This window comes from Strongylocentrotus purpuratus, unplaced genomic scaffold (assembly GCF_000002235.5).
Source record: "Strongylocentrotus purpuratus isolate Spur 01 unplaced genomic scaffold, Spur_5.0 spur5_scaffold_5, whole genome shotgun sequence".
Lineage (NCBI taxonomy): Eukaryota > Metazoa > Echinodermata > Echinoidea > Camarodonta > Strongylocentrotidae > Strongylocentrotus > Strongylocentrotus purpuratus.
In genome coordinates, this window is record NW_022145611.1 from 1391116 (window position 1) to 1531897 (window position 140782).

General features: G+C 37.4%; 3 protein-coding genes and 1 long non-coding RNA gene across 6 annotated transcripts; 1 reads left to right on the forward strand and 3 right to left on the reverse strand.

The window, feature by feature from the left end:
- Positions 1-32208: 32208 nt before the first annotated feature.
- On the reverse strand, positions 32209-45744 carry LOC593295 (DNA repair protein RAD51 homolog 2). 2 transcript variants are annotated; one of them, XM_011670346.2, is made up of 8 exons: positions 45683-45744; positions 44282-44377; positions 43282-43395; positions 42608-42721; positions 39470-39606; positions 36605-36724; positions 36077-36260; positions 32209-34784 (listed from the first exon to the last, which is right to left on the reverse strand). In XM_011670346.2, exons 2-8 carry the CDS (start codon positions 44363-44365, stop codon positions 34779-34781), a joined length of 759 nt encoding a protein of 252 aa, XP_011668648.2. In that variant the 5' UTR covers positions 44366-44377; positions 45683-45744; the 3' UTR covers positions 32209-34778. The 2 variants fall into 2 exon arrangements, with proteins under 2 accessions (XP_011668648.2, XP_030855260.1); XM_030999400.1 differs by having other exon boundaries at positions 32209-36260.
- Positions 45745-58119: 12375 nt separating this feature from the next.
- Positions 58120-120756, reverse strand: LOC584518 (protein unc-79 homolog). Of its 2 annotated transcripts, XM_030998761.1 has the most exons (52): positions 120295-120756; positions 115614-115734; positions 115173-115354; positions 113543-113713; positions 112685-112774; positions 111574-111629; positions 110786-110909; positions 109769-109833; positions 109071-109159; positions 107723-107792; positions 106789-106997; positions 105730-105820; positions 104166-104352; positions 103213-103244; positions 102167-102270; positions 101186-101273; positions 100563-100775; positions 99642-99950; positions 98798-99091; positions 96275-96541; positions 95053-95316; positions 93582-93599; positions 91269-91431; positions 90711-90835; positions 89812-89960; positions 88525-88682; positions 87639-87820; positions 87145-87346; positions 86431-86640; positions 85919-86008; positions 82683-82798; positions 81866-81919; positions 81209-81334; positions 80169-80351; positions 79456-79618; positions 76324-76715; positions 74369-74563; positions 73568-73968; positions 73018-73158; positions 72148-72186; positions 71332-71447; positions 70022-70107; positions 69001-69168; positions 68032-68211; positions 67325-67507; positions 66554-66643; positions 65671-65849; positions 63740-63989; positions 62766-62906; positions 61997-62074; positions 59467-59511; positions 58120-58799 (listed from the first exon to the last, which is right to left on the reverse strand). In XM_030998761.1, exons 1-52 carry the CDS (start codon positions 120314-120316, stop codon positions 58617-58619), a joined length of 7854 nt encoding a protein of 2617 aa, XP_030854621.1. In that variant the 5' UTR covers positions 120317-120756; the 3' UTR covers positions 58120-58616. The 2 variants fall into 2 exon arrangements, with proteins under 2 accessions (XP_030854621.1, XP_030854622.1); XM_030998762.1 differs by lacking the exon at positions 93582-93599.
- Positions 120757-129463: 8707 nt separating this feature from the next.
- On the forward strand, positions 129464-132048 carry LOC115929450. Its single transcript, XM_030998370.1, has 4 exons — positions 129464-129729; positions 130273-130394; positions 130969-131239; positions 131810-132048. Exons 1-3 carry the CDS (start codon positions 129608-129610, stop codon positions 131226-131228), a joined length of 504 nt encoding a protein of 167 aa, XP_030854230.1. The 5' UTR covers positions 129464-129607; the 3' UTR covers positions 131229-131239; positions 131810-132048.
- A 1748-nt stretch (positions 132049-133796) lies between these two features.
- LOC115929711 lies at positions 133797-134125 on the reverse strand. Its single transcript, XR_004066686.1, has 2 exons — positions 134072-134125; positions 133797-134039 (listed from the first exon to the last, which is right to left on the reverse strand). It is a non-coding gene; the product is annotated as an uncharacterized LOC115929711 (long non-coding RNA).
- Between the last annotated feature and the right edge of the window lie 6657 nt (positions 134126-140782).

Consider the following 140782-nt stretch of genomic DNA (forward strand, 5'->3'; position numbering starts at 1 on the left):
ATCGTTTAACAATGTTAAATCTGAGATACACGGCCCTACGTGTTTATCAGTGTCTGTGATATGGTGTAATATTGAAGCCCTAAAAAAATTGCGCTTCAAAATGATCAAGAAGTGCCTCAAAAAAGTAAAAATCTTTGAGTGACCGGTTTTACCATACTTGTTTTCCCCAATAGACTGTAGTGTTATGAAAACCGTCGGGCGAACGGTTTTCAAAATTTGTAATTCCAATCATAAATATCTTGATAATCAGACAGGCGATCGGTTTGTAAAAGTCATGGGGTTCCTGACTGACCTAAAGGTTTATATTTATCATTGCATCATGAGCTAAATCCAGAATTTTATTTCAGAATCTGAGACAAAGTTACTGTATCCCTTTAAGAAGTAGAATTTTAAGAAATCTTTGATTAATGATATAAAATTTTGATTTCCAATATGATCTGCTGATCGCCAGCAGCAGGGCATTCACTCATATCTTTGAACAATACCCTTCTGGCTCTCTACAGACCATGTCTCCTTGCATCCAAACATGAGATCATAATCTATGTTCAGATATCTTTGTTTCATGTAAAAACTAAACAAACCATTAGTTCCAATTATAAATGAAAATGATAGAGATACATAATTCTAGTTCAGCCTCTGATTAGTGCAACAATTTACATCTCCAGAACAAGTGCATGATACAGTATCAAAATTGAGTGTCATCTTGGAAATCATTAAGTGTGGCATATGAGAGCGAGAGAGAGGACATCGTATCAAGGATGGAACATGCAGCAGGAACCAAAGCATTTCCTGCTTTTCAAACGTCTCAAGTCCAACTTATCTAAATGTGGCATTATTGAAAGGTCACTCAAGACTGACATCAAGGAAGGTGCACTGAGGGCTGAATAACGAGGATGTGGCAAACATGTTTAGCTTTGAAATTAGTTATTAATCAGCACCTGTGAAAAGATTAGAGTACCATACAAATGACATTTGCCCATCCAACGGAGCTCTGGCTTCAATACAAACGGCAGAAAGGAATGACATTTAGACATGAGCTATAGAATCCAGTATTCTTTGTCCCAGTTCTATTTCTTCACTCTTACTAGAGCACTGTGTATATTTCTTGACATTTACTTCTTCAAGTAATCATTAAGGATTCTCTGCTTTTAAGGTAGCCAAAAAGAAATCCGGTTTATCGATGTCTTGGCTTCCCAAAAACCTAAAATGTGACAGACTTGGTAAACTGTGTCTGTCATTGCTCCTGATGATTCCACAGCTCATATGTACACATACATATCACATAAATAAACTAATCTTTCTAATTACCGTAGACATGCACAAGTACACTATTTTACAAATATTACCTGTGAACTGAAAGTTTAAAATGGCACAATACTTCCACTTTCAAAGCATAAGAACAGCAAAATCAATTCAAATCCATGTCCAGTTTATATTTCATTCTTCATTTTAACAGCCCCTACCAAATAAAGGAGCAAGAAAAAAGAAGAAGAATTTTTTTTTTTTTTTAAATCTTTGAACAAGAATTTACGGCATGCAACTGAAGAAGTGATATGGGGTACGTGTAAAAAATGCACCTTAATCTTCATGTATAAAAGGCCACCTCCTGGATATTTTCAATATGTACACATAAATATTTTCAAGCAGTAACGATAACAAACACGCTTTAAATCTTGGCTTCTTTTGACGTGTGATTAAACAAATCAAGAGCTTTATTTACAATGTGTCTGTTGATAACTAGAAGGGTATTAAGAAGGGCATAGCATTTTACATCAATTAATGTGCATCTGACTCCCAACAGATATAAGACAACTTAGATTGTTGCCTAGGGTTACGACCATGGTTACGTTTTGAATAGTTCCATATCTACCTCAGATCATATCGTTGGCCGGCTGGCAGAAGGGCGTTAGCGCGCGAGCGACCCCAAAACTACTTTTAAAATTATTCGCATTAAAAGATTTGTTTTATATGTAAATTGCTTTCCGTCCCGGAAATTGGTTTAAAACTTAAGAGACTAATAGAAATGTTATAGTAGAACACAGCCACAATTTTTTTCTCGGAAATAAGTCAGTTCTATAAAAGTTTGAGGCAATTTAGTGCTAACGCCCTTCTGCTTAACGCTTTATTTTTTACCTGAAATTCAAGCTAACGCCGTCCTACCAGCCAGGCGACGATATGTTATAAGAAACTTTTAAGCTCATTCCACATTTTAAAACATTTTATAATCAAATGAAAGAGGTAAGAAATCTAGCTCCTGGTGATGGTATTAATGGAGGTTTGGGCTGAACCAAGGGGTCAAAGGTCAGCGTTGTATATGACAGGGGCACATGGACACATGCGACCAAGAAATGGGAGGTTGAGATGGGTACGATGATCACCATCATGGTAGGATGATTAGGTGGTTGACATCGAAGCGGCCTGGATCTCCCAAGTGGTCAGAAGCTAATAGGTGTGAAATGCCTTCCATGCAAGAACAAGAAGCCAATAACCATGAGGAACACTTTTGGGGGGGGGGGGCTCTATATAAAGATCCTCACAAAGTTCACAGGGCCATAGTTTAGAGGAAAAAGAAAATATCTATTTACACTTTAGGGACTGTTATCCGGCTAGCTCGAGTGCGGTTCAATGTGGCTCACTTTAATTTCAACGAGTGGTAAGAGGTTTCTTATTCCATTTTCTTGACCCGACTTAAAACATTCATGCCACTTTTTATTAAATTTTGTGTCTCTTAGAATAAAATATAAATCTACTTCAATCTGTGGAAAATCATTGATGAAAGTCTTTAAATTGATTTCCAGAGTGATCACCGTTCCTCTTAAATAGGTCATGTTAGGGGTCAAGACATCTTTTTTTTCTTCATCCCTTTAACTTCATCTCTGTAAGTAATGCATGAAGCGCCACACTATAACAAGAAACTTTGAACCCTGAATCATATAGGGATACGTTCTCTGGATTTGGATCTACTAAATTCATATCAAATTTTGGCAGTTGTTTAGAACAATAACAAATTCCTTTCTTACTTTACTTCTATCGCATATTTATCTTAATTCAATAGTGCATTAATTATTTGTAAGAAGGATTTTGTGCCGCCCAGAAAATCAGTTTATCTAATGCTTTGCGAAAATGAACCCGGATGACTGTGATATCTTAAAATAATATCTCATGGTTTATGAAAACTTACCCAGATGACAGTGCAATATTCTTCATGCTTTAAGGTGCGCAAAAAGCTTTGGGGTGCGCAGATGCCTAAACAGTGTACATAGGTATTGTAAAACATAGGCAAAGTCATTGGATGCACACAACCCTTGCAAAATGCTTGGAAAAACATATTTGTCTGTGTGTGTTTAATGTACAAGTTAATTCAAATACATAATTACGTTGTGGTGAAAATTGAGATACTAAGTTCCATACAAATAATAATGATACTATTCAATGGCTTTTCTTTTGAGAGATACAAGGATATATCGCCCTCACTGTGAGAATATTTATATTCAAGTATCAAATTTTCTATGCAAGACAGAGGCATGTTTGAATTAAATGGTAAGGGAAATGAGCATATCTCAAATGATTACCAGCATGTTCTTCTAAGCTCCCAACATATATTCAGTACAGCTCTACAGCTATCTCCCATACCAGCCATTAATGATGCGTGTGTCTTCTTAATGGTTCATATCTATTATTCATTGCATGTATAACTCAAGCGATATGTGCGCCTTGTATAATATGCAGCATGCATTCCCATACATAAGCAATAGCGTGTGTCGTACCTTGTTTTACTGTTCTCATATATACAAGTTTTGTTTTTCTCTTCAAACTCTGATAACAGTTTGGTTGTGGCTGGTTAAAGGTCTTTCCAATATCATTTTCCAAAATATCATTATCATAGTATAATATCTTTAATAACATCACTTGGCCATCTTTAAAACAATCCAATTCCACACACCCCCCTTTTTTTTAATTTTTAAAACGTCATTGCCCTAATCAAAACTACAAAACATTTGAGTGTGCTAAGGTATTTTAAACATATAACACCACATCAAAGAAGAAACCCATCATGGGAAAAGGTAACCTAATTTCTCAAACATATTTATTCTATTTGTCAGGTTGTTGGGAAAAATAATTATGAAACAGTCATAAAACTCACTTTATAAAAACAAAGCAAAGTATGGCACAGAGGATGTTTGTTTTTTAATATGTAGAATACTGTATGATTTTGACAACAAAAATATGAAAGGTAATGTTGAATACTGGTGATAAAGTTTCATTTTGATGTAAACTATTTGGACAACATTTTGAAAAGATGCACCTTTTACTATAAGAATAATTCATATTGGTTTAAGATTGAGATTTGGTGCAAGCCTGCTGAGGTGAAGAAACTACTCTATTTATATTTGAAATATGAAATTATTTCAAGAGAAATCTTTATCTAGTCACAATCTTATGAAAATGATATTCAATATGCGCATAAACAAACATGAAAGCGCCAACTCATTATTGTCAAATTAATCTTGTTCTAGACACTCCCTTTAGAATGTATTACCATAAGGGCCTACCCTTTTGGAGTTTATTTCATGACAAATAAAGATATTTCAGAATAGTTACAATTCCTCCATTGAATTGCTGTATACTTCTCATTTTCAGTGTTTAAGGTATTTTCCAAGTTGGGAATCACTTTGATTTCTGACTAAATTTACATGTGACAGATAAAGGAGCCACTTTAAAGTACTTTAACAAGAAAACATCAATTTTGTTTATACAATTGTTATGGTTGATTGTGTTACAATATTTCAGTTATGTACAAAAATATGTGAAGTTTGAAGGAAACAACAACAAATTGGTCATGTGGTTTAAAAATATTTGTAGTAATCACCAAATGATCTCTGAATATTTCTGAATAAATATAAGAAATCAACAGGAGGATTACCATGGCTAATGGTGTAAACCATTGTTTTATCAAAATATTTCACCCAGGTTTAAAATCTCTTGATATCCACTGACTACAGTTATGCAGACAGGACCATTAGTAATCTTGCAAGAAATATTCAGGTTTTAAAGAAAATGTCAAAAAGATGTATCTCCTCCAGGACATATTTGATGGAATCAATGGAGTCAAGTCTTTGGAATCCCTTTAAGATGGGTTGATAGCGTGACGATATTTCCGGTAATGGAAAAACCAATGCAGTTCATTTGCTATATCTTCTAGGCTCCCAGCACAGCAGCAGAGAGCATCCAAATAGGCTGTACTTGGGATGGATGCCAGAGATGGGAGCGATACAAGCTTCTTAACCAGGCCAGATTGAATCCAATTCAAACCAACAAACCACTTTCATTGCTGTCTGAGGACATTTCAACTGCTGATGTCAACACTACATCTGTTTAGGGAAATTTAGTGCTATTTTACAATGTCTGCATCTCATTTGGTTTCATGATTGTTCATTGTAAGAACAAACAAATCAAGCTTTCACACTGTTTTCAAGTAGACTAGACCAGAAACTGGAATATGGAATCCTAAATCTTGTCATGCCCAGAAGATTCTTGCATGTTTCATTCTTGCAATCACATTTTGTTCACAACAAATTTATAATTTTTCCTGCAAGAATCCTCCTCCCCAAATTAAAATAAGTACTGGTAAGTATCTTTTTTTCTTTTTTTAAATTTTTATAGATGAAAAAAAATGTTATCATATCGAGCAAAGGTAGCATTAAAGATATCTATTCTTGAAAGCGTTCTTTTTCATAAAATGGTTGATTTCAACTGTTTGTAAATCTTAATAGCATAATACTAATATATACATATTTTTAATCTGATTGTATCATAGTCTTAGTGTACATCTGACTATTTAAGATAGCAGATCTCAATGTAAAGCCATGATGTATACATTCGTATGTCTTGTATGACCTGATTTTGAAAGACTGATGGTACAAAGAAACTAATGAATAAATGGAATACCGATGACATGAATTTGTGATTTGACCGACTGTCTGTTGTGTGCGTCACTCGATCCTCTGCAATGTAGGACATGACCAGAGCTTTTTAAAACAATGATGGCAAGTTACAGAGATGAGAAAGCTTTTAGTCTTCCAGCTTACACACACTCCGGTCTTGAACCCCATGGGATGATATCGCTATTTGACCTGCTCCAACTCTCATGTATACATGTAAGATCAAAGATGGAGGTCTTTCTTCAAACTTGATCAAGATTGGTTTACACAAGACAAAGCGTTATGTCATCGAGTAGTCATCCCTAAGATGCTTTTATATTATCCAAATCAAAAAAATGATCCAGTGGCTTCTTATCATAGGGACAGCCCAAACCCAAACTATTATGTACTTTGAATACTATGTACTACTACTACCTATTTTACACCACCACCACCACTACCACTACTACTACTACTACTAATGATAATAATAATGACAATAATGATAATAATAATTCATATTGTCATTATTATTATTATAAAAAATGCATTATAAAAGACCTTAGAAATAATCTCAAAAAGAAATTGCTAACTATATGAATACATTTTCATAATCATGGGGCTCACAAAACAAACACTGCTCTATATTACACCATAAAACTGTTGTGTAGCTTAGAAATGGTACTATCCAAGTATATATATATATATTGGTCAATAGCATTCAGAATGTCTTTCCATAAACTCTAATTCTAAGAATATAAAGCATGCTATGAAGAGATTGGGTTATTAAGTAAATTAAGTGACAAACATGTATTCCAAATTTCCTTACAGGTCATTCTATATTGCCTAGTAGAAGAAAGAAGACATCAAAGATGACAAAATCATTTCAAATCAGCTGGCTGATAAACCATTTGTTATCCTTGTGTAACAACCATTCTTAAGATTTCAAGATGACTGTTATCTTCAAGATTTATGTTTCTTGAAAAAACATAATTGTAATGTATTTCCTCAATGAACATGACTTAATCAATAACATACATAGTTTTAATGATAAATTTAACCCCCAAAAACATGTGACTCTACATTTATTTTTATTTTAAAGAGCTATGAGATTATGTAATTTGTATGTGAGGTAAGAAATTGACTAAGAAAGTTTTTAAATGGAAATAATTCATTGAATCCTGGTAATTTTTCAAGCAGGTGGTCCAGATATAATTAGAACAATTGCTTATAAGAACTAAGCAGTAATTGTGCTAGAAGTGTGGTGAGAAAAGTCAGAAATCAGTAGGTGAAGGACAAAAACATGTGGCTGAATTTAAAACAAGGTTAAAGTTAGGCAATTAAATAAACAAAAAGCATAAGGAATTATTAAATAAATTAAATATATTAAGTAGGAGAGTTAGACTGTGGATCAAAAACAGAGAAGAGGAGACAATGTAAAGAAAGTGGATTAGAGAGATAGGAGGGGGAGGGAAAGGGGAGAGAGCAAGAGAGAGAGAGGGAGGGAGGAGGAGAAAAAGAAAGACAGGACAGGTGTGAGGTAGAGAGTGAGCAAGACAGAAAGAGCTACATACAGAGTTAGAGAGGTAGAACAATAGATATATTTTACCAAAGGCCAGGTATAAACTTAACACACAGCAGAAAACAAAATGAGTACATGAAATTATATTTGGGCTCTAACTTTAACAGGAGGTGTGTTGCAATTCCCAAGAAATTCAATACACAATGAACTAGCTGGCAAGAAGAGGTGAAATATGTGAAGAAAAGGGGTTGGAAGGATGAAGAGAGAGAGAGGGAGGGAGAAAGAGAAAGGGAGGGAGAAAGAGAAAGAGAAAGAGAGAGACAAAGAGAGAAAGAGAGAGAGAGAGAGAGAAGGGAGAGAGAGAGAGGGGGGCACAGGGACAAAGGGGGAGAAACAGAGAGAGAGAGAGAGAGAGAGGCAGAGAGAGATTGAGGCAAGAGGAAAGAAATTGTTTCAGGCTTTGAGCAAACCAGGCATTTACATGATGACTCTGACAGCCATTGCCAAACACACAGCCTTAGCCCCTTTAAATGTCAGCGCAGAAAGTCCATGAGCCCCTGAGGCATCTACCCTCTCTGTCTCCCTCCTCCCCCTCTCTTTCTCTCTCTCCTTGCCCGTGTGGCGCGATGCCTTACAGGCTGTGTCCCATTGACGTCATACATTTGTACGCCTCGTCTGATAGCACACCGGGTTCAAGGCATTTTGCATGCCTCTGCACCCCGCACACAAAAAACTAAAAAAGAGAAGGGTAGAGAAGAGACGTAGATGGAAAAAAAAAGGAAAACCAGCACTCGGCCGTTAACAAACGACGTCTGCCGTCAGTTCCCTTAGAAAGCCTGCCACGCGTAATAAAATTAATCATATCTGGAGCAGAGTTACTGTATACCAAGCCATGTTTCACTCCTTATTTATTCAACCATGAAACCTATCTCAAAGCATACATTATTCTACAATGAAGATACTGACAGAGGGGAGCATATCAAATGATAACAAAGACTCCAAGGCACAAATACCTATGAATTTAGATCTTAAGATGATTCTATTCTTTCTTTCTCTCTTTACCTAGTTTAATCCTTTTTCTCTTATCCCATAGGTATCCCAATTCCTGTCAAGTTTTCATTCATTCCCTTCAACTGCTTTTTCTTTCTCTCCTTTATTTCTTTCTTTCTTTATCTCTTTTTCTCTCTCTTGTTTTCTTTCTACATCTCTGTTCCTTTCTTCTCTCTTTCTCACAAACAAACCACCCCTATCCCTACCTTTCTCTCCCTCTTTTGCCTTTTTCTTTCTCTCTCCCTCTCTCAATTTCTGGATTCTCCTTCTCCTCCTCCCTCTTACTTTCTACTCCCAAGTATGAATTTGATTCGAGCAAATTATTTTCATGGTTCTTGCTGTCACTTTGTATTTTCCGGGAGACTGCGAGAGCACTGTGGCAATTGTTACATGCAGAGAACCCCCGGTTGCAAGGCAATAAGGTGCTACATGCACGACCAAATTACAGGACCATAGGTCCTCTGTCTCCAGCACACGCTTTCTCAGCAACTAGCACATAGGTGGATGGGGCACACCTACCAAGCAAGGGGAACATCATAATACACACTACAAGACAAACATACGCAAGCATATCATACAGAAACGTCTCATAAATTATCTCGTTATCCTATTTCACATAGTTGATTTACGAAAACTCTCTCCTGTCTTTTCAAAGTATATTCTTTTCATTTCATCCTTATCTAACTCACTTGACATATGAAGTTCTCTCCTGCTGATTTTCATTATTTTCAGTATGCAATTTCATTGCTGGTTTGTGGAATTCACAGGAGACTTCATGTGCAGCATACATTTGTACGTTGTAAAACAAAGCAATGTTATTAATGCAAAGGAGTTCCTACAGGGTTAGTACAACCACATTAAAGGTACTGTATCCCTTTTGCAGCAAACACCAAATTCTGTAGAACTTTGCAGGAATTATGAATATGTCACATTTGTCCTATCTGTGAAATTTAAAGGTTAGCAGTGTCCTAGTATTCAAATTATGCAAGGAAACCTGTTTACTTTCTATACTTAACTATGATTGACTGACTTCTTTTTTTCTTTGGTAATAACATGATACATAAAATGAGTTGTAAAGGGTACATGAGCATTTGTTTATGTCAATTACCGACTTCTTGTATTCGCCAAAATCAAACTGATTGAATATTTGTGCGGCACAAAACATACAACAATTTGGTACAAGGGTCTGAAAATCAGACTATTTACTAAAAGAATTGCAATCCTTCAAGTCAATTCTTCAACTAATGGTTGTTATTTTCCCACAAAAAGACTTCAAGCCCTTTCCTTTTAAAGGAAGTTTTAAATTAGTATTGTCTTTCAATTGCCATTGCCATTGGAATTTAACTTTTTTCATTTTTTTGGCCTGCAAAATGGGACATAGTAACTTTATTATTAGTTTGTTTGAAAGTCTAAAATCTTCCTTGAATCCAAGAGAACTCTTTTCTGGGCCAAACAGGTTGTAATTCATACTGAATCATTCACCAGTTTGTGAAGCAGGACATGTCATGCAAATCGTAAAGCTCAAGCACCAATTCATTCTCCTAGAGAGAAATGATTAAACTTCTCTACGTTATGTGCTCAAATCCTTCTCTATCCAACTAATAAATTGGGCTAATCTGTCTTCCAATTTAATTTTGCTAAAACTTACACAAGGGGATGTTTGATCTGGTGGCTAGACAACTTTTCTGTTACATCTTTTTTTTCAAACAATGGCAAATTAGCTGCTGCTGCTAAGCCACTAAAATGAAAAAGGAACATCAATACACAGCATATTTTATCCTCGATTTTCTTATCCTTTGTATGCTGATCACTTTATTTCTAAAATCAAACACAAGTTCTATTCAATTTTTAAATAAGATTGCATGACTCTCAGCATACTCTTAAAATGGTGATCAATAAGTAGCTCCTTGATGTTTGTGTGGATGCATATATGTGCCATCACTCTACCTGGGTAATTATGCATTATTTTAATACTCCCTGTAAACCCATCATCCCTCAATTCTCCCATCCATGACTCCATGCAAAGTAAGGCCAGACACCCCCCAAAATGCAATTCATTTCTCCATTCTCCCATCCATGACTCCATGCAAGAAAAGGCCAGACACCCCCCAAAATGCAATTCTTTTCTCCAAGCAGGCATGGGGTACAAAATTTACATTTATGCCCTGGGTACGTCGTATCAATGCTCATCAAAAATGGAGATAATGTGTGTAGAGGATGAGACCCTGAGGAGTAGGATAATCAGACTTTATACATCTTTGATGACGTCTTGGCTGCCTCTACATGGAATAAAACACACCATCAAAACCCATTCCAACACGCCTCTATATTACTGAATGAGAGGACCATTAGATCCTTGTTCTGTGCATATTGGTGTAGAGACACTTAACCCATTGCCTATGCAAAGTGGGAGTCTTCTGTAATAAAGCCTATGGGAATAAGAGAATGCACAAGTCAATGGGTTTGTATACTGCAGATAAAGTTGAGTACCGGTCATGCAATTCCATTTTGAATTAATTTACAGGGAAAGGTTGGTTCTAGAGTACATAAGAAGGATTATCGGTCTGTATTGTGAGGTTCAGAAACCATTAGAATAATAATGATTTGACAACAAGCTTAAGGAAAATACTAAACCAGTGATATTCCAGTCACATTGACGAATCCGATGCCAGACTGACTATGGACCAAATAAAGAATTAAATGATCCAGACTGGATAAGAATTGGTCAGTTTGGAGTTCATTTGACATTTTAACTGAGGTATGATAAAGGTATTGCATATGAATAAGGTTTTTTTCTCTATGATATTTATTTCATTCATTTCAACATAATTATATTCGACTTGTGATTATATGATCCTAATTTATACAGAAACAGAAATAAATAAATGAATCTTAAGCACTGGTATTTTATTCAATTCATACATCAATACATAATAACATTTGATTATGATGATAATAACATTCAATATTTAGAGCAAGTAAAAAAAAAAAAAAAATAAATTAAATTGACATGGATAAGTATATGTATATATATATATATTTAAACACATGCACACAAGAGATGTCCAAATTGGTCCAAATTTAAGACTATAATTAGATATAATATATGTCAAATATGAGGGTATTCTATGGTGGGGTAATCCTTGATAAATAGGTTTCTACTACCATAGCTAGCCTCAACCCACCATCTCTCTATCGTTTACAAACCAAGGAACAGGTATTTGCTGCCCTAAATGTTACCAATAAGCAAGAGAAGGAAACATAAACTAAATATCACAAGTGTCACTGTACACGTTATTTGGTCTGATCCACAGTTCTAAGGACTGTCAACTCAATAGTTGGGTAAGTGAATTGCCATTTGGTCTACAACCCGATTAGTCTATTTCCATATGATCGACACCCAGTCCATGTAATATCCACATGGGCTAATAATCGTCTTCTTATCATTTGGTCTAATCTCCTATTAGTCTACTACCCATTTGGTCTTTTTTAAATTGATTCTAACAACCAGATAGACTACTTCCCAGTTTGTCTAATGCCTATTTCGTCTATCCGTTAGGTCTAATAATCATTTGATTGATTATTATTATCTTTAATTAAATTATTATCGGAACATATTGATAGTAGACAAAATGGGAACTAAACCAACTAGGGATTAGACTGACTGGAAATTAGACTAAATGAGCAATAGACCAAATGGACGGTAGATTTATTGGAGATAAGACCAAATGGCTATTAGCCAAAGTGGTCATTAGACCAAATGATAAGAAGAAAAAATGATTATTATATAACCAACTTAAATAGACAATCTTAGTGTAGACCATATGGTATTAGACCAATTGGGAAGTAGACAAACTGGTTGAAGACCCAACAGCAATAAACCGTTGGGGATACAGGTGTGTGTGATATCATTTTCAGGCTGTCCTACTAGCTTTTCACCATAGCATCGTTCATGAAAAGGACAAAGGGGAAAAACATGTTGTAAAGCGGTATCCTGTTGATCAGAGAATCTCTCAAAATGGCCTCCTAACTCCTTTGAAATGAGTGAGAAGGTTTGAGCATAGAGAGTGGAGAGGACGAAATGGTTAGGACAAGACAATTGGATCAACAGCATGAGCTTGTTTAAGGTCGGGGCTAGCCGCTTTGTGCAGAGGGATGTCTGTAGAGGGTTACAGGCTTAGTAATCTGTTCACATACAGGTTTAACCCTTGCTTTCCAACTCCAATGCCTATTACACACCAGACATTGAATTTCAGGTAATCTTTGAGTTCTACACACAAACCAATGTGAGCATTGATTCTTCTCTTGTTATAACTTGTATACTGATGATAATCCAAAATCATAAATTGGATTCTTCTGTTGAAATGACTTCTATATTATAAGAAATAATCAAAAGTTTTGAATTTTATTTCAATAAACTGATTATATTTTATTTGCTCATACATTTTATAGGATCACTTCTAAATCATTCACCCTTCCAGACAACTTACTTTCATACATACTGAAGAAAAAAATATATTAAACAATACTACCTGTTCACACTGAGGTTACAAGTCAGTGTTGACTAAATATTCTGATCTTAAAATTTTGATAAATAAAAGCCACTAATTTTTTTTCTCCTCAAATATTTGTCTTGCATTGACATAATTATACTTAACTAATTTTAATCAGTGCCACTAGCATGCTCCTTAGATAAGAAGTTCTAGAAAACCCTCAAGCAAGAAAAATGTACAGTATGAACACAGCCTAAATAAGACTTGGATTACTTGATATATTCCTAAATCAAATATTGTTTTCACAATATGAATACTCTGTCATGAAAGGCTGCTTTCACATTTGATTATTAAAATCAATTTAAGTATTGATTGAGTATCGAGAGTGAATGCACCCTCCCTAGATACCAAGAACCTCTCTTGCTAAGGCGTTGAGAGGAAAAGCCCCTTCAATTGGAAGCGTTCCTTGATTACATTAAATGCCTCCCTCGCTTGACTGTCAAGATCCCAATCCTCTCCTACAGACCCATTCGTGATCTCCATCATCGCTCCGATCATATTAAAGAAACTCGATCCAATTAGTTTGTGCCGAAAACGTCATTCCCCCTTCGTGGCTGCGGTAGACGCCTAGCCCCGCTCCCTGCACCCTGGCTGGCAGCACCCTTTTCTTGTGTTGGCGAAACAAAACAGGTGGTTTGAACGGCGAGGGGCCGCGACGGCCAGCTGATCCAGACGATGACAAAATCATAATTGCATGAAAAATTGGGAATTTCTCTCTTGCATTACGGAGACTCTTGTCTCTAATCAAGCAGGCTCATCAGACCAATATAATGGTGAGAGACGGTGTTTCACGTCATAGCAAAGTGACATAGACATATTCATGTGGGTGGCAGCATCAAGGGACGCTCTAACAAGTTTGGCTCAGGATGCATTCAATATTATCACAAGACATCACAGGTATGGATATCATGAGGACTTTTCCTCATCATCTCATGTCTTTCTTCCCCACTTCATTTCATTACTTAACTCATATTTATTGCAGACATGTAATATTAGTTTATATTTGCAGGACACCCACAGGAAACAGGAAAGAGAAAGAGAGGAATGTCCTACTTCTCTTTCATTCCCTCTCTCACTGAAAGGAATTTAATCAGAAGCATATGGAAATAAATCCATATGATTTTTTTTTTCTGATAACAATCATGATGTATTAAATGAAACATACCAAAGATTATGTGATTGTTAGCTTATTGAAATAGATCCCAACACTTTATATTACACTAACACTATAACAGCATTGGAAGTAAAATAAACACAGGCAAAATTTAAGTGGCCAAAAAATGATTTTTAAAATACATGCCTCTTAAAAACATTAAGTTCAGACAGACTGCAGGTCATGCACATTGAGTACAATATGCTGATTATATTTCAAGTTCCTGAAATGGCACAATCTCCCTGCAAATCAAAGAGCTTGAATATATTCATATCAGAAGTTTTGTAAATCTAGAATGTAAATGCTACACTTATAAAATTTTCTGTCAAAATGATGAATAGTTGAGTAAGAATGCAGACATGGTTTGATTTCCAACTTGTACTGTTATGGATGAAAACGAGTAATGAAATAATAAAACAAAACACTATTCTTCATAAGATTTCAAATCCCCACAAGAGGTATAAAATTATGAGCATCCTTTTTTGCATTTGAATTAATCAGTCACAATAATTCAAAATCATTTACACAGCATAACGCCTATGCAGAAACTGAACAGGTCAAGTTAATTTGGAAATAAAATGAAGCACTTCCATGAGCCATGTATTCTGACAGAGTTTACTCATTCTAATATATAGAAGAAACTAAGAACACAGGAAGCACAACAAAAAAAGAAAATGAGAAGTTTACGAAAGAGTAGGAAACAAAGTAGAATTAGTGACAAAAGAGAAACCCCAGAAGAATGCATGGAAAGAGTAAGACACACTAAAGAGGAGAGGAAATGGTGATAGGATGATTTGTGAGCCACTTCTGACTGTCTTATGCAAGTCGTTAGGCCCTGTGCAATGGTTGGGCGGAGGCTACAAAATGGCCCCCAGGCTCATATAAAGTCAGGAGCCTCCAGGGGAATGTTGACAGGAGTCTAACTCCGTCTTTAGATTCAGTGGCATGGTTATCACACTCACAGGTCTACTGAGAGGGCAATAGGATACCACCTAACCAAATCTCATTTATAGACAGGCAAAGAATAAGAGCATTGGCACAGAATAATGCCTGATCTTCTTCTCAACATCATTTATACACAGGGAAAGAATAAGAGCATTGGCACGGAATAATGCCTGATGGCCAGCTTAAAGCATGTCAATCTTTGGACAAGAAAGTTGTAAAGCTTTCACATGGTGTTCTTATTAATTAAAGCACATATCAAGATAAATATTAATTTGAATAAAGAGAGAAAGAAATCAGTAATCATGAGAACTCTGTCTTTAACAAATTACAGAGCTCAAACTTTGAACCATTCCCAGTATCATAATACAAAAACATGGATTATATTTACATATGTCACAATCTATATGAATAAATTAAACAGTATTTGCTGAAAGTTGCATAGGATGTCCTGTAATTGCATTCAACTTCTACTTTTTATTGTTATTTTTAATAGGAGTAAATTTAAGTTTTGGTAGTGATGAAAAATATATTCTCACAAAATTACATATAAGTACCAAAATAATGAATCAGCTTCTGAAGCTTGATTTAATGTGTAGCAAAGAATGATCAGAGCATCCATCTTGGAGTGGAATGCATCTACATGTACCAATATTCAGAAATACTTACAATGATGTGGATGATGAAGAGTGTACAGCCCCCCCCCCCCCCCACCCCCGTCCCCCTCCCTCCCTAAACCCATCTGCAGTGACAAGAGACAGTCTAGTGGTACGCTATCAGGCATGTCCCACACACTCATATTTATGTCCTGTTTATCTGCGTATCCTAACAGGTTTCACACAGTCATTTGTCATATCTGCCATCTCTGTAATTTCACTCTAAGGGACAAGCACGGCTTACCATCCCTACCTATGGCTCCGTCTTAAAACGTCTGAAACCTCGAAGATGCCACAGCAGGCTTCTGGGAATATTTATAATTCTTCAAGGCATTCCTTCTTTCCTGAGAAAATACTTTTTTTTCTTTATATAATGTGTTTCATGAAGTATGGGGTGAGGCTAGAACATATATTCTTTACAAGGCAGTGTCCTCTAGAAGCAAGTAGGTGGGGTCATGTCAGGGAAGGGGGGGGGAACATTAGTTCTGGAAAAGCCAAAGTTATAGCTCATTCCATCTGTGCATTTATACATTTTTGCATCTGTTTTGTTTAGCAGAACATCAGTTTCAAGTTTCAACATATCTTCACAATTTTGTCACAAATTATTGGTGAATAATATAGAATCTCAAATAAAACACATTCAGCATTCAAGAATAACCAGATGTCACTTAGTCTAGGATATTTCCCCCAAATACTTCTACACTTTTTTTCTTGAAATATCAATGGAATTATCTTTCTATACCTTTCCACCCAACAAAATACAGGACAGTCATAAAAAGAGGAAATGACAGCTGCATTGATCTTTTATTTATATAATTTAAAGTTATTTCACAATATCTTACCATTTAAACACAATCTATATATACATTTGGAAAATTGCATCTGAAATTACGTGCAAATACTGCAATAGAGAAGAAAATGTTTTTCATGTTCGATTATATTGTCCTGAAGTAATTGTATTCTGGCGTAAAGTAAAATGTTGATCTATACTATTTATGATTTACACATCAATATTAATTAAAAAGTATTACCCGGTAGTTACTGGATATGACATTGTTAATTCTTTGTAACATTATCTTATTGTTTGCTCAATATACGAGGTGTATGTTCTGAGTAATTTGAAATTCAAACAATTTAATTCAGTTGTTATGTCTCTTGAATTTAAAAGAGATCTCATAGATAACTTGAAATGCCTTGTAAAGAGAAAACAACTTAAATAATCACCGGAAAAGTTTGCAAGATTAACGAAATTCTGAAGAAAATGATGTTAACAGTCTACAAATTTGAAAACATGTATTACAGTAAATATTTTGTGAACTTGTTCAATCACGTAAACTGTGCAATATTCATATTGTATACTTATAAGCAATACATTCCTCATAAGGGGATTGACAACAAAATCTTTATAGATCTTTGTTAGATGTGGACTCCCCAAAACAGAACATTACTTTTACATAATAACCACCCTCATATGCTCTTTTGAGTACTTTCATTCAACTTGCCCACTCAAACAGAACAGCCAATGTTGATTCAAAGATATAAACAAGAAGGACTCTACTATAGCCCAGATAGAAAGATTTGATGTGAGCAAAAAATGATAAACTGCTGTTTATGCTACGTTTACACTATGTTCCCGGCGACCACGGCAGCCCCGTTTGCCCGAAACGTAGTGCGCCGTGGGATTTAGACCAATTTTATCTCTGGATTCAAGTTTTGTTACGTCTTGCCAAGTTTTTTCACGGTTTACCACGGTGTCCGTGACGGGCCGTGGGGGGAAGGGGATGCTGAGTCCCAGAGGCTCCAAGGCGCACTTCAGTTCGGCCCGCGTTCTACCACGGATGCCAGAACGTTCCCTCACGGCCCGTCACGTCCTGATGGGGTCCCTCACGTTTCCCACGTTCTGGTCAAGGTCTGACACGTTTTTCACGTTCTGTCAAGGCTTTGTACGGATGAAACGTGGACGCAGGGCATCTTTGGAGCACGTTTGTGCCGGCGGTATAAAAAGAAGGTCTCCCAAGCAATAGCAATCATGGTATTCTGAGACCTCGCGTTGTGTCAGACCGTAGTAGAACGCAACGCGCCGTAGCGTGCCGGGCGCTTAAATCGTCCCACTACGGACCTTCCCCAAGTTTTGTTACGGCCTATTACGGACTGTCATGTTTTGTAACGTTCACCCCGGTTTATTACGGCCTACTAGGTTTCTCATCCGCACCGTGACTGCCGTGGCAAATTTTTTGACAGTTCAAAAATCTGACACGGTATCCACGGCAATCACGGCCTGCCACGTTTGCCCATACGGTCCCCCGCGTTGTGTCACGTCAATCCCGTTTCGTCCACGGTGGCCTGAAACGTGGTTGCCGTGGCCGCCGGGAACATAGTGTAAACGTAGCATTAGACCCAGCTGGTCACTTGGGCAGGCAAAGAAAATTTTGATAATAACATTTTTCAATATCCTACATGTTATACAGTAGGCTTGCAGTTGCACCATGTGAGAGAGAGGGAGGATTGAAAAGGACTCTCTGTAATCTGTTTTTGAGTGTGTGTAGTCTTGAAAAAGACTGTTGGTTATCTTTCTTAGCTTATAGTTCTAAGGAGAACTACAGCGCCTGTAGGAGAGGATGGGTGGTTTCAAACAGGTTTACTATCCGTCATCAGGAGTGGTGAATAGCTAGCGTGCATGAGCTTAAGTCACCGGGTTGCAGACGTGGGGGTACTGTACGAGACCGTGTGGGCTTGAGTCACCGGGATGTGGATTTGGGTGGGTTGCTTGTCTGTCTGGGCTGCAGTCTCCGGGTTGCGGACTTGGGGGTGCTTCAAATCCATGAGTGGGGTGTAGTGTCAGTGAGATGCTGTGTCTGTCCCCGATGAAGGTGACGGTGTGGTGTTGGCGAGATGCTGGGTGTGTTCCAGGCGTAGGCGGCGGTGTGGTGTCGGCGAGATGTTGTGTGTGATCCCGACGAAGGCAGCGTTGAAGTCTGCTACCGTCTGCTATGCATTGTAGCTGGCAACTATTTTGTGAGTTTGGCTGGTGGCGGTGGTTGATGTACGGGTGCCTGCGGCGGGGGTGTAGGCGATGTTGGGGGCGTGACCGGGTACTTGTCGATGAGGGGTTTCCAGATGTGTAATCCCGAGTCTTGGGACTCGGTGTTGTGACGGTGAATTTCGATGGCTTCTCGGATTCGGCTTGTGTGCCAGTGCTTCAAATATTATGGAGATGAGATGACTGTTGTCCCATTCAATGGTGTGTTCATGTTGTTGGGCGTGTTTGACGATGGCAGACTTATCCCAATCGCCAAGTCTGAAGCTGGTTTTGAGCTCCTTGAGTCTTGTTTCCAGATTTCTCCCAGTTTCACCAATGTAGCCTTTTCCACATTCGCATGGAATCTTGTAGACTCCCGCTTTCTTGTGGTTTGGATGCTTATCTTTGTGGGAGTGGAGTATCGATTGGAGTATGTTGGAGGAACTGTGTCGAACTTGGATGTCTGCTGCTTGAAGGATACGTTGGATCTTGTGAGAGGCTTTACCGATATAGGGTACAACAAGAGTTTGTTTAGGTGGTGTAGCTGCAGGTTGGTTCTCTTCAGGGCTGGTGTTGGCTGGGGGCTTGCTGGCTGGAGTCCTGGACTTGATCTTATGTCTTGGGTATATGTTGATGGTAGTTAGAGCTATAGTGACGTGCTTGATTCCTGGTCCAGATGGTCGGCATCGCTGAGTTGATGGGCTCTGCGGATGAGGGTGTTGGGGAATGATTGTAGTATGGCTGGATGGTGGAAGGATCTGTAGTGAAGATATCTATTGACGTGTGTGGGTTTCTTGTAGACTTGGTGAGCGGCCTTGCCGGATGGCAATTTGGTAACACGGATGTCTAGGAAGGGGATGCTGTTGTTCTGCTTTGTCTCCATGGTGAATTTGATGCTCGGGTGATGCTGGTTGATGTGGGCGAGGAAGTGGTCTAAGTCACGTCTCCTATGTGGCCAGATGTGTTGTTGATGTATCGGAGCCAGAGAGATGGGCGTTGTGAGAGAGTCAGGAGTGCCGTTGTTTCGAAGTGCTCCATGAAGATGTTGGCGATAACAGGTGAAAGAGGCGATCACATGGCTGCGCCTTGAAGATGCTGGTAGTAATTGTCTCGCCATTTGAAGGAAGTTGAGTTGAGGCAGAAGTACATGAGGTCATGTATTTCATCCGGCGTCAGGGGAGTGCTGTCGGGGAGGGTGTCATCAGCTTTGAGGCGTTCTTTGACGATCCGGCAGGATTCGGTGACAGGAACGTTGGTGAAGAGAGATTCAACATCGAAACTGACTGTGATGTCCGTATCGTGTATGGTGGTCTTGAAGAGGGTATCAACGAAATGCTTGGAGTTATTGATGTGGTGCTGCGACTGTCCTATGAGTGGTTGGAGAATGGAGGTCAGGTTTTTGGATGTATCATAGCAAGGCGATCCTCGGGTTGAAATGATGGGGCGAAGTGGAATGGTGGGTTTGTGTATCTTCGGCTGGTCAAACAGGATGGGACAGGTAGCTGAAGATGAAGGAAGTTTGTGGAAGGAAGTAGAGTGGCTTGGATATGACTTCTGTTCTGTGAAGAGAGAGGAGTCGCTGGTTGAGTTTCCTTCCCGTTGCTAGTGTGGGATCCTTCTTCAGTTGTTTGTAAGTCAGAGTCTCGAGGAGGGCACCAATCTTATTGTTGTAGTCCCCTTTGTTCAGAAGTATTGTAGCGTTGCCCTTGTCTGACTGTAGAATGTGTATTGACGAGTTGCTGCTTAGATCTTTGATAGCGGCTCGTTCTGGTTTGCTAATGTTGGGTTGTGGTGGCTTAGCTGTCGATAGGGCTTGGGTGACTTGGAAACAGATTTTATCCGCTGCGGTTTGGCTCAGGAATCTCAGTTTGGGTTCCACTTGTTGGATGACTTCTGAGAACGGGATCTTCTTGGGTGAAACGGCGAATTTGAGACCGAATGATAGGACTTTGTGTTCGGTATCTGTGAGTGGATGGTTGCTGAGGTTCATAACGGTGCCCTTGGTGCCGGTTGGTGTAGTCTGGTTGGTTGATTTCTGGCTGTTGGTTAGAACTTTTTTTAATTTGACGATCTGCTTCTGTCGGGTTGACTAGAAAGTTTTTCAGCTGTAGAGGTGTTGAAAGCCTGGCATTTCCGAAGATCAGTCGGTTCCAGTAGTTGGGAGAGGTTTGCTTCTGATGTGTGGATGTCTTGTTCCATGGTATGGAGTTGATGACGGGTGTTGGCTCTCTGACAGGGGCTTGTCCTGCCTTATGTATGATCAGATTTGCTCGTGGAGTGCTGATTGAAGATTTGAGTTGTAGTCCGGTTGGGGTGATGTTTGAGTCACAGCAACGTTTGAGGAAGGTTAGGGGATTCTGGAGTTTGGCTTCTTTAACATAGTTACGCTGCAGTTGCCTGGATGATACTTGGTAAGATGCTGCTTATAAGTATCGGCTTGCATGGTGATGTAGTGATGATATACAGTAGGCTTGCGGTCACACCCTGTGAGAGAGAGAGAGAGAGAGAGAGAGGGAGGATTGGGGAGTCCTGATAGGGACTCTCGGTAATCTTTCTTGAGTGCGTATATTCCTAAAAAGGACTGATGGTATAGTCTTGAAAACGACTGTTGGTTATCTTTCTTAGCTTATAGTTCTAAGAGGAACTATAGTGCCGGTTGGAGAGGATGGGTGGTAGAAGTGGCCCGATGTTTCGAACGGGTTGACTATCCGTCGTCCTACATGTTATTCTTTCAACCCCTCTGCTCCTTTCTCGCCTTGTTCCCTCAATATCAAACTTTGAATCTTGTATGTACACATTATTTATCACGCTTTGTTTCTTAATCTTGCTTTCCTTTGCTCTCTCTCTCTAGTCCACTTCATTCTGTCTACTTTTCTCCCCCCCCCCCTCTCTCTCTCTCTCTCTCTCTCCCCGTCCTCCTCTCCCCGTCCTCCTCTCCATTCCTATCCCACTCCTGTCCTTCTAAACCCAAGGAAGAAGTAAAAATCCAGACGTGCTCATCCCCCATCAACATGCAATGAACAGCCAATGTGAAATTCCAAGGCTGATTCACCTCACTTATTTTCTATTGGAAAGGATATTGACCCACATACCCCAAATATCTTAACCCCTCTACTGCTCAATTAGTCAACATACATCCATCCCTATCATGAAAATTTAGTTTATACAAGGCTGACCGATTTGCTTTCCTTCTGCAACTATTCTGCACATTTTTTACATTCCTTCTTACAACTATTATATCTATTAATAAAATTGGATGAATAACTATTGATAAAATGCTGGAATACGATGCACATTTGCAGTAGAAGAAGTATTTCTACATTTGACTTAATGTTGCCAATTTGAAGATCTTCTGCTCATTCACATATAAATATGTAATTAAAAAACTTGACAAAATCACAGGTCTAAAGAGTAAAATCTAGCCATGTTTGTCCTTACAATCGATTCAGGCCCCCCTCCCCCCCCCCTTGAAAGACAGTGTGTACACATCTAATGTAGATATCAAGTAGGACCGCACCACTAATGACATGATCAATTCGGAATAGTTTCCTACAAGAATTCAAATGGCTACACAAGATAAAGCAACTAATAAACAGATAATCAAGCTCGCACTTGACGAAACAAAACAAATAATCATAAAATTATGCAACTCCTGTTTGGTTGTTTAATATCCATAGCAATATAGCAAAAGACAGAGTGACAAAAAAGTGTTAATCATTTCTCCAACACAGTGGAAGGTTTATTCTATGTGCACTATAATATACCACACTGAATTCTTATAATTGTATTGTAATCTCAACAAATTTTCAATGCATCTACATGTACAAATGAGTGACATTTTTGTTTTCCTATGAGGCCTAAAAAAAAATGTTGTATTGCCCTTTAGGTGCCAAAACATGGGTCGGTCGGTCAAAAATCTTTTTCTCTTTCTTTTTTTTTTTTTTTAAACTCCCTCTTTGGGCTGATATTTCTCAGTTTTAAATCCTTTAATACATTTTTTTCTGAAAAACGGTAAAACAAAAACTTTTTTAAAAAGCCAACCGTAGATTTCAAGATTTTGGGGTCGGTCGCAAAGGGCAATACAACATTTTTTGTTTTTTAGGCCTGATATCAGATAGAATTTGCACTGTACTGATTTTTGTTACAAAAAGTATGTCATGTGATAAAATTTGATATTGTATGATTGTGTGGGGCCATGGAAGGAGTGTTCACGGCGCGGTCTGAGTCAGATGAGAATCCATGAATCCTTCAACCACACTACTTAAGTTCTGGACGGGACTTGTTTAGTGAACCGATAAGAAGAAGAAGATGCGATCAAATGAGAAATTTAAAGATGCCACTGCTATTTATTTTATTTTTTTTCTCAAAATGAATTATTTTAAAATGAGACAAAATCTTAAAAAGAAAAAGGGAGTACAACAAAAATTGCATTTTTTATATAAAAAAGATGAATACACTATCCCACATAAATAACAATAAATCTGGATTTATATAGTACTTAATATGGTAAACTATCCAATATTAAATACCTCACTTTACAAATCTAGCCAACTGATTGGTCGAAATTGGAGTCGTGCCTCGAAATTCTGGTTACCATGAAATAGTAAATGTTGCTGGGATTCTTTGTGGAATGCGCATTGGTTTACGTGTTAAAATGTTCTTTCGTCGAATGCGCAGCCCGGCTACCATACATTTTTGTGCAATTAATTTGGTTGCTACATTTTGCACACAGTGCAAGACGACCGCCGATCTCGATTGTAGGCTTAGATCTACATGTAATGACAAGATGACACCCCTTTGGAAATATGGAGATAAATCTGCTCTTTCATATGACATCTCATTTATTGAGTATCACCTTCAAGTTCAGGATCACAAGCATTAAACTACTACTTTTTGAGATTGAGAGGTGATCGCAACAGGCTGACCTTCTTCAAGCTCTGCCTTATTTTGCTTACTATTTCCTCACTTTTGATAGAGGCATCATCAATTTAGTACTAGTCTGTTTGTTTTAACACCACGATTAATCTGGACCAAGTTCAGACAGTTTATCTTGATATTGAGTGAAAGGAGAGTGGACATAGATTTGCAGTTTGGATTGCATGAAGTTACAACCTGAACTATACCACCATTCTGCATGTATACAGTGAAGTTCACTCAAGCAGCCTTTCTATTGTCCTCATGAATGGTCACTTGGATCATAGACTATGCTTGGATCTTCAATGGAGTTGGTCAAGCTGATCACTTTTGTACTCTTTTTATCTACCCTGGGAAGAAGTGCATTCACTGGGCACTGTACTTTCAACAGTGGCTTGTTAAGTGCATGGTGTACAGTACAAGCTAAAACTAAAGCCCCTGAAAGTTCTGGGAAGTCGCCTTGCATACTATGCAAATACTACATCAACTCTTCAGCTTCAACTGTTGATAGCGGGTGATGTGAACCCGAACCCTGGGCGTATCAGCAATGACTCGACCTTGGAAAAGCAGAACCATACATCAACTACCTTACCTCCAAACAACCCGCGAAAATACAGCAGGTATGAACTTCTACAGCTTAATGTACCTGGACAACAGAGAACTGAACTCCAGAGAGAGGTAAGAAAGAACATTTGCTGTCTTGGTATTGAGAGAAGAAATGAGAGGAGAAAATGGAAGAGCCACAGAGGGAAAAGGGCGGGAAGGAGAAAGCAGAGACCTATCCCAGTACGTATTACAACATGTAACCGACCTTGCTTTGAACAATGCTCTGAAACAGGGAACTCATCATCAGAGTAACCTCATCAGTGTTCCAAGATTAAAAACTAACATTTCTTCTAGCACAAAACTGTGTCTGTGGAATGCTCGTTCTCTTAGAAATAAAGTTCATCTTATTTGTGATTATGTTCTTGAACATGACCTTGACATACTGATCATTACAGAGTCATGGCTGAAGGAAGACGATCAAGTCGTCATTGGAGAATGCACACCACCGGGTTACATGTTTCATAGTTCACCTCGAAAAACTGGTCATGGAGGAGGTATCGCAGTCCTCTTTAAGTCAGAGCTTAATCTAACTACAAAGCCAGTCTCTAACGTCACAACATTTGAATCCGTTCATGTTATCAGCAGGACATCGACACTTCACATCGTTGCCATCTACCGTCCACCACCTTCGACTGCAAATGGACTAACTGTTCCAGATTTCCTGAACGAGTTTGAGAGTTTTCTAACCGATTTATCAGTCCTTCCAGGCAAATTACTTGTGCTTGGAGACTTCAACTTCCATGTTGGTCAGTGCCTTTCTTCAAGCGACATCCTCCGCCAGTCTTCGTCAGCATGTCATGGGTCCAACTCATTCGCATGGTCACACATTGGACTTGGTATTTACAAGAGAGACGGAATCCTTAATTAAGAAATGTAATATCTATGATGTACAAATGTCTGATCATTTTGTTATTGATGTTCAATTAGACATACCTTTACCGCAGCCACAAAAGATTCTCACAATATCTCGAAATTTTAAAGCAATCAACAAGGAAATATTCTTGACAGCTTTGTGTGAGTCAATATTGGATTTTAACCACCAAGGAGATCCTGAATCTGGGTTCAAGTGGTACAGTGAAACTATGCAATCACTTCTGGACGAATCTGTCCCTCCAACCGCAAAAGAACACCCTGTACGACGAAGGATGCTGTGGTACAATGATGAAATTCATTTGGCACATCGTGAAAAACGTCGAGCTGAACGAAAATGGAAAAAGACTAAATCAGATGTTGATCGAGATGAATTCTTCGACAAACAACGTTATTCATCAAATCTGACTCGTCGCACAAAGATAGCGTATTTTCAAGGTACTCTATCCTCGTGTGAAAATAAGGATCTCTACAAGACAGTTGATTATTTGTTGAATAGAAAGATACCATCTCTTCCTGTACACGACTCAGTTGAGACATTATGTAATAACTTTCTAACATTCTTTGATGATAAAAAAAAGAAGATTCAGGGTAGCATTAATGATGAACAGCACATTTCTACATTTGATCCGGATATGTATAATCAAGTGTATGTAAAATCATTTTCGTGTTTAGATCCTACAACTGAAGATGAGTTATTGAAAATTATTCTAGCTTCTCCTAGTAAGTCATGTAGTTTGGATCCCATTCCACCTTGGTTACATTGTCTTCTTCCTGTATTGACAAATATTGTTATTTCGTCATTACAAACGGGTACATTCCCTTCTGCAGCTAGGTCAGCCATAATTAGACCTCTTATCAAGAAGCAAAATCTTGATAAAGACTGCTTGTCTAATTATAGACATGTGTCAAATTTAAGTTTCTTGGAAAAGCTCATTGAGAAAGTTGCTTGTCGTAGACTCATGGATTACATGAATGAAAATAGATTTTGGGATCCTAACCAATCTGCATATAGACCCTATCATAGTACTGAAAGCGCACTTATCAAAGTAAAAAATGATATTCTGTCTGCTATGGATAAAGGTCGAGTAGTTTTATTGTTGTCATTAGATCTGTCAGCAGCCTTCGATACTATTGACGTCGGTTATCAACAAGGCTAGGAATTGAGGGTGCAGCTCTGAGATAGTTCAGGTCAAATTTGGAAGACTGGTCCACATGTGTTGAAATAAGGGAGAAACAGTCAGTAGTAGCTTCTAACAAAGTAGGTCTCCCTCAAGGATCCGTATTTGGACCCATAGGATATATTATATCCCTTATCGTAAGATTGTTGCATTAGGTGTGTACACAACAAGAAAAAGAATAGTTTTACTGTAAAAGACGTTTCCTGCCGACTAGATCGGAATAGTTCATTTTTTATTGATGACGTCATGCATAGTACCTTTTTTCCCTAGGGAAAAAAAAAGGTACTGTGCATGACGTCACAATAAAAAATCGCATATTCCTGAACTATGCGTTTTCCTAGCGAGCGCGTACATGATTTCAAATGCCTCCGCGCGGTCAACTCCCGCGGTGTCACGGCGCTCAAGCTTTAATGCAATTTACGCTGTGCGATAACCGCACTACACTAGCGCCAGCTAAACATATTTACATCCTTCAATGTTTCATTTGAGCAGTGCAATTTTCTTTATTTCTTTTCGATCTGAATGTAGATGTGAATGTGAGTATAAGGTTCATGTTATAACAGAAGTGTACAAGGAATGATACAGATGGAAGGGATATAAAACAAATATAAAATGACCCATTCTCGGATCTAGCTGAAACTATTCGCACTCAGGAACATCACTAGTACTTTTTAATAGAATAGTACTAGTTAATGTCCCTTCGATGCGAATAGTTTCAGCTAGATCCTCGAGTGTCATTGTATATTTGTATACTATATATACTTTGCCTGTCCCAGACATCGCTAGACATTATAACGTTTCATATCACACTTATGCTGATGATACACAGCTGTATGTTACATTTGACCCTAAGCAACATAATGGCTTAAATACTGCATTAGAAACTCTTTCAGATTGTCTCACAAATATAAGTATGTGGATGGGAAGGAATAAGCTTAAACTAAATGAGGAAAAGACAGAGTTTTTGGTAATCGGCTCCAAACACAACTTGGGAAACATTAATGATGTTAATCTTACATTCGGAACCACCCAGATTGCACCATCTACATCGGTCAAGAACCTTGGTTTAATTTTTGATTGCAACATGTCCATGTCTAACCAAATAGACCAGCTTTGTAAATCTGTACGATTTCAGTTAAAGAATGTATCACAAATTAGGAAATGCGTATCTGAAGATGCATGTCATGTGATCCGCAGCCATGTTCTTTCCCGGCTGGATTATTGTAATGGGCTGCTTACAGAAGTCCCTCAAACATATATAAGAAGACTTCAAAGTTTACAGCACTGGGCTGTTCGTATTATTTTTCGGTTAGACCATCGTCATGATGCCATGCCTCTACTAACATCCCTCCATTGGTTGCCAATCAAACAGAGGATTGTTTTTAAGATTCTTTTATTTGTATACAAATTTTTTCATGATCAGGTGCCAGAGTATTTTAGTGACTGTCTTGAGTTGTATCGACCTGTACGTAGAAACCTTCGCTCCAATGCAGACCCATTTCGATTGACATTTCATGTGGCTCGTAGTAAGGCAGGAGATCGCACATTCACTGTTGCAGCAGCTAAGGAGTGGAATAAACTTCCCTCCAGTATAAAAGCTGCTCCATCAGTGAATGTTTTTAAGAAACTCCTTAAAACCTACTTATTTCCTACTTGATTCGCTATTATTTTTGTTTGTTCAATGTTATGTTAAGATTTGTGGTTATATTGTTATATTGCATAATATTGTAAGCGCTGTAATATAGTGTACTATGAATAGCGTAGCTAAATGCCTAATAATAATAATAATAATAATAATTAAAGGTTTGCATCTCGATTTCAAAATCATTTTGTTAATGCACGTAGATCTAGACTGCATAGGCATATATGCGTGCAATCTCAATGGCAAGGATCTTAGCACGCAAACTCGAGTAGTGCGCGATCAGACACTCTATTAAGACTAGGTCTCGATAGCGTAAACAAACTTGATTACCATGATTGGTAAGTCCCACATGTCGTAGGCCGGGTGGCAGAAGGGCGTTAGCGCGCGAGCGACCCGAAAACTACTTTTCGAATTATTCGCATTTCAAGATTTGTTTTATATTTAAACTGCTTTCCATCCCGAAAATTGGTTTAAAACATAAAAGACTAAATGATATGTTGTAGTAGAACATGGCCCAATAATTTTTTTCTCGGAAATAAGTCAGTTTTGTAAAAGTTTGAGGTGATTTAGTGCTAACGCCCTTCTGCTTAAAGTTTCATTATTGACCTGACCTGAAATTCGAGCTAACGCCCTTTTGCTAGCCAGGCGACGATGTATTCTATGACCCTTTTTGGTATATAAAATTTATAATGACTGCTTTAATATTCGAGGCACAGTTGTTTTTATAGGCTCTCAGGGAGTTTACATCGTTCTATCACCCCTCGGCACACCTCAGGCCGATAGCACGATGTAACCTCCCCTTGAGTGTATAAAAACAACTATAGCAGTCATTATTACTGTATGAATAACTTCTGATTAACAATTTGATTAAAGAAGGAAATTTAAAATCTTCAGGACCAAGTTTAAATCTATCACCAAATGGTAGAGATTGATAACCTTTATTACATTAAAACTATTTACAATTATTATTGCTATAAAGTGATTGTAGACTTGTTTAGAAATCTATCAATTGCTTAGAGAATGGGGGCGCCCTTCATAGACACAAGCAAGTTGTCAGTCAAAGTGTCTTAAACAAGGAGATGCCAGATATGTCTGTCCATCGGTGGAGTCAGCACCCATGTTTAACATGAGTCATTTGGGTCAAGTCCTATATAATACAAAACACCAAGGCAGTTGCAGGCATCCATTCATGATATCAAATTACTTGATAATAAAAGGGGGTTCCTCTCTTTGTGTGTTACAATGGAGACACCTGAATGTCAGAGTTGAATGCAGCCCAAACGAAGGAGAAAAAAAAAACTAAAAATAGGGGGAAATGGGAGACAAGACCAGGGGCTAAACATGAACTGAGTCATCCTCATGATTCATGCTTGAAGGAGTCTGCCATTCTCCACATGAAAACATTCTCAATGTGGCTCATACTATTCACTCATAACATAAACCATATTCACTCCACAAAGGCTCAGAAATCAGGAGAATGATGATGAGGAGGATAATGATGAGGAGGATGAGGAGGATAATGATGATGAGGAGGATGATGATCATGAAGAAGATGATCATGATGTTGGTGATGATGATGATGATAATAATAACTTTTACCACTACTGTGTCTATTGCATGAGATTGATTAATATGATGATGATGATGATGATGATGATGATGACGATGATGATAACTATTACCACTATTGTTTCTGTTTGCTGCTTTTCTTACAGAAACAAGTGCATTAAATACAAAAGTCAATACAATAGATTTACATCAATTGACAAAATAATTCAATTTGGTAGACCGGAAGTTAATCCTTTGTTATACTAGAAGATTTAAAGATTGAAATGGTATATTAAATTACTACCAGTCGTGTTCCGTACATGTATGCCTCATCTCTAATGTAAGACTAGATGCAAATATAACTTCTAAACTATGTCATTAAAACATAATACTTACAGAATCTGTGTTATAGTAACAAGTCAAAGTAACCACACTTACAGAATATAAACTGCAAAAAGATAACCCATCCAGATATAAGCAGATACTCTATACTAAAACATTCATGTAGGAAGTACAAAGACCTTCTAAATCAACTTAATTGCAGTTACATATATATATATATATATATATATATATATGTCACTGCACTTTTGGTAAAGGGAACACACTCATGATGCCAGTAACTGTATACACTTGTCACTTGTCATCTTCTTTTTCTACATTAAGATTTTGATAGAGAGTTCAAAAGAACAAAATAGAATAATAAAATGAGAAGAAAGGAACATGATGGGGAGAGAGGGGATAGGGAGGGGAAGAAGAGGGAAATGTGGGGGGAGAGAAAAATGGGAGGAAAATGGGGAAAGGGAGAAAGAATTTAAAAAGTCAGAAAAACCAGGGTGTGTGTGAGAGAGAGAGAGAGAGAGGGAGAGGGTGAGAGAAAGGGGGAGAGAGAGAGAGAGAGAGATAAAGAGAGATTGATGGGCGAGTCAGTGTGAAATGGAGCACAGGTCAATCATTTGTTTGATTAGCAAGACTGATGGAAGGCAATTAATGACCAGTGTACCTGTCTGTACATCAGTTCAAATTCCCATTCAAAATATTGTTTCTTCCCCCTCCTTCTCTCTCTCTCTCTCTCTCTCTCTCTTTCTCACTCTCTCTCTCTCTTTCTCTCTCTCTCTCGCACCCACTCACTGAAGGTCTCTAGTACTTGTTTCTATGCCTGTTTATGTCTCTACCTCTCCATCCCTCCATCACCCCTTATCGATCTGTATTGTGCCCCTTTCTTTTTCTTTGACCCAAACACCAAATTATTAATGTGCAAACTCCAGTCTGCTATATGTTTCCACTTATATAACTTTTTTAGTCATTCATGATAAATAATGCCAACTGTATTTTTTTCTCTCAACAAAACGAAAATCATGTAATGCTCATCTATTCATTGGACCTTTTTTCTGAACCCATTTGAAGATTATCCCTTCTCTACCACTCCCTACTACAGTTCATATATCTTTCACTGAAATTCTAGTGTTCTAGAGGGGGAGGTAAGGTCATATCATCATGGAACATTCCTTTCTGCCTAAACCCACCTGCTACCTTCCGCCCCCACCAATCTGTACCCCCAAGTGTCTGTCATCCATCTTATCTTTTCCTCCATCTCTATCACTTCCATTTTCTCTCTTTCTATCCATCTGTCTACCTCTTCTTCACTATATCTCTCTTTTAATTAATTCTCTCTTTCACTCCCACATCTTCTCTTACTTCCATCTAACATCTTTAATCGTAATCATCCCTACACCCCCCCCCCCCACCCCTCCTTCCCTATTTTTCACTCTTGCTTCCTTTTTTCTACATATGCATGTATCTCTATTGATCTCTTTCATCTCATCCTCCTCTTTTTCTCTTCCACAAATTTCCTTCATGTGTGATCTTACCATGACCATCTCCTCTCTATCATATCCACCCCCCCTTATCTACACCTTTTCTACTACCCCCCCCCCCCCTCACCTCACTTTTCTTTTCTTCTCTTGTCTCCAATATTCCCATCTCCCTTGTGACATGTCTATACTGTCGTGCCCCTGAATAATTCTACCAACCTTGAAACATAAGTGTTAGAAACAGACATGAAAGAGAGAGACAGAGAAAGGGAAAGAGAGAACAAGGAAGAGCGACAGAGCAAGAGATAGAATGTCAAGTAGATGACGTCACCTTTTTTTCTTCTTTTCACCAAGACACCATTGAAATGATTGATCTGGCCTGTGTTTTTCATACATATCGCTTCTCTGCAAACCAGGCATCTTAAATGCAAATAATTTTAAAGAAATGACCTTTTCAGCCCGGTGTCTGCATTGACTGAAACAAGGTTGTGTTTCCCCTGGTGAGCTTATGCACATATGCATACTGCTGATCTACTCAATACAGATTAGAATGTCTACTCTGCAACAGTTTGGTTTGTGTTACCGTACTTCTTTCATATCATTAGAGAGAATAGTGTTGAAAATACATTTGTAATTTAATTTTTTAGAGGCATCCAAATTCCTCCTGCTCCCCCTCCCCCTCTCCCTCTCTCTCTCTCTCTCTCTCTCTTCCTCTCTCTTTTCTTACCACTTTCTCTTGCATCCCATAAATAAAATCACAGTTTCATGGATTCAAGAAATAGGGATGAATTCAACAGTACACATGACAGACCTAAAATTTAATAGGATTGAACATTATTTATTAACTAGACTTTTTCACAACCAATATCTACATGAACATCAAAATTCTCTACACTACAGTACTCAGAACAATTATTTTCAAAAAATATTAAGATACAAACCTGAATGGTTATTTCTCATGTAAATTTCAATGTCTCACTTCTCTGTTAATCCTGATCTAAATCTTCCTAAGGTTACTCCATTGAAACTCAAACGTTTGTCACTAAAAGCAAGGGTTGGAAGGATTCATATCACCAGAACAAAACAAAAGCCTTCACAAAAAATTATAATTCTGTTTTCTATTTTGGGGTATTAATGCTCACATAGTTTCTTCCAGTGAATTTCTCTGTTTTTAAATTATAATTAATTGTGAGTTCAACAGCTGGAAGCTTCCAAAAAGTTGGCAACCTTTTGTTTGAAAGCATTTTGACCTCTTATTTTGGTGTATATCTGGCAAGCCTCCAAGCTTGAGGATACCGTTGTCTGCTCAGCTAGTATCCCCGGTGTATCTGCTGGAAATGTTACTAATACAGTCACCTTGTCCTGCCGAACTCCACAATACCCACGATACCGCCTGCCATAGTTTGCCCACATATATCTGGTTACCCACTGCCTGAAGTTAGTCATACTAACAAAAGTATACTTGGTTCAAACCTACAGACACTCATATTACACTTTCCAAACCTAAAAATTAAATTCTACAAATTTGATGAAAATGCCTCTTTTTTTATCAAAACCATTGCAAATTCAAGTGAATTTACGTTTATCAGCAAACAGTGAATGACTTCTCAATTTGTGCTCATCTTTCAAATGAGGAAAGGTGGATTGTTTCAGCAACATTTTAAAGCTTTTTAATTGTCCCTTTGCCACACACACTATCACTATAATCATATAATAATATTCAACATCGTTTGGTATTTGTAATTGTTGACTGAATATTATACAAGTAAGATCAGCGACAGAAACAAATATTTTCACTTTCTTGTGTTCATATCTCATTTATTAAAGTTTGTCAGGAGTAATTTTAGTATGTTTTGACCAACATGATATAGTAAAAGTAAAATAAATTATTTTGCAATTTAGAGCATTCGTTTCAATTACAAAAGTGTAGTGCAAACATGCTATAGTTTAGGCGTGGTTGAACAGCATAAATAAAGGTAGAAAAACACAATTTATACTTGTATTCAATCAAATGTCTGCTGAATATATGTACATTGTTCAAGGTAAATACACAAAAGGCAGATTATTTTTTCCAATAACATTTGAATTATTTCAATATTAATTTCCTTTTCTTTTTTTAATTACATCTTTTCCAAATAAGAAACACTGAATTGTGAATACTGAATGGTGATTTTGACAATATCGTATTCAGCATAAAATATTGTCATGACTCAGTTTAACACAATAAAGGAGAATCTAGTCTGGTTATAGTATATCATTTTTATCTTGCTTCCCTTATGTTAAGTCATTCCTAGCCTCTGAAATGTCAAAGTTAGAAGGAAATTTGCCAATCTGTACATGCCATGACTTGGAAGAGCATACACAACATTTAGATGCAGGTGCATTGTGATGGGATGTTCAGGTTATGCGTCCCTAGGCTAATGGGAAATTGATCAGGAGTCCATCGCTACTCTCTATGTCTACATGCATATTTATCAGTTATTCTATCTATCTGTCTGTCTGGCTGGCTGTTCATGTGTATGTCTGCATGTCTGTATGTGTGTCTGTTTTTGTGTATGTCTGTATGTTTGACTGTATGTATTTTTAACTGTATGTCAATGTCTATGTATGTCTGCCTACTAATTCATTCCATCAGTCTTTCTATCTGTCTATCCATCTTTGTGTCTGATTGTATATCTGTCTTTATTTATGTCTGCGTGTTTGTCTGTCTGTCTGTCTGTTTCTCTAGCTGTATGTCTATTTTAATGTTTTTTCCAGTTGGCCTGCATGTCTCTCAGTCTGTCTGACAGTGTATAGTATCTGTATGTTTATTTGACTTTTATTTGATTCATATCTGTCTGACTGTCTTTGTATCTGTTCTTCTTTACATCTGCCTGTTTGTCTACTTGTCTGAACGTTTTGTTCTCTCTCTCTCTCTATCTCTATCTCTTTATCTACATGTATCTATCTCTCTTTATCTATACGTTTAAATATTCAAAATTCAAAAGTAATGGCACCTTTAACAAATTTTCTATATTCCACATCTTAAATAATACTCTCAAATGTAATCTTAACACATCAAAAGGTAACAAATGGCAATATCACGAGTTCCTCAGCAATTTGGGGAATATCTGAATATCTCGGAAGATGGATGCATAGGTAATGACATTGACAAAATATAGATGAAAATCCTATTTAAACTAGACAGTGTTGATACACTTCAAAACTATGCATTCTCGATGAGGCACATAGACAACATCATCAAGCATTCCACATCTGGTCAACACATTGCAACTGGGTCAAAAATGTGGACATGCACCAAGATGGCTCACTCATCCTTCCAACTTCTTCTTTCTTTCAATCGGATGCTCTATCAACATCAAGATGAAGGCATGCTGCGTGAAGGAATCAATGCTGGAGTACATATTTGTTGTAAATAAAGGGAAACAGTGTTTTTCATAGATGTGTGATCAAAAAATTAATGCCAAATCTTTTCAACTAATCAAAGTACATTGTAAGACCATAGCCACTTCCCATCTGGATCAATATCCATCATTAAATAACAACATTCCCTATGAAGAAATTGATTGTAAACACTAAATGCATGATGAGGCAATTCTGTGTTGGAACTTGAAAAATTCTTAAAATTCAAATTTTCTTCTTGTTGGCAACCAATGTGATAATATATTAGTTTAATGTCTAGACCAACTTAATTAAGTGATGACAGTGCATACTATACTATGGTTTAACATGATTCGCATCACTATCATCATCATTGTCATCATCAATATCCTCATAATCAGACCCACCATCATACTGATGATGTTGATGACCATCATCATCACCACCATCAATACTATTATCACCATCATTTCCATCATCATCATCATCATCATCATCATCAATATCCTCATTATCATTCAACCATCATCATCATCATCATTATTACTCTTATCATTGCAGTTGACATCCACCTTCCTAAATCTACTAAAATGAACAATGACCTAATTTGATTTTCCCACTAAGACAATTCAAATAAGACTGAAAAATTACATCCAGTCTTACTGTATCTCTCACTTACACTGTAAAACAAAATTGAGTTGTGAGCTAATATCAATTTTGAACCAAAAGATTGATATAATTATATATTGAAGATAAATCATCTTTACATTTGCTATCATAATCCCATTTTGCTACTGGCATAATGGGAAATAATAACTTTTATCTAATGATATACGATTGAAAAAGGAGTTGCTAAAAAGGTCAGGAAGACAGATATCCCTAAACACAGTATCATAGGAGTGAGGTCATTGACATCCTACAGTGTGTCCCACAAAGTGACTACTTGAATAAACAGATTACTTAAATAGCATTTCCAAGAAACCTACTCTAGCAACAAATTCATCTGGTACTCCTACGTTTGCACACAACACAAAAAAAGTTCCTATTCCTACTTCCTTCTTAATACTAATGTCAAGGTAAGAAATGCTACCATCAATAGAGTTAATAGTAATCTACTTACCATAGTTGAAAAAGTGAAGAGAAAAATTGATTAAACTATGAAAGAAAAACAAGAGACTTGGACAGTATCTAAAAAAAAATATTAATAATAATCATGTGGCAAATTTTTATCAAAATTCAAATTCTCAGCAACTTTTCATCTCCATAGTCTTTGATTGTGGAACAAAAGAAAAGTGTGGACTTACTGGTATTGAGAACTCCTCTGCTAGGTACTTCAAAATGGCTGCTTGTTTGGATAATAAGTTTGTCCTCTCCACCATGTTTCGGCCAAGTCTTCCATCAAATTCTTTCCTGACTGGTGAAGCCACAGAATCTAAGATCACTAGACGTATTCCCTTCTCTATTAGATCTTCTTCTACTGTTTCTAACCTATATGGAGATTTTTTTAAACATCAGGAGAAAGTAAATTATAAACAAAAGCAAGAGTAAATAAATATGGTTTTGTATTCAACATACGTAAATCACTCTGATATCTTCCTTTATTATATCTTCTCGTAACATGTTCATTTTGCCTTTACCTCATTACAGAACTACAAAAAAAGCAGTTTATAACAGTTACTGATAAACATAATTTCAATTACATATTGTTTGATGAATGATACTGTTGTTTTGTCTTCGTCATCTGTTTCCAATATCCTAAAACAAAAATACCTTAAAAGTTCAAACTTCAGTGTCATGGGTATAGTTCATGTGCAATCTAAATTAATGATCACCTCTGTAATAGGTCTGAGCATGTCGATTCCACAGATATGTGCACCTTCTCCACTAGGTTCATCAAGGCCTCTTCTGACAAGAAATAGTCTGGAAAACGACACTGGGCCATCTCAACCATCCTAACAAAAAGCACAACAAATACATATATTGATATAATCAAAGTCAAGTCAAAGGAAGACAATATCCCTTAACTGTGCTACCAAGCTTGAAAGGGACAGTTGAGTTCTTGTTTAACACCGCAAATGCCTTCAAAGGGCATGGTTATTGCTCTTATTTTTATCTATAACATTTCTAGTACTAAAAAAAGGAAATTATAGACCCCAAAATGTGTGAAATATAGATTAAATCCGATCATACCAATTCAGCTTCATTTTCAAAAAAACTATGGTGACCATTGATAAATCAATTAATTAATAATAACAATACACAGGCTGGCTGGTTGTGCCTTTTATGACCAACACGAAAAAGCTAGCAAAAAGCCAGCATTGGCATTGGCTAAAATTAAACGTATAAGGCGCTATTTCGTTTTTTCAATGGTTATATTTATGGATATTTCAGCCGTCTCTGAACCGATTTTGATCAAACAAAGATAATTTTGTTATGTACATGTAAATAGTATGCTCTTTTTAATTTGACACTCAGTTTTTCATTATCTCACAAAAAATTATTTTGTGTAAACTAAACTATCCCTTAATAATGCTTTGGAGATAATTATTTTTGTGGTTTAGCTATGTAACTTTGGATTCAGAGCCGTAAACTAGGTTTGAAGCTCATACCTTTAGTGGTTCTTGAGATATTGCGTTAAAGAAGCTAAACACCTGTAATTTCACAATTGAACTCTATAACCTTTGACCTTTGATCTACTTCCCCAATATGAACCCAGATCATCTTTTTATGGTGATACCTACTATCACTGAGTTTGAAGCTCATACCTCAAGTGGTTCTTGAGATAGCGCATTAACACGACAGCGGAATAAGAGTATACCCAATGCATGAAAAGAAAGGCCAAAATTTTCTGCACATATTGTGTCCATTATTGTTATATGACCACACATTGCGTTTTACACCAGGAATTTCAAAAAGGAGAATAAGCTTTAAAATCCTTAATTTGGCAATACATTGAGAGGTTCCATATCCCTGTTTTTGATCAAAACTGGCAATTTTCAACTTTTCAATCAAATCTTTACCCATGTATATTGTTTTCAGAGATACTGCAATTCATTAGAATAAAAAAGCATTAAAAGAAAAAAATATTGTCACCAACTTGAAGAACATTATGTGATCAATTTTGCTATAAAATTTTAAAAATTGTGTTCTGAAAGGGTTAATACAAACATACATATGATACCATTTATATTTATTCTTTTCTTATTTTTGTATGGGAGGGGCATACTCCTAGTATCGCAGATGCCAAGCTTCATTTCCATATGACATGCAAACACTTTCTCATCCCACATACATCTTCTGTGATTGTTATTTCATGATGAAACAAAATAAAAAGCTATCATAGAAATATTTAATATGTATCTAGTACTTCTAGTCAAATAATTATAGGCACCCTATAACTATATTATAAACAAAAGGATCTATGATGATGATAATAATGCTTCATATTCTGTATTATCCAGCACTTTGCAAATTCTGTATAATAAATAATAGAAGAAGAAATCAATTAGATTTGAATCAAAGTAAATTCTACTACACACAATTAATTAATCAGTGACATACGAGTGACTAATACATATGGCAAAGATGTTTAGAGATTTTAGTAGAGATTGAATGTGGTTGTGTATCTGGGATGTACATCAGTATCACAGTGGGATGACTATCCAAGGAATCTCAAAGATTCTCTCTCTCCCCCTCATCTACCATTGGCAACACGCTCTGTCACTGTTAACCCTCCCATCCCCGGCTAGGCAGGGACAGGGAAGTGAGATACATGCATGCTGGGGAAGATATGAGAGCTACTGGGTTAATCTGATGAATCATTCACTCATTCTTGAGCCCCTGGATTAATACCAGGGTATACACCTTAACCCCTTGTCTACCAACTGATCCTTGTTTGTTATCACATCAAAAGACAATCTAAGCTTGTTAATTATCTTGAGGAAGATTGCAAAGATGTTCAATGACAGAAAATTAACATTGAGCTGACAGGTACAGAAATCAGGTTGATGTACATACTGAGATTAAGGTGATGACAATGAGGGTAATGATCGTTATGATGGTGATGATGATAATGATGATAGTTGACGATGGTGATGCTGATGATGATCAACGATGGTGACGATGATGGTGGTAGTGTATATGATGATGGTGATGATGATGGTGGTAGTGTATATGATGATGGTGATGATGATGGTGGTAGTGTATATGATGATGGTGGTAGTGTATATGATGATGGTGATGATGATGGTGGTAGTGTATATGATGATGGTGATGATGATGGTGGTAGTGTATATGATGATGGTGGTAGTGTATATGATGATGGTGATGATGATGGTGGTAGTGTATATGATGATGGTGGTAGTGTATATGATGATGGTGATGATGATGGTGGTAGTGTATATGATGATGGTGATGATGATGGTGGTAGTGTATATGATGATGGTGATGATGATGGTAGTAGTGTATATGATGATGATCATGGTGGTAGTGTATATGATGATGGTGATGATGATGGTGGTAGTGTATATAATGATGGTGATGATGATGGTAGTAGTGTATATAATGATGGTGATGATTGATGATGATGGTTGACGACAATGATGATGATGACGATGATGACTTTGACAATGATGCTCATGATGATGATGATGATGGAGATAGTGTTTTTATGCAAAATCAAGAAGTAATCAACTCACCTTTCTGCACTGAAAGCTGATTCTGTATCTAGATACATCACACTTCCATTCAGTCCTCCCATACCAACTGGTAGAGTAGCTAAGACGCTCAGCATCATACAGAATTGTGTCTTCCCACACCCAGGGGGGCCAGCTATCTGAAGAAACACAAAGAAATCACATCTGATCAGGTTAGTAGGAGCATGTACACAGGTAGCATTTTCATATTTTCTTGCAATAATTCACATCCAAAGTGAGTTGCATGTACTGAAAGGAAAGAATACAAATATATTCCTATAACATATCTGTGATGCCATGAGAAAGAATTCCACACATATATTTAACCATATGATTACTAGAAGTTGTGTTTTATATGTAGAGCAAGACTGTTGAAAAGAGCATGTTTGATATTAAAGGGATAGTTGAGTTTTGTTGCAGAGGGCGCTACACAAAATAATTTGTTGTGAGATAATGAAGAACTGAGTATCAAATTCGAAAGAATATACAATCTAAATGACAAAATCATCTTTGTTTGATAAAAATCGGTTCATAGATGGCTGAAATATCCATAAATATAACCATTTTTAATATTTGTTGGGCATCACAAATATTCAGTATTTTTTAACCAGCCGTTGAAAAATAAAATAGCGCCTTATACGTTTTATTCCAGCCAATGCCAATATTTGGCTTTTTGTTGGCTTTTTCGTGTTGGTTATAATACGCACAACCCGTCAGCCTGTGTATTGTTATTATTAATTAATTAATTATTAACGGTCAACATATTTTGTGAAAGGAGCTAAATTGGTTTGATCGTATTTAATTTAAATTCACACATTTTGGGGTCTAAAATTACCTTAATAGCAGTTTAAGGTTCTAAATGAGCTCTAGTAATGTCATAAATGAGAATAACAGCAAGAAGAATGCACTTCGAAAGCATTTGGGGTCTTAAACATGAACTCAACTTATGGGACGTTAGATAATAATAATAATATTCTGCTTTTGTATACCACCCAATACATCAACGATGTGTCTACCGGGTAGCACTTTACAGATATATTATTACCCCTGTCATCAGATTCAGGCTTAACCGCACACAATGTATGCACATTATCCACTCCCTGGGAAGCATTCGGGCCAGTCGCCATTTTACAAGCGCACACTTGCCTACTGTGTACTTAATGATAAGTAGAGCTAAAGCTATATGTAATTATTGTATAAAATGTATGGAATGTATAACTGTTGGTAAATCAATCAATCAATCAATCAATCAAATCACAAAGAGTGACAAAAGCTATTAAAAATACCATTACCGAAGTAGCCAAAGTATTCTTAGTATCAGCCAGCATTTGTAATTATGTAATCAAATAAACATGACTGTCATCCCACACCCAATTCCAAACCAACATGTAATAGTTGGTCTAATGGAGTAGAGGTGTCCAAGTCGAGTGGTTTAAGCACTTGACCTGAAATGCAAAGGTTGTGGTTCGATCCCCGACTCGGCACTAATGTCCTTTGGCAAGGCATTAATCTACATTTGCCACTCCATACCCAGGAGAGAACTGGGGACCGGGTAGGATGACAAAAGCATTTGTTTTGGTAATTGCCAAATGCCCTCTAGTGACCATATGAAAGGAATACTCCCCAGGGAGTAGAGATGGTGCACATTGCGCATGAATGAATCCAATGATCAGGGTAATAATATCTGTAAAGGGCTTAGAAACGGTAATCCGTATTAAGCGTTCTATACATCCAGATTATTATTATCTGGTTCTGGTTCTGTTGGGCTACTGCATAAACTCCTCAGCTGGGATGTAACATGCAGGCGCAGTCAACTGAGCAGAGTATACTTAATTTCTAAAGTGGGGTCTAGCAATTATTTTGCCTATGTTAAGTGTTTCGAGGATGATTATTGTGCATACTAAAATCTTGGATTTTATGCAGCATGTTTGGGTGACAAAAGTTGGTCTGCAGAATTTGATTTAGCTTGCAAGACACTATTTATTGACCTAAAAGGTAAAGCTTTGCACCTCTGACATGGCATTTTGAGTAAGAATTGAAAGAATGAGTTTATTCATTTAAAGAGTTAATTATGGAACTCAAAAGGCTTACTGTAGTGCAGGTGTAAATTACAGGTGTACATTACAGGTGTGAATTACAGGTGTAAATTACAGGTGTGAATTACAGGTGTAAATTACAGGTAATGCCAGATAGTTGATTTTGTAATAAAGTGTAATCTCTAGATTATTACTGGAAACAATTCTTGGTTGCATAGCTATATAGCAAGTCAGATATTTCAGTTTAATTTATTAAACAGTGTTTAATTGAATGAAGACATTTTATAAGACAGTTTTTTATAGCCGAGCAGAAATATGCAAAATAAGTGCCTGTCAAAGTCAGTGAAAGGTCATACAATATATTTAAAGTGACAATCCAATAATGAGCACAATTTAGCACAAATTAATCAAGCTTGTGTATGGATGCAAGATAGATATGTTTACAGTTATTTTTTTATGCAAATTGGCAGTAATCTGTTTAAAGGAAAGTTAAGTCAGTTTGAGAAATTCTGAAAATATGAGTTTATCACAGAAGTGCATATTAAGAAATGCAAAAGATTTTGTAGCCATTGGTTACTCTAAATTTTGTATACTTAAAGGATGAAGTCAAGATTGACAGGTTATAGTACAAAAGAGAAATCTTTATAGAAACAGTCACTTGGTTTATTCAGATATTTTGTATTGTATCTTGTACAACTTGAATGATGTACTAAATCTGTCATTGATATTTTATCTGTTTTGCAGATCAAATAAAAAAGCTTTACAGCTTTGTATCTCCATTTACAGCTGGACTCCCAAACTTCTATTTTTCCCTTTCTTAAACATTTTGTTGAGCTTTTGTAAGTTATCTTTAAAGGCTCCAAGGCAAGGGTGGGGGCATTTCTAACATGGGTCGGGAGAAAGTTCCATTCGGGGAATGTCCTAGGATATAGGGAGTGTTTATAACAGTCCTTTACAGCAGATAACTTCTTGAATGATACTGAAGAGCGTATTCTTGTAGATACCCCTAATCCAGATGATCTGTTTTGGTAGTAGTCAGTATTAACAGTAATTAAGTTGTGGATGGATTTGTAGAGCACATGAACCGGTACCTCTTTCACCTTACCTCAGTTATTGTTCCTGATAATAATCCACCTTGTAAGAGTTGGTCTAGTGTTGTCAGAGAGGTTGGAAGGAAACCTGGACATGAACCAGTATTTCTTTCACATAGCTGTAGTGCCTGAATAGGTGAAGAATAAGTGAAATATATAATATTTAAAAAATAAAAAATAAAACCTAACAAGCAACATATAAAGAACAAAATGTGAAGAAAATGTGAATGTAAAGACAAAAATTAGGTGCATCTAGTATCAATGTTAGATGAGAAAATAAATATAATCCCATTAAAATAAATGTGGGCATTGTTTTGGCCACTTTAAATATATCACAACGAAACTTTTCTACAATATGACAATTTCGTTCCACCCATCATCTGAGCTCTTCCTACGGAACAGGTGTGATTTCAACAAGTTATTATGTGTTTAGAGTAGGGTGCAAATGGAACTCACGCCCCACTTGGGTTAAGTAAACATATGTGCCCTTTTTAGTTTTCCTTAATTTCTTAACCATTAAACAATAGAATGCTGGGTACTTTTTTTTTAGTTGATTTTATATCAACTTAATGTACCTGGTTTAATATACATATAGTTTATTTACTTACTTATATGTATTCAACTATTTTGTTTGATTATGTTTTGTTTTGCTTTGTTTTTGTTGTTTTGGTTTACATGTATGTCTCACCTTTGTACTTGTAGGAGCACATGCTCTGCTTGCTTTCATGATAGCTTCTCTGATCCTGGGTTCACAAGTGTTGAATATCCTCAGCAGCTCCAAGCGGTTTTTCGTCAGCAAATCCTACACATCATTCAAGAATAGATGGATCAATTTATCTGGTGGAGGGCAGTGATTGCATTCAAATTCAAGGAATTTAAATGATGATCCAACACATTTTGTCAAAAATATTTGGTTAGGGTTAAGGTTGCAATTAAGTTTTAGGTTAGGGTTTGGATTAAGGTTATGGCTAAGTATAGCATTGGATCAAGGTTGAAGTTAGAAATGGGGATAGTGTTTGAAATTGTACACAGAGCAAGTTTGAGTGGAGTGTGTGTCACAGAACCATGTACACTTACTGTCATGCATTCTGTTCACAAAGGCAGCTAAGAAAGATGTAGCGGCACAAAGACGAATCTGGAAAGCTTGTCAGTGAATTGTAGTTGTTATTTGACATGACAAGGTTCAATTTTGTTCATCGTTATCAATGACATAGAGACAATATTCTGCCAGCTTTATGCTCTAATGATACAATTCTACCTCTACGCATTAAAATTATAGTCTTCCATTTCACGTTCCAATGCATCTCTCTGTGCCACTACATTTCACTACCCTGCAGTGGGTACATTTTATACAAGATCCAAACCCAATTTCAAGTGGGCCAACATTCAGAGGTTTTTACTTCTTATGATGATCATTTGGGAAGACCTCAAGAAATCAAGGCCCCTCTTTACTTGATGAGGTTATCTTTTCGGCAGTCCAAACTGGAATTTAACAAACCTTTGTGAATGTGTGACTTGTTTTAAACTAATAAGAATAGAGCATTCCTTCTCCAATAGAATAAGTATGTGCTTTGTACAATAAACTTGTGCCGACTGTAAATAGCACATACATGCTACCCACTGGAATAATATCAACATTCTAAATGAAGCCCAGTAAGACTTCAATAAGAGGGAGCCACAGAACATACCTGGCATGTTAATATTTTATGGCGAGTAAGTCTTGTCACAATGTCCTCATCAAGACCAAGACGATGAACTTTCCTGTTGGCCATGTTTGCTTATGTCTGCAGGAAGAAAAAAAGTAACCAGTACTAGAAGATGGTAATAATGTACCATATTGCCATATATGTGTGTGGCTTTCAATTAAATAGCCACATCATTGTCATTATCATCATTGTGATGAACTGAGAGGTTAATCCTGTGATCCTCCGTCACTTCTTCAGGGTTGGTTAGGTTCTTCAATCTCTGATTGATCGGAAGTTAGTGTCTTTATTTTGCACATGCACATCAGGGTACTACTAGTCTAGATAGAGAGAGTTTTGAAATTAGATCTTTTAACTAGCATTTAGAAAATATTTTGAGAATACAAAAGTATATATTATATCACAGGATTCTGATCAAACTTGTACATGTGTAGGTCTAGATAAAGACAAACCGAGTGCAAACTTTCCCCGCAATTCTGGTGAAAATTAGCTAATTAATCCCCCCCCCCCCCCCCACACCCTTCAGCACTTGGCCTCGCCCCACATATAGCTGCATTACTATCCTGGCTCTGTATTAAAGCTGTGCTATTGATTTTCAACATTTCAAACACCACTCTACAAAACTCAACTAATTTCACTCAAAATCGGTACTTTAATGACAATTGATGACACCTAAACAGCAGTAAAATACAATTTTTTCAACTTACCAATGTTAGAAAGAATAATTTAAAAATTCAATTGTAAGTCTACTGTCAAACTTGCCGATCAGCCACATCAACATGATTGTGTACATTTGTGTATAATAAGTATATCGACTATTCATCTGTGCAAATGCTGCCTATTAACACAGGGTGCAGTGCAGTGCAGTGCTAGACGTCAATACGCATTAGCATTGACCCTCGGCCCTTGTTGTATGGGAAAGATCGACAAGTGTTGGTTTGAATAATGTCCCATACTGGACGGTTATTCAATACGCTAATTTGGTGGTATGTTCAAACTGAGACTGAGAGATCATTTTCACATGATCCTAACTTAATTTCAGAAAATAAACATTGAAACATATATTATCAGCCCGGCCCTTAATAGTAATACTAGTACATTATTAGTATTAGATATACTTGCACGCATACGCGTGACGTTCTCTCAGACCAAGGTTCCCACACAGAACACACCCGAAAGTCCGGGAGCGATTCAAACACACAAGGGGTAAAACGATCGAGTCGTCTGCAAAGCACGTACATCACTTAACCTATTAACGCTATACAGAAACAGCACTTAAATAAGAGAATTGAAGTTGATTTAATTGTAAACCTTGCCATTTTGCCTCTTTATAGTTTGTTTATCAACGATGAAAACTCCGGTTTATCTTGCTTTTTACAGACTTACCAAACAAAATGTTGTTTTTTATTTCGCACCTGTTGGCTGTAACACTAAACTCACAAATAACGTTGAGGGCGTTTAATTAAAAAATAAAAATACCCCCGGTCCTAATTTCCGTACATTGAGTTTGTTTGCTTAATGTCTTTTTTAATATGGTCTAGTACGGTCCAGAGGCGGCGCTCCGGGGGGGGGGGGGGGGGGGGGGGGGGGGGGCAGGGGGGTCACATTGCCCTCCCACTTTTTCAAGTACCCTAAAAGTGTCCCTTTTTGCATAGGAAAAGTGCCCCTTTAACTTTGTAAGAAGTGCCCCTTTTTACATAGGAAAAGTGCCCCTTTTACTTTGACAAATGCCCCTATTAATTTTTAAAAGTGCCCCTTTTCCTTTGACAAGTAACCATTTTCCTTTGCAATAAGTGTCCATTTTCCATTCTCATAAGTGCCTTTTTAATCTCTAGCCGAGTTCCCCTTTTCAGGTACCAGAAGCGCCCCTTTTCACTTTTGATAAGCGCCCCATTCAGGAGCGTTGCCAAAGGGGGGTGGGGGTGCGACACCCCCACCTGTCAGGATATTGTCGGTAAAATTGCGCTGTCGTCGGGAAAAAAGAGAAAAGGGGGAGGGATAAAAGGGAGGGAAAGGGTAATAGAAGAAAAAAAGAAAAGGAAAAGAAAAGAAAGAAAGAAAAAGAAAGGAAAGAAAGGAAAAGAAAGGAAAGAAAAGAGAAGAAAGAACAGAAAGAAAAAAAGAGGGAGGAGAGGAAAGAAAGGAAAAGAAAGAAAAGAAAATAAAAGGAAAAAAAGAAGAAAAAAGAGAAAAGGGAAACAAAAGAAACGGGGGGGTGAAAAAGAGAAGAGAGAGGGGAGCTCAGAGCCTCAGATAAAAGGAGTAGGAGTAAAAGAAAGAGGGGGTTGTTGGGTGGAGTCGTCTCGTCGAGGGAGCAAGAAAGACACGGGTAAATGTGTCGGGTCAGCTGTGTAGGTATTCTTGCTCGATCCTCGGGTACTATATGCAGAAGTTTGAATTCGGTGAGATGTATAACTTCGGTCGGCCGACAAGTTTTTTCCCCTACGAACTGTGATTTTTTATCCGCTGTGACGACTTCGTATTTTCTCGAAGTTTCACTTTCCTATAATATCAGCTAAAGAAATCAGAGGCTTAAAATTTTCGGGGAAACTAAATTCAAACAAGGATTAAGAGTCAACAACGGTACGACGAATCGTCTTCCTTTCTCTATTATGTTGATGAAACGCCAAAAATTCCGCGCTTCGCGCGGAAGGGGAAAACTTCACTTAGAAGAGTCGCAAACGGTACAACGAATCGTCTGCTTTCTCTAATAATTTAAGGACACATCAAGGCTTCCGCGCTTCACGCGAGAGGTGAAAAATGAATTCAGATAAATGGGGCTTATTAAGAGTCGAAAACGGTACAACGAATCGTCTGCTCTCTCTAATAATTTAAGGAAACGTCAAAGCTTCCGCGCTTCGCGTGAGAGGGGAAATTGAATTCGGATAAATAGGGCTTAATAACAGTCGAAAACGGTGCAACGAATCGTCTACTTTCTCTAATAATTTAATGAAACGTCAAAACTTCTGCGCTTTGTGCGGGAGGGGTAAACCGAATTCAGACAAAGATTAAGAGTCGAGCACGGTTTAACGAATGGTTTACTTTCTCTAATAATTTAATGAAATGTCAAAGGTTCCGCGCTTCGCGCGGGAGAGAGAGAGGGAGAAACTGAATTCATACAAGTATTAAAAGTCGAGCACGGTTCAACGAATCGTCTTCTTTCTCTAATAATTTAATGAAACGCCAGAACTTCCGCGCGGGAGGGGGGGGGGGGGGGGGTGGAACTGAATTCCGACAAGGATTAACAGTCGAGAACGGTACAGCAAATCGTCTTCTTTTTATAATAATATAATGAAACGCCAAAGCTTTCGCGCGGGAGGGGGGGGGGAACATCATTCAGACAAAGATTAACAGTCGAGAACGGTACAATAAATCGTCTTCTTTTCCAAATTATTTAAGGAAACGTCTAAGCTTCCGCGCTTCGCGCCGCGCCGTAGGCCTATCATCCACACACCCCTAATGAGCGCGCTTCGCGCGCTCTTTAAGTGTTTCGCCTGCCCACTACCGCCCCTTCCTAAAATGAGATCCTAGCTTCGCGCCTGTATTAAAATATATAGCTATGGTGCTGAATAAGTTGACGAAATGATTCGTATATTTATGTCGTCGAGGAAAATGACCATTTGCGCATACGCAAGTACTATAGATAGTCCGTAGGAAAAACAATTTAGCCTTCGGCCCCGGGTATATAGGGTTAAATTTGTAAATATTGGGACATTTAATTTTGTCGGTAATTGAGGGCTAGTTTTGTCGGTAATCGTTGGCCTCTACACCCCCCCCCCCGCACTAAAAAAGGGCTAGCGACGCCCCTGGCCCCATTCACATCTGATAATTGCCCTATTCAAATCTGAGAGGTTCCACGTTTGCTTTGACAAGTTCCCCTTTTCCTGAAAGTGCCCCTTCCCCTTTTAATGACTATCTCTGTTTAACTTGGATAAGCGCACGTTATATTTTCACATGTGCCCCCTTTCCTTTCCCTTTCCTTATAATAAGTGCCCCCATTAAAAAAGAGCCCCATTCCCTGCTCATAAATGCCCCTGTTCATTCTCATTAGTGCCCCTTTTCATCTCTTGTAAATTACCCTATTCAATTCTAAGAGATACTCGTTTTACTTTGACAAGTGCCCCTTCCCCTCCTGATAAGTGCACTTTTCATCTCTTATAGATGCCCTTTTATTTTGACGCGTCCCCCTTTTCCTTCATAATAAATGCTCTTTTTCCTTCTTATAGGTGCCCCTTCCCCATCTCATAATTATTCCGTTTCATCTTTGATAATTGGCCCTATTAAAATCTGATCGGTGCCCCTTTTCTTTCAACAAATGCACATTTCCCTTTTTCATTCTCATAAGTGCCTCTTTTCATGTATGGTCAGTGCCCCTTTCAGATGCGACAAGTGCCCCTTTTCACCTCTGATAATTACCCTTTTAACAATGATATGAGCCCCTCATTCCTTTCTAATAAGGAATCTATCCCTTTTTCATAATTGCCCCTTTTCACTTCTTATGAAAGCCCTTATCAAAATCTGATGGGTGCCTTTTGTCCGTCGACAAATGCCCGTTTCCTTTTCATCCCTGGTGCATGCCTCTTTTTTTAGGTGCAAGAAGTACCCCATTTTCACCTCTGATAAATAACTTTTGTACTTTGACACATGCTCCTTTTCTTTGCTAATAACCCTTTCGATAAGTGTCCCTTTTTCCTCCCATCATTAAATGTGCCCCTAATTTCAAGCGAATAAGAGCGATCCCCCCCCCCCAAAGCTCGCTCGCTTGTAGTTATATATGTTATAATTATGTAACTTAACAAAGGACTTTTCAGTCAATGTGCCTATAACTCCGTCAAGACTGGGTTTTTTCTCTTAATAAGATGTAATTTTTCGCACTGTGACTTCACAAATCTTAAAAATTTTCCTCGCTCGCTTTGTTTGCTCGCGAATGAAATTTCAGACCATCACATCCAACTGCAAAGTACAATGCTTAAGCAATATTTTATATGATGTATAAAGAGGAACAAATATTGAAATCATCCCCGATAATGTAATCACAATATATAGGGGTATATACCAATGTCAAAAAATTGTATATTTTCGCTTTGAGATTTTTCTTTGAAGGTGCCCTTTTCCCCAGAAATTGCCCATTTTTGTTCGTGCCCTCCCACTTTGGAAGTCGCTCCGCCGCCTGTGCTAGTACCGTACCTACCTGAATTGTTTAGTCCTCGAATAAATATTTACAACTCTTGAAGAAGAAAAAGGGAATGCTAGATGCTCATAAGATGATTTTTACAAATGAAAAACCTTTCTTCCCTTATGAATGTGAGCTAGCCCTTTTAGAAGAAAAATGTCCATTCTCGAAATGCAACAATACTCGATTCTGTTTTTATTCTGCCTAAATGCAATCAGCTGGTAATTATTTATTTCTATCTTAGGAACCAGAAAGATGTCTGACACTCTTGTTTACTAAAGTTAAGCATACCCGAATGTGAAAAACTGGAGAGGTCTGCTTAATTAATTGAATTTGAAATTAATATAATAGACTAGTTTACTAACATTGTTTTCATATTATGCATACTTCTTTAAACAAAGGTTGTTCTCGATAAACTGAAAGCTTGCTCGAGGCTTTCCCGACATATCCACACGTAATGTATGCATTTGTTACAGGTTAAAGGTATAGCTCGTCACTAGGTTCCCAGGAAAGAAACATTTGTAAAGAACTATTTGAGGAAAAGAGCAAAAGATGAGATGCACTTTAAAAGATACAGAGTATTAAGAAATATGGTCCAAAGAGAGGTGAAAAAGGCTAAACTCGATTACTTACAAAAAAAGACAGAAGAAAATAAACAAGATTAGAAAAGGCTTTGGCAGAATCTAAAAAGCTTAGGATTACAAAATAAGAAACGAAAAGAACAAGAGTCTGTCATTACAATTGATAGGGAATTATGTCATGAAAAGATGGCCAACGCTAATGAATTCAATTCTCATTTCACAAATGTGGCTGCCAAATTAGTAAACAAACTACCCCCGGCCCCCCCCCCCCTTCCAAAGACCTTTTCAGCGCAGACAATGATTGTATTCGTGAGTTTTACGAAAGAAAAGGTGTACGTAAAAACAGCTTCGAATTATTACCAATCAGTGAACAATTTATTTTCAAAGAGTTACGTAAGTTGAATGTATCAAAAAGTACTGGGTTATATATAGACATGATTCCAGCTAAATTTATAAAAGATGATGCGAAGGTTTTATTTAAGCCTCTAAGTTACTTAATGAACCTATTTATCTTAACGATTACTTTTCCAGAGGATAAGAAAATAGCAAAAGTGACTCCACTTTATAAAAAGAAAGATAAAACTGATGTTAGCAAATATAGACCTATTATTAGTGTTTTAAGTGTAACATCAAAGATTCTAAAAAAAATCGGTCTGTGTTTAAATTAAAAGATACTTCAAAGAAAATGATAAAATTTATGAATTTCAATCTGGTTTTCGACATGATTCTTCGATTGAAACATGTCTAATTCATTTGACTGATTATTTGAGGACAGAAACTTCCCACGGGCGCTTTGTTGGTATGGTGCTCCTTGATCTGCAAAAAGCTTTTGATACAGTTAATCATTGCGTCCTAGTGAAGAAGTTACAACTATGGGTTGTGATAAGGCAAGTTTAGAGTGTGGTTCAGATCCTACTTATCTAATCGACACCAAGTAGTGGCCATTCATGATATTCGTTCCAAACTAATACCTATAAGTTCTAAAATATGCGGTGTTCCTCAGGGAAACATATTAGGCCCAATTCTATTTTCAAGTTATATAAATGATATGTGTATTCAGTCCTGTGTGTATTTGTATAAAAGATTTAAACTATTATTGTACGCAGATGACAGCGTTCAAATCATGATCCTAAATATATTGAAGAAAAGCTCAGTGAACAGATGTCTACGTGTGTCGATTGGATGACTGATAATAAGCTTTCTTTACACTTGGGAAAAACAGAAAGCATTTTGTTTTGTTCTAAAAGTAGTTCTAAAAAGTCATTTGAAATCAAAGTGACACACAATAATCAAGTATTCAAGAGAAAAGAGTCTGTGAAGTATTTAGACATTGAGTTGGCTAGCGCAATTTCATTTTCATCTTTAGTAGAATCAGTTGTAAAAAAAAAGCAAATTCTCGTCTGAAATTTGTGTACAAATATCAAAGTTGTATGGATTTAAAAGCAAGGCGTATACTCTGTTCTGCTCTTATTCAATGTTAATTTGACTATGCTAACCCTGCATGGTATAGTAACATAAACAAGTCAGATCAAAAGAAGTTGAAGATTATACAGAACAAAATGGTGAGATTCATCAACTGTTCTGGTCCAAGAACTCATGTTGGCTACAGCAAACTTTCTAAAGCTGGTTTTCTTGAAGTCGACCAAAGATCAAAACAACTCGTATTGCATCACGTGCATGAAATATATCATACTAGGTCGAGTCATTTATATTCGATCCAGCTTCGATCTTGTTACTGACTTACATGATTATAATACAAGAAATAGCCGATTATGGCTTACCAGAAAGAGTAGGTAGTATTGGAAATTCCTTTTATTAGAATGCCATGAAACATTGGAATTCCCTTTCCAATGGTATAAAGGAAATAGAAAAAAAACTATGCTCATTTTAAGAGGAAATTAAAGGAATACCTAATACATGAGAGTCAGAGAAGAGAAGTGAATGACATGTTATATGATTGAAATTTGTATTCTTCTGCCGGTTCATACTTTTTCATTTTGTATATACTTATGTCTTTGTACGTTATAGAAATTCTAGAAATTCATCATTATTTTCCTCTTCTTCCTCCTCCTCTTTTTTTCCTCTCCTTCTTTTTTTTTCTTCTTGTACTTATTATCATTTCTATCATCAGTTTAATGTTGTTTATTATTATTATCTTTAACAAGTAATTATTTTTATTTTTCTTATCTGTCTGTAAATATTACTATTTTAACTTATTAATTGTGTACATGTCTGTAGGGAACCCCACTGGAAATAAGCTCTCGTGGGTTATCCTGTTCAAGCTGACTTATTTTTGATCTGTTATTATTGTATATCATTGTATGTTGGAAGCTTGTCGAATAAAAATCAATCAATCACTCAATTTGTTCAGCCTGCAATTGAATGCATCATAGCATGTAGAGGAGGGTCGTTCTCATAAGATATGTCATAGTTTTACTGTGGAGATGTCGTGGTGTAGTGCAGTGGTCTATTCACTTGATTCTCAAAATAAGGGTAGAGGGTTCGAATCCCAGCCAGCTAGCGCTAGCGTTTTGGGGGCAAGATGTTAATCCACATTTGCCACTCTCTACCCAGGTGTTAATAAGTACCCGGCAGCTGCTGGGGTAATAATAATTTAGGACCCTCAGGGAGAACAATACTGATGCTGATGAGACTTCCCTGGGTGTGATTACTGTATTATTATCTTTATTTTTACCGTTAATATTATTATGATAATTATTGTTATCATAATTACTATTATCATTATGATTGAATAAACTATAATTATTCTTATTATAACTATTGTTATCAAGTATGATAACCCGAACTACCGAAATAACACTTTAGCACAGACAAAAATAAATAAGATAAATTTTTGAATTAAAATAAGGAGAAAAGGACGAGCAGGAAGGAAATATGTCAGAAGGGTCTGCGAGAAAGGATCCTCAAAGCTAGCTCCCGGATTCTTTCAACAGAAAAAGAAAAAGAAAGAAAGGGTGCATTGGTCGGCCTACTCCAGGAAGGAGGGGGTGAGGTAGCGATAGAGAAGAAAAAAGAAGAAAAAAAAAGAAAAAAGAAGAAGAAGAAGAAGAAGAAGAAGAAGAAGAAGAAGAAGAAGAAGAAGAAGTAGCAGTAGAAGAAGAAGATCGAATGAAAAAAATTGCGTCAAAGGTATTAAAAAGTTTTGGTATGGGTTGATGAATGTGGTTCAAATGGAACTTATTAGAAGCATATGCGATTTTAAAATATTCAATGATCGTTGTCGCGGTTGAAATCAAGTCTAAAGTGATGAAATTGTAAATAATAAACTCTTTATGCTGTATAGCGCCCTCTCAACACGGATATTACTTTATCTTTAAAACAATGTTTTTTTTTACTACAATCGACCGATTTAATAATAATAATATTTAGTTTTTATATAGCGCTTAACACAATGTCTCTAGGCGCTATTTTTAAATATTTGAAATTTACCGGGATCACCGGTAAATTTTTAAATATTCAATTTCTCGAAAGCAGAAGGGTTTAGGGGCTAAATTTTCTATTGCTTATAATACATCCACAGGGGCATCCAAATGTATCAACATTTTAAAGAATTACTATCAAACCAATTTTTAAAATTTCCCAAAATTTTGCATTACCTTTAAAGATACTATGTCCCATTTGCAGGCCCCAAAGATGAAAAGGTTAAATTCCAACGGCATTTGAAAGATAATAATAATTTAGAACGTCCCTCAAAACAAAAGTTTTAGTAAGAGTCTGATTTTCAGACCCTTGTACCGAATGGTTGTACGTTATGTGCTGCGCAAAGTTCAAATTTTGGACATTACAAGGAGTGGGTTATTGATGTAGACAAATGCTCATGTACCCTTTACTGCTCATTTTATGCCATGTTATTACCACCAAGACAAAAAAGAAGTCAGTCACTCAACTCAATAGTGTCGGACAGTGAAGTCTAGAAAGTAAACGGGTTTCCTTGCATAATTTTAATACTGCTAATGGTTAAATTTCACAGATAGGACATATTTCACTGACAAAGTGAATCTCACCATGATTTCCTTCAAATATATAGTAAACTTATCCTATTGATATTAATATACCATTTTATAATTTACAATCCTGTTTTTTGTTTGTGAAATTTTTTGTACTCTAACTTATTACTGAATTTTTAAATCTACTGTTTTTAATGCATTTTTATATGATACAATGTAAACCAAGTATTGATAGTCTTTGGACTTTTTATTTGGTATATTTTTAATAAAACCAAAATTGAATTGAATTGAATTCGTGACATATTCATATTCCCTGCAAAGTTCTACAAAATTTGATGTTGGCTGCAGATGGGACATAGTACCTTTAACATAGTTTTGAAACAGGTTTTTGTTAAAAAATGCTCGTTTTAAATTACAAATTTATTTAAAGACAACTATCCCCTATTAAAGACTAGCATCCCTTAGAATTCATCCATCCCCCTCCAAGAAGATTTTGAATTTTATATGATAGAAATATAAATATGTAAATGATATACTGAGCATTTTTTTAAATTTGTTATCTTTATTTTAACAAAATCATTTTTGTGTACAAAATATTAAATGTTAATCAAATTGTGCAAGATAGACACTTGACAACTTCTGAATAAAGCTTGAAGGAAGATGCTTGATTTGAGGGAAGCTATCGCTTGATTTATTCAGCACATGGCAAGAAGGGAATGACAGACTATATCAATTGTGAATACATCTATTAGCAAATTGTACACAAGGTGATTAAAAGGGAAAAATACTGTGAATAAAACAGGATAAATAAGACTCTAGTATAAATAATCCATAATCTACAATTTGGTATCAACATACATTACTACACAATATTGAACATCACATTATGGCTACATAATATTAACATGTATATAAAGGCATAACATTGGTAATCTGTATGTTTATGATACATTTAAAGTGCCCTTATTTTTTTGATCCACACATCAAAATAAATCGAGAACAAGTAGGTATAAAGACAGAAAACTTTGATATATATATATATATATATATATATATATATATAACCAAACATTTAGAGAAACATACCGTAAACAGAATGGAAAAGATAGTGAGAAAATGGCAAGTAGCAAGGAGGAGAGAAAAACTGGGAAAAAGGGAAAACAAATAATTGAAAAAAAGAGGAAATTATGGAGAATGGTGATCGATTCAAGGAAAAAAGAGAATGTAACCCGTATCTGGATCTGCCTTTGAAAAGGGAGAAGTTCCCCTGGTATGCCCTGCCCATTTTTACCCCTACATGAGTCAGAGGTAGCTAATTGCACTTCACTTCTAACTGGACTGTGAAACCATGCAATCCTTGGCTGCACAAGTGTAACTGAAATAACCCCAGCCAGACATGGCACCTTATTAAGAAGAAAAAGAATAACAAATGAAAAAGGAGCTACGAAAACAAAGTACCAAATTAAAGGTATAACCCCCAAACCTGCTTCACGAAACTTGTTGTCAATAACAAGATATGCTAATTGTTATGAGCTACTGAAATCCTTACATTTGATCGACTACAATCAGATTTGACATTTATCTGTGGCAAATTTTTGTTAATAAAAAGTTTTATGAAACAGGATCCAGGTCTCCATAAAACACAATATATTCAAATTGACACAATGATTTGTATACCTTGTAAAAACAGAAAGAAAGGTATTAATAGAGAAAGGAAGAGAGAGAGAGAGAGAGAGAGAGGTGGATAGGGGTCTCATTTCAGACATATGACATATCTTTATTTAAAATGTCAGCCATGGTTAAAGGACCATGAACTTTGGCGATGAGCAGGATATCACTCACATAGAAATATCTTACTTTAGGAAAAAGTTTAAGAAAAAAGTAGGAACTGCAATAAAGCTTGATATATAAGCAATTTTCTGCTAGGGTGACCATGCAGGATTTTCATGTTCAGTGACCTTTTTTCTGTCATCTGCTCATCTAAATGACATCATAACTACAGTGTGGTCCATAATAAACAGGAATGATTCATTTGAACATCAACACGCTATGAACAGCAATGATCATACAGAATAATGGACAAAGACAGGGAATACTGTTTTTGGGGTATGTAGACAGGGTACATATTTAAGGTTATGATGATGATGATATCGTTCCTGTTTTCACGAAGTGACGGTAGTGACGAAAATCCGCACGCAAATTGTATGGGATTATCATTCACTACCGTCACTTCGTGAAAATAGGGACGATATATGTACAGAGCATTCTATTGCTGTTGCAATGTATTCTAACATACAGGCTCCTCCAGAATATTGAGTATTTACGAATCTGTTGAAAAAGGCAAGGTATGCAGAAAGGAAGGATACATGCAATAAGTGGTAGAGAAAAAAAAAGAGGGAAAGAGGAGAGAGAGAGAGAGAGAGAGAGAGAAAGTCCAATAACACGGTTATGGCATCTTATTTCTATGTATTTGCGTATTGGGTACAGCCATTATCGATTCATTAACATTACATTCACATATTAATCAAATGCATTAAAATGAAATGCTGTTGTCATACTGGTGATCACAGTTATCATGGCATCTTCCTCATCAATAGCAAACTAACTAAATAAATAGATGAATAAAGAAAGAAAGAAATACACAAGTGAATAAATAAGAAACAAATACATACAAATATTACTAACTAAATGAATAAACAAATAAACAAATTACAAGTTATTACCAATCCCTACAAGAGGGTCATCATAAATTAATGGATTGAAGAAAAAAATACGAAAAATGATCAGAATAGACTATTCCACAGCCAGGCAAACTCAGATACAGAGATACTGAATGATACCCATATATACTAATACTAAGTTCAACAGAGTAGATATAAAAACTTCATTGTCACATAAATATAAGCATAATGTATCAAATTTAGTAATAATACTGAGCTTGCTCGCAGCTAAATAATAAATTATGTGGAAACACTGTACTAATACAGACTCAAGTATAAACATTAATTTTGTTTTTTCATGGCCGATGTTCTTTCACTTTTGCAATACCACAAAATAAAGTGTACCAGACCCTCTAATTGGCTAGAATGCCTTAACCAATGTACTTACACATAACAAGCACAATAATATGAAGTTAATCTTAGATCAATGAGCTGCAACTACGATTTAGTTGGGAGATAAGCTCTGATGCACAAGCCGTGAAATTGTAATTCCAGAAAATGTTCATACAACAGTTACAGAGGAAATAATGTGCAATTGTAAAACCTATACAAAGCAGGAAAATTATGAATTCCACGTAAAGGTGATAAATACTTTTTATATTCGCTTTTAGCTTTTTGCAAATTCAGATTTTAGTCATTAATCTAAAATAGTTCAATAATTTGTAGTTAAATAAGCACTTCATATAAGAATGTAAGATATTTGTGGAATAAACTCTACGTGACCACTTAGTGTCAAATTCAGCTATTTTACAAATCACAGAGCTGTACAAGTGTGGTCATTCCACAATAATTTTTTTATTTTTTATTTCTTAAAATTTCATAGACAATTGCCTCTGCACTATTGAACTACATGTATTACAAAGTCACCAATACTTTTATATCAATACTTTTACATCAATCAATAAGAGAAGTTAACAAAATTATCAGCTTGAATCAGCAATGAAAACATTGGTAATTAATGTGCCAACATTTAACAATACTGTGGTAAAACATTATCAGCTAAATCATACAAAAATTCATTTTCAATTGATTTAGTATACTAACGATGTGCGTGATTTAACTCCCATGTCTTCAGCTTCTTAAATAAATGAACACTTATTCTTTGTTTATACCATAATCATATGCATATCATTTAATGTTTTTCAACTTTGTACTCCAAATGTCTTAACTTAAAACATGTATATAATAATAGGCATTTCTATAGCACCGTCTATCTAGAAATTCTATTCCGAGGCGCATTTATTATTATCCCAGCTTTAGCCTAGCTGCCATCACAGCGCTCCAACATTTCAAGGAATTAATTCCTGCCAGGTACCCATTTACATCACCTGGGTCGAGTGTGGCAAATGTAGATCATGTCTTGCCAAAGGACATTAGTGCCGCGGCGGGACTCGAACTGCAGACCTTGTGATCGACAGTCCGGTGATGTATCCCCACGACACCTCTACCTATATATGTCCATCTATTGATGCATCGTGTTACATATGACTTTCAAAATCAAATCACACATTAAACTACAGTGCTTTCATTATACACATACTCTTTAAACAGTATTATGAATATAATGTCATGTAATCCATCTAATTATAATGTCTTGTGAATTGTACATACAGTGAAAAGGGATCAAATAACAAGAGCTGTATCTTCAATTATACTTTAAGGATGTGATCACCATCAACCAGTAATATATTGAATCTCAGTGTGTCAAATACCAAAGTCAAAAGTCAATGAAACGGTGAAAATGGAGTGCTATATGTCATTTTCTTCAAAGAAACATCTATGTCTTGCAGAACAGCTGTAAAGAGCATGCAATAGTAAACAATATCACAATCTGTCTTTGGTTCTACCAGAGTGGTATCCAGTTCTCAGACTGGTTTCCTACACAGTGTAGAATTGAGTGGCAGCTGAAGATTGGATCTCAATCTGTCCCATTTTGAACTGTAGTCTCTTTAGCCATTTGAGTAGTGTGGTAGAATGGTAAGATGTGACCTCCCCTTTCATCAGACTTGGAGGTGGAAAGTTCTCACAGTTCTGTAGTCTCACCTGTAGGCTTCCTGGGAGCTACCATTACAAAATAGGGGAAATTTCATTGACACATTTGAACATGAGAAAGAAAATATGCCATTAAGAGAAAGTCATTCTTTGAAAATGCTTCATATGATATCTCTAGCTAAATGCAAATGTAAGAACATTTATATAAATTGATGCTAGTATTGCTCAATATAAAAAAAAACTACAAATATGAATATATTAGCATTTAAATACACATATGAAAGCTGATACAGTAATTGGTATATAATTTTTAATGGCAAGTCAAAATTCTAAGAATTATATACCAAACAAATATTTACATAATATGTAAAATATGTTTAAAATTGGTTAGAATGACTGATTTCATAAGCCTTATAATAATAATAATAATAGGTCAATTTATATATATATAGGACAGCTACTGCATGACTATACTCCACTGCACAAGGTATCATATTATTACCCCAGCTGTAGCTGAGCTGCCATAATAAGGCACTTTCTTCCTACCAGGTACCCATTTAATTCACCTGGGTGGAGAGTGGCAAATGTAGATTAATGTCTTGACAAAGGACATTAGTGTTGCAGCGGGACTCGAAACACAAACCATGCAAGACTTCATGTCTTCCCGAGTCTTTCCCAATGGGTATATTACATAAAGACAATAAATAAAATGGAAAAAATGAAATATGCAACATACCTTTGAAGGATAGCTGAACAGGATTGGAGACCACATGGGGAAGAGCTTTGGAAAATAACAAAATCATATATTGCAAAGTTATGTATGTCATAGAGGTGGTTGAACATACCCACATTGTCGCAGAACAATGACGAGGTTTTTTGTAAAAACATTATCAAATGAAAGGAGAATGTAATAGACAATAATTAATGTAGAAATTTATTTACGAGGGATAATATAAAAAGATTTATCATATGGCCATCCATATTCATTTTTATGAGACACAACAAAAATGAAATGGGCCTTGTTACATATAAAATTGTTTCTTTAACTGATTTAATATAATTCAAAATTAACCATTTACCATAAATCTCTGTGTATAAGGCGCGCTTTTTTCCCGCCGAAAAAAAGAAAAGAAAAAATTGAAAGTCTGGGGTGCTTCTTATACAGAGGTACACAAAAAATAATGAAAGTGTTGATTTATGCCTCTCCACCTGCCCTGTGCCTGGCAATGTCTCCCAGCTCAGTCATACAAGGTGTGTTGACTCACCACTCAGAAACTAGAACAACGTACACTACCTGTATGGCCGGATTTCTGTTAAGAAAATTTGTCTGTCATCTTTAAGTTTTTAAAAACGACATTGTTACTATTTACAATTACAAGCAAAAATTGGCGCCTTAAACTGCACCTCACAGTAAAATAAAGGTCCTTCCTCGCATGGGTTTTTGAACACGGACCTGGCTTGCTGCCTACAGAGTCGGCAAAAAAAAAATTTAAAAAAAAATCTTTCTGGCCCCCAAAATAGGGGTTTGTCTTATACACAGGTGCGTCTTATACACAGAGATTAATGGTAGAAATGAATTAGAATTAGTAGAATTAGTAATTATTTTTTTTTTCTAGCATATAATACTGGAAACTTGTGGAAAGTCTCTATGTGCTTCACAAATATAATACTAAAGTAAGTTAATTATTCTAATGTGAATCATATTAACAAAGAAAATGGCATAATAGAATTACGATAAACAGATTGTGGTACGAGTTAAGGTATATGAAATTGATTTCCTTTTGAAACTAAACTATTTGTGTTATGCTTCAAATAATAGTTCAAACATTTATTCATATACATGAAAAGAGTCTAACAATATCAAAGTACATACAACAAATAAAAATAACATTAACATAGTTGATTTTGAAATAAGTAATCTTAAGTTTGGTCTTAGGGGTCTGCCATTTCATAACCTTTGTTCATTGTCTTTGTAATTATTTGAGATATTACTTATGTTGTGTTCAAAAACATTATATGTGTAATGATAATAGAATAATGATAATGACAAGACTTAGTATCTGCAAAAGTCAACAGCTAAAACTTACAGTTCAAAACTTATTTATTGACAGCTAAGTAAATGTACCGCATCTTTTCAATACACATTGTATTTTAATATCTAAAGTACACATATACATCACCATACAGGCTAATGTTCATTATTAATCATATCAAATCATGATTAGATTTTTACAGATGACAGCATGAGGAAAGTCTTCCATACAGCATATATTCACACTAAGACAGAAGTCACTATATAAAAAAGCAGTATAGAGCTGATGACAGCATAAATCACATATCTTCTGCTGCACACATTAATATCCCTGTCTACATGGCTATATTTAGAAATGATGTGTTTGCCAGAAATTTTCATGAGAGCGAGTCAAGAAGAAAAACACATGTCGCTTTCAGGTTGCAGTGGAAACAGCAAGGAATGGTACTTATCATCATACCAATTTCTCCAATTAACATAAAATCTGTCAGGTAAAGCTCATTAAGCAGCTGTTGTATTTTTTTCTCAAGATTTAGAATACTTGTAAAGAGAGCAATACAAATGCTAAAAGTAGTGAGGATTATTGGAAATTTCTACATGAAATTATCATGTCATGTATCTGAAAAAGTGGAACAAGCATTGAAGACTTTAAAGTGGGGTTAGATAAATAAAGCACAGCAAAAAGATGCCTTTTTTCAAATCTTCATATAATTCAATTATTTTTCTATCTATCATTTGTGTGCAGAAAATCATAGTTCTATCAATATGGGAGCAATAATAATAAATGTTCAGCCCCTCTAGACTGCAATCCCTGCTTTCTTGAGCTATTTCCAGGGAGAACATAAAATATCCTGGTTTTCCTACTTGTCATTGAAAAATAATCTTGATTTACATAGCCCTTGATACGAAATACCATCTCTAAGCGCTTTTCAGATATTATTATCCTGATTATTATTATTATTATTATTATTTATTTGACCAATCAGAAAACATACAGTGAGTATAACAATCAGATAATACATTGATTGACATTTCATAATACATTGATAATCAGATTCATTCATGCACATGTACACCATAAGGGCATATAGCAATTACTAACACAAAGGCTTCCGTCATCCTACCAGGTCCCCATTTCTCTCCTGGGTATGGAATGGTAAATGTAGATTAGTGCCCTTACCAAAAAAACATGCAGGAAGTCATGCAGGAAGAAAAACAAAAAATAACAACTCACCTTGGCTAGAACAGAAGAGTTACATTCTTGAAGGGCTTCCATCAGACTCAAGAAATGAAGGTTCACCATGTCTGCCAACTAAGTCAAGAACAAATCACAAAAAATTGTTAGAAAGGAAAAAAGAAGGCAATAATCATATTTGAAATGGGAACCAGAAGGCAAAAAGTTGGTCCAGTGAAAGCTTAACCCCTAGATATATCACAAAGGACCGATATAAATGATCTTATATGCTAAATTTTCAGTTCTAACCTTCCTTTAAAAAACTATCAGTTTGGTAGTCCAATCAATTTACCACATAGATCATGATATTGAGAAAGTATTTCTCAAGATGGGTTCATGACTCACATGCTGGTGACAATTGCTCTGCAGTCATTTTCCAACATTAACTTAATATCCTGGATTCCTGGATCTTCAACACTGAACTAAAAACTTTCCCTAGCGCTAATCCACAACCTAATCTCAATTGGCAAACCTGACCTTAAATAATTGATGGAATGAGGCGCAGTGCAAATGTCACTGTAGCGATTAATTGTAATAAGGTTTCTCTCAAAATATTCATGGAACTCACTCCCTTCCTCTCTTTGTGAGATCGACAATCTAGAACACTTCAATTCATGCCTCAAAACTTACCTATTTCAGCACATGTGAAAATACTGACTTTATTGGAGGAGTCTGCGCCTTTAAAAGTCTTTTAAACAGAAAATGTGGCACTATATAAATGCTATGAGTCATCGTCATCATCACAAAATGGATTGAGAGATATTCTTACCACTTTAGAGTGGGAGAGAAGCTGCAGGACACCGGGGGTAACACGACTCCAGAAGTCCATGATGCTGAAGGTGGCTGATGAGTGAGCATCAGAGTTAGGAGCATTCATACACGCCATCTGCTCACAATACATTGTCCAAAGCTGTCAAAGACACACATATTTGGTTAGAAGAATGTATGAGAGAGAGAGAGAGAGAGAGAGAGAGAGACAAAATAAAAGATAATAGGCAAATGAAAAAAGGAATCACGTTTTATGCTGAAATGGTATCCCTTTGCCGCATTGTATTTCTAAGGGGTTAGTTTTACAGATGGATAAAGTTAGTACATGTAGAAACTGTAAGGGTTGTCATGTAGCAATGAAGATCAGTATACATGTAGGTTATGATTCACAGTGCAGTTGTTCAGTCAATTGGTGCCTATTGTTTGTGCCACTTGGTACTCCTAGCAAGCTTATCAAGACCACTGGTAGCACAATCCAATCTGGGCAGTTTCAACTACCCCTTTCCATCACTCGGTGCCTATTGTTTGTGCCTTGACTAGCAGGCTAACCAAGACCACTGTGTAGCACAATCCAATCTGGGCAGTTTCAACTACCCCTTTCCATCACTCGGTGCCTATTGTTTGTGCCTTGACTAGCAAGCTTACCAAGACCACTGTGTAGCACAATCCAATCTGGGCAGTTTCAACTACCCCTTTCCATCACTTGGTGCCTATTGTTTGTGCCTTGACTAGCAAGCTTACCAAGACCACTGTGTAGCACAATCCAATCTGGGCAGTTTCAACTACCCCTTCCCATCACTTGCTGCCAATTGTTTTGTTGAAAAATGTCGGTGGAAACCAAGCGACCGTGTTGAGATGCAAAAAAAGGAAGGTGTCATGGAAGTTAAATAATTTAAACGCATACAATTTGACCCGAGGTCAAGATTTTTCAAAGGATTAAGGTGCCTTAGTGAGTATCCCCATGAAGCTTATTACCTGACAGAGGATGAATGCATGGAAGAGAGATGACATATGAAGAACGGATGCCTTGGACTGCTCAGCAAAGCCTGCTAAGATGACCTGTATATGATCAGCGATGTGGTTACCAGCATCTAACGGGATGGGCTGACTGATCAGACCACTGTTTGTGAAGGATGGTGGGCAGAGGGCAGCATGGGTCAATGAACCAAGGAGTAACCAGGACAGGAGACGCACATGGGCGATGCAGTCTATGAACTCTTTAGGCCTGCAACAAGAATAAGAATCATCAAGTGGGGACCTTTAGCATACTGAGTGCGGTATACAAATGTGGTATCATATGAAAGCTGAATAAATTTTCTTTTCAATTATGTATCATAATAACTCTCATTTTGTGTATTGAAGAGGATTTTGCACAGGTAGTTGTGTTTCACTTTCTAGGAAACATACTGTAGAACTTGCTACCCTATCATCTCATACCAGGTCAGACAGGTGAGGATGGATGGATGGTAGAGTTCAGCCAGATATATCTGGATACCATCACCTCCTTCCCTGCCATAGCCTTTAGTCAGCTCATTTACCTACAATACCTAAGGATCTGTATTAAAAAAAAACTAGATGGAATTCGACTGCGCGCAGTCGAAAATGATGCCTCCGTCATAGAGCAATTTTACAAACCAAAACAGAAGAAATTTTTCGGATTCAAGTTCAATTGTAATCCATTGACAGGTTCTCAGAATATTGTGATTACAAGCAATTTCTCATATACATATATGACCCTTTGATCTTTGACCTCATGACCCTAAAATCTACTCAGTTCATTGGCTCTGCAAGATGTCCTGAGTTAAATAGTAATCCATCTGTCAGTTCTAATGAGAATGCGTTCACAAGCTATTTTTGCATACATAATGAGCCCATGATCTTTGACCTTTGACCTTATGAACCAAGAATCTACTCAGTTCATTGGCTCTGCAAGTAACATACATGACCTAATTTTGGCAGGAATCCATCAATCGGTTCTTGAGATAACGCGATCACAAGCAGTTATTGCATACATAATGTGTGCTGTGGCCTTTGACCTTTGACCTCATGACCACTAAATCTAATCAGTTCATCGGCTCTGCAAGTAACATACATGACCTAAGTTTGGCAGCAATCCATCAATCGGTTCTTGAGATAACGCGATCACAAGCTGTTTATGCATACATAATGAGCCCTGTGACCTTTGACCTTTAACCTCATGACCCCAAAATCTAATCAGTTCATTGGCTCTGCAAGATACATACATGACCAATGTTTGGCAGGAATCCATCAATCGGTTCTTCAGATAACGCAATCACAAGCTGTTTTTGCATACCTAATGAGCCCTGTGACCTTTGACCTTTGACCTCGTGACCCCAAAATCTAATCAGTTCATCGGCTCTGCAAGATACATACATGACCAAAGTTTGGCAGGAATCCATCGATCGGTTCTTCAGATAACGCGATCACAAGAACGGGACATACGTACGTACAGACGTACGTACGTACGTACGGACGGACAACCCGAAAACATAATGCCTCCGGCTGCTTCGTAACGGAGGCATAAAAATTCTGATGTTAGTTTAAGCTCTTCTAAATTGAATGTGTAGGTGGTTATTTTACCTGACTGCTAAAAAACATAAATGCTTGTAAGTAAGCAACCAGACGGCGGAAAGCTTTAGGTCCTCTCCGAGGGACCTGGTAATGAGGATTAATGCCTTACCAAAGGGCACTAGCGCATCGACTTGGTTTCGAACCTGGGTCACCGGATCACAAGACCACTGCTCTACCAACTGAGCTATCGCACCTCCTCAACTCAGTTTCAACAAAAGGAAGTTGGACTGAAGTCTTTATTTTTCCCTTTCATCCCTTACTAGGCATCCTTGCATCAAGTTGAACTGAATAAGAATACTACCTAATGTTCTTACCCTTGTTGAACAGATGAAGGTGGGTGGTAGAGCCATGGTAGATGTCTCTGTATAGCCTTTGGTCCTTCTCTACCATTAGCCTTAGTGAACTCTAGAGCAACAATTTGAGCTACTCCTGCTTTCAGCTGGCTACCCAACGTATCCTCATTCAAATTCTGAGAGCCCCCTCGTAGATTGTTCTACAAAAGATAAATAAACATACAGATTTTACACAAGTACAAATAACTATTGAAAATGTTAAGAGAACTACAGTTGTCATAAAATTATTTGCTATAGATTTATAGAATTATAGCAACAATCAGAGAGGGGTTTCAAATTGTACCCCAAAATAAGTTACATTGTAATTTCTGTTATAATTATTGCTATCAGATTTATCAATATATCATTTGCCATAAATAATGCAATACACAAGCATGAGAATTATCAACACAAAAGATTTTATTAGAATCATCATTTGTCATTTTCTTAACATTTAATCTAATATGAAGTAAGGTATTTATATAAAATACATACTTGTACAATCATTCATACTGTTTTCATTTATCTATCAAATGATTTTGTTTCCATATTTGTAATTGTCATTATGTCTATGTATTGCAAAACAAAGTATTCATGTACCATGTGAATGCAGTATTCTAATAAATACAAAAACAAATACAAAATATGATATTGCTACATTGTTAGGAGTACATGGTAAAATGTACACTGCATGTATGACAAAAATCACTTGGGGCAGTCCAGTGTTTGTTTCATTAGTCAACCAAAGTCAGGAAAGAGTTAATCTTTTTTTCTGTATTACTATTACATTACTATTGATATTAAAACATCAAAACACACCTAAATTTAGAGATAGTTAAAAAAAAACAATGATGTTCTTTCTTACCTTGACTTTAGTGAGTGTATGAAGGTCTCCAATGTATTCAGTAGCATCACTGACATACTGTCTCATGCAGTCTGTGGCTCCTGTAGAGTTCTGAAGTAGATTAATCAAACAACAGAAGGTAAGCCTTTAACATTCTTTGTACCTATGTGAAGTCAATAACATCTAGTTTAATAACATGCTTTATCACACTATATCATCAAACAGGTAGAATAATCTCTCAAAGGGTCTTATACACACTTATTTCATTCCATCTCCCAGTTGAGCTATCTGCTGGTTATGAATGTGCTTTACTCTATCAGTACGAACCGTTCACTCTAAACTTTATGATCCAACCAACCTACCCATCATTATATTATTTGCTTTTTAACTACCATTATACAAATCAAATTTGGAATAGGACAGAGCTACAGAAAATCTGTCGAACTTAAAACAACAACAAACTCAACAAATGCCTGCAATATTGTAGTAATTAAGTAACTATCCAATCACCAACCGATTCACAGATTGACGGAGATGAGAACAATGGTTGTGTGACTTTCAAATGCCATAGAGAGAAAAAAGAAGAACCTAAGGTCAATTACAATAGGTCTGGGACCCCCATTATAAAAAGATGGAAGTTTAGTATACTTGCCCAGCTCAGACCAGTATGCTCTATCCAATTTCAGAAACGTATCACAGGGTGTGCCCCAGGGGAGTATACTATCACCTCTATCGTTCTCCAAAATTATTAAACAGTTGACTACAGCATTTCCGTGTTTCCGCTTGACTTACCATTGCCATGTCAACCTCAATATCAGCCTCCATATGACCAAAGTCACTCATCTTGCCTCCCGCGTCCATCACAACAAACTGGACTAGTTGGATCAGGTTGATGTCTGGAAGGTTGGTCTTAAACTTCAGAGCCTGGACCAGTTCTAGAGTGACCACTCTGGCAAATGACTGCTTCTCTCTCTCCTTTAAAGCAGAGAAAAAGAAAAAGAGGAGAAAACAAATTAGCTTATGAGACATCCTGAACGACGGTGTACTGTTTGCAAGGTAACCGTTACCACCATCATCACAATTAACACAATTATATATTGACTGTAAGGGGTAAACAAGGTTTGTCAAGGATTATCTTGGTAAAAATGATTTAATCACGATTTAATAAATATAAACTATGTGGGAGTAAATGCAAATAGGGGCACACATGTACATGTAAATAATACAAATTAAAAAAAAAGAAATATTCTGTTATTAATTGTCACAAGACTGGAATCCCACTTGTTGAAAGGTTCAAACATTAGAAAAGCAAGCAAGAACAAAACAATTGGACATGAGACAGAGAGAGAGAGATTAAGAAGAGGAAATGAGAGGTGAGAAAAGAGAAAGAAAGAAAGACCAAAAGAGAAGACACGCAAGGAAAATGAGAAAACAAAAGAGCATGAAAATGAGCGGGGGAGGGAGGGATAGAGTGAGAAGGGGAGCAAGACATCCATTACCTTTGCAAAGATCCTATTACAGAGGGTACAGATCTCTAGTAGATGAGTGAGCTTAAAGCGAGCTCTGACTATGGCAAAGCTCATGAGTTTGCCCATTGGGTCTAGCAAGGTTTGTAGACTCTTGGTGGCTGGGCTACGTAGAAGCACCTCAAAGATCCGGAACAGATCGTTCACATCACACTGTCAATAGAGTATACAGAAAAAGATAAATGTCCAGTAAGTCATATCATACAGTGCATACAGTCTCCAGTGTTGCTATTCCTTAAAGTCCTCTAGAAATCGTTCTTTGTGACTTTACTTTGCACCATTTAGATCAAGTCAAGTCGTTATAAATCATGGAAGGGAGAAGTTGCTACGATCCACAACCCTTTCCAGGACAGTGTAAGAAGATGAGATAAACATACAATAGTACAATGTAGATAATCATGTTACTTTAATATGTTATAACAAAATTTGACATAGTAATAATGACAAAAATGAATTCACAACTTGTATAATAAACTGGAGGTCTCTCTCTGCACTTAAAAAGGTAAATATTACTTAACCAAAATTGTTTTTAATTTCGGTATACTTAAGGACCATTCTTACATAAAACCCTTCTCAGTGTCAGTGCCATATCAGTGCCATTGCCAGACTATTTTAAGCGGGGGGAGGTGGACCTATTTACAGACTTAAAGAAATAACAATTGTAGCATTTTGAGATATGCCTATAGATGTCCATATTTTTCCTAATTGGCAAGAAAAATAAACAACTAAACTCAGTTTTTCAGATTTGCTGACAGCCTACAAAATTTGTGTTTTAATGGGGGTGTCACCCCCCCCCCCCCACCCCCTGACACCCCCTCTAGCAATGCCACTGCTCAGCATGATCCAATCTGGATCATATTTCAACTGGGTTGCTATTGAAACCTTGATCATGGTGGCTTCATTCAAAGTGATTATTTTGGGTGTGTGTATCTCTCAACTCACATTTTCTGGCATGGAAGTGACAAGTTTTCTGAAGAAGGTATCAAAGAGGGGTACCAGGTTCCCCCATGCCGTGGAGCCTTCGATGGGCAGGGAATCCATGTAGTTTGCCATATTCATCAACACCAGCATGGTACGCAGAGGAGGCAGGTTGCGTTTATCATTCAGACCCTGATCATGTGCAGTACACAGACAAATATAGGACCATGGTGATATAATGCAGTTCAAGTCAATTCAAATAATTTGATTTCCACAACTCAATCAAAACATGAAAAAAAAAGCTGACATAATATTCAGTAATATCAAATGACATTTGCAATATATAACAGAAAAGAAAACTTTTATTACAAAATGAGACTACTTATACAATATTGAAAGTCGATAGGTAATCAAAGCATTTTTTTTTAATATAAGCTTTAAAATATCATAAATTAAGTTAAATTTTAAAGGAAAAGAGAAATCCACTAAAAAGCAGAGCTTGTATTTGTGTAAATTACTCAATAGAGGTACTTTGGACAAAATAAAAAGATTGACCACTTCAATACAGACAAATAAATCGGAGGGGTTGTTAAGAGAATACTCATGACGGTGGTTTAGCCCAATATCAAGTAGTGTATGAATTTATTAGTAAACTGTCACAACACAAATTAAATAAGCGAGGACCTCATAGAGAGAGAGATAGACAGGGAGATAGACAGAAAGAGAGAGAGAGAAAGAGAGAAGGAGAGAGAGAGAGAGAGACAGACAGACAGAAAACAAGGGAAAGAGAGAGCAAGAGATAGAAAGGGGGAGAGAGACAGGCAGAAAACAAGGGAAAGAGAGAGCAAGAGAGAGAAAGGGAGAGAGCGAGATATATAGACAAAAAAGATAGAGAGAGAAAGAGAGAGAGAAAGAAAGGGAGAGAGAGAGAAAGGGAGAGGGAGAGAGAGAGAGAAAGGAAGAGAGAGAGAGAGAGAGAGAGAGAGAATATAAACCTGTGAGAAAAGGCAATAGATTGTGAAAAGAGATAAAGTAAGATACAAACCTCCAGAAGATGTATGATAGCATCAGTAGGGTTGAGTTCAGTAAAATCTTGTAGAGCTGAAGCCATGGTAGGTAAGAATGTGTGATCTAAAATAAGGAATGAGAAAATCAAACAAAACTTGAATAGGTACCATACTGAACGGGTGAAAGCACTCAAACAAGATCATCTATAGCAGGTGATGATTTCCGTCTGTACCATATTCATGAATGAAAGCTATCAAATAGACAAAATTGTCATCTGGATAACACTGTGCAGCTATAGTGACAAAGCAAGGTTGGAGAGCCAGGCAAGGGCAATATCTGACACAAGATGGAGTTATTAAGTGAAAATCAGCTTTGTATTTATGCCTTCAGATATGTAAAACAATACCGATGATGGAATGAAATTTGGAAATAGATAAATGAATGCAAAAAAAGTCTTCATCACACCTGATCCAATAAAAGCATGTGGATAGAATTTTATAGAAATTTTCCCAGATGAGGTAAAGCCCATAGCATCGATCTTGTTGTAATGAAGCAAATTGATGAAAACATCTGTAAAGTAGTAAATTGTTTCCTACCAATACCCCGAATAAGCCATGTGAGTGCATAATGGTTAGCAGCCATGTGTTACAATGGACAAAAATGTAGTTATGATTAAAAATTGTTAAGAAGCAGAGGGTTGGGAGATCAAATTGATGTAGATTGTCACAAAATAATAAAATTAAGGAAGACGCTTCTCCATGCAAGGATGCCCCCCCCCCCACAAAAAACACACCCTCAAGCATATTTTTTTTTTGAGCCAGAAGGGGAATAACTGTGTGTGAGGCTATATGAGTTAACACCCTTCTGGTTCTCAGCAGATGATGATGTATGTATAATGACTGAATAACTGTGTGTGAGGCTATATAAATTAACACCCTTCTGGTTCTCAGCAGATGATGATGTATGTATAATGACTGAATAACTGTGTGTGAGGCTATATGAGTTAACACCCTTCTGGTTCTCAGCAGATGATGATGTATGTATAATGACTGAATAACTGTGTGTGAGGCTATATGAGTTAACACCCTTCTGGTTCTCAGCAGATGATGATGTATGTATAATGACTGAATAACTGTGTGTGAGGCTATATGAGTTAACACCCTTCTGGTTCTCAGCAGATGATGATGTATGTATAATGACTGAATAACTGTGTGTGAGGCTATATGAGTTAACACCCTTCTGGTTCTCAGCAGATGATGGTGTATGTATAATGACTGAATAACTGTGTGTGAGGCTATATGAGTTAACACCCTTCTGGCTCTCAGCAGATGATGATGTATGACTGACCTTCAATCTTGCTGAGGAAGAGTTGAGGGAAAACCCCGTTTGGAGCAAGCTGATGGAGGGTACAACGAAGGAACTGTTTAGCCACAGTACAACAATGACCAGGTGGGCAGCCAATACTAAGGGGTAGAGGAAGAAATGACATTTGGATAAGCCAAAGATTTAGCATATAGAAAATTCTTTGAATAATGGGGACAAAGCACTTCCCTGAGTTGTTTTTCGATAACTAAAACAAGCAACTTATTTGTGCATGTTGTTATATTGATGACCATACACCAGTTTGTTAAATTCATGAAAATAAAATATGTATGAAAAGGAACAACATAGTCTTTTTTAGAGATAAAATCATGCTCAGAATACCGCCCAAGATATTATAGCTTATAATCTTATTATCTCAATAAATTAGAGATTAGAGATTAGAGTGCTACATCATAAGTAAATTGATTCATGAACTTATGGCAAGTAATTCTAAATGTTTTAGGCTTCATGAAGTTATTAGAATTGAATTAAAATATGTTTGTCTTTATGCAAGTGCAAAGGTCTATTCTTGATTCTATCTGAGTTCCAAACTAACTCACTTCTAACTGTTAACACACTCTAGTTAACACTAAACATTTCACTTAAAACTTGATCTAGATCATCATACAAGTATAATGTGTATTTAATTTACTTGAATGAGGTCTCAGCAACACTGCACTATTTGGGAACCACGTCTACCTCACAGATTCAAGCTGAATTCTAAAGGTACGGTAGTGCATTGGCAATATATTGTATACAGAGGATGAATAGTTGGAAGTAGAGGAGTTGATTGATTCTTACCTTTCACTCTGCCAAGGGTAGAATGTAGCAGAGGCAACCCTGTGTGATAGCATAAACAAAATGGTGAGTCTACCATGTATACACCAAACATTCTTTGGATGCACAACCTAGTCAATTGGTCTCTATCTGTCTGTCTTGAATACATCATTGAATTCATTCTCAATAGAATGTAATGATTATAGTCTAATCAAATTCCACTCTGATATTACTACATCATCATTGAACTTTCTTCAGAAGACTCTACATCATAATTTATATCTGATAAGCCTTTGTGCCACAGCTGGTGTTAAACAGAGTGAAGTGTTAGACTTGAAACCATTGCCTATGGGAATCAGGTGGTCACTGTAGTAAGCCTATGGGAGTGAGAGATTGCAGTAGTCAGTAGGTTAATAACCATACTGAGAAAAGAAAGAAAGAAGTTAATGAGAAAGCAGTAAAAATAATAGAGAGTGCGAAGGGGGCATGCAGGGAGAGGGATGAAGAGCAAGCAGTGGAGAAGAGGAGAGAGGGAGAGAGAGAGGGATGGAGAGAGAGGGGAGAGGGAAGGAGAGAGAGAGGGAAGAGGGAAGGAGAGAGAGAGGGGAGGGGGAGAGGGGGAGAGAGAGGGATGGAGAGAGAGAGAGGGGAGAGGGAAGGAGAGAGAGAGGGGAGAGAGAGAGAAGGGAGAGGGAAGGAGAGAGAGAGGGGAGGGGGAGAGGAGGAGAGAGAGGGATTGAGAGAGAGAGAGAGAGAGAGGGGAGGGGGAGAGGGGGAGAGAGAGAGGGGAGAGAGATGGGGAGAGGGAAGGAGAGAGAGAGAGAGAGAGAGAGAGAGAGAGAGGGGAAGAGGGAGATGGAGAAGTGGAGAGGATGAGGGACTAGAGAGACTCACCTGCCAACGACCTGCAGCATCTCCAGTAGGAGAGGTGCAGCTAACTCTGGATCCCGATGGACAAAGGTTGATAGGACTACTATGGCCAAGGAAATTGTATCATCATCATATTCCTCAAGGAGAGCACCACAATCAGTGCACCTGTATGGAGATGAACAGTATTTTCAGTGATACTCAAAGGAAATTTTTGTGAATCAGTTTTTTAGTCATAATGAATTGCATGCAAGTATATATATAAGGTGTCCCTTGTATGCTAAACATAAGTTTACCCAGTGTATTCAGAATACATAATGAGCTTTAATTCACATAAATAAGAGGTTATGTGTGACACACACAAAAACAAAAGAAAAACTAGCAAAAATCCTATTTAAAAAAAATTACTTTGACTTTTTACCTTTTTTCAGCTACACTTATCTCAAGTTTAAAGCTCAGGCAGCTATGTTTTTGTCATCATCTGGTTTAAAGATGTCTAATAACTGTATTATGGTTTATTACTCCCTCCACAAATAAATAGTGGATGAAAAAGTAATGATTAAAAGTAATAGCTTACTTGGTTAGAGCCATAAAGTTTTTATCTTCATGATAGCGTCTGATAGCTGAGTACACACTGCTTCTCTTCTCAGGAGACTTCTGGGCTTGTTCCTTCAGCTTTTGAGACCTCTTCTTATTCTTATCCCCTCCTCTTCCTCTACCATCTGGTGAATCCCCCGGTAGGTCAAACTGCACTCCATCCCCTCCCCCTACCGATGGGGAGTTCTCCCCACTGCCTTGATTTGCAGAGGACATGATGGTGGCCACGCCCATCTTGCGGCGTTTTTTGGTGCGGAACTTTGGTTGGATGGTTTTGGGTTTGGCCTCAGCGACGGTAGCAGACTGGAGAGTGGCAGCTTGCATGACTTGAGGCTCGACTGTGAGGCTCTGAACCGTGGCTGACTCTAATTCTGTCACAAGCTGCCATTTAAGATTTCAGTAAAAAAAAACATCTTGAAATACACCGGATCTTATTTGTACTTCATTCTAGGTTTCAACCTTGACTCCTGTCCTTTGTATTAAAAAGAATATTACTAAGAAATAAAATGCAGTTCCCGCAAATTGTTTACTGTGGCAATGATTTATGATGAATATCTATCTCTCACTACACAGTTGACTAATAATAACTTTTTATTACACAGCGGCTTACCAGTTAAAATTTTAATGGTCAAAGTGCTTTCAGTATAAATGATGAGTACATATGCAAAATTATTTTGATGTGCAGAACCAGTTAACAATATGAATTGACAGAAAATTGAGAGAAATCACACAAAGGAATAAAAAGTGAGCCTTAGAGGAGTAGAAGATCCAGAGTCTGTACCTGAGCTGCGGTGTGTGTAAACGTCTCAGGCTGTTCCGCTACAAAGGTAGGAGTAGCTTTCATAGATTCCTCAGCCATGAATGTAGCAGTGGCTTTCATGGGTTCTGCCACTGAGTCCAATGTCTGTAGAGGTTCTATCATATCAAAGCCTTCTAGTAACTCAAGCTCGGGTTCAGGCTCTTCTTCCTCTTCAACCTAGGTCAGATTTAACATTGAGGTTTCAATCAAGACAGGTTCCATGGGAGAATACGATAAATACCCTTTGATAATGATCGGGAGTTCATTTCTTACTTGTCCTTTGCATCTAATAAAATTGTTAACTTAAAGCCAGTGGCAATTAGAACTGAGGCTCTGGAACAAAAGAACACTTTTGGGACTTGTTTTTATAAAGAGTTGTGGTAGAATTTTGTATTGCCAAATGTGTAGTGGGGATGTGTCTATGAATGCATCAACAAAGTAATTGAATGAGGTACTTGATTGCTTGGTGATTTACAGCACTAACCAGTTAAGTGTGAAATTAAATGGTTTTAAACACATATGGATAATCAACAAATCTTCACAAACTATCTGTTTGGTTGAGGCCAGAAGGTCACTATCTCTGTGTAAACGATACAAGTTAATACCCTTCTGGCTCCAAGCAATTTTTTCGTTATAAAGTCACCAAGCATATATGATTAAAAACATTAGTATTAAAAAACGTTTGAAATATATCAGTTACACCACCAAACTGACCCCATTACGACTCTAAACCGACCGACCCTTTGTATTAGGGGCATTGCCAATATTTGTTTGGTCTGTTATTGGTCTGTTATTGGTCTGCTGTTAGTGTCTTTGGTGTAACTAGGGTAAAAAACATGTTTAATGATAATGAAAGACACTGTACATTAAACCTGATAACTGATACAAAACAATTAAAAAACATCAGCAAACTAGATGGAACTTCGACTGCGCGCAGTCGAAATGATGCCTCCGTCATAGAGCAATTTTACAAACCAAAACAGAAGAAATTGTTCAAATTCAAGTTCAATTGTAATCCATTAACAGGTTCTCAGAATATCGTGATTACAAGCAATTTCTCATATACATATATGACCCTTTGATCTTTGACCACATGACCCTAACATCTACTCAGTTCATTGGCTCTGCAAGATGTTCCGAGTTAAATAGTAATCCATCTGTCAGTTCTAATGAGAATGCGTTCACAAGCTATTTTTGCATACATAATGAGCCCATGACCTTTGACCTTTGACCTCATGACCCAAGAATCTACTCAGTTCATTGGCTCTGCAAGATACATACATGATCTAAGTTTGGGAGGAATCCAACAATCTATTCTAATGATAATGCGATCACAAGCTATTTTTGCATGCATAATGAGCCGCATGACCTTTGACCTAGACCTCATGACCCCAAAATTTAATCAGTTCATCGGCTCTGCAAATAACATACATGACCTAAGTTTAGCAGGAATCCATCAATCGGTTCTTGAGATAACGCGATCACGAGCTGTTTCAGCATACATAATGAGCCCTGTGACCTTTGACCTTTGACCTCGTGACCCCAAAATCTAATCAGTTCATCGTCTCTGCAAGGTACATACATGACCTAAGTTTGGCAGGAATCCATCGATCGGTTCTTCAGATAACGCGATCACGAGCTGTTTTTGCATACATAATGAGCCCTGTGACCTTTGACCTTTAACCTCGTGACCCCAAAATCTAATCAGTTCATCGGCTCTGCAAGATACATACATGACCAAAGTTTGGCAGGAATCCATCAATCGGTTCTTCAGATAACGCGATCACGAGAACGGGACGTACGGACGGACGGACGTACGTACGGACGGACGGACAACCCGAAAACATAATGCCTCCGGCTACTTCGTAACGGAGGCATAAAAAACAAACAACTGAATAAAAGAATTGGATGGACGTGCGAGTGTGTTTTGTTCCTACCTCTAGGATAGTGGATGCCACAAAGTTCCTGCTGGAAGAGTTGATGGGTAGATTGATAACCTCATCCTCTGAGACAAAGAGCATCTCAGGCTCCAGCTCCAGCTCCTGGTGCTGGGGTACACGAGGATCCTCCTTGGTCACAGCGACTCCACCTCCGCCACCCATACCCCGCCCACCTCCCCCTCCACTGCTGATGGTGGTGATGACTTGACCAGGGGTAATGAACTCTACCCTAGGGGTGGGAGAGGAGGGTGTATCACCAGGGGGGCTGCCTGGATCAGTGGTCTTGGTGGTGGTGGTGGTGGTAGCGGTGAGGAGGGGGGTGTTGGGACCAACGGATGAGATGGAACCCAGTTCTTCGCTGATGTCATCCTCTCGAGGAAGACTTGACTCTGCAAATGATACAAGTAAAGAATATTACAGGATACAAAGAAGTACATGTACTAAAAAACATACAATATAATACTCCCTGGTGGAAAAATGAAACGAATATCAGATTTTTTTAAAAGGGGCTAATTCCATACTTCATCCAATTATTATTTTTTCCTTCAAATCGCTACACAAATTGGTCAAATGTTAATCAAACTAGAAATATCGCAATCTGTATTGCCGCGCAATGCGAATGTATCCCCCGGCAGTGGCAGCGATTTTGTGTTATCCTTATGTGGAAGGAGGGACAAAGATTCCCTCTCCTCTTTGTGAAACAAAAGGATGACGTAGAGATTGCCGCAAGTGGCTCAGACTATTGTCAAGACTAGGAGCAGCATCACCAAAACAATAGGTGTGTAGATCAGATTATGATGCATATTTATAGAAAATTTGAAAGAAATGTGATTTGCATAGCGACACAAGATATTCCTTTAAATATGACCTTTGACCCTATAAGAGATGGAATACTGGGGGGTAGCAGCACCAAATTTGTGGAGGTCTAGAGTAAACTATAATGAACCTTAATACAAATTTGAAAGAAATCTGTTAAGAAATGTGAGTGCACACAAAACATCTATCAAAATATGGCCTTTGACCCTATAAAAGACGGAACACTGGGGGCAGCATCATCAAAATCTATAGGCTTGTAGATTCTACCAAGATACACCTGCGGTCAAAATTTGAACAAAATCCCTTTAGAAATGTGGCATATAGAGCGCACACAAACCATCCACAAAAATATAGCCTTGTACCCTATAGAAGAAGGAACACTGGGGGCAGCATCACCAAAAGTTATAGGTATGTAGATTATACCAGGATACACCTCCATACAAAATTTGAAAGAAATCCGTCAAGAACTGTGGCAGTTAGAGCGCACACTAGAGTGCACACAAGACATCTATCAAAATATGGCCTTTGACCCTATAAAAGACGGAACACTGGGGGCAGCATCATCAAAATCTATAGGCTTGTAGATTCTACCAAGATACACCTGCGGTCAAAATTTGAACAAAATCCCTTTAGAAATGTGGCATATAGAGCGCACACAAACCATCCACAAAAATATAGCCTTGTACCCTATAGAAGAAGGAACACTGGGGGCAGCATCACCAAAAGTTATAGGTATGTAGATTATACCAGGATACACCTCCATACAAAATTTGAAAGAAATCCGTCAAGAACTGTGGCAGTTAGAGCGCACACTAGAGTGCACACAAGACATCTATCAAAATATGACCTTTGACCCTATAAAAGACGGAACATTGGAGGCAGCATCACTAAAATCTATAGGCTTGTAGATTCTACCAAGATACACCTGCGGTCAAAATTTGAACAAAATCCCTTTAGAAATGTGGCATATAGAGCGCACACAAACCATCCACAAAAATATAGCCTTGTACCCTATAGAAGAAGGAACACTGGGGGCAGCATCACCAAAAGTTATAGGTATGTAGATTATACCAGGATACACCTCCATACAAAATTTGAAAGAAATCCGTCAAGAACTGTGGCAGTTAGAGCGCACACTAGAGTGCACACAAGACATCTATCAAAATATGGCCTTTGACCCTATAAAAGACGGAACACTGGGGGCAGCATCATCAAAATCTATAGGCTTGTAGATTCTACCAAGATACACCTGCGTTCAAAATTTGAACAAAATCCCTTTAGAAATGTGGCATATAGAGCGCACACAAACCATCCACAAAAATATAGCCTTGTACCCTATAGAAGAAGGAACACTGGGGGCAGCATCACCAAAAGTTATAGGTATGTAGATTATACCAGGATACACCTCCATACAAAATTTGAAAGAAATCCGTCAAGAACTGTGGCAGTTAGAGCGCACACTAGAGTGCACACAAGACATCTATCAAAATATGACCTTTGACCCTATAAAAGACGGAACATTGGAGGCAGCATCACTAAAATCTATAGGCTTGTAGATTATACCAAGATACACCTTCGTTCAAAATTTGAACAAAATCCCTTTAAAAATGTGGCCTTTAGAGCGCACAAAAACCATCCACAAAAATATGGCCTTGTACCCTATAGAAGACGGAACACTGGGGGCAGCATCACCAAAAGTTATAGGTATGTAGATTATACCAGGATACACCTCCATACAAAATTTGAAAGAAATCCATCAAGAAATGTGGCAGTGAGAGCGCACACAAGAATATGACGCGGCGGCGGACGCGGCGGCGGCGGCGGCGGCGGCGGCGCGGCGGCGGCGTAACGCTGCTGAATCCAAAGTACCCCACCAGCATACTGCCGGGGGATACAATAAATACAACATCACATGTATATTATATGAATATTTTACAACCCAATGCATGTTTGCCCTCGGATAGGATGTTGATATGCAGCTTGAGTGTGTAGGATAGTTACCATCTATCCATGCAAACCCATTGGATCGTTTATTTTGGTGCAATATGCTTTGGCTATGTATGGACTCCAGCCCACGTTATCTCAGGCATCATATTCAATGGGACAAGAAAAGGGAGTATCCTCGATGCAGTGATACCCTTGCACATCCCAACAGTTTTTACTGGAAAAGAAACCTAGGGGTTTTAGCACTATCATGTAGAGTTCACTTTGCCCTTCCTACATTTTTAGACACTGGTATTACTAATTATCAAAATTCAAATAGGTAAACAAAGAAGTTTGCCAATATAGAGTTAAGGATGATTTTTGATTTACCTGATTTGTTTTTGTTGGGGAGGGTAGCACCCCAGATGTCCTCTGGTTGTGGTGGTTCGGGTCTCTTGGGCTTACAGATATGACGCTGTGCCTCCAAGACATTCATAGTGATCCGAACCAAAGCCTTCAGTGTTGTCTTCAACTCGGCTTGGTCAATGGAATACTGGGAGAATCATGACAGGGAAAAAGTTGGAGAAGGTGTAACATTCAGATAAAGAGGTTTGGAGAAGGAGAGAGAAGGGGAGTGAGAGAGAGAGAGAGAGAGAGAGAGAGAGAGAGAGAGAGAGAGAAAGAGAGAAAAGGTGAGAGAGAGAGAGACAGAGAGAGAAAGAGAGAGACAGAGAAAAAAGGTGAGAGTGAAAGAGTGAGAGAGAGAAGGTGCTCAATTCAATTCATTATATTTATTCATAGAGAACAATTAGCCTCAATTCTTTTTGCAATACATTTACTTACATTTGCCCCACTTGATCGAGGTGTAGTATCTAGGTACTGGTAGAAAGTCATTCCTTGAATGATATAGTGCCTTATCACGGCTGCTACACTGAGACTACACAATAATCCAAAGCTCATTAAAGTACAGAGAGATATTATATTTGACATGTGCTTTACAAGAACTGGATTATTATTATGATAAATGACAAGTTAGTGATTGATCAACTGCCACAGCCCATTCTGTTGATATTGACCATGGCAATCTTGATCCTAGCTCTTACCTTGTAGAGCACGATGAGTAGAGACATGAACCAGGAGTGCCTGCAGTGAGGTTCAAGGAACCATAGGGAGTAGTCTGGAGGATGTGAGTCTTGAGAGCACTTCTGAGGTGAAGGGCAGTACTGCAGGAGACTCAACACCATAGGTAACACCATGTTACCAACCTTGACATTGTGATCTAGCATCTGATGGGTTCGAGAACACAAATATATAAACTTGGAGACTAAAATAAACACAAAACTCTTGTAAAGTATTTGTAATGCTTTAACTATTTGAAAAAAAACTTGAAAGCATCAAGGAAAGTGATGACATTGAAGGCCAATTCAGATATACAGTAGTTGGTAAACTGCTTAACCCTCTTCCCCATCCAGAAAATAACATTTCTCTGAGCTAATCCCTTTCAAGATAATCTTTCCATTTTGCCCTAAACAAGTGCATAACTATACTGAAATCAAACTAGCTTTAACAAAGAAGTTTGAAGTTCATATATCTTAAATATTCCTTGCCTTGGGTTGCAAATGTAGCTCAAGAATGTGAGCATAAAACAATATGTTTGGACAATAAAATGGCTACATTAATTTCTGTCAATGAAACAGAAGCAGGTACAATCGTTCTTTCACATGGGAGATATTTCATTCTCATTTTCACACTTGAGTTGCTTTCTTCGCCTCCCTGCTGGTTTGCTTGTTTGCCACATGTGAATTTTGAACAAACCAATATGCACTAATTGACAGAAGGATTGCTTTGTGCAACGCGATGGCTTTGCAAAATTACCAATTTCCAGTCTTGATTATTGCTCCATGACAATCCTTTTAACATCAGTAAAGATTAATCTTCCACTGGAAATAGATTAATGATCTTAAAGCTTTTGGTATATCTATCCCTAGATAAGTATTTGGGTCACAGGAAGATTATTTGTGTGGCATTTAAATATAAACACAAAGCAAATTATATAAAAATTAACTAAATTGCAATTTCACTTGTGACAACTGTTCAAAAAGTTGGTGGCACAGAAGGGGGTTCAGAGACATACGATACCAACCTTGGGTAATCCTGCCATGAATGCATAGAAGACTGCCGACTCTCGCAGTTGATGTGGGGGAAGGTTGAAGGTCTTGCTGACTTGGTTGTAACCTAGCAACACAGTCAGGTGACGCAAAACAGTGCTCTGCAATCAAAATTAAAATTCCAAACGGCATTGAATTTACTCATACTTTCATGCTACTGATATCACTCCAACTATCAACTTGTCACACCACTACCATTACAACAACTACCACCCAACTACAACCATTGATCTTAAGGACAGTAACATCATTTCTCCTGCTTATCTTTACTTCAGAAAAGTAGTCCATATTACTTGTCATATTTATTCAGATTAAAAATAGTAGATGTAAATGATACATTTTTTGGGTTGCTATGAAAGTTGCATACAGTAGCTAAGAGAAATGTAGTGGCACCAAAAGTTGGTCCGAAATACAAAAGGCATAATATTTAGTGATGTATGTTAAAAGTTCCTATTTTACCTATCCTAGTTAACATTAAGCTCCATATCCTAACCATGTGGTACTAGACACGTCTTTTTGCGCACCACTACATTTGCTAAACTACCTAAAAAACAATTCAGAGATGATGTACATTCAAACTGAAGACATTATTTGTAATAATTTGAAGATTGGTTTGTTGCATGTCAACTTACCATAGCTCTTCCCGAGACTTGGTCATCATCCATACTGCTTGGTCCTGTCATGAACTGTAGATAAAATAGACAATTTTCAAAATATTTTCAAATTTCGACATGTTTACCCAGCGACGAGTTATTACAGTCACCTGTTATATATCATTGGAAATATTCATGATGTTTAATACAACACTAATTTTAACATTTTTTTGTTACCGTGGGCAATTTTTAAATTTTTTTGAGGGCGAAAAAGAGGGGTGCGGTCAATACACGAGGGCGGTTTATACAACGTTAATTACGGTAACCACAATTTCTTTGCTAGAGCATCACTTGTTAATTTTCTCTGCATAATGTTAAAGATTATGACTCAATCAAATGTTTGATTGGTATGAAAGCATTAGTGAAACTGAGTGGTACATGTACATAAAAAACCATGTCTAGGGCATAATATAATATAAAGTACTAATCATTACAATACCTGGTTTACCCAGTTAAGGTCTGCAGTCACAGTCAGTCACCCAGGGCCCTGTTTCATCAAGCTTATTATCAATAACAAATGCTAAATTTCTAGGATATATTTGCTCTCAGCCAATCATATTTCACAATTTCAGTAGCTTATAGCAGTCATAGAAACTTGTTATTGATATTGTATATTATGTTAAACAAGTTTTATGAAATAGGGCCCAGATTTGTTTGACTAACATATTAGATCAACATTTATTTTTCATTTGCCTCAGAAGCAGTTTGTTGTGCCACTATAGAGAGATTATAGTATGATATATATATATTTTGTGTATAGATGTATATTTAACTGTCAAGATATGTTTGAACTTACAATCATGAGGAGTGTGATAAGCTTGTGTACAGTCTGTTTATCAGCATTGGTCAAGTCAATGGTGAATGTTGGTATCTCTTCTCTGATCTCTTCCTTGATTCCTTTCAGGTGACCATCTAAACAAAGCAATGGCACAGTTCCTTCTTAATCATCATAATAATAATAATAATAGTAATTCTCAACAAAAAAAACTCATCATTTTCATCCATATTTCTCTCATTTATCCTTTGCTATGAATGAAATCATCACCACTCCTCAAAAGAAGCTCCCTATAATAAATTAAAAAAAATATCTCCTCTACTCTATTTGAAGTTTGATCTCTTATATATATATATATATATATATATATATACAGTACACGCCGAAAATCTCCGCAACACGATTACACGATTTATTTTTAGGATTACACGGTTTACACGATTCACCTGAATCGTGTAACTGTGTAATCGTGTAAATTTACACGATTGAAGAATGTCGCTCTGAATCGTGTAATCGTGTAAATAGTTAAGTGCATTGGTCGGATGATTCGACCAGATGTAACAATCGTGTAACTGTGTAATCGTGTAAATTTACACGATTGAAGAATGTCGCTCTGAATCGTGTAATCGTGTAAATAGTTATTAGGGTTATAAGGGCATTGGTAGAACGATGCGACAAGCTGCAACAATCGTTAAATCGTATCCTGATGACACCAATTGCTTTATACACAACTTACCTTCAGTGTACATCAGTTAATTACTGTACTTTATATTCGTGTATAAACCTCAGCACTTTCCACTAACATGTATCGTATACTAATCCGTGAGACAAGGTAGGAAAACGTCAGAAACAGGAAGACATGATAGATGAAATAGTAAAGGAAAAAAGATAGCTACGAGGAGGAGGGAACATATAAAAGGAAAATGAGGGTTGAAAGGCACGATAAAGATAAACAGAAAAAAAGAGAGAAAAAAGGGAAAACTAAAAAGTTGACCGGAAGAAAAGAAAGAGTGAAATAGAGTGATAAAAAAAAAGAAGGGCGAAACCTAGTAAAATTAACAGAAATGAGAAGGCTATGAAACGGAGAGGAAAAGAGACAAATAAATAAGGTAAGAGGGGAACATAATGAGGGAAAGAGAGGCGAGAAAGATATGGGGGAATGGAAAGATATTGAAAGAAAGAGAGAGAGTGAGAGAGAGAGATAAACAAGCTTTAGTTGAAAGAAAAGGGGCACCGATCAGATTTTAATAGGGGCGTTTATCGGAGTTGATGGGGGCATTTATCAAAAGTGAAGAGGGGCACTTCTTGTACTTAAAGAGGGATACTTACTAGAGATTAAAAGGACACTAATGAGAATGGAAAATGGACACTTATTGTAAAGGAAAATAGGAACTCGTCGAAGGAAAAGGGGTGTGTGTCAAAAGAAAAGGAGCACTTATCAGAGTTGAAAAGGGGAAGGGGCACTTTTACAAATTAATAGGGACACTTGTCAAAGTAAAATAGGTACTTTTCCTACATACAAAGGGGCACTTTGGGGGAACTTGAAAAAGTGGGGGGACACTGTGCCGCTAGCTAAACGTAACTCAAAGACAGTTGGCCATTCACTTATTCTATTCATTCTCGGCTTGCAACTGTTCCCTACACTCTGTAGCCAGTGGCTTACATACTTACGTACATGTAATACCTATTGTTCAGGGGGATCCTATGTTCAAGGGGAACCCCCTGAACAATAGGTATTATGTAAGGATCTCTGCCTGTAGCTAGGGCAACGGCCTTTGTCCCCGGCGAGGGTCAATGGCAGGCCACATTCAGAGTAAGCTTCTTTTGTATGTGACAGGAAGTGTGCCCTTAAGCCTTGACCGTAGCTCTTTATACATATAGCTGAATAATGCAATGTTCTAAAAGGTAATTTACGAAAATGAGGAACGCTAAAAAAGCAATAAGTGATCAAAGTCTAAGGCCCGAATTCACAAAGGAGGTTTGTCGACAAACCTTGGTTTTCGTGCGTCATATGACGCGTTTTTACAAACCAGGTTTGTAAAATGGATAATGATTGAATAAAAAAAAGTATAACGATATTCATAGTAACGAATGAGCTGGTGAACCGTAATTCTAATTGGTAAAGCCTTGTAATGTAAGAGTATCACAACATACTTAATTATGTTAGCCCTCCTTTACATTTTGTAATCATTTTTACTTATTTACAACTTAGGAATAACAAAATTCCCCCCTTCCTTCGTCGTTCATCGCTTTTTTCTCACCGAGGATTAAATCCGAGAGTGCTTTTCGGGAAGTGGACTGATTTTTTTAACTTTCAAACATTCTATAATAAAACTAGAGACAAGACACTGCAATTAAAAATATATACAAGAGAAAGAAAGCGTAATCTTCGCTATCCCCTCGTATCGTCCACGTTGTCCTCGTTCAACCAAGAAGTAACTTCTTGCTTTTACTGAACTAGACGTCCTTAACCTGCTCACCATCACCACTGAAAATAAATTGTAACACAATTCCAGCGAGCAATCGAATCGTGTAAATTTTGAATCGTGTAATCGTGTTGCGGAGATTTTCGGCGGGCAGATTACACGATTACACGATTCGACCTGAATTGAGGAATCGTGTAATTTTACACGATTACACGTTTACACGATTCAAATTTCGCTTCATTGGCAAAAAACGAATCGTGTAAAAATAAATGGTTACACGATTCCCGCGAGCAGTCGAATCGTGTAAATTTTGAATCGTGTAAATCGTGTTGCGGAGATTTTCGGCGTGTACTGTATATACTATCAATGTTAGATTGCATTGAACTGTTTTGCAATACCAAAATATAGGGTAGTCGATATTTCCTGTTTTTGCATAAATAAATATTGTTTGCATGGGTATTGTTCCTCATGCCACAGTTTTTGATAATTGGATAGATATACTTTAGGCTTCACAATTATTATTGCACTGTTTCCAGTGCAAGATTAATTTATACCAGTGTTAAAAGAGTTGTCATTGAGCTCATTAAGACTGGAAATGGGTAATCAATCAGGGCATGTTGTTTTGTGCAACAATATGTAACGGTTTGTTGGGCAATTAATCTTTCCTGTTCTTTCATAATTTGTCAGTTTGTTTCCATGGGTAAGGTTTCAAATATACAAATGTAGCGCAAGACTCTCGAGTGATATTTGTGCTTAGTGTAATCTATGTTTCATTAGTGTCCAATCCTCGGTTATATGAACCAAGTCTTCAGAATGAGAGACATCACTCACCATGGAACAAACTGTTCATCAGCAAACCATCTCCAATTAGAAAGTTATCTCCTCGGCAGTTGGCTGGCCTGCTGTAAGTTGATCGATCAGCTAAGAGAGAAGAAAGTGAAATAGATTGATTTCTATCTTTAAGTGCTTCATTTATGGCAAAGAAAAGACTCGAGACAGATTGGACAAGTGGATGTCCTTCTATACCCGACTTATCTCTTGATGATTACATTGAGAAGGAATGTTGTTCCAAAGTTAAAAGGCAAGTAACGTGTTTGATCCTCTTTTGTGATTCTCTGATTATCAATTCCAAATACCAAGATCTAAATTTAAATCTTTTTTTTAAAACCTACTATTGAAAAAGAAAAAGTGTAATCTGAAATCTTGCTTTTGAATTTGATAAAAGTCTGTGCATGCCAAAAAAGTTTCTGAGGTCAATTTCATTGAGAACATTGTCTTATATGTCACCTCTATCCCTAAACTAACTAGATGCTCAAAACAAAACAAGTAATTTCATTACTCACAAGGTGGGAAGTTAAAGCGAGCAAAGCCGATACCAGTGGGCATGGATTTGCTCCTAGCCTTGCTATCCTGCTTACTGAAGGCAGCAGACAGACGACGTGGCTTCAGGGTTCCAGAGAGCTCAGACTGGGAGCGAGCTAACCGAGCTCGGTGGAGCTTGTTCATGAAGATGTCCGTTCGGTCACCGAGGCCGGCACTGGAACGACTGGTGTCTGGGGATGATACGTGAGAAACGTAGTGTACGATGAAGGTTTTTTGTTTGGTAAATGCATGAATTATTCTGTTTGCTTGTGACAGCTGATCAAAATGAAGATACGTGTATAGCAGAGAGAAGGAGAGAGAAGGAGAGAGATAGACATGTGAAGAGAAATACAAAGAGACATAGAGAGAGATAAAGAAAGAGAGAGAAAGAGAGAGAGAGAAAGAGAGAGAGAGTGAGAGAGAGAGAGAGAGAGAGAGAGAGAGAAAAAAAAAAAAGAATGATGAAATAGAGGACAGAGTATGACAAAAAGGGTGACAGAGATGGACAGAAAAGGGGAAAGGGAAAGAGAGAGGCGAACAGAAAGATGGATATAGAGAGATGGTCATAGAGAAATGGATATAGACAGGGAGGGACAGAGGGAGAGAAAGAGAGAGAGAGAGAAAGAGAGAGAGAGAGAGAGAGAGGGAAGAGGGAGGTGGGAGGGAGGGAGGGAGAGATACTGATAGCATCTTACCCATAGGGAATGGAAACTCCTTGTTTTGTTCCATGTCTACCTGTGCCTCTAGAGCTAGAGTATCTAGACGGTTCATGAAGAACTCCCAAGAGAGCACAGGGGCCTTTGGCATGAAGTGATGTAGAAGACGCAGCTTAGACAGGATTAGCACACGATCTTCCAGGACAGAGTCCCATTGAAACTCAAGACAGCCCACCAACACCTGATGAAGGTTAATCAAAATAAAAAGGGTTAATCAAAAAAGTTAAATATAGAACTATTATGAAGGAAACATTTTTATCACATTATATACTTCTAGGCCTCTGGTTGGTCAAAACTTCAAACTACTGAAATTGAACTAATACTAATGAAATTCACTACTGACTGCTGGGCAGTATAGCAAAAAATATTGATGGAGTGTCCAGGCTTTAGCATGGCTGACATTATTGAGCTCTAGTACTTCACGTAATCAATTCATTATTATAAGATCAATACATTCATAATAATCATCTCACCTTGATGACTTTCATTGGAATGCTCTCTAGCATAAGAATGGCTCTAGCTGAGACAGCAGGACAGATATCTTCTGTGGCTACTACCAATGAACTGAAGGCATGAGCAAGTGAGCCCATGATGACCGAATTGTTTCCCAGTGATTTCTTTTCTACGCATCGCAGCATGACTGTCACTCTCTCAGCTGTCAATAGAAGGAATGGAAGACAAGTTTCATGTAGAATAGTGTCAAAAACATAAAAAAACAAAACACAAGTTACAAAAGCCCGGACCCTAACCATATCCCTGACCCTAATCCCGACCTTGGCCTTAACCCTAATACATGGCGTATTGATGCCCAGTGTGATATTCTGCAGTTAAGATAGATATTTATTTATTGACAGCAACAGCAACGGGTATAAATTATTCACCTCACACAATATGGCGGCTAAAGTATCACTATATAACCAATAAACCTACAACATATATGAGCGCTTATTAGTATCAAACTAAAACAATTAATACTTCAGTCATAATGCCAAATCAACTCCCCACTGACTCTAAACCAACCCATTCTTGGCCATTTAATAATAATAGTAATAGTAATAATAATAATAATAATAATAATAATAATTGATCGTGAGCCTAGCAGCCACTGAGCAGCGCCAGATCGACGTTGCTCTTTCCCTTATTGTTGAACGCCAAACAAGGTAGCAACAACTCCCATCTTTTAACGTCTTTTGGTATGACGCGGCCGGGGTTCGAACCCACGACCTCCCGGTTGTGAGGCGGACGCTCTACTGACTGAGCCAACACTCCGGCCAACATTTGTAGTCATGTACTTTATTTGTTCAGCCTTGGGTCAGTCTCATCAGTGTGACTGGGATATATAGTCTATGATTTTCTTACCTGCTCTGAATCTAGTCTGCCAGCTTTCACTCTCTACCTCGTTATCCACCAAGCTCCACATGACATCTGCTCCACAGGGAAGGGCAAAGCAATGCAGTATGAGAGGCACCAGGAGCTCAACAACATGAGATAACTCTCCTTCCAAAAGGTTCCAGAAACTATAATAACAATAATATTATTATGATTATCATTATGATCATTATCATTATCATCATTTTTATTATTATTTATTGGGCATAATAAAAAAACACATTATGTTTGAAGAGAGTCACTTTGATGCCAGGAAAAAATATTAACAAAATATAAAAGATAGTAGAAGATCGAAAGAGACATACTTTATTGCCTATTGAAAGTGAAAGGAATAGAGATATATGTACATGTAGGCAAGAGTTCCTAAATGTGTACGGTACTCACTATAGTCAAGAATTAAAACAAAGTGGGACAAGTCAGTCCATTGATCTAGGCCTCAGGAAATGTCTTCCAATTCAAAGGAATCATACAGTGCATTTTTATGTTTTTATATCACAATTTTTATTACAAAATAGATATCTAGGGGTGATAATATTAGTATGGAGGCAAAGTAGGAATCCTTTCTACAAGATAGGAATGGTTCACAGCTACTGAAAAGAACCACATGGTTCGACTATCTGCCATACCCTAATGTCCTTTGGCAAAATATAAATCTAAATTTGAAACTCTCCAAACATATCAAGTAAATGGGTAACTAGATGTCTTCCCTTGAATGCTTTTAGGGTCTGAGGTCAGCTAGACTACAGTTAAGGTAATACCAGTACCTTGTAGGTACCTTCAGTATCCCCTGGGGTGGATATGTGCACAATATCAATGCTGCTATCAGCATGAACCCATCGCCTACAGGAATTGGGTGATCCCTGTACAAAGACTATGGATATTTAAAGAACTCGGGTGTAAGAGGTTAAAGGGATTGTTTAACAATGTTAAATCTGAGATACGCAGCCCTACGTGTTAACACCGCCTGTGATATGGTGTAATATTGAAGCCCTAAAATAAATTATGTTTCAAAATGATCAAGAAGTGCCTCAAAAATGTAAAACTCTTTGAGTGACCTGTTTTACCATACTCGTTTTCCCCAATAGACAAAATTTGTAATTCCAATCATAAATATCTTGATAATCAGACAGGCGATCGGCTTGTAAAAGTCATGGGGTTCCTGACTGTCCTAAAGGTTTATAATTATCATTGCAGCATGAGCTAAATCCAGAATTTTGTTTCAGAATCTGAGACAAAGTTAGCGGATCCCTTTAATACCTTGGTATGAGCAAGTTCTCCTGTGCATAGACTAGGAATCCGACTTGATCCTTGGCCGCTTGTCTCAAGCATTCTGCATTCAAACACAGTACCTTGACACAGTTCAGGAGGTTCAACAGCACATTAGGGTCGGGATGCTTGGATACTTCCTGCAATTTAATAAGAAATTCAGGCCCATTTATGATCAAATTCAGAAGCATAAAGCAGCTTGACTTGAGCATTCTGCATTCAAACAGAATATGTTGACAATGTTCAGTAGATTTAGAAGCACGTTAGGGTGTTTGGATACCTCCTGTATATCAAATATAAATTTATTCCAATTCGTGACCAACATCAGAAACATAAAGAACAATATCTCTTCATGCAAAAGGTATATTTATTCCAGGTTGAAGACAAAGTTTTGAGATCATTCAACAATTGTTACTAGAGAGTGTATCACCAGAATTTGAAGTGGATGGCAGACATCAGAACATTAAAGCAATGGTCGCTAAAATAATCTTGTATCTAATGGATATGGAATGGTATTACATAAAAGTAAAGCAAATATACTAATATACAATACTCTGATTTGTGTGTGTTGTCTGAACTCATATCAACCCTCCATGAGTGTTTAGTTGTCTTTGAAATCATGTTCCAAATCATTGATTTTAATTGATGTTTTTGTTGACATTTCATGTACTTGCATGAAGCTTCATTCAGATATGACAGGTAAAACAGCAGTGGTTTAGATTTGTTACAATGATATAAGAATAATATGGCACACATTTCTGTATCTTCTAACACAGAGGTCAGTGATTATACATAGGGCCTTTGCTGCATGCAGTTGCCATTCACTGACATGATTTAAAAAAACTGCTGCAGTGTACTGCTCACATCTGAACAAGTGTTAACTTGAATACCTGGAGCAACATGAAGAGAAGCTGAAGTGATCTTGGTAGCTCTTCTAGTTTGATGGTGAAATCTCCATGTCCCGTATGCCAGGTTGCCTTGTCATGATCTTTCTTACCCGGCTTGCCTTTATCTCCTGAAAACAAAAGAAAAGTCACATTATTAAAAAAATATATATCTTTGACTTACTTAAAATCAGAAACTTTTGAGTACATGTTTGCTAAATGCGTTCTGATTTGTGAAATTTTCACACCACAATATTCATTGATTCACAACAGAAATGAGACTGAAATTTTGAGGTCCAAGAAAAGTTCTTGCTGTGAAAAAGCTCTTAAGGTAATACTGGTGATTCTGCCCAGATGGGAACCTGTTCTCTATGACTGATGGTGGTTGCATTGTAGAATGCCACTTTCTGAAGAAGAAAAAAAAAGAAAGAAAAAAAAAGAGGAACATGAAAAAGAAAAAGAAGAAAAAGAAGAAATGAAAGATGACGATGAAGAAGAAGATGAAGGAGAAGAAGGAGGAGGAGGAGAAGAAGAAGAACAAGAAAACGGCAGCTATTGTTGTACCTTTCTGTGGTTTGAGCCCTCCTCCTGGTTTCTTGGCTGCTCTCTCTTTCTCTGCTTTCAGGTTGGTGACTGCTGAGAAGGCCTGAACTGTTTCAGCCGTCAGGACCTCAGTCCGGACCTCTGTAGCAGCCAGCAGACCCTGGGCTGTAGAATCGGTCTTATTCTAATGAGGAAAAGGTATGCAAGCAATAGGATAGCAGTCATAAATTAGGCTTGAGTTATGTTTGAGAATCATTTGAAAACAATATCTAGACTTGTTAGGATGCCATTCAGAAATAAGGCTTGAGAAATACGAAGGCTTATCATTCATATCAGAAATCTTCAGAAACACACGTGTTCAACTAGAACATGTTTACACTAGAATTGATGGTGCTGTTTTATCTAAATAGTCAAAACTGAAATGGATTGCATTCAAACAAGATTTCATTATTGATCAGCTCAGAGCCAGGAGGGTGCTAACTCTACCTTAAAGTCTATGAGTAAACAACCTTCTGGCTCCAAACAGATCAAATATTGTTTGGATTATATCGGATATTGACAGTATTGTAATTTACACTATCATATAGAGCTCTATTCAAAGTAAAGGTTTCTGCAGACAGTTTAGATGTAATACTTGCTTACATAGATCGGATGATTATTACAGTGTACTTGATAATTTTCTACAAAACACATGTTATATATAAAGTGTATTAATGAGTGAAGCAACATTATAAATTGATATAACTTAGGTGTGTGAATCACGAGTACAGTGTACAGTGGACTGGTCATGTCATATTAGTCAGCAATGGAATGTTAGTATGTGTAAGATCAAGATCTCTACTGTGTATTATCTGTAAATTAAATTATGATTCCAAACCGAATGAAATATTTATCTTCTTTTCAGTTATTTTATTCAGCTACCAGTACACAAGAACTGAATTCTTTACTATCTTAATGAAATTGAATACCAAACAATTTCATCAAGGTTTTGACCATTGATACATGTGGGCCACCAGATTTACTATAATATACCCCACAAAAAATAAGATTCTGTACAATAAGTTTCTGCCATTAATTCCTCAATTTCATGATTAACAAAATTGACTTGAATTTTGAGGAGACAGGCTTTCATTTGCCTAAAATATATGATAAAATATAACAATTTAAGTGGTTACAAATTGTCCACTGCTACAAGAGGGTAAATAAGGTTCTGCCCCTCCCTAAGCAACACATTTGGTTTCATCTGGATATATACATGATCACAAAGGTACCACACGAAAGGTACATGAATTTAGTTTGATACATTAATTAGGCCTATACATCATGGCACGAATGCGAAGTACTTGGTTTTTTAGCTGACATAAATCATAATAATATAGTTGTTGTGTTTACTGCCATCTACTGAGGATTAAAGGAATTTGCAGGACATAATTAGACATGTTACTCACATAAACAATAAGAACAACAAAATGACAACACAAACAAAGAACAAATATCACCATTCTCACTTGTGGGAGATATCAAAGGTTCAACGGAGGAAAGATTTGAACAAAACCATCACAAAATACCCAAAGAGGAATACTGCACTTATCTCTGCTCTTAGGGCTACAAACATCTTCATACAATTACATGTATGGCTAGTTGGATGTTTTGTTTAGTTATGACAATGATGGGGGTAAAAGACTCTCAATCAAATAAAGGAATTTCATGGGTCTTCTATTAAACTTCATCTTGGAAAAATTCATCTCAAACATAAAGAGAATACATGTTTAATTGAAGCTCAGCAAATTCAATATGACTCTCCTACATCATACATAAATTGAACAAACCAGTAACTTTAAAGATTTCTGTGCTAGAATAATTTCAATGATATTATGCAATTATGTTTTACAAGTAAAATATGTTACAATTTGTGGCAAAAGGGTTTAATTCATTGAAAATTCAATACAGATTTTCATATTTTTGGCTTTGAAAAATTTGGGTTGTTTCCTCCATTATAAAGATAACTAAATCTTCCTGTAAATCTATGGAGTAATAGGGTACATTTAAGACAACCAGTATTTCATCTTCCAAAGCAAGAGCACAATCGTACACACAGGTAACATTTTCAAACAAACATCGAGACAAAGATTACAGTCATCTAGAATTCATCCTTCTTTCTCTCTGTGGTCAGCAGCCATCTATGGTGCAAAATAGTGGTCTGAATACTAAGACTACATGAAGTGCTGGGAGGTGCTAGTTGTGAAAGCAAAGGTCAAAGGTCAATATTTCCTTGTAAAGAGAGATGGAAAGAGAGAGAGAGAGAGAGAGCAATATAGTATGACAAATATTTACCTCAGGGACAGTGAGTCCCTGCGATTCCAACCCACAGAAGAAAAAACAAAAATATGGAAAGAATCATGGAAAGGTGAAAGAAAAATGAGCATGAAAAACTGAAATTGAGAAAAAACAGTGCAAGATGAAATTTGTGAGACAGAAACTGATCAAAGTGAGATAAATGACAAATCATCCAAAGATTTTAGAATACTGTGATGCTACAGTCTGTTGAAGGATATTAAAGACAGTGTGTCCCTTTTGTTTGAGAACATCTGGAGTTGCCTCTAATACTCAATTTGCTTTTGAGATGAGATTTCTAATCAGACCATAACAAAATACAATGTATGTCATGAGGTTTCAGACCCTCTTTTACCGCATGGGTGTTATCTTGTTCACAGTCAAGACCAAAATATCTACATGAACCTTACTTTCAGCATTATTTGAAAACAAAACAGTTTAATTTAATGCTATTCTAAGAAAGATATACTATTGATAGTCCGACAGAAAACCTATGAAATTAATGGATTTTCATGCTTCATTTAAAAACTAGATCACTGTGATTCAGTCAAAGATTTTAGTGAATTTGATGCAGTACGCAAAAGGAACACAGGGCCTTTAAAGTAAGATACAAACTGTAGAGGACATAACATATTATCTAAAAGACATTCAAAAGGAACAATAGTAAAAGTGTTTCATGTCAAATTACTTCTTTCTTTGGCTAGGAAATCATGTGAATTGATTTTTTGAGAAATCTAAGGAAAATTAAAGCTAAGTTTTTGAAACTGCACAAATTGACACTAAATTGTCAAACTCCAAGAAATTTCTGTTTTACAAAATATATTAAAACTACTGATAGTAATTACTAGGGATGGATTTGATGCCAATTTCCTCTGTTACTGTACCAAAGGCTAGTCAATTATGGCCCTAGTAAATAGACATATTTCAAAATTATAGCTGTAACAAAACAGTGTGTGTGAGACAATTACAGACAATGATGAATGAATGTATTCTAGGTCAAAAGAAAGTTCACAAATTATCCAAAACAAAGAATAAAGACATACACAAGATAGTCAATGACTTAACATTAAAAGTTTCAATAAATGAAAATTCCTTTGTCTTTCAACACCAACATTTTTTAAATAATATATACTGTATGTGCGCTCTGCCATCAATTGACATCCAGAAAATTTCAATGCAGAAAATACCAAAATCAAGATACTGCTCTGTTCATTTTGATGTTAGTAAAATTTGATTTTATATTTTTCAACCAGAAGGTCAATTTTGCATGAGCTAGAGACACCCTACTGATTCTGTGTGTGCTAAATTAGCTCAATGTTCTCTTGGTTCTAAGGAAACAATACGAGACTAAACAAAGAGAACAAGACTAGGTGAAAAAAAGACTCTAAGCCTTAGATTGATAAAACGTATTCGTTTGAAAAGAGTTTTTATTCCTCAATCATTCACAACTTTTAATCTATTCAATCCTCACCTTAGTAATTCTCTTGTGTTTGCTCATCCCTCGATCCATGATACCCTTGTTCTTCTTGCTCTTAACATCGTTGGTCTTACAGATGGTGAGGGCCTCCTCCAGACTCTTCTCAAACTGGTACTCAGAAACATCCGGCATGTCACAGACTTTGGTCTCCCCACCGGGAGCGATGCGCTCCAAGAGCTTGAGGGAGAGCTGAAACCACAGAGCCCAGAGCTCACAGAGACTACATGACATCATCTTAACACCATTCGTTCCCATTGCCTGGTTGGGAGGAGAGACAGATAAATAAATAAGTACTACTTCACTGATTCACTGAAATCATTTTGGGACAAATACAAACATGTACCTAATACTTAAAACTAGTAAATACATTAGGAATGATTTGAAATACATATATGTGAAATCTTTCGGAAGGAATAAAACCATATACATTATGATAGGTAAATTGTAATTTAACATCAATTCAAAATAACTACAACGTTATACTATTGGTTTCTTGTGTAAATATAATGGTGGTTAGCTTGAAAAGCATTATGTACTACTGTACATGGAAGACATTTATACTCACTCTTAGATCCTAACAGTACCGATGCTGTCACATCATCAAAATCTATTTTTGGAATTTCTTAATGTTTTTCTTCATTTTCCGAAAGAGCATCAAAAATAATTTCCAAATATCAAAAACCAATTGAATATGTTAAGTATGGGCTGAGATATGACCATCTGAAAAAAAAAGATTGCCTATGGGAACTCAGTGTTATGGGAAAAAATAGATTTTCTGATGACGTCACACTTCAACACTCACTCCAAGTGATTCACTTATTGAGACAATCACACATATCAAAACTTGTCTAATATTTTCCAGTACTTTATCCATTGAGTGCAGCATTTCCATTCCTCTTTTTGTATACCCATGTACCCCTTTATTTACATGCGAAAATCAAGTGCAGTAGCAAAATGCCCTAGCTTATCACATTATATGGTCTCTTGCTTTATTCCTTTGTAAGAAACTTGTATTTTAACTAAAAACATATTTTGTCAAACTTACATGTTATTCATTGTATTTATTTGTATGATGTTTCTTTGTATTGATATTGAAAAGTGGAAATAAAACAAAAACAAAACAATATGAAAACAGGCCTTTAGCATGTAGGTTTAGGGCTTACAGTGAAATAAATATTACAAAAACAAAGAAATTTTTTTGTTTTTTTGTTCTTACTTCATAATTAGCTGTACACTTATGACCGATGGACTTCTTTCTGTACTTCCCAGCATTATTGGTGTTATCGGACGAATCCTGTTTGGCTTCTGCCGCCTTCTCAGGATTTTGTTTCTCGTCTTTCTTATCCTTTCCCTCTGCTGAGTTGGTTTCAAACATGTTCTCTGTCACCCATGGGGTTTGAAGCATGGTGGTTAGAAGGGCCACAAAGTCCTTGGATTGGCTGTGCTCTAAGCCTTGATGGAATGGCAGATACTGAAGATCGCTCTGTCAAGGTCAGATTCAAAGTTCACATTAACAAAGTAGAAGGTCACATAGAAAGCTCATACTAGAAAATATCACAAGAAAGGCAATATGAACTCATGATACAAGTGTACGTTATACAAATACTTGTGTATGATTTTTTTTCAACACCGTAATTCTAAAGACTATAACCATATAAAGAAGACTAAATTGTGCATGTAACTACAAATATTTACAAAGCATGCAGAATATTTGCCTTGAGTGTTTTTTTCCCGAGAAATACAGAGTGATGGAGTATGGAAAAAGAAAAAGAAATCTCTTTATACCATATAATTTATCATGCATCATGGTATATTTTGTGTGTCAGTAGAATTGTGTGCGCTCAGTAACTGTGGCAGGTAGAATTGTGTGCGCTCAGTAACTGTGGCAGGTAGAATTGTGTGCGCTCAGTAACTGTGGCATGGTGTAAAACATGCCCAAAGTTGCCTTGTGCATCATTTGTATATTTTGTAAGTCTCCTTTTTGGGGTTATCACTTCACCAAATTCAAAGACTAAATATCAGCCAAAATTCAGTAGGGCGACGATATCCCGTCTTACGAAATTGATATCGGCTTATACCAGTCCAGTCTTGCATCCAGTTCAGCTTATGAATGTTTTAATGGAATAGCTCCCTCTTATTGACATGAATTACTCACTGCATACAGACCAACAAGAGATCTCTAATAGTGAAAAAGGAATTTGTTTATTAATTATTCCTCCTATTCTGACAGAAACATGGTAAACATTCATTGCCCATGCTCAGTAACCTATTTTCTCTTTGTTTGTTTTCTTTCTTCCCAAGCGCATAGGGCAATGTGTTATGCTCTATACAAGAATGCTTTATTATTATTATTATTAAGTTCAGGCAGTTTATTTACATGTACTTCAGTGTATAGCTTGCTTGATTGCTAGGTGCCATGTCAGTGACTAACAGTGAATTTAGGCTGTCTTTACTCCAATCTTTAATTATCTAAAAAAAAACATTAATGGCTTACCAATAGAATGCAGCATGAACAGGTAGGTTAAGTTTTTTTTAAATACATACTAGGTGTACATTATTATTCTTTTAGGTGTTTGGCCCCCTTTCACATTTGACCCCTACGACCAAAAAGTGCAATGTACATGCAACAAACATCAATCATGCAAGACCTTCATGCATACCACTAAGAAGACGAGACAAAACACATGTGGGAGAGGAGTGTTGGTTTCTGGTAGGCACAGTGATGAACTGGCTAAAAACAGCAAACATGCACTGAAATAGAAAAAGAAAGATGACATGTTTTTATAGTGTAAATCAAATTTGCACACATACAAAATGTATGGATATTATGATTGATCTCATTATAGTAAGAAACCTTGATAAATCATGATGAATGGAATTACATGTATCAAAAGAAATAACAATACATTAATATTGTTACACTATCCACGATGTAGCATCCTATCAAAATCTTCATCATTTTCACAATGTCATTCTCTGTCATTCCCTGCCATCATCATCATCACCAACACCACCCTTATCATCAACATCAACACGATGATGATGATGATGATAATCATAATCATCATCATCAACACCCTTATCATCAACATCAACATTATGATCATCATCATAATCATCATCATCATTATCACTACAACCATCACTATGATCATCATCATCTCCATAGTTGTCATCTACCTCTTCCTCCGCTTCATAATCGCTATCAACTTTCATCATCACCATAACCTCTAATACCACTCCTTTCCTTACCATTACCAGTATGCCTTCACGTAATAGGCAGTAAGCTCCTTTTGCAGACTTATGCAAACTCAATTAAAGTTGACAATTGTTACAATATATCCTTCAGTGTGTAAAATTATACAGTCATAGGTTCTGAAATTTCTTTGTAAAAAATTAAAAGCTAGTGTTGTTTTATAATGCGGCAGAGGGAGCTATTCTCAAATTAACACATAAAAAGGTCAATTTTTTTTGGAACTACGGACGATTATTCTTCAAGTTTAGAAAATATACAGCTGGAATAAAACTTTCAAAATTTACATGTTGAAAGTCAGTTCCCATTTTTAAAAATAATTTTGTAAGAGGTTCCTAATAATAGACCTTTTCAATATGTCAATGGATTCATGGAACTTAAGGTTTTTATGTCTGTAAAAGCCACGAACCATCACCATTACAAGTACCGTCAGAATTGCCATCACCCTGGTCACAAGAATAAATGAGCCATTGCATGTAATCTCACCTGCATGATAAGAAGATCGAGCATGAGCACAAAGCACCGAAGAACCTCCTCCTCAGTCTGTTCCATCTTAGCCTTCTCATCTTTATCTGGACTCAGAGGAGAAGGGTCAATCGTCACGTGTGGGGGCTCTGCTGGTAGAGTGCCCCCTACCCCATTGGTGGGTAGCTCTAGGGGTAGGGTCTTAGGGGTGCTCAGGACACTTGGCTTCAGTGGCTCTACTTTCTTAGGAGTTTCAGTAGGTTTGGGTATCTCTGTAGGTTTGAGTGCATCAGGTGGTTTGAATGGCTCTGTTATCTGTAGAAAGGACAATAAAACGATTATTCTATAACCTTCAAATAAAAGAAACATATGCACTTTGAAAAATAATGAAATGACACTCACTGGCATAGAAGCCGATACATGTAGTTCAAGTTTGATCTTATTTGTCCATAATGTAATTTTCAAAATGCCCAATTTTCATTATTTTAAGAGTTGGACGCTGATATTAACCCCTCCTTTCCCACCAAGGTTTTAGACAATAGTCATTAAAGAACTATCGATAGTAAATTTTTGGTATACAATGCTTAATTTCAATGATAAATTGGGTATTAAATAACTTTCATGGCAATTAACCTCTGATGTCAGTATATGTAAAGGTTTCAGGATGGGAAATATAGGCCTTTCAACTCTAAACAAACATTTGCCACTGACAGCAAGGAAGATAATAAACCATGAACCAGAAAATGCTCAGTCTCTGTTAAAGCCATTGGCAATGGGATCGACAAAACTGGTACTAGAAAATGCAATGAAACACTGGAATTGGAAGGAATGTCTATATTATAAAAAGTGCAAGAAAGATATTTACTTTCATGACTCCATTTCCTTTATTCAAAGAAATAGGAGATGCTGGCATCAGCGTATCTGAGAAGAACTTGATGACCTGGGTTGGGCGCCCTACTTCCTCTTTCTCCTTTGCCTTGCCACTGTCCTTGGATGAACGTAGGTCCATGTTGGCTCCAACTACTACCGTAGCAGCACTGTCCGGTGAGAGGGTTTGCTTGTTAGTAAACATGGCTACCTTGGCGCGTTGGATGTCCATGATGGAGGAAAGGCCCTCGTTGAAGATAGATAGGAGTAGCTTGATGGGAATGACAATGTCCATTTCAGACAGGACCTGGGCATGGATTCAAGTTATTTCATATAGAATTCCATTACTTATGAAATAATTTGTTATATATCAAAGAGTAGCAATAGAAGTGTGACTGCTCCGGGTTTGCGAAAAAAATCTTTGACGAGGTCTGGTTACTGTTAGGGCACTGGCTTGTTGAAGTCATTGAGCATTGCGAGAAGCTCTTTGACGAGGTCTGGTTATTGTTAGGGCACTGGCTTGTTGAAGTCATTGAGCATTGCGAGAAGCTCTTTGACGAGGCCTGGTTATTGTTAGGGCACTGGCTTGTTGAAGTCATTGAGCATTGCGAGAAGCTCTTTGACGGGGCATGGTTATTGTTAGGGCACTGGCTTGTTGAAGTCATTGAGCATTGCGAGAAGCCCTTTGACGAGGCCTGGTTATTGTTAGGGCACTGGCTTGTTGAAGTCATTGAGCATTGCGAGAAGCTCTTTGACGAGGCATGGTTATTGTTAGGGCACTGGCTTGTTGAAGTCATTGAGCATTGCGAAAAGCTCTTTGACGAGGCATGGTTATTAGGGCACTGACTTGTTGAAGTCATCGAGCATTGCAAGAAGCGCCCTATACATTTTAATGACTGGCTAACATTAAAATACACACCTGTAGCCACAGCAAAGCCTTTTCCTGTTCCTTGGCCTGTGTGGACTTGAACTTGATAGCAATGAAATGAAACATCTTATCAGAAGAGAAGGGTAGCGGACACATGTCTATGTCAAAGAGACTGCATAGGATGTCCTGAAGCTGTGCTAGGTCTTCTTCTTGGATCTCTTGTGAGATTGACTCCATCCAGGCCGGCATGATGTGGTCCCAAACCTGCACATTTAGAAAGAAATCAAATCAAACATTTTATCTGATATGAAACGTAAGGGACACATTACAATGTTAATGCAGAGCTTGCAGCTAGAGGATGTCCTAGAGCTCAAGGCATGATGTACATGGTCCAATACCTGCAGACTGAAATACAATAATCAAATTACACATGATCAAATTATCTGCAGTCCCATTCATGAAATAAACTCACTCATTTCAACAGATAACACAACTTTGATATGTATTATTTTCACAATTCAAGACTAAATCTCAAATCTGCTGGGTTATGCCTATCAAACATGTGATCATAACTCATGCTGACTTAAAATTTCCAGACTTTGACTTCTGCATCTATCAATATTATCACATCATATAGGAGCAAGAAAACAAATACAATTCAACTTATAACTCACCTCAAATGAAATTGTGTTGTAAGGTGTAAGAGCAAACACATTCTTTAGCCCATCATGGAGTTCTGTAATGCGACTACATAATGTGTCCCTAGAAATAAAAAGAAAGTATCAGAAAATCTGGCTTGGTCATCTTTGAGACATACTGATGAGTAGCTACAAGGTACCTGTTTTCATCCTCTTGGCTATGGAAACCAGATGGTTCCTTTATCAAACCTAGGGAAATGGAGGGGGGGGGGGGAGCAGTAGTCAAGAGATAGAACTCAAGGTGCTAGAAAGGACTGCACAAATTTCTTTTCTTTTCAGTATTCATCTTTAATCTTTGTCTTCAAGAGATTTCACTCTAAATTTGAGCCAATATTTCATTTTCACTCGGAGCGGTCGATTTTGGATATGAGCAATATCTCTTTGATTTAATGCCTCCTACAATACCAGGGACTTGTTTCATAAAACTGGTTATGAATAGCAAGTGACAAGCTTCTATAACAAAATTGCTCTCAGCCAATCAAATGCCATGTTTTCAGTAGCTTATATCAATCATTGTATTATGTTATTATCATATATATCATATCATATATCTTTGTTTTTATTTTTATTTTAAATGTTAGCTTTTTAATGGAATTTTGTTGTTCCATTTTCATTCATATGACACATTATATATCATATATGTTTATGTTTGTAATTCCTTGTTTGTGTATTAGCTTTCTCTGTTCACTTTGTTTTATATATGTCATCTTTTAGTTCTTTTCCTATGTATTTATATTCAATTTGGTGTCTATATGATCTACTTCATGTTTGTAACATGGACTTGCTGAAAAGCAGTCTTTTTAGGCTGATGTGAGTTTTACCATGATTAAATAAATTCAATTGAATTAAATTCAATTCATTGATTACAAGCTTTAAGAAACAGAGACAGAACCATGATGCTTGGTAAGAGATCGGCAAGGGAACCGATGATGCGATGATAGGAAAACCCTTTCTTACCAGTGGCCTCCTACTTTAGCATAGTCTGCTGGGGTTGGCATGAGGCAGGAGACAAACACACTGAAATTAGTGTTGAGAAGCTTCAGAAGCCAGTTGGTTACATACTGTCAAGATGGAGAAAAGGAAGGAAGGAAGCAAGCCATAAGCCTTATTAACAAATGATGCGGTAATCTACCTTAAAGGGATTGGGTAATCTTTGCCTGAGATTCTAAACAAAAAGCCTGGATTTAGCTCATGCTGCAATCATAATTATAAACCTTTAGGTGAGTCAGGGATCCCATGACTTTTACAACCAGATCGCCTTTCTGATTATCAAGATATTTATGATCGGAAATCAAAATGTCAAAAACGATTTTTATAGCACTACAGTCTATTGGGGAAAATGTGTATGGTAAAACTGGTCACTCATAGATTGTTTACTTTTTTGAGGCTATTCATGATCATTTTGAAGCGCAATTTTTTTAGGGCTCAATATTACACTATATCACAGACACTGAAACCACGTAGGGTGATGCATCTCAGATTTAACAATTGTTAAAAGATGCCTTTAATAGAAGAACCCTGCAGCATGATAAAATGACACACATGTACAATATGCTTAATATGACGGTCTGTGTACCAAGGTAGTACATGTATTTATAATGCTCAGTCAAGTGACAATGACTAGAGGCTTGGCTGTGTGAAGCTTCTTTTTCGTCCTCTTGCCATTTACTAATTTATGTAAAATTAATGAATTTATTATGCTGCATGTTTAAAGGCATTTGACCATACTATGTGTGAACAAGATTTTACAGGAACTATCATTCTAAAGAATGAGAATGATCAATCAGTGTCAGACATCACTGAGCATATGATCTACAATAAAACAAAAATATTTTAAATTTTCTATTCATACAGAAATTATCAAGCACATCTTGATGTCATTACAAAAATACAACAACAATATTTTTAATTTTCTAGAGTATGTGAAGTGGAAATATTTAACAATCTACATTTCACTTATGCATGTATTCAAAATCAAATACATTTTAAACTGATTAACTCACCTCTCTCTTTAAGCCTTCCAACATAATACTCCCTGTAAAGAGGAATATAAAAAGGAAAAAGGATTAAACATCAACATGTGAGCTATGAACAATCACCAATTTCTTAGCTTATCACAATCTCTCTTTCATCATATTGAAAAGCAAAACTCTAAATGTAATTCCTCACGTGATACTCCACAACTCCACAAGCACTTTGTTAAGCTAAAATATAATGTCAAACTCTATAACTGTCTTGGGTAATTTAAAATAAACAGACGAGAGCCTGAATATGTATCGTTTAAAGTTCAATCATTATTTGACATTTTTACACTTCTTTTCCAAATCAAATGCAATAAACAGTATTGAAGGTGCTGTGAATGCTTTGACAGATGTGAACGAAAAATACACTTTTACCATCCAGTGAACTTAACAGCAAGATGAATGATGCAAACTCCAGCACCAAATACTCTGTGTTCAACATCCCCTACTAACTGAGCCGCAATCCTGAAGGAAAAACGATACATAAAACCCTATTCTCGCTACCGCAACTACGGTTTTCGGTCACGGAGGGCAGCATCAGCCATGGGTTTATTTGGAAAAGGCACTTCCGGTTCCTCAACAAATACGAGAAATGGAAAGTCCAATAGAAATTATAGTTTGGGAAACAATAAACTATAAGTAACAGATTATGATAGTGCCTACATAGATCTCACCAAATCATCAGGAGAGTTCATGAAACCTGAACAATAGTTTAGTCAAATAAGGAATTAGTTGACACTGCTTTACATTCTCTATGGAAGCTGAAAGAAAACTTGTTCTTGGGAGAAAGGTCTCCATCTACTGTCGAACATTGTATCGGCGGAAGAGTCAATTAATAGTCTAACCCTAAACAAATAACTCTGATGAAATAAAGCCTGAAGTCATTGTTGCCTGAGCATTATATCAGAGTACTATGACAGCATCACCAAACTAACCTTGCGTGAGGGTAGCAGTAAAGCCATACCATTGGAACAGCATACTGAGTAGTCTACCAACGATCTCACATGGGGTTCTATCATTGGGTGTACACTTCTCTATGAGCAGCCACAGACCGTAGCGACTCAAGAGACGAGAGTCTTCCTCGTTAGATTCCAGCTCAGCCATATCATTCTCACGGGGAGCCTGCGATCGAACGATAAGACAGTGTGCTGAATTTGAGTGAGGAGATATCTTCAGATTATTATGGTCTAAATAATGTGGCAAAATATCAGAGAGACAATAAGAACATAGTTAGAATACGAGTCTCAGCCACTTGCTGATGGCTTCATTTAAACCTTTTCATTGGCATTTATATCAAGTCAAACATTTGCACAAGTATTATTTTGTGGTCAATACAGGATTATTGGCAAACTCAGTCTCAATTTTGTGGTTAGTTTGAAATGTTCCTAGTATAGTGCCGAGTTGCCAAGACCCTTTTAAAATGGCCCAGCTCCTGAAGATAAGCAGCACAAATGTATGTGTTGTGCTAAAGGCCCATGAAGCGTACAACAGTAATATGGGACAATCAAACGCATACTATATCTCATCCTTTTTCTACATGTATTCCAGAAGACTGATTAAGGAACCAATAAATTGTTAACTACTGAATTCTCTAATTTCCATAGGCCTATAATACAGGGACCACCCATTTCCAGTAGGAAATGCATTAATATTTATTGTAATTGTTATACTTCAGTTATTGGTCAAATGAGACCTGCTGTTAAGAGTGGAGTATAACTCAATTCAATTCAATTCAATTCAAAAGAATTTTTTTCCGTTAAAAAGCGAACAAACATATAGATGTGATAGAGTACAGACAGTTTAAAATATACAAATCATGAACATTATGTTAAATTAATTTAAACAACTGTGAAAATGAGTAGAAGGAAAAGGGAGCACCTGTAGGAAGCTTATGTTAGCTTGTTGATTCAGGCGTCCAAATGAATAAAATAATTACACAGATATAATAACATAATAATGAGTATTGCGCATGGATTTGTTCTACCCCTCCCTCCCTCCCCACCCTCCCCCTTCTTTCTCTCTTATGGTAATTTACAAATTATATTTTATTTTGAAATAGGTATTAAACTATAACAAATTAAAAGGATAATAGATATATTTTAAGATTTTTCTTGAATGAGTTTAAGTAAACAGTATTGTGTGAGAGAGGATGGAAGAGAATTCCATACTGTGGGCCCTGTATACCTTACCGATTGTTGCATGTACTGCTTATCAATATTCCAGATGTTTAACTTAAGACTATTTCGAGTATTATATTTATGAATTTTAGAGTTAGTTAGTTTGGAACATAGTGGCAAGAGATGATGGTGCATTACCTTTAATACATTTGAATACAAACACAACATTTTGATATTTATTAAGGCTATAAATATTGAGGGTATTTAACTGTCTAAATAAAGGTTTAGAATGGGCCAAATAATGAGAGTTTGTACAATATCGTAGACAACGCTTCTGAAGTAAAAATAAGGGTTTCAACTTAGAAGGACTTGGACTGCTGACCTGTGAGAATTCATCCGCAGACTCGGGTTCATCGTCCTCAGCAGCAGCCATCAGAGGGTCTTTCTCTGTTACATGGGCCTCCTTCAGAAGACTGTACGAGTGAAATAGAAAATGATTGTCATCATCCATTTTGATCAATCCTAAAATGTGAGCTGAAGGGATTTAATAAGATATTACAAATACAATTTTAATGGTGCCATAGTGAAATAGGCCTCCATGACTCTCAATGATGAAGTAAGTTTTTGTGTTATAGGGCTTTTACTTTTAAAATTAACTTGTTCTTATGCAATGGCAATGTTACTGTGCTAGTGGCACTACTGACTTTGAAACTTGGGATTCAAAATATTCTAACTACTTGAATACCTGTATGCATATGAATATTCAAATAGTAAATTTGGTCTAATAATCATTGTCGACACCATCACTACCCCTAAAAGCATCATTATCACAAAGAATTATCACCAACATCATCATAATCACTACTGTCACCAAAAATGTCACCATCATGACTAACAGCATAAATATAATTATTATCATCACCATCGCAACCACAACCACCACCACCATCATAATCATCATCATCTTCATCATCATCACCACCACACCACCACCACCACCACCACCACCACCACCACCACCACCACCATCATCATCATCATCATCATCATCATCATCATCATCATCATCATCATCATCATCATCATCATCATCATCACCACCACCACCATCATCACTTCATCATCATCATCATCATCATCATCATCATCATCATCATCATCACCACCACCACCACCATTATCACTTCATCATCATCATCATCATCATCATCATCATCATCATCATCATCATCATCATCATCATCATCATCATCATCATCATCATCATCATCATCATCATCATCATCATCATCATCATCATCATCATCATCATCATCATCACCACCACCACCACCACCACCACCACCACCACCACCACCACCACCATCATCATCATCATCATTATCATCATCATTATCATCATCACCACCACCACCACCATCATCACTTCATCACAACAAACCTGATGATTGCTTCCACCAGCACAATCTGTGTCTCCTTATCACACGACCACGGATCATGAGGGAACTCCTGTATCACATGTTCACTGTCCCTGGGATGTATAGCATGATGGCAACATAAGCAGTAACACACTGGCTTATTGCCATGCTGTCCTGTGCATTCTGAGGCAAAGCACGTATAGAGGGCAGTCTTGTCATTCGAAGCACAGTTCTGTGAGAATATGTATGAGATTAAAGATAGTCAAACCTGCTTTAGTGACCACCTGTATAGAAAGACCACCTCTCTATAAAGACAACATTTGTGGGGTTTCCCTGGAAAATTGTTTGTCTGTTATCCTAAAGGAACCTATACGTAAAGACCACCTGCCTTTACAGACCACTTTCCTTGTCTCCGTTGACCAGGTTTCCCTGTATTACTGCCCTATCCAATCACAGGGAGTAATGTAGGGTGAACCATAGTTGTATAGGTATGCATATCTTCAACCCATTACTACTGAATTCCTATAGGCTTATTACTAGAACCACTAAGTCCCTATACACAACATGTAGATTATAGGACACTGTATTAAGGCAACAAATCAACAAATATATCATAAACTAATATCTTACCTCTTTCTCAAAAATACTACGCAGATACATATCTGCTACATTTACTTGCACATTTGACCTGTTTGCTCCTCTTCAATGAGTATTCTTCTATTTTTTCTCCAAAAGTGAGAAATTTGGTTCAAAGGAATTTCATTTTTAAGAAAACTTGTGAGATTTGAAATGATCATGAAGACTATATAAAGTCATATTATCAAGAATGTTTACAATAAAGTGATGTACAGATGACATTTTAGTCTATGTTTATGGACCCTGTGATTGAGGTTAGGGTATAATCAAATAAGTGTTCTAAAACCTAGGTGATATAACATTATCCCTTGAAGATCATACCTTGTTTTCACATGTTCTGGATACATTTTCCAGGGGTGTCAGGACATTCTGCAGTGGTTTAGTAAGTTCTCTGAAAGGAATGAGGACAGAATATGAAATGAAGACCACCACTAACAGGATTCTTACATAGCTGTTTGCTGGCAACTGAATTCCTGAAATAATACCGACTGATTTATTTATGTATTGGTGTATAATATTCCATTGTGTGTATGACAAATGTCAACCCAATCAATCCGTTGCCTTTTATACAAAAGTTGATCAAAGCACAAACATATTTTGATTTTATTTTATTTCTGCATTTTTTCCATATAAAATATAACTGAATAACAATGAACATATAAATGTAAGGTATAATACAACATAAAAAAAACAATAATTTCTTCATGTCAAAATATTTGTTTACATAGTATATGTACATATAATAACAAAACTTAATATTTCCATAACATATAATCATAAATTTAAAGTATTATCCATACTATTCTGTTGTAAAAGTGCAGGAGACCGCAATCATAAGCAAAGCTTGAAGAAGCTACACACATAAGCGTATCAACCCATTTTGTTCGGAAGCTAATAAAAATCATAGGACACCTAAATGAAATGATTAGGGAACAGATAAAATCTTAGGACACCAACTCTGAATAACAATAACACAGTCACACTGTCTCTGTTCAGCGTCCCAGTGTCATGTGAATAGGCACATTTGCTACTACCGGTATGATATGGTGTGTGCTACTGAATACACGATAGGAAGAAAGGCCCCTTCACAAGAACTTTTTCGTTTTGATCAAGAAACATTAAATGATTTTATAAATCTTATGGGGCATTGCAAGAAAGTTGAAATTGATTGCAAGTTTATTTGCAATAGATTGCAGCTCAACTTTCTTGTAATGCCCCACCAGTCTCCTAAATTTTGCTAAGATTAAAGTTTTAACAATTAAATTAAGTTAACTAGATCTAGCTTCAATTCCCCCCCCCCCCTCTCTCTCTTATTAATGGGGTGTTGCAAGAAAGTTGAGTTGTGATCAATTTCAAATTTGCAATTAATTGCAAGACTTACGCTTGATTTGGGGGATTTGAAATTTCTTGCAACTTTCTTGCAACACCCCATAAGAGACAGCATGTTTTCATCTTCATGTATTGTATAATTGGATATTGATGCATCAATGTTTGCTTAGAGATAAAACATTCTTTCTTTTAAACCTATCTTTGAACTTTTGAAGTTTTTTTATAAAACAAAATTAATATTAAATTGTTTTGATAGACTTGAGGCCTTTTTTTGCTATCATAAAAAATGTAAAATTGTGTACAAGAACCCTTTGAGAAGACAAAAGAAGATGGAGCTTACCTGCTGACATACTCGCTGCAGACTGAACAAAGGTAGAGAGGAGGTGGTTGTTTGCTATGTTTACCTGCTATGGATGGATCCATACACATCTGTGTTGAAGAATATAACAAATGTGCTTGTTTGTACAACCTCATCTTAAATTTATAAGGCATTTCCACAGTACCAGTATAACACAAAATATTACTTGTCAATTAATCATGTGAAAATGTACTTTTCTCCAATTTATACACCACTCAAGTAAGAGAGCTTATTGAGCTTTTTGTTTCATACAGTATTTGTCATGGTAGTCGATATATTTCTGGAGTTATTATAGACCGCTTCACCGACTAAATATGCTGTCAATTCAGTGGATGTTCTTTCCAGTGAAGGAATTTCCCGTAATGTATAACAGCATCTATATCACAATCAGGCCCACACCTTGCTCAGTGTAATGGCTGTATGCCATGCAGGCCTTTGTGTTGTTTTAGCTCCAAATCTCATAGATTGATGACAATTAGATGTTCTTCATATGAACAAAAATACATTTACTTTATGAATCTACATCTCATAAACAAATTCCTAATATTACAATAATGAAAATGTTGTATATGATGTTATGTACATGTAAGAAGGGTCTCATAAAAAAATGTTCAAGAAGTGAGCACTAGCTAGCTAGCAGACTGAATGCATACAAGCAGCAAAGTTGATTTTACATGTACCTTCACAGCAGCATTGTTGACTGGTGTTAAACAGGTGGATCTTTGACATAGTATCGGCTTCCAACCTGAACATAATCATAATATCAATCATTGTTACATTTGTATTGTGCTTATTTTTATTTCTCACTTCATTTCATTTCCAGGAACATAAAGGAGTTTAACAATAACAAAGATTCAAATAAAACAAAGTACAATAATAAATAAATACAATAACAAAAAAAAGAAACCATCAACTAATGCCTGTGGATTTCTTTGGAAGGCTCTTCTCATCAGCTGATGGTACAATACATACATATACATAGATATACATCATAACATGAGGCATAAATAATTCAATACCAAGAAGATGCAAAAGGCACATTAATATAAAAAGCTTTACATATAGTTAATATTTCAGTTTTTAATTCTGCGGTTGATCCCCACAAAGTGTGCACCATCTCCACTCGACTAGAAAGCTTGATACAATGATATTACATTTATACAGGTGTCACCTATCATAAATCTCAGTATTGTTGCTATATAATCTTTTTTGAGATGATTCATCATTACAAAATGTTGATGTGCTCTGTTACTGTTTCGATCCATTCCCATTTACACAAAACAAAAGAAATCTCTTCTTATTTTTTGTTCTATAATTTGTATCAACAACTTTTTCTGCGAACCAATCTACGCACATAGGTTAAACTCTTCATATGCCACACAAACAATCTGCCTATGCTAGATTGTATTTATCATGGCATAGAAATACTAAAAGCTTCAAGATCCTTTAACTGTTTCCAGTGCAAGATTAATCTATAAAGCTGTTGAAAGCACTGTCATGGAGATAATCAAAACTGGAAATAGGCCTGTATGGGGCTCAAAGCAATCCTTCTCTCAATTGGTGCCAATTGTCGTGCAATTAATTGGTGCCAATTGTCGTGCAATCAATTGGCAATATATTTGCAAATGAAAGCTTAATTACATAAACCTATGTCAGAGTGCGAAACCTTTGATGAGAACAATGATTTTTCAACTCACATGCATAAGTGAACTCCCTGCTGTCCAAACTAGCAGGAACCAGGGCAGGCCAGTAATGGAAGAGAAGGTTGGCTGCAGCTCCTCTTGCTGTGGATGGTCCAAAGGCGATGGTGCACAAAATGTCCTACATCGTAACCAAGACAACGGAATAAATCATTTTTTCTCAAGAATTGGAGGAATATCTACTTGGCAAACTTTCTCTACTTCCACTTTTACATGTAGTTTTGGACCTATGAGTTCTTTTATTGATTCATCGCACTGGCCAGTCAACATGTAACATTTTCAGATCATATTAAGGTATACAGTAGGCTTGGGGATGCACCATGTGAGAGAGAGAGGAAGGATTAAGGAGTCCTGAAAAGGACTCTTGGTAATCTCTCTTGAGGGTGTGTAGTCCTGAAAAAGACTACACCAACAGTCCTTTTCAGGACTACACACCCTCAAGAAAGATTACCAAGAGTCCTTTTGAGGACTCCTCAATCCTCCTTCTCTCTCACATGGTGCATCCGCAAGCCTACTGTATATCTACATCAACATGCAAGCCGATACTTACAAGAGGCATATTAAGGTAGTTCAGCAAAATGTTGGATTTGCAGTGAACAGCATACCCTGTGAATTTTCATGATGCTTAATGATAATCATAATGATTAATAAAGACAGCATGTGTTATATAAAATACCTTCACCTAATGTTTGTACTTTTCTTGGAATATTAAAGCCAATATATTGTTCTTAAAACAGCTGTCTATCACATTTTTGAAATAAAGTCACATTGATGTATTAACTCACCTTGAACACACCAGGCTTGTATGTCATGATGCTTTCTACTAGCAAGGCATGGTGAGCTGATGGAGATAGAAATCAATGGACTCAAACTTGATGGTGGTTTCAGGTTTGATAGAATTTTTTTTTTTTAAGGTTTGAGTAAGAGTTTAAAAAAAAAGGTTTCAGAAATCTGAGCGAAGCGAGATGGCGAGTGCTTGCCAGAGGTATTCAAGCAAGTCATGAAAAAATGGCACCTCACCCCCCAATTTCAAACTGGATTTACATCGATCTCAGGGACTACCAATTAAAGGAGAAAAAAAAAAAAAAAATCCCCTTAAATAATCAAAATAATCCACACAAACAAAATCAGGGGAAACTAGGGAGAAAATTTTGGGGAAAAAAATTCCAAAAAACTTCGGAAACCGATTTTAATCTGGAAATGATCAGGCCTGTGTTCCAAACAAACTTGACTGAGCCATAAAAACAAATGCTTGATTTTAATCTTGGAGTCAAGCTACCATGTACATGGCCATAAATAATAATAATAAAAATGGTGCTTATAAACTGCTTTCTACAGAAGTCTTTATACATGGATATGCATGCCAAAGCTTTACAAGGGTCTGAATTTGTTTCATTGCTCATGGCAGCTGGATGGCCACACAGGGTTCTTAGAGTGCCATAGGTAAAAAGTTTTCCTACATGTACATGTCGTTTATAGGTAGGCTTTACAGGAAGGTCTGGCTGTGGCATTAAGGGGTATATATCAACCACAATTGAAAAGTTTTATCATATCTCTTTCTAAGACCAAGAATTATTTGCTACCAAAACTTTTTGTCACAACACACTTGGTTACAACACCGTCTGTTACAATACCATTTGTTACAACACCATTTAATACAACACCGTACGTTACAACACCATTCATTGGAATACTGTATGTAACAACACCATTTGTTCCAACATCGTTTATTACAACACCATCTGTTACAACACTTTATGTTGCAACACATTTCATTACAACACTGTTTGTCAGAACACTGTCTGTTACAATACCGTTTGTTACATCACCATTTGTTACAACACCATTCATTACAGCACCATATGTTGCAACACATTTTGTTACAAGGTTTGTTACCTTTGTTTTTGCAGTGTTGTAGCACGAGCATGATCACAGCAGACATTGACATAGAGGCATACGTCTCTCCTTCCCATCCCATCACTTCAGCTGCACAAAGAAAAACATCATTTCATCACTGTACCAACATCAGGATTTTATGTGGTGGAAACAAACAAAAATCAAAATTACAGATTCAGGCTCCATAACACAAACATAAGTAAGTAAGCGAATGATTGTTTTTTTTCAACTAATTCCTATATGACCAATTGCTAAGCTTTAATGTGTTAAAGGGCCTTGGAAAGAAAAGCTGAAATAACTCTTTATACAACTGTATGCCACATAAACAATCTCCCTGTGCCACATTGTATTTTTCATGGGATAGGTACCACAGACTCTAAATATTATAACTGTTTCAGGAGCAAAATTAATCTATACTGGTGTTAAAAGGGTTGTTATGGAGCTAATCAAGATCAGAATTTGGTAATTTTGCAAAGCCATTGTGTTGTACAAAGCAATCCTATCATCCTTTGGTGCCTATTGTTTTGTGCAAAATTGCACAAGTGGCAAATTACTGACCATGCAGAAAGGCAAACACAGCAACCAAAGTAGCAAAAGTAGCAAAATCAACTAAACTCTGCATTGCTTTCTACAAATAGAATTGATATCGAGTCCTTTGACAACGTGAGGAAGATTTTCACAATAATATTTCTTTGGCATTGAGCAGGTGCTGACGCATAAAGATACATTAGAGAGATAAAACATGGTACACGCCATCCTGGTTACATCAATGCAGACTAAGAACTACATAAAGGGTTGCAATATTTATATTTGACAGCTAACTGGGTCATAGATTCTTGTTGATGATGTCATACTCACTGAGACATATCGGAAGCAGTGTGGTACATAGAAGGTCTACGGTCTCCTTCTGTAGTGATGATTGGAATACAGCGAGTGTAGATGCCACTGTGTGAGGGATAGTGTCAATGGTTTCTGGCTCCAAGAACCACAGTATGCATCCAAACAACTGCAAGATAGCCTGACCAAAAGCTGCATCATAAAAATGAAAATCGATTACATGACACCATTGATTTATTTAAAAAAAATTAATTTTACTCACTATTTAAACAGTATTTGTCTAGATGATAATTCAAGCTTTCAAAGATAACTGTAAAAAGTTCCATCCACAGGTAAAGCCAATATTATAGATTAAAAAATTTGTAAATATATCTGCATGAATCAAAACAAAGGAGGAAAATGCTATCATAAAAAGACGAAAAGCTAGCAATGGGTAACAATGGTAGATTTAAGACAACTTTAATAAATCCTATAATGCATTGGAGTCAGAAATCAATGATATGATTTGGCATGGTTGAGATAATGAAGAAACTAGATGGATGTTCGACTGCACGTAGTCGAAAATGACCCGTCGTGGAGCGATTTTACAAACCAAAACAGAAGCAATTAATAAAAGTTTGATTGTAATCCCTTTACAGGTTCACAGAATATTGTGATTACAAACGATTGAACTTTGACCTCATGACCCTAAAATCTAATCATTTCATCTGCTCTGCTAGATACATACATGTCCAAAGTTTGATAGTAATCCATCCATCAGTATTAACAATGCGTTCACAAGCTATTTTTGCATACATAATAAGCCCCATGACCTTTGACCTCATGACCTCAAAATCTAATCAGTTCATTGGCTCTGCAAGATACATATATGAACCAAGATTGTTGGTTATCCAGTCGGTTCTTGAGATAACGTGATCACAAGCTGTTTTTAATAATAATAATAATATTCCGTGTTTATATAGTGCTCAATACATCGATCCAACGATGTGATGTGCCAAAGCGTTTTACAGATATATTGTTAACCCTGCCGTTGTTTTTGCATACATTATAAGCCATGTGACCTTTGACCTTGTGACCCCAAATCTAAGCAATTCATTAGCTCTGCAAGATACATACATGGCCCAAGTTTGGTGGTAATCTATCAATTGGTTCTTGAGATAACGCAATCACGAGAATGGGACGTACAGACGGACGGACAACCAGAAGACATAATGCCTCCGGCTACTTTGTAGCGGAGGCATAAAAATATGATTATAAATAACATTAGTGGTCAAAGGCCTACAACAATAAATGTAAATGACCAATAATCAGAGGCGGCGCAGGGAGGGGGAGGGGGGGGGGGGGGCAAATTGCCTACCACTTTTTCAAGTACCCCCCAAAATACCCCTTTTTTCCCTCATGAGTGCCTCTATCCAAATCTGATAGGTGCCTCTTTTACTTTGGAAAGTGCCCCTTTTCATTTGTCTGATAGAAGTATTCAGGGTTTTGCGTCTTTATGACATGGTAAAAAGTACTATTTGTCAGCTCCCCGCAAGAAAGTCATAAGAGCTCTGTAGTGTCAATGGCAGTTACCGCCTTTCGTTGGCAAGCGACAGATTATTGCTACTCATCTGCCCTGAAACACTCGCAAACTGACCCCATTATTTCTTACCAAACTGTCCATACTGCACCAATGGTACGATATCAACCAGTCCAACAAGAGTCTCATATAAGCCTAGATAGTCAAGGCTTGGGTAGTGAGGGATACGAAGATTCACACGCTTTCTCGCTGTGCCAAATTTGGGTTCATCTACAAGAAGAATGTCAACATCTCCTGGTCCTTCTTTGAGTATACTGTAGAAAAATATGAGAAAATAAATCATGTTTGTAAGGTAACACCAAGAATTATATTGAATTCAGTGACTCACTCATACAACATATTGTTTTATGCACAGATCAGATGCAGAATTATCAACGTAAATTGCTACATATGAAAGTGTACTCTATAGACCATTTTCAAAATGTATTCAATGTTTAATATACACATTTACCAAACAAGCTATTATATAACCTGAATTTTATTGATAGTTATTTTTGAGTCTAAAAAACTTACTTTCTTAACGTGTGAATGAAATACTTCAGAGTGTTGGATATATCTATGCCTGTAGGGAGAGGTGCTATGTTGTACAGGATTCGGTTCTGATAATCCTTCACATTGCGGATCTTTGCAGCAACTGGAGCATAACAAAAGTGGGTAAGGATGATGAGAACATGAATGAGTTGACAAAATCATGATTGTAATAATAATGTAATAACAAGCAGGCGCGCCAGAAACAGTTTGGGATGGGGGGGGGGGGGGCAAACATTTTAGGGGGCTCACCTTTCAGGAGCAGTGGCGTAATGAGCAAACACATTTGGGGGACAGAAGAAAAATCTGCATCAGCATCACTCTTACATGTTACATGCTGGCTTCGCAGAACTTTTTTCAAAGTGGAGTATTAATGATCAGGTAGAGCATAGTGAGCAAAGCGAGTGGAGCCCCCTAAAGCTCAGGGGTTTTAGGTATTTAATTACGGTCAGATGAGCATCCAGGGGCCCTCTTTAGGGAGGTAAGAGGACACTTTTTTTTTTTTGGTCTCAAAATTTGACAATTTTGACATTTTGTCCAGGTGGGGGGGGGGTAAGGTCACCTTTTTAAGGTCAGCCATTGGCAATTTTTTTGTTTTTTGTTTTTTGTTTTGTTTATTTAAAAAAAAAAAAAAAAAAAAAATCTCAAAAGGGGAGGGTTTTCCAAAATAACATACATAAAACATACACATAAAAAAACTTGAGGGGGGGGGGGGTTTCACCCCAAAACCACCCCCCTGTGTACACGCCTGCATGTTTAGCCATCTACAGAATTGATCATGAAACGAGGATTATCAAAGTTTTATTGACACGATAGGTTGAACGAGAATACAGATGGAGACAAAGACAAATAAATTGAATTCTCATGTTGTTTTAGAAAGGAAAAAGTCTGATCTTTCATTTTTACATTTACCAAAAATCACGAAAATGACTGAATGAGGCGCAATGAGCAATGCAAGTAGAAAGCCCCGCCAAATTTCCCATAACTGGCGATGTAACCAAAATCGCTCCGTCACAGCGGAAACAATCGCTGTGCGCTGGCTCGCACTCAAAGGGTTAACATACTTTTGCCCCCAAATGACCTTTCTAGACATGTGATTTTATCTTTGAAATTCAGATACTGCCCGCCAAACAACTTTTTGGTGCCCTCTCTTCAAATTGTTTTTAATCACTCATGTCTGAAATATGCAACATATGAGTGGCACCAAATGAAAGAGGAGGATCTAAGCTTTCCAAATATCTGTCATTTATCAATTATAAATTAAGTTATGATAGAACATCAATAATTCTCAGTTTTGTTTTTTCTGGGACACACTGTATATATATATATATATATATATATATATATATATAATGTAAAAATAAATGGTTCTGCGTCGGTGCATAAAATGAATAGGACACAAGGTAGATAAATAAAAACACCGGAGAAGTGAATATTCCACTGACGTTTCGGGCATAGCCCTTTATCGAAGAAAGGGCTATGAAAGTGGAATATTCACTTCTCCGGTGTTTTTATTTATCTACCTTGTGTCCTATATATATATATATATAGAGAGAGAGAGAGAGAGAGAGTAAAAAAATGTATCAATGCTAGATGGAAGCTTGGATTGAAATTCACAAACACTTCTGATTTATTTTTATCAGGTGAGCGTTTCAAGGTTTTATATTGCTCTACATGGTTTGACAGTTATTTAAATGAGGACCAGGAATAATGAGCTGTTCTATGGATTAACAGTTGATCTAATAAACAGGTTTATTGTCCTGGGTTTTCTTCTTTTCTTTTCTTCTTAGGATTAGGTGTTAATGTGCAGGGTAAAAAATATTTAAAATTCAAGCTTGCTTGCATGAAAATAATACTCTTTACCTTTTTTTTGCATTAAACTCTATTCCAATTTTTGGGGGCTCTTTTATGACTTTCGGGGGCAAATTTGCCCGAGCCCCTGTGAATTTTTTCCCTGTTAATGTGTAAGGGTTACCAGGGGTGGATCCAGTCGTCGGCAGGGGAGGGGACCCAATTCGTGAGAAAATATTTAGCGGCGAAACAGCCGGCCGGTAATTCGCTCAGGGGGGGGGGGGGGGGGGGGGGGGGGGGGGGGGGGGGGGGGTTAGTGAACAATATTTGTTTTTGCTCCCGAAATTTGAAAATTTGAAAATCGCGCCGGTCGATAATTTGCTCAGTGGGGGGGGGGGGGACTAATTTTTTTTGGGGGCCCTCAAAAATGTCAAAAATCGCATCCCCCCTCCCCCCCTTTGAGCACCAGGGGACGGGGCCCCATCTAAAAAAAAAAGGATAAAATTAACATGTTTTACACGTTTTTCCCCAGGAGAGAGGGCCTAGGCCCCCCCCCCATGGATCCGCTACTGAGGGTTACAGACAGTCTGTATTATTTGAGGTGACTAATCTACACAACTTAAGACCATATCCGAACTGAAAAATTAAATCTATGAATATCAAAAGAAAGCATATGAGCCATAGATTACAATATCAATTAGGGTTGATATGCCATTTTAGTGTCTGTCAGAGGTGTATCACCTCTCGGAACTCTAATCTAAAGCTTTGAAATCAAAATTTGCTAGTTGTTGACCTAAAAACTTGCTATCGATAATATCATTTTATGTGGAGTATGCATATTCACAATGACTTTGCATTAATTAAGCACGGCTCATCGCCTCAGCTGTATAGGTGCTTCAGTGATCGATATGAATTCATTTTATTAAAGCCTCGGTCACAAATGCCATTACGAACTGCTACGAACGCCGTACGAACGATTTTCAGACAATGGAAATTCAGGAAGACAATGGAAAAACAGGGAGATTCTTACGAACCTTTGTGACCGTAGCATAAGTCGATCAAGCGGATTGATTATATTTATGTTTAGCGCCATCATAGACTACTAAATTCGTTGTGAAGAAATGGCATCCTTTTTTGATATCCAGAGGATGAAATCTGTTGATATTGGAGGCATCCCTGTGTCATGGATGTTAGATGCACTTAAGAAGGCAGAATGAAGGTATGTAATGATGCAATGTCATGAATGTTGAGTAATGATGCGATATTTTATGATTAAGTACCTTTCATTCGCACCTAACTCGCTGTGTGCATTACATGGATATAACTTACGTTGAACAGTAGCCGAGTCGGCTCACAAAATGTTATTGTTATGTAATGTACACTACGGCATGCGATTGAAAGGTACACGTATGCAAGAATGTAAACAAAGATTTGCCTAGTTTGAGTTAATGTACAGAGATGAGTACTTTGAGTGCATAATATGAGAAAGTAGGTATATGATTTATACATGCTTATATTGATAGTTTATAGATGGTTTAGTTATAAAGATACATGCTGTAATTAATATGAACAGAAGTGATACAAAGGATGTATGTCAGAAGTCTGACTTAGTTCAATTAAGCATGGTAACAAACATAGTTAGAATTGTATTTAGTTTATATGCAGTACAAGTTAACTGTGAGATTAGGAAAAGAGCTAAAGCAAAGATTAAAACAAGAGGTTAATAAGCTGTAAGGTGCATATTATTGATAAGAGTCACCAGATTTTCTTTAAGTATATGTATACTCATGAACAGTTGATTTATGATCCGTTCGATCTATTTTCATTAGTGCAGTTTTTACGGAGCATTTGGAGCAACGAGAGTATTGGAATAATAAAGAATAAAAGAAACGACCAATTACAAAGTCAAAGATGCTTCCGCTACAATCGGTGAATCGGTCAGGTCCACATGTTATGATATCACTGTAACTTCAGCAAATTTGACCCCTGTTCACCCCTATTTTGGAGGGGTTTGGAAAATGAGGTTTTAATTTGCTTTTGTGCAATAATGAAAGTGTAAATACTTTTTATTTCTTTATATTTGTATTCTACATTCATTCAGTTTTCCATTAATATCAAGTTGTATTTTCATCAGATAGGGTCTTTAACATAAAATAGATGAAATAAACAAAGAGCCTTTTTTCTGTGTCTTGAGCATGTGGGATGTTAAACAGAGAGGACTCATTAAGACAGAGTATTTTGAATGGGTTTCATAGAATTTGGATGAACATGATTGAAGGGTACCAGTATATTGAACTAATGGGAAAGGGAGTGGTATAATTGGGAGAGAAAAGAGGAAAGTGGATGAAAGATAGAGGGAGATATCCAATTAGAGGAGAAATTTAAGGGAGAGAAAGATTGAGAGAGAAAGAGAGAAACGAGGGGGGGGGGTTACAGAAGGTATAAAGTGATACATGTAGTTTACGGGTTAAGAAAGTAATGATAAAGAATATAGTAACATCAAGGAAAGTATATTATTTTGCTTCAAACATAAAATGTAGATTACATAATTATACCATTGCAACTTTGAAATTTGAAAATATATAATATATACGGTATAGGCCTAGGTAGTATTTAGAACCTGCATTGTGCCTTTGAGGTATTATAAACGTGAAGTTTTCAATACATAAAGACAAAGAAAGAGACGGGGGCGAAGAATGATAGAGAAAACAGAAATGAAACGGAGGAGGCTCTATCAATAGCCTTCCTAATCCTCATGATCCTAGACCTAATCTAGACCTAATTACAATGATTTTGAAAGGCGAAGTGAGTAGCCTAGTGTGAGAGACTATAAAACATATACATGTGATGTACAGTACCTGTATGATATACTTACACTGCTCTACTTTTGTAGACATGTTGCCTCGGTAAAAACTGGCTGTACATGTGCAATCATCTAAAAGTGAAAATGTAAATCACGCAGTACACTAGCTCCGTAGGTACGTGTATCACTGCATTCACTGCATTCAATTACGACCATTCACAATACGGCGCCTCAACTCGGCTCCAATGTGTGTGTGTGTGTTGTATGTTAGCAAGCATCTACGGTACTCACAATGCAATATGTGAATGCCGACAGCTGACTGTAGGCCTAGTACTAGTAGTCGATTTCCCCCACGATTTATATCATCAAATTCTCAGCCAAAATTGAGAACAAAAATGACGAATAGTCTACATTGAAATAGTAGTTATCACACAAATACTTGTCTCTCGTGGATTTCACAGAGTTTTGAATTATGATGTGACTTTATATCGCCGCATCTAGCTAGCATCTCTCTGCTCCATCAACGATTATGCTTCACCAAAAATACTGCATCCTTGTTGACCTTACCTGACCTCTGAAGAGATGCCTTCTCATTAGTAGTCTCCTCTCCAAACCTCCCAACCCCTTTGGCCCGAATTCACAAAGGAGGTTTGTCGACAAACCTAGTTTTATGTGCGTCATATGACGCGTATTGACGCGTTTTTACAAACCAGGTTTGTAAAAAACATGTCGAAACGCTTCATATAACGCACATAAACCTAGGTTTGTCAACAAACCTCCTATGTGAATTAATTTGGGCCTTTAGGTTTTAAGATTTTTTTAATTTTATTTCGTTTCATAATATGTTGGATCTTTATACTTAGATATTCATCAATATGTTAATGAATATTTCAATACTTTTGATAATTAAGTTTTCTTTTTGAACATTTTGAGGCCTTGGAGCTATGTGGTGATTAAACAAATTCGATTATAGGTGGTTTACTAATTTGGAGATATATTAAAGGCTTCCAAGTAGTACAATAGCGCGGTACCAAGATAATTGACCAATATTGTTTCGTATTGCTCAGTCATCCGGGAACTTCAACTAACGATATCGATATCGATATGTTTATCACATAAAAAAAAAATATTTACCAAGGTACAACAAATTTTGTTATTTCGCTAGTCAGCCCGATATAGATATTATATGGCTCTGTTTTCGTGTGATACAAGAATATATTGCTCTCGGCATGACAATAATATTGGCAACGTCTCCGACTCGTTCAATATTGTCAAAGCTCAAGCAATATATTCTTGTATCACACTCAATGCCATCCAATATTATATAAGTATTGTCATATGTGTCATTGTGTTAACTGGCATGATGTCATAACAATATTTATCTTGATCGTAGAATAGCGTAGCCATAGATAAAGAAATGCCAATGCATCTACTGACTGCAATGCTAACGTATAACCCAATTTCTAACTTAAAGATTGATTTAAGACCATTTTGAGTAATTTATAATTTTGCGCATGTGCACGTATGCGAGCATTCACATACTGGTATAATATACAGGCGCGGATCTACGGGGGGTTAAGGGGGTTTAAACCCCCCCCCCCCCCTTGGGCGGCCAAAAAAAAAAAAAAAAAAAAAAAAAAAAAAAAGGAAAAAAAAAAAAAAAAAAAAAAAAAGAACGCACGCTGGAGAGAAACTCTTTCAAGTGCAAATATTGTGAGAAGATATTCAACTCATCTGGTAACTTAACCAAACACATGATAACTCTGGATATAACTGTGTATTTACTGTTACTTGATTTAAAAAGACGTTATCATGCACTGCTTTTTATGGTCTCCATTGTGTTAATAGATGCCAGGAAAACATCACTTACGGAGTTCAAATAAACACCCCAAAAAAAATCGGCTCGCCGCTTCGCGGCTCGTGGACGATGCTCCGCATCGTCATTATTTTGGTCAAACCCCCCCTTAGCAAAAAGCTAGATCCGCCCCTGATATACCATATTGCCCATCATGTAAATAACTAATGATATGAGTCAAAATAAGATTCCCTATTAATTAGAGACATTAAAGATGATTGATTTCCAAAAAAGGGGCAAAACATTGTGTTAATGCAATTTGCATTATGTCCCATTTGCAGGCCCAAAAAATGAAAAGGATAAATTCCAACGGCATTTGAAAGACAATACTAATTTAGAACTTCCCTAAAAAAATGGGGGCTTGAATTTTTAACCTAGAAAATGTCTTTAAGTGGGAAAATAACGACTATTAGTTGTTGAATCGACTTTAATAGGAGCTATAGCCAGTAAGAAATAGTCTGATTTTTCAGACCATTGTACCGAATGGTCAACCGTTTTATGCTGCGCTAAAAGATTCAATCAGTTTAATTTTGGCCATTACAAGAAATTGACTATTGATGTAGACAAATGCTCATCTACCCTTTACAGCTCATTTTATGTATATGTTATTACCAAAGAAGAGAAAAAGCAAGTCAGTCACTCAATAGTGTCTGACAGTGAAGTCTAGCAAGTAAACGGGTTCCCTTGCATAATTTGAGTATTAGGACACTGCTAACGTTTAAATTTGACAAATAGGACATACATACCATATTCATAATTCTTGCAAAGTTCTACATAATTTAATGTTGGCTGCAAAAGGGATATAGTATAGTAAATGTAACGTCTTATAGTTATAAAGTGCAAACGGACAGGTATCTTGGACCATCGAGCCGGAGAAACAAATATCAAAATCATCGGCCCGAGATGATGTAATAATCACATTGTAGGGGTAGCTAGCCTGTAAACCAATGTCAAAAAATGTAGATTTTCGCTTTGAGGTTGGTACCCTCCCCCCCCCCATTAATAAGTGCTTTCATGTTGGTCCGACCCCCCCCCCCCCCCTCAAAAAAAAAAATTAAAAAAAAATGAAGACGCTCCGTCGCACACGCAGTGGGCCAGGGAGGAATCAAAGTGCGCCAAAACTCATGTTTGGGGATTTATTTTTTATAAACCTAGAGGAAATGTTTGGATTTCCAGGGATTTTCGCTTAAATTTTATTACCAACATTTTCTCTGATGTCTAAGCTTTAAGTTGATACCAGATTTGGCTGCCCGATTCTGCCCGTTATTATGTTAGAGCCGTTTTCCTTGCAACATTGCCCCGAAAACTGTTTATTTTGGTCCGCAGTGTCAGAACAAGTGTCACGCCCCCTCGCACCGTGATTTACGACCACGAATCCTTCATGATTCACCCGCGGACCCCAAAAACCCACATTTTTCGGGGCAATGTGGCAAGGAAAATCGGCTCTAACATAACAACGGGCAAGATCGGGCAGCCAAATTTGGTATCAACCTAAAGCTAAGACATCAGAGGAAATGGTGGTATTAAAATTTAAGCGGTACACCGCGGAGATCTAAACATTTCTTTTGAATTTATAAAAAACATGGATAATTAGTCCATTTTTCAGTAAATTACCCTATGATATATCATGAAGATTGTGTTTCTATTAATTTTAACCCATTCATTCAACGAAATGAACGATCAGGAATATGTGAGAGCAATTTCATATCAATAACTTAAAAACTTCATGTTGAATTGAAAGATTTATAAAATAAGTCACTTTTGCACTAAAACTGTGAATATGTAGGATTTTGCTGTTTGAAGTAGTAAATTTATACCCTTATTGTGCATACCGGAATTAAATATTTCACTGAGGTATTCCTCTATGTATTATCTTTCAACTGGGCAAGAACAAAATTGAAAACAAAAAATCACCCAAACTTAGTTTTGGCGCACTTTGGTTCCTCCCTGGCCCACTGTGCGTCGCCCCTGCCTAGTTGACGTTAATTAGACCATGCAAATGACCTTAAAAAAATGTGTGTGTGTGCGTGTGTGTGCGTGTGTGTGTGTGTCCTGTCCGATCGAGACTGCTATGATGAGCAGCTAGTCTCAAATCCTGGTATATTTCTACTGAGTCACTAAGAGTAAGACTATGTCTGGCTCCACTGCTGACGACCGCCGCAAAAGGGCGATATACCAGTTTACTCCAGACCGGTGTGACCGCATAGAATGTAACCCGCACCGATCGTCCGACTATTAGATATCGATCGAGAGCGGACGATCGGTGCGGATTTTATCCGCGCAGAATGTCCGTGTCGGACATTCTGTGCGCGCCTCAAATGTCTGACGGACAACCTGTGCGGAAGAGGTCTCGCACCAATGGTCCGCCTGCCGCACCGAATGTCCGTACTCTAGTCCACACGTATACATAGTCAAAACAAACAGGGATATACTCTCATATCCCCCCCCCCCCTACTGAGCGACTTTTCGGCAGGCGCGATTTTCAAATTTTCGGGAGCAAAAAAAAAAAAAAAAATTGGGCCCCCTCCCATAGGAAATCCTGGATCCGCGCCTGACTACAGGTCTTCCCGGCGTGGATCCAGGGGGGCGGGGGGGGGGGGGGGGCGAGAGGGCCTTGACCCCCCAACCGCCAACAAAAACTTAAGAGAAAGAGAGAGAGAAAGAGAAGGTAAAGCGGAGAGTAAGGGAAAGTAAGAAGAGGAAGAAGAAAAGAAAAGGGGGAAAAGAAGGAGATCGGGGCGAAAGGCCTTCGCCACCCCCCTTTCAGCAAGAGAGAGAGAGAGAGAGAGAAAGAAGGAAATTTAAAAAAAAAGGAAAGGTTAAGAAGAGACAAAGGGAAAGGAAGAAGAAACGAAAAGGAGAAAGAAGGAGATCGGGGGGGGGGGAAGGGCTTTGCCTCCCAGGCTGTTGCCCCCCCCCCCCAGCAAAAAGAAAAATAGAAGGAAGAGAAGGGAAAGAAAAAAGGGAAAAGAGGAGATAAAGGGAAGGAAAGAAAAAAAAGGGGGAGGGGTATCAGTTGCAGTTTTCCCGCCAACAAGTTGGGGATCGGGGGCGGCAAATGGCCCTTGCCTCCCCCCTTCTACAGCAAACTTAACAGAGAGAGAAAGGAAGAGAAGGGAAAGGGAAAGAAAAGAAAGTTACGGGAGATCAATTGTGCATTTTTCCAACAACGCAGTTTGGATCGGGGGCGAAAGGCCTTCGCCTGCCCTCCCTTGTCCCCTCAGCAAACAAAAAGAGAGATAGAGAGAGAGAGAGAAGGAAGGAAAAAAAGTGAAAGAAGAGAGAGGAGGAAAGGAAGAAAAAATGAAAAAGGGGAAAAGAAGGAGATCGGGGGGGGGACCAAAAAGGGCCTTGCCGCCCATGCTGTTGCCTCCCCCCCCCCGCAAAACAAGAGAGAAGGAAGGAAAGGGAAAGAAACAAAAGAAGAAAAGAAAAGAAAGGATATCAGTTGCAATTTTCCTGCAAACAAGATGTGGATCGCGGAGTAAGGCCTTTGCCTCTCCCCCCCCCCCCTTCCCGCCAACAAAAAAGAGAGAAAGAAGGGAAAGGGAAAGAGGAGAGCTAAAATGGAACACAAAAGAGGTAGAAGAAAAGAAAAGGGTGAAAAGAAGCAGAGATCAGTTGCGATTAATCCCACCAACATCGTGTGGATCGGGGGGAGGGGGCAAAAGGCCCCTGCCTCCCTCACCAAACTTAAATGAGAGAGGGTGAGAGAAGTAAGGGAAGGGAATGGGGCGAAAAAGAGGAAGAAGAAAGGTAGGGGAGATCAGTTACAATTTTTTTTTTTAGTGTATTTTATTTTAAAGCCAAAAAGCCAGATATTAAAATTTAATCATTTTTTCCAATGTTGGTGTGATAAAATAATTATTGTTGGTGTTGTTGATGTATGGGAAAGGGTTCCAAAGCACAATAATGTCAATGGATTCCTCAAAAAAGATTTAAAAAATGGGCCTATGGTGAGGGGGAGCAGTGTAGGAAAAAAACTGTTAGGGAGCCCCTTTGGGGGGTCTTTGGAGGGGGCGTCAGCTTGCTGGCGGGCTATCCTTTTCCAGTCTGTAAACAACTTTACAACATGAATTCAATGATGGGCAAGGTTTTACTCCTCATAAAAAAGCGCCCAAACTTCGCGAAGTGAAACAAAGGGTCTTTCAATTCAAGTCTATATATTCAAGCCCAATATGGGATAACAACTGGCCTGCATACCCGAGCAGAATCATTTTGTGCTCGACAAAGACACACAGCCTTGGGTAAAGAGGTCCATTATTATTATTTTTTTTAGTTATATTTTTTTATTGACAGTATACTATTAAATATCAGGAATATTGGATGCTCTGTTTCAAACACAGTCCAGATTGCCGAGCAATGAATTATCTCATGCTTCTTGTCCAAAAACCATATCTAACTGGTTTTTAAAACGGTATCATTTTAATTTCCATTTCCCAGCATTATTTTGAACTGTCTTGAACTGAACTTGTTTTCCTTTCTTATTTTTCGATACCATTACGTCATCTTTCATACGCCTTCCCGGCATGCACCTCGAGCATTGTATACGTTTCTGTAGATCAATGTAATGCGCATAGATAGCAATGTACCATACTTGGAACACAAGCCACCTCCAATCTCATATAGTGTAGTTGACGCAAATTAGGCTCGGTCTCATTTCATCTCTCTCGGAGCTTCTGATACCGATCATGTCGAATTATGATGTTTGGTTATTTTGGCACATCTGCTCCTACTTCTATAATATCAAGTTTTCGTTATATACCAGGCTTATGTTTAGGAATGTCACTAGACGTGAAAAATTAAATGAGAGAGAGAGAGAGAGAGAGAGAGAGAGGGGGAGGTGGCGAGTTAGAGCGCGAGAGAATTATCACAATCTTTACTCCTAGATCGTGTAAGGGATTTCCTGACTACTTGCATATTTTGTAATGTTACTAATTTTTACATAAAGTTTTCACAATCTTTACTTTTTACCAATATATCAGATATAATGTATTATAAAGTACCGAAATGTCACGTCATACTGGCCAAGTTATCAAGGTTGCTGGTTCCAAACAATCTTGTTCTAACAATGGTGTGATGATCACCCAAGCCCCATACCTAGTATGTTTCATTTTGAAGAACTTCAGTTAGTGTTCTCGCTCATTAATTATTAACTCCATAATATCTCCTAGCATGATTTCATTTAAACTTGCCTAGCACCCCCTCCATTGAGCCTTAGAGATATTAGCTCCATCTATCTCCTAGCATGATTTCATTTAAACTTGCACTAACTACATCCAGCCTAGCACCCTCTCCATCTAGCCTACCACCCCCTCCATTGAGCCTTAGAAATATTAACTCCATTTCCTAGCTAGTTTGCCATTAATGCTAGTTTTCAAAACTAATCTATGTATAATACACCTACGTGTTACTTTCAAGTTGCCTTTGATACCAGGTAAGGAAGAAATGTTCGATAATAAGTATGTGTGTGTGCGTGCGTGTGTGTGTTTTCTACATTCTATAGCTTTGTATTTTCATCCCTTGTATATACAGTTACGTTACATTCTATTTTTTCACCTTATTGTTAATGTATGTATTTTGTTGACTATATAGGGCCCCGCTCATGCACAAGCTTAGCTTCTAAAGGGGTCCTAAAACCATTCATTTTATGATGTGATCGAGTTAATATATGATGAAAAAATGTACTATTACCAGTCTCCTTTTTAGGTAAAAGATCATATCATGTTTTGTGTGGTTTGGAATAAATTGAACTTGAACTTACCTGATCGTAAATACTTTAGCCCCCCCCCCACACTTTTTAAAACTTTTCGTGGGGCCTGTTTTGTATGTTTGTATGCACTGTTATTTCGATGATAGCCTACGATCTACAACAGATAGAGGTCATGAAAATTACGTATTCAAAAGTGAATTCCATGACATGCATGGTAACTACACAATTGAAAGTATTCTTTTCAAAAGGGGGAATCATAACGCACCGCTATCACATTAGGGGTCATTTTTGGGGTCATTTAAACTCGTACCATGTGTCAATTACAAATCGGTCTATTGGTAGAATACACAAGTGATGTGATGTTTGGGGGATTATAGAAGGGTGAATCTGTGTTTGTCTCATGGCAAATCAATACAACATTCCAATTCAACAGATTGTGCACATTGACGAAATAAGGGAAATACGTGTAAGTCTATTATGCGGTCTGATAGTTTGAAGATTTTAATGATATCAAAAAAGAAATATTTATCACACTTTGCTCCCCGGCCCCCCCCCCCCCACTCAGGTTTCAAAATGACCGCATGCGTGTTGCCAAAATGTCCTTTTCGTAACACAAGAAAAAGGTCGAGCCGTATTGACTGTACACACCGGACTTTTGCTGAAAAAGGGGGGGGGGGGTGCGGAAAAAGGCTCGTATACAAAAGGAAAAGGTCGAGCCGTATTGACTTTACACACCGGACTTTTGCTGAAAGGGGGGGGGGGGGGTCGGTTGGAACACGCATATGCGTACCCTAAATAACACTGAGTGGGGGGGGGGGGGGCCGGGCTTTGCTCACTTTCTTCTTCTTCTTCTTCCTTTAACTGTCTCCTCTGACACCGATTTTGTTTGCAGGTTTATTGTTGCGTGTCCATCAAAATGAAACAAAGACGTTCACGTCATACGGGGCACACTTTACTGATCACCCATGCAGGAGCACAATAGTATGTCCAGTACATGAATAACCTTATAATGCTCTATCAATCAACAGCTGAAGACGATAGCTTCAAGCAATTCCTCTACAAATCAGACGATAGAAAGTACGAGGTTCGCTGGAATTCCAACATTATATTAGCATGACAATAGATTTTTAGCACGGTGGGCTCAATAGCATGACAGTTATCACCAATATATTTTTGGAACCCGTTGCCATTATTAAATGCCTTTGTGGGTGAATGTGATTCGTTCGTCTGCTCAAACCACGTGATGCATTCACAGAAACCGCCCGCGCAAATCGAATTTTAGGTTTCGTGTAAGATGAGGAGCTAAAAATCTGCCTGTCTCTGCTAGATTCTGTCCTAGACAAGTCGCTTGGAGATTTTTACTTAGTTTTTGCTTCGTAATTGAATTCGTCGTCGTCGTATTGCTTAGTGTCATAATGATTGCTGACCGGTACAACGATTTTCTCACGAATTGGACCCCTCCCCTGCCGGGGGCTGCCTTGATCCGCCCCCGATTGACGGAGACAATCACAATGAGTTCGTTAAGAAAACGATGAATGTCCATCCGTAATAGGTCCATGCTTTGCATGAGTGAATGCACTGAAAATGTTAAATGTGATTCGTTCGTCTGCTCGAATCACGTGATGTATTTCAATTTAACACATGCATTCAAAGAGACCGCGCGCGCGATGACAATAGGTTTCGTGTTAGATGAGAAGCGAGAAATTTGCCATTCTCTGCTAGATTCTGTCCTAGACAAGTCGTTTTGAGATATTTACTTAGCTTTTGCTTCGTTCGCCTAGCTTGCTTTGAACCACTGTTATTTCACTTGTGTAATAATGGTCTTTTACGGCAACAAGTTCACCGGGAACTGTGTGATGAATACCCTGGAGGGTACTCGTTGTAGGAGGAAGGCACCCCTGCCTGTTGATGAAGTGGAAGAGTGCTGGCAACACCGACAGTATGTATATAGTTATTTTCTAAATTAAAAATGAATTTACCAACTAGTAGTCAGCTCTCATGGAGAATTCGACACCGTTCGGGTGTTTACCCAACAACAGGTGTTGTCAATCACCCGGGTTAGCCTTGATTTTTATGACCATTAGACCTTATGTAATGCTTTGGTTTCCCCGTTACCCGAAAACTCTCGAGTATTATCCGAGAAATCAGAAGGGGGGGGGGTGCGGATTCTTGACTGGCCAACGGGTTTGCTGTGTGCAGATTTGTACCCCCGTTAATGGTATTTCCACCAAGTCTGGTGTCGGCGAATTATGGCCTTCTGCGCATGGAAACTGCTGATACAGTCCCTCTAATACACGCAGGATTTTGACCCTTCAGTGAGTTGAAAGTTATTTGTTTTGGGTCATTCATTGTAATTACCCTATCGAATGTCTTACCAAAATTGCAACATCTGCACTTTTGTCTTATATATTCGCATTCTATTATTTGCAATCTAGTAGTAGTAATAGACTATATGTCCTGTTTTATGTTTCCTTTATTACAGACAGCCAGCCGAGGTCCAGTGCTCTGCACATATTGGGCTTCATGGGAATGGCAGACGTTGCAGCCGGCGTGGACGTCACTCGCTAGACGAAAACGCTGTTGAACTCTACTGCACGCAACACGGTATGCATTTATTCAAAGTAAATTAATCTCTCACATGTAACTTAGATCTACATTTTAAAAAGGCGTCTTGTGGACCATAATTATAGAGCTACATGTATTTGCCCAGACCATTAGCGGATCCAGAATTTTCCAGGGATCGAGGGCCGCATATTGCCATTGGTAAAAATATTAAAAATGGAAGAGTAAATATTGATTCATGTACATATGTATATTGATTCAAAATATTTTGAAACTAATTACACTGCCTCCCTCCGCCTCCCCCTCCCCCTCCACTCAGTGTTATTTTAGGGTAGGCAGCATATATGCATGTTCCCTCCCTTTGAAAGCACCCCCTATCTCCGGTGTGTAAAGTCAATACTGGCCAGATTTTCGTGTATGTACGGGCCTTTGTTGCGTGAAAAGTAGCCTACCCCTTTACCCTGTAATATGGGATCATTGAATGTGTACGTTGGTGCATTGCCAGGGGGTATATTCAAGAATAAATGGAGAATCGTGTATTTGAATGTGATCTGTGAAATGCCATGCATGTACTAAGTAGCATGTCCTCATTTATGTTTTCGTTTGGTTTATACAGTCAACAAGTTGCATCGCGAGAACGGTCGTGCGGAGGTCGTTCCTGCTCATCGCCAACAGCAGGATGAACAGCGTAGGAGGGCGGAGGAGCGTGAGCAACTCCACCCGAGACGAAGGTCACCGCGTCTGGTAGAGCGAGAGATCGCAGCTGCCGCCGCTGTTCAACTCGCCGCGGAGAGAGAGCAACGTCGTGCCGCCAATCGGGCAAACCAGAACCTGCGGAGGTCGGCCCGGATTGCCGCGAGGCGAGGCAATGTGTGATTGTAGCCTGGGTAAGTAATTTTTTTTTATATGCTTTCCTAATTTTAAGTATTCTAACAATTCCTACCCCCACAACAAAAAATAACTAAACAGATGAGCATGCAATGTATTCAATGTACCAAACACAATTTTTTTAATTGAAGACTTGACAATGAGCCAAAACTTTACAACATAGCAGCAACTTTTAATGAAAGGGAAAGTGAAAGTTTGGGCATAAACCGATTAAGAATAAGAAAGTTATGAATTTTTAAAGGTGCAATCAATTAATGTTTCAATCAAATATTTGACCTAAGTATTATCATTTCAAGTATAGTGTTAAGCAACCCCTGTATGAAACGTATCTATTCCGTTATCAATATCTAAGAAAATGAAAATTCATGAAATTGTCTGTAGCCTACAGAGCAAATTGGAGATGAGCTTGCATGATGTCACATTTTTTTCACTGATGACAGCTTTAAAATTCATAACTTTCATATTTTTATTGTTATATATGCTTTTATTACAGTCAACTTAATTTAAGGGTGGACTTCCCCCTTAGTATAAATGATTTTTTAAACTCACTTCATTCTCCTTTCCTACAGACTGATTCGCAGAAGCAGCAGGGGGGAGACCGAGGGGGGATACTGGGTCGAACACTGCTGAGGTTCTCGGGACGTAAACGCCTTGCTATAGGAGTAGTAGGGAGGAAGCCGAGACGGGTAGTGCATGGTCACTCAAACCAGGCCCGCTGCACTATCGTGGTCAAGAAAGACTGGGTGTGGTCAGTCGGGGTAGACGCCGGAGGCCATTCTCTTTCTTTGACCGCCTGTAAATTGTTTCCAAGAAGGTATGTGTACTGTTTATTATTAGGTTTCATACAGTGTATGTTTGAAATAGTAATTAGTTTTTTATAACATTATAGTAGTACATGGTGAGTCTTCATGTTTGCTTCTGTTTGCATATGTCCTCATCATTTCGGAGAGTATGCAACTGCTATGTTTCCTCTATTTTATAATTAGTAAATGTAGGGCCGAAAGGTGAAATAAGTCTATTTTGAAATGAATGTATAAACTTGCTATATACTATACCTAACAAAATGTCATAATTTGTCTTCGAGTTTTAAGATTGTATCTGCCCCATCATATTTACTTTGAGATGCCTAATACAGCATTCTGTTTACCTCTTTATTCCACAGATCAGGCCTCGCCGTGGGACGCGCACACACGTCGTAGGTATGCAGGTATTTCAATGTCTACCTTGTGACAATATGTTCCTATTCACCAGATCTGTTTACCCCCATACCTCCTAATGGGAGTCATGTATATATATATGAGTTTGACACGTTGGTTACTAAGTTGAGAACTTGTGAATATTTGGTCGAAAATCTTTTTGAAATATACATTATATTGTTTTAACAAAGGATTCAGAAGTTGTCTTCTTTTGTAAGTCTTAGTTATTGGGTTTTGCAATCATCCCTCTCATAAAAGCAGTTGTACTGATATTTCAAATATCTTGTTGTAAGAGCTACACTTGGCAAGAGTTGTCCAATTACCCAGTTCGTAATTAGCACGAAATATCCACTGAATATCTTAACATGAAGAGACCCAACATGATGCTTAAAGTGGAGGGGTCACGTGAACGTCTTTTATCTCCATTTAGAGACAACTTTACCTGTGTATCATGAAATATCAATGGTGCATGAAATAAAAATGAATATTTGAACATGAGCATGTATCCAGTATTTTTGTCCACATTTTTTAAAACCAAAAACAAATTTAGACTGCAATTACAAACTGGCTTGTAGGATGTGTACCGGTACTTGTGGAAAGATTGTACTGTCATGTGGAATATCAGAAAATGCACAAAAGAATTAGAAAAGAAGATTCCAACAACTAATGATCTTATACGAAAATGGTTTCAAACTAATAAAATGAAATACTATTAAAAAATATCAAATTAAAAAATATAAGTAAAATTAAGAATAAAAATATAAAATAAAAAAAATGATTCAATTGAATAGAATACATTCTTTTTATAAAAAGGGTTAGAAATGCGAAGTTTCAAACAGTAAAACCACTTTAATCATGAAGCATTATTGATCATAAAAGTTTTCCAGTCCATTGAAACAAAAAAGTTAAATCTCAGCTTCTAATTGCAATTACTTGGTTCAAATTTCTTATACATTATATCCAATTTATGCATATATAGGTTCTACTCACTTATAACAAATCCCATTTTGTTTCTCTTTTTGTCGCGGATTGTTCTCAATCCTATCTTTTAAAGGGGTGCATATTCCCGACATCTTACAATTTGAAGAAAAAAAGGAATCACTTAATTTAAGTCACCTCACACCTTTATGTGTGGCTGGGTTAAATAGTTGTCCATTTATAGTTGAGTATGAGACAATATTTTAATTTGTTGATTTTAGTATATTATTCAAAGTTACCATAATACGTAGTAGCATGACATCGGACACAAAATATATCGTGTTCACTATTTTCAGGTATACGGCCCCAGTAAATCCCATGTGTGGTCTCTAATGGGATTGGTTATACTCTCTGTGAAATGTAATATTTTTATCCTTTTTCCTTCTCCGCTAATCTTTACAGTTTGTCTCTTCAATCTTATACAATTGCTTTTATTGTGGGTTGTTTTTGTTGTTCGTCTAGTAGGATAGGACTCCTTTTACATGTCTTTAAATATATTTTAAACTTTTTTCTGATTTTCTTCTCAATTCTCCACTAAATAAATTAAATTATTTAATACAGTAGGCCCTACTTCAGATTTGTGACAAAAATACCTTCAAACACACCCTATTCTTTTCAAAATGACCTATCAAATTCTCACTTGCATGTGTGAATGACCTATCAAATTCTCACTTGCATGTGTGAATATACTAACTCCCTCCCATCTCCTATAGATACATCCCCCTCCCTCTATAACTCTTTTTTAAAACTAAAAATAGACAAATTAGTATTGCACTGTATATAACATCTACGAAAGTTGTGATTCCCTCTTTCAGTCTTTTGTTATTATCCAACAATTCTCAGTATTTTTTTAACAGCTGTTTATCTTGTCCAATGCTCTTTTTGATTTACCCTTCTCTCCATTGCAGCAGGGATGGTTCTCGATATTGTAGAATTTTCTAATAGCTCCTTACATCCTAACAATATTGAATCTTTAAGGGTCATTCCGTAAAATTGAGACAAAAACAAAATCAAGATTGAGAAGGTTGTGAGGAGATCACGAAGGTTAAAGAGTGAAGAGTAAAGTTCTGAAAAGACCTGTTCGGATACAGACAGTTCATATTATTTTATATCATTCTTTCCTCTTTCTGTATCATTTTATCTTTCTATTTATTTTTATTTGTTTATGTCTTGGTCTTTATTTTTCTTCTTTATGTATATCAGCTCTAAATCAAGACCCATCCACTCTTCCCCTCTTTCTCCCTTTCTATCTCTCACAATTTCTCCCACTTTCTCGCTCACTATTTAAGATTATGACTTATCAAATCTACATTTGCTTGTTTGAATAGGATACATAAAATTCAAAGCAAGACTGCCTTCTCCCCTTACCCCCTCCCCTCCTCCTCTGTCTGTACCTCTCTCTCTCTCTCTCTCTCTGTATATATATATATATATATTTAGGATTTAACATTCTTTGTTCATGGAATACTGTACATCTGATTTAAATTAAATATAGAATACCTAGTGGAATAATATTGCATATCGCGTTAAAAGCAGGAAATGTGATTCCTCCCTTATTTTTCTTTACATTAATTTATTTTTAAATGTAGATTTAGTTATTCGAATACTGTACCATGAAACAGAAGGGATGGGAACGCTATGTAGGTGAACAGCACGCCTAGTCAGGTCCTATAGTTTTCTTTCATTTTAAGACATTAAATTGTATTTTTTTAGTATTCATAGTGTTAGGTTAGGAAATTAATGGCTGGGAGAAGATGGTGACCTGTGAATGATGAGCCTCCGGTGCACTGTCCCTTAAGTTGTAGGTAAACGGCACGCCCAGTCAGTTGCTATTTTTCTTTCAATTTGAGACATTAAATTGAATCTCTTTTGGTGATTCATGTTGTTAGGTGTAGGTAATTACTGGGGCTGAGAGATGGTGACCTGTGAATGATGATCATACAGGGCACTGTCCCTTTAGTTGAAGGTGGAATGCGTCCCCGTTTAGGTGTTAGTTTTCTTTTATTGTAAGATATTATATTTTTGTGTGTGTGTGGGGGGGGGGTATTCATGGTGCTAGATTAAGTCTTCACTGACTGGAAGATGGTGACCTGTGAATAATGAGCCTATATGGGGCACTGTCCCTTAAATTGTGGGCGAACGGCACGCCCAGTCATGCGCTAGTTTTCTTTTATTTTAAGTCATTACATTTTTTTTTTTGGGGGGGGGGTATTCATGGTGCTAGGTTAGGTCTTCACTGGCTGGGAGATGGTGACATGTTAAATTATGAGCCTACTTGGCGCTGTCCCTTAAATTGTGGGCGAATGGCACGCCCAGTCATGTGCTATTTTCTTTCATTTTTTGTCATTACATTTTTTTTTTTTTTTTTTTTGGGGGGGGGGAGGTATTTATGGTGCTAGGTTGGGTCTTCAAAGGCTGGGAGATGGTGACCTGTGAATTATGAGCCTACTGGGCACTGTGTGCTAATTTTATTTTATTTTAAGATTTTACTTCTTTCTTCTTTTTTTTTCCTTTTTTCTTTTTTTTTTTTTTTTTTTGGGGGGGGGGGTATTCATGGTACTAGGTTAGGTCTTCACTTGCTGAGAGATGGTGACCTGTGAATTGTGAGCCTACTGGGCACTGTCCCTTAAATTGTGGGAGAACGGCACGCCCAGTCATGTGCTAATTTTCTTTCTTTAAGATTTTACTTTCTTCTTTTTTTTTTTCTTTTTTTTTGAGGGGGGGGGGGTATTCATGGTACTAGTTTGGGTCTTCACTGGTTTGGAGATGGTGACCTGTGAATGATGAGCCTACTGGGCACTGTCCCTTTAATTGTGGGAGAACGGCACGCCAAGTCATGCGCCAATTTTCTTTCTTTAAGATTTTTCTTTCTTCTTTTTTTTTGAGGGGGGGGGGGGGTATTCATGTTACTAGGTTAGGTCTTCAATGGCTGGGAGATGGTGACCTGTGAATGATAAGCCTACTGGGCACTGTCCTTCAAATTGTGAGAGAACGGCACGCCCAGTCATGTGCTAATTGTCTTTCTTTAAGATTTTACTTTCTTCTTTTTTTTTGAGGGGGGGGGGTATTCATGTTACTAGGTTAGGTCTTCAATGGCTGGGAGATGGTGACCTGTGAATGATGAGCCTACTGGGCACTGTCCCTTAAATTGTGGGAGAACGGCACGCCCAGTCATGTGCTAATTTTCTTTTATTTTAAGATTTAACTTCTTTCTTCTTCTTTTTTTTTCCTTTTTTCTTTCTTTTTTTTTTTTTTTTTTTGGGGGGGGGGGGTATTCAAGGTACTATATTCTTCACTGGCTGGGAGATGGTGACCTGTGAATTATGAGCCTACTGGGCACTGTCCCTTAAATTGTGGGAGAACGGCACGCCCAGTCAAGTGCTAATTTTCTTTCATTTTAAGATTTTACTTCTTTCTTCTTCTTTTTTTTCCCTTTTTTTTTTTTTTTGAGGGGGGGGGGTATTCATGGTACTACGTTAGGTTTACTGGCTGGAAGATGGTGACCTGTGAATGATGAGCCTACTGGGCACTGTCCCTTAAATTGTGGGAGAACGGCACGCCCAGTCATGTGCTAATTTTCTTTTATTTTAAGATTTAACTTCTTTCTTCTTCTTTTTTTTTTCCTTTTTTTTTTTTTCCCTTTTTTTTTTGGGGGGGGGGTATTCAAGGTACTATATTCTTCACTGGTTGGGAGATGGTGACCTGTGAATGATGAGCCTACTGGGCACTGTCCCTTAAATTGTGGGAGAACGGCACGCCCAGTCATGTGCTAATTTTCTTTCATTTTAAGATTTTAATTCTTTCTTCTTTTTTTTCCCCATTTTTTGGGGGGGGGGGGGTTGACATTTATGGTACTAGGTTAGGTATTCACTGGCTGGGAGATGGTGACCTGTGAATGATGAGCCTACTGGGCACTGTCCCTTAAATTGTGGGAGAACGGCACGCCCAGTCATGTGCTAATTTTCTTTCTTTAAGACTTTACTTTCTTCTTTTTTTCCCCTTTTTTTTTGAGGGGGGGGGGTATTCATGGTACTAGGTTAGGTCTTCACTGGCTGGGAGATGGTGACCTGTGAATGATGAGCCTACTGGGCACTGTCCCTTAAATTGTGGGAGAACGGCACGCCCAGTCATGTGCTAATTTTCTGTCATTTTAAGATTTTAATTTTTTCTTTTTTTTTTCCCTTTTTTTTTGGGGGGGGGGTTGATATTTATGGTACTAGGTTAGGTCTTCACTGGCTGGGAGATGGTGACCTGTGAATGATGAGCCTACTGGGCACTGTCCCTTAAATTGTGGGAGAACGGCACGCCCAGTCATGTGCTAATTTTCTTTCTTTAAGACTTTACTTTCTTCTTTTTTTTCCCTTTTTTTTGAGGGGGGGGGGGGTATTCATGGTAATATATTCTTCACTGGCTGGGAGATGGTGACCTGTGAATGATGAGCCTACTGGGCAATGTCCCTTAAATTGTGGGAGAACGGCACGCCCAGTCATGTGCTAATTTGATTTTATTTTAATATTTTACTTTCTTCTTCTTTTTTTTTTCCTTTTTTCTTTTTTTTTTTTTTTTTGGGGGGGGGGGGGGTATTCAAGGTACTATATTCTTCACTGGCTGGGAGATGGTGACCTGTGAATGATGAGCCTACTGGGCACTGTCCCTTAAATTGTGGGAGAACGGCACGCCCAGTTTTGTGCTAATTTTCTCTCATTTTAAGATTTTAATTCTTTCTTCTTTTTTTTTTCCCTTTTTTTGGGGGGGGGGGTTGATATTTATGGTACTAGGTTAGGTCTTCACTGGCTGGGAGATGGTGACCTGTGAATGATGAGCCTACTGGGCACTGTCCCTTAAATTGTGGGAGAACGGCACGCCCAGTCATGTGCTAATTTTCTTTCTTTAAGACTTTACTTTCTTCTTTTTTTTCCCTTTTTTTTTGAGGGGGGGGGGGTATTCATGGTACTAGGTTAGGTCTTCACTGGCTGGGAGATGGTGACCTGTGAATGATGAGCCTACTGGGCAATGTCCCTTAAATTGTGGGAGAACGGCACGCCCAGTCATGTGCTAATTTTCTTTCTTTAAGACTTTACTTTCTTCTTTTTTCCCCCTTTTTTTTTGAGGGGGGGGGGGGGTATTCATGGTACTAGGTTAGGTCTTCACTGGCTGGGAGATGGTGACCTGTGAATGATGAGCCTACTGGGCAATGTCCCTTAAATTGTGGGAGAACGGCACGCCCAGTCATGTGCTAATTTTATTTTATTTTAAGATTTTACTTCTTTCTTCTTTTTTTTTTCCTTTTTTTTTTTTTTTTTGGGGGGGGGGTATTCATGGTACTATATTCTTCACTGGCTGGGAAATGGTGACCTTTGAATGATGAGCCTACTGGGCACTGTCCCTTAAATTGTGGGAGAACGGCACGCCCAGTCATGTGCTAATTTTCTTTCTTTAAGACTTTACTTTCTTCTTTTTTCTTCTTTTTTTTTTTTTGGGGGGGGGGGGGGTATTCAAGGTACTATTTTGGGTCTTCACTGGCTAGGAGATGGTGACCTGTGAATTATGAGCCTACTGGGCACTGTCCCTTAAATTGTGGGAGAACGGCACGCCCAGTCATGTGCTAATTTTATTTTATTTTAAGATTTTACTTCTTTCTTCTTCTTTTTTTCTTTTTTTTTTTTGAGGGGGGGGGGGTTGATATTTATGGTACTAGGTTAGGTCTTCACTCGCTGAGAGATGGTGACCTGTGAATTATGAGCCTACTGGGCACTGTCTTTTAAATTGTGTGAGAACGGCGCGCCCAGTCATGTGCTAATTTTCTTTCTTTAAGACTTTACTTTCTTCTTTTTTTTCTTTTTTTTTTTTGAGGGGGGGGGGGGTATTCATGATACTAGGTTAGGTCTTTAATGGCTGGGAGATGGTGACCTGTGAATGATGAGCCTACTGGGCACTGTCCCTTAAATTGTGGGAGAACGGCGCGCCCAGTCATGTGCTAATTTTCTTTCATTTTAAGATTTTACTTCTTTCTTCTTTTGTTTTTCCTTTTTTTTTTTTTGGGGGGGGGGGGAGGTTGATATTTATGGTACTAGGTTAGGTCTTCACTGGCTGGGAGATGGTAACCTGTGAATGATGAGCCTACTGGGCAATGTCCCTTAAATTGTGGGAGAACGGCACGCCCAGTCATGTGCTAATTTATTTTATTTTAAGATTTTAATTCTTTCTTTTTTTTTCCTTTTTTTTTTTTTTTTTTTTTTTTTTGGGGGGGGGGGGTATTCATGGTAATATATTCTTCACTGGCTGGGAGATGGTGACCTGTGAATGATGAGCCTACTGGGCACTGTCCCTTAAATTGTGGGAGAACGGCACGCCCAGTCATGTGCTAAATTAGCATTTTCTTTCTTTAATTCAATTTTAATTAAATTAAATTTTCTTTCTTTAAGACTTTACTTTCTTCTTTTTTTTTTTTTTTTTTTTTTTGGGGGGGGGGGTATTCAAGGTACTATATTCTTCACTGGCTTGAAGATGGTGACCTGTGAATGATGAGCCTACTGGGCACTGTCCCTTAAATTGTGGGAGAACGGCACGCCTAGTCATGTGCTAAATTAGCATTTTCTTTCTTAATTCAATTTTAATTAAATTAAATTTCTTTCTTTAAGACTTTACTTTCTTCTTTTTTTTTTTTTTTTTTTTTTTGGGGGGGGGGGGGGGTATTCAAGGTACTATATTCTTCACTGGCTTGAAGATGGTGACCTGTGAATTATGAGCCTACTGGGCACTGTCCCTTAAATTGTGGGAGAACGGCACGCCCAGTCATGTGCTAATTTTCTTTCATTTTAAGATTTTACTTTCTTCTTTTTTTTTCCTTTTTTTTTGGGGGGGGGGGGGTGGGGGGTATTCATGGTACTAGTTTAGGTCTTCACTGGCTGGGAGATGGTGACCTGTGAATGATGAGCCTACTGGGCACTGTCCCTTAAATTGTGGGGAGAACGGCACGCCCAGTCATGTGCTAATTTTTTTTCATTTTAAGATTTTACTTTTTTCTGATTTTTTTTTTTTTTTTTTTTTTGGGGGGGGGGGGGTTGATATTTGTGGTACTAGGTTAGGTCTTCACTCGCTGAGAGATGGTGACCTGTGAATTATGAGCCTACTGGGCACTGTCCCTTAAATTGTGTGAGAACGGCAGGCCCAGTCATGTGCTAATTCTCTTTTATTTTAAGATTTTACTTCTTTCTTCTTCTTTTCCTTTTTTTGAGGGGGGGGGGGGTATTCATGGTACTAGGTTAGGTTTCACTGGCTGGGAGATGGTGACCTGTGAATGATGAGCCTACTGGGCACTGTCCCTTAAATTGTGGGAGAACGGCACGCCCAGTCATGTGCTAATCT

Excerpts from the sequence above, each read along its gene's own strand:
- LOC593295 (XM_030999400.1), bottom strand. The coding sequence starts at position 44,365 with ATGGCCAACAGGAAAGTTCATCGTCTTGGTCTTGATGAGGACATTGTG. Across the intron at positions 43,396-44,281 it reads ATAAAATATTAACATGCCAG|GATTTGCTGACGAAAAACCG; the intron begins GTATGTTCTGTG and ends AATGATGTGTAG. Across the intron at positions 42,722-43,281 it reads GTGCTCCTACAAGTACAAAG|GCACTACAGCTATGTGAAAG; the intron begins GTGAGACATACA and ends TCACCTATTCAG.
- LOC584518 (XM_030998761.1), bottom strand. The coding sequence starts at position 120,316 with ATGTCTACAAAAGTAGAGCAGT. Across the intron at positions 80,352-81,208 it reads TCATGGCAGGATTACCCAAG|ATGCTAGATCACAATGTCAA; the intron begins GTTGGTATCGTA and ends CGAACCCATCAG. Across the intron at positions 74,564-76,323 it reads TGGCATCCACTATCCTAGAG|GTTGAAGAGGAAGAAGAGCC; the intron begins GTAGGAACAAAA and ends AATCTGACCTAG.
- LOC115929450 (XM_030998370.1), top strand. The coding sequence starts at position 129,608 with ATGGTCTTTTACGGCAACAAGTTCACCGGGAACTGTGTGATGAATACC. Across the intron at positions 129,730-130,272 it reads GAGTGCTGGCAACACCGACA|ACAGCCAGCCGAGGTCCAGT; the intron begins GTATGTATATAG and ends CCTTTATTACAG. Across the intron at positions 130,395-130,968 it reads ACTCTACTGCACGCAACACG|TCAACAAGTTGCATCGCGAG; the intron begins GTATGCATTTAT and ends TGGTTTATACAG.